General features: G+C 51.1%; 4 protein-coding genes across 5 annotated transcripts; 2 read left to right on the top strand and 2 right to left on the bottom strand.

The window, feature by feature from the left end:
- Window positions 1–468: 468 nt before the first annotated feature.
- NTRK1 (neurotrophic receptor tyrosine kinase 1) lies at window positions 469–18,946 on the bottom strand. Its single transcript, XM_086393405.1, has 17 exons — window positions 18,619–18,946; window positions 15,339–15,413; window positions 15,009–15,080; window positions 13,358–13,426; window positions 12,475–12,620; window positions 12,104–12,246; window positions 9,469–9,601; window positions 7,610–7,936; window positions 7,191–7,208; window positions 6,970–7,022; window positions 6,593–6,695; window positions 5,959–6,105; window positions 5,514–5,644; window positions 5,136–5,308; window positions 2,658–2,898; window positions 2,146–2,304; window positions 469–869 (listed from the first exon to the last, which is right to left on the bottom strand). The coding sequence occupies exons 1-17, from the start codon at window positions 18,906–18,908 to the stop codon at window positions 684–686; spliced, it is 2,466 nt and encodes an 821-aa protein (XP_086249531.1). The 5' UTR covers window positions 18,909–18,946; the 3' UTR covers window positions 469–683.
- Window positions 18,947–20,597: 1,651 nt separating this feature from the next.
- Window positions 20,598–37,600, top strand: INSRR (insulin receptor related receptor). Of its 2 annotated transcripts, XM_086393403.1 has the most exons (22): window positions 20,598–21,161; window positions 24,392–24,943; window positions 26,486–26,789; window positions 26,884–27,026; window positions 27,217–27,361; window positions 28,230–28,444; window positions 28,721–28,847; window positions 30,695–30,933; window positions 31,140–31,307; window positions 31,400–31,595; window positions 31,788–31,829; window positions 31,907–32,127; window positions 32,383–32,519; window positions 32,604–32,766; window positions 33,002–33,107; window positions 33,816–33,868; window positions 34,051–34,280; window positions 34,956–35,066; window positions 35,196–35,355; window positions 35,639–35,768; window positions 35,889–36,023; window positions 36,505–37,600. In XM_086393403.1, the coding sequence occupies exons 1-22, from the start codon at window positions 21,077–21,079 to the stop codon at window positions 36,746–36,748; spliced, it is 3,906 nt and encodes a 1,301-aa protein (XP_086249529.1). In that variant the 5' UTR covers window positions 20,598–21,076; the 3' UTR covers window positions 36,749–37,600. The 2 variants fall into 2 exon arrangements, with proteins under 2 accessions (XP_086249529.1, XP_086249530.1); XM_086393404.1 differs by lacking the exon at window positions 34,956–35,066.
- Window positions 37,601–56,434: 18,834 nt separating this feature from the next.
- Window positions 56,435–66,431, top strand: SH2D2A (SH2 domain containing 2A). The gene is made up of 8 exons (XM_086393402.1): window positions 56,435–56,638; window positions 57,288–57,442; window positions 58,196–58,377; window positions 59,117–59,206; window positions 59,478–59,646; window positions 62,873–63,022; window positions 63,362–63,670; window positions 65,335–66,431. The coding sequence occupies exons 1-8, from the start codon at window positions 56,605–56,607 to the stop codon at window positions 65,500–65,502; spliced, it is 1,257 nt and encodes a 418-aa protein (XP_086249528.1). The 5' UTR covers window positions 56,435–56,604; the 3' UTR covers window positions 65,503–66,431.
- A 5,078-nt stretch (window positions 66,432–71,509) lies between these two features.
- On the bottom strand, window positions 71,510–99,056 carry PRCC (proline rich mitotic checkpoint control factor). The gene is made up of 7 exons (XM_086393400.1): window positions 98,348–99,056; window positions 82,464–82,511; window positions 79,722–80,288; window positions 77,401–77,496; window positions 75,650–75,793; window positions 73,620–73,685; window positions 71,510–71,949 (listed from the first exon to the last, which is right to left on the bottom strand). Exons 1-7 carry the CDS (start codon window positions 98,816–98,818, stop codon window positions 71,863–71,865), a joined length of 1,479 nt encoding a protein of 492 aa, XP_086249526.1. The 5' UTR covers window positions 98,819–99,056; the 3' UTR covers window positions 71,510–71,862.
- Between the last annotated feature and the right edge of the window lie 11,780 nt (window positions 99,057–110,836).

Raw genomic sequence — 110,836 nt, 5'->3', positions numbered from 1 at the left:
CAGCCACATGTACACACACACACACATGCATACATGCACCCATGTATGCAAGCTCGCCCCACCTCTCTTTCTTTCTCAACCATTTGTTGTATTGTGTGCTTGCTCTGTTTTGGGAACTCCGATACAAGGAAGACTCACCCCAGCAATGCTTCCATCCTGTCCACCACCCCATCTAACTTCAATTCCTCCCACTGCAGCCTTCCTGAATGAAACACAGAGACAGGCAATTGGGGTCTGAAGGTCTAGGAAACTTGACCCAAGGCTCCTTCACTACCATGCAGACAAGATGGCCATGGTACTAGGAGGCAAACTACAGCCCCAAGACAGAGGTGACAGCTGCATGCAGTAGGGGTAGGTAGCTGGGGTTCACCAGAGAGGGGGAGGAGCCCACAGAGTCATCCCCTTACCTGAGCCCCAATAACCCCCTCCCAGAAGGATGTCATCCCAAGAATTGGCAAGAGACACAACCAAGGGATAATAAATATAATTGCTATGACGGAACCCTGCCTAGAGAAAGCAGGAACATCCTGCACTCCCAGACCCCACCTGTCCCCTCCCACATGCTGAGGGTGAGTTAGATGCTTTGAGATCACCCTGGGGCTGCTGGGAACCATGGCAGTTGCTGAGGGCAGGCTGCAGTACTCCGCATTTGGCTACCCAGCCCCAGGCCCTGAGCCAGCCTCCTAGCCCAGGACATCCAAGTAGACAGGAGGCGCCTGGGCCAGGGCTTGCAGCCGGGCATGCACATCCTTGATGCTGTGGCGTTGTTGGGGCTCCCGCTGCCAGCAGCCCCGCATAATGGCGTAGACCTCCGGTGGGCAAGCACGCGGCCGCTCCAGCTCACGTCCCTGCGTGATGCACTCGATCGCCTGGGGCCACCAGAGGGAGAGAGGAGAGGGCATACTGGGCCAGGGGCAGGAGAGTGAGGCCAGACCCAGCACTGCCTCTGCCTCACTGAGGCTCCCAAGGCAGGTCACACAATATGTCTGGGCCTCACGGCACCTAATAGTTTAAAAGGATGCAGTGAAGCCTAAGATTCGTGTCCACTCTGACTCTGAGCAGTGACAGGGATTAGAGCTAGATAGACCCTGTGAAGGCTGGACTAGGGTAGAACTGCATCCCAAAGGGCTGGAATCAGACCCTCAGCAGACTTGCCAGGTGGGTTGAGGAAGGAGAGGGGCCAAGACATTTGCCAAATCCATCAGCTAAGTGTTGAGGGCTGATTGGAAGAAGGGAAGGGTTCTCCATCTCTCAGCTCCAGAGGGCAAAAAGGAAATAGAGCAGGGTTGCAGGTAAAGGACTTGAAAAGTGGGTCGCTTGCATTTTAAGGTAGAGGGCAACGCCACTTTTTCTGTCTTCTGTAGGTACCACTATGTGGGCACCTAGCTCCTCTGACAAAGACACTGCAGTGGGAACGCTCAAAGTTTGACTCCAGGAAGGACTGCTAAGAAGCTGACGGATCCAAAGGAGAGAATGTGGCAGGGAGATGGTTGAAGGGCCTGGAGCCTCTTCATCCCCCGCTTCTTCCCTCCCTCCGCATTAGAGGACTTGGGTTATGGACGGCACTAATTCCATTCCTTCTCTCAGTGCTTGAGAAAATTAAAATCTATAACCCTCTCCCCCACCCCACTAGCCTCCAGGGAGCAGACTGCATTAGGAGGAGAAATGCAAACTGACAGCTGCGAGCCAAGGAGCGGGTGAGGGGAGCTGCTCTGCGAGAGGGAACACCTGGGGCCTGCTCTGGCTGTGTCCAATCCGGGGGGCAAGGGTAGGTGGGGACTGTCCTTCTTGCAGTCTAACCTCCAGCCTTCCTGCTGTAGGGTCAGGCGCGCCCGGGCTATGTTCCTCTTTCCACGCCTCTCCCCTTCACTCCGATAATGCCTACTAGGTCTACAAAATGCAGCGAGGGATGGTGGTCTGGGCTCCATTTATAAAGTGCTTTGAGGTTCTCCCAGGAGCCGGTTAAAATAGGAGAAGGTGTACAAGAATACGGTTGGGGTGGAGGGAGCAGGGCCGGCAGGATGCCGGATGAGTGCCGGCGGCGGTGGGATGAGGGGCAGAAGGGGACAGAATTCCCCAAAACAGGGACCCAAAGGGACAGGGAAGGGGTGGCCGGCAGGGAGCGAGCTGCGGAGCGGTACTGACCTCGGTGTTGGAGAGCTGGTACCAGGGTTGCTTGCCGTAGGTGAAGATCTCCCAGAGCACCACGCCGAAGCTCCACACGTCGCTCTCGGTGGTGAACTTGCGGTAGAGGATGCTCTCGGGCGGCATCCAGCGAATGGGCAGCATGGTGCGGCCTCCCACCTGCCGGCGGACGCCGCGTCACCTCCAGGGGGCGCCCGCCCCGCGGACAGCCTCTCCCGGCGCAGACCCGCCCCCAGCCCCGTCATTAAAAATAAAGAGAAGTGGCTCTCCCTCCCAGGGCTAAGAGAGAGAAACCGATGGTGCCGTGTCCGTCCGGAACAGTGGAGACAGACCCTCCTCCACTGAGGGCCAAGGGAGTAGGAGGAGGGTTAAAAAACCAGGATCAGAGAGTCTCAGACCCCACACCGCCCGAGGAAGGCGTGGCCAGCAAGGGCATGCCCTCTACGGGGACGCGGCCACGGCGTGTCTACAGTTTGGAGGCTGGGGGAGGGGTTGGGCTGAAAGACCCTTACGCGATAGTAGTCGGTGCTGTAGATATCCCGGCTCATGCCGAAATCGCCGATCTTAACCACTAGTCCCTGACCCACCAGGCAGTTGCGTGTGGCCAGGTCCCGATGCACGAAGTGCAGACCTGCCAGGTACACCATTCCCGCAGCGACCTGGCTAGCCACGGCCAGCAGCTGCCCCAGGCCCAGGGGTCCCGGAGCCACGTCCTCCCCACCAGCCAGCAGCTTGGCATCAGGCCCGTGGGACCTTCGAGAAAGAGTGAGGGAGAAGGGATGGGCTAGGAGGAGAGAACCTCCGGGGAGCCTGAGAGAAGGGAGGGGAGCTGGGGGAAATGGGGGAGGGACTCAGGGAAGGTAGGAAGGAGAGAACAGGGGAAGCAGGTGTCTGGAGGGGCTTGGATGGGGGCCGGCTGGTGTGCCCACCTCCAGAGCATCCCCTAGTGCCCACATTTCCCAAGTGCATGCCTTCCTCTCGGGCAGCCACCTTAAACTCCAACCTCAGCATCTAGCTGCCCGCTGGCTCCTACACCTCTTGCCCAGCTACATGTCCGACTAAAACCCAGCCAAGATGCTCAGCATCCTCCCCCAGGTGTGCCCCTGCCTCATGGAGGTGTGTCCCTCACCCAGGCTGTCAGCCTGAAACCCGGGAGTCCTCCATTTCTGCCTCTCACCTTTGCCCTCAGTATTCAGCCATTCCTGTGGGATCTGCCTTCCTTCCCACGGCTTCCAGGATGCCCTCCTCCTGCCCACACCTACCCCTCCAGACCACTCCTCAAATACTCCTTCTTCTGAGGCTGTCTGAGCTGGTGGTTTTGTCAGTATTGCCCTTTTCCTACTGGCCAACTTTCTCCTCATCCATTTATTTCTTTGTTTATTCCAGACATTTGGTAAACATCTCCAGTGGTGCCAGGCACCAGAGCTACAGTGGAGGGGAGGATGCAAATAGGTGGGTTACAGCAGTGCAGCGTGAGGGGCGCCTGGGGGCACTCAGGGTAGGGATGGAAGAAGTTAGGGAAGGCTTCCTAGAGGAAGAGACATCTAAACTGAGACTCAAGCCCTTAGGAAGGGAGGCTGATAAACCACTCGAAGGGATGGGAGACAGGAGTGGGTTATGTGGCTGGGAAAGGAGGCCCAGTGCACCAGGCAGAGATAGAAACCCAGGGGCAAGGAGGAGCAGACGGCCCCTCCTAGGGGAAGTCTTCCAGACTCGTCTAGGAGCGTTCATGAGTTCCCCCTTTGGTTTCCTTATGCTCTGTCTACCATATAAAGCTGCTCTCCCCACATCCTGGGCCCCAGATGGGTCCTCGCTGATATCCGGCCCCTAGCAGGGAGCCCACACCATGTCTGGTGAGCAAGGGGAAGGGCTTCTCTCTGGCCTCCTCTTGACCTGGATTCCTCTGAGCCAATCCACCTCCACACACAACCTCGGATCTGACCTCACCTCCCTCCTGCTCCACATCCTCCCCGGGCTCCTCCCCATCCTTAAGATAAGCTCAGACTCTGGGGTCTTTTCCAGCTGAATTCTGCAGCCTGGCTACTGAATGACCCAGCACTCTCAGTGGGGATGTTTAGAGACCAAATCACAACCATCAACTGTACAAAGACATTCATCCAGAACCACAGTCCTCCGTTGTCCCTGTTACTGGTGGGGAAACTGAGGCCAGAGAGGGGAACTACTTGACAAGGAAGGCTCAGTTAACAAGTCGCAGTTGATCCCAAACCCTGGCCCTTTCTGCTCCATCCTGCTCTGACCTCGGGGGCTGCGGGCTGGGGGGGTCCACCTCATCAGAGAAGAGTTCAGCAAATGGAACACGTGACCATCACACATCTGGATCATTTGTTACCTGTGTGCCTTTGGGCAAGTCACTGAACCTCTCTAAGCCTCATCTGAGAAATGGGTACATTTCTAGAAGTTTTAAGTTATTAAACCTATCAGAGTTGTTCTGTCTCAAGCCAAAGAAAGGAAATTTGGGGGAATTTTCCTCAAGTATAAATTGCCATATATGCTAGGTAACTATGAAAAATAAATATCCATTTAGATTATTACAGATATATAGGTATAAGGACATACAGTCATAAATGAACTGTAAAATATGTAACATAGCGCCTGGAACATGGCAAGCGCCTGATAAATGTTTGTCATTGCTGTTATCATCGTGATCCACACTGCCCCCTCCTATGGACACAGCTTCTGTGTGCCACACACAAATGCACGCACATTCTCCACAAAGCCCAGCCATCCTGCAGCCTCAGCTCGTGGCTTCCACTACTGCAGTCTCCCTGACACTGTCACTCTGCCCTCCACACGGACTCTCCCCACATCCACACATCTGCCTCAGAGCTCCTTGGGGACCGGAGCTGTGCCTTCCTGCTCCTTCCTGGTGTTCTCCCCAAGTTCAGCAGACAAGCCAGGGTGCGCTTGTAGGGAAGGGAGGACAGGCCATGGGCCGGGGGCCAGAGCCAGGGCCGGGCGGGCCCTCGTACCGGAGGAAGCGGTTGAGGTCACCGTGCCGCATGTATTCAAAGACCATGAGCAGCGGGCGGCCCTCAGTGCAGACGCCGAAGAAGCGCACGATGTGCTGGTGCTGGAGCATGGTGAGCAGCTCAGCCTCTCGCTGGAAGTCCTGCCGGGCGCTCTCAGACACCTCCTTCAGCGCCTGGATGGTAGGGTCGGACATCCCCGGATGCAGGCCCAGTCTTGACCATCTCACATCCCAGCTGGCCCAGCATCCGCCCCCAAGTCGTGAACTAGGCCAGGTCCCAGCCTCTCCCCTCTCCCCTGTCTTGAGCACTCTGTCTTGGCATGACAGTGCTCTGGGAGGTGGGCCCTGGACCAGCAATACTTCGTGGCCAGGGTCTTACCTTGACAGCCACTAGCATCTTGTCCTTCTCAGGCAGCAGGTTGTGGCACTCGGCAAGGAAGACCTTCCCAAAGGCACCCTCACCCAGCTCCCACTTGAGCACGATATCTCGGCGCTTGATGTGATGAACACCTGGTAGTGGGGGCTTGCAGGATCAGCCAAGATCCCCAGTCTTGGAAGAGGGACGGGACAGGGGCAAGGACAGGACTGTCCCGCAGGGTTGTGCTTGGCACAGGGGGCACCCGTCAAGACAGAGGGTCACACTGAAATTGAGCCCTCACCAGGTCCCATGACGTGATGGGGACCTGGGTGGTGGGGGGCTGGGAGGAAAGGTTTGTTCAGGCCTGGGGTGGGCAAAGGCAATGACACCCAGGAACCTCTTCACATGCACACACATGTACAAACACACACACAGGCTCGCCCCCACCCTTGACCCAGCCCCTCACAGGCATCACTGAAGTATTGTGGGTTCTCAATGATGTGGCCTTGGAGCCCAGAGCCTTTGCCCTCAGTGGGAGACAAGGAGCTGCCACCCAGAGTCATGAAATGCAAGGACATGGCCAATCCATCCTCCGGAGCCAGCACAGCAGGGCCTGGGAAGGACACAGTCACGTGGAGGGGTCACAGCCCAAGCACACACCCTGGCTCCTGCCAGGCTGCAGGGTGCCGGGTGACCCCACCTCCTAACTTGCACGGGAAGAACTGAGGAGCTAGGAGGCAAGACAGTCGCAGGGGGAAGGGGAGGCACTCCAGCCATTCTCTATCTGGCTCCTGTCCAATCCCAGGCCCCGTGGGCCACCAGAGAACTCCCCCACTGCCCCCCCGCAGAGCTCAGACCTCCCAGATCCACTTAGTGTTTGACTACAATCCAGCCACCAATTAGCAGCTGCTACTTCTGAAACTACCCTGGTTTCAGCACCGACACACTCACACTCACGAGTCCACATATACCCCAAACACCCACTCTCTCGAACCCCATGTGTACCCAGGCCCCCACACAGAGGACAGAGTCAGGAACAACCAGGAGGAAATAAAGCCAGGAAGACAGACTGACGGCCCCTCCACAGCCCCTCTACTCACGGTTGATCCCAAACTTGTTCCTGCGTCCACATTTGTTGAGCACAAGAAATGTTGTAGAAAGGAAGAGGCAGGCAAAAACGGCCAGGCCCACAGCCATTGAGACCTGGGGTATGGGGTGGTTGGATCTAGTAGTCATCCTGAACCCTCAGAGCTCCCCACTAGTCAACTACTTCTCCATCCTGCATAGATGCCCAGAGCCAGGCCCCCACACCTGCCTTCTCCTCCCCTGGCCCCCGAGTCACGGCTGTGAAGGTGTTGATGGAGCTCAGGCCAGACTCTGCTGCTCTCTGTGCTCTGACTGGAAATGACATACAGAGGAGCCTCCAGCCCAGCTCCCTGTCCTAAGTCCTGAACAAGCTTCCACTTCCCATGCTTACCCCAAAAGGAGTCTCATCCTTCTCCACTGGGTCTCCAGAAGTGCTGTTGGTGTCTGTGGGGACACAGGGTAGAAAGGCTTTGTCACAGGTTGTATCTCCTCCACAGACTCCCCACCCTGGCCCCGGCTGAACCCTCAAGGGTTAACTGTGCCCCCTGCCCCAGCGGCAGCTCCCAGCTCCAGGGACCAGACAGAACCTGCCCTCCAGCTTGGGCTACTCACCCACTGGCGAGAAGGAGACTGCAGCAGGAGGGAGGAGAGAGAGCAATCACATGGAGGAAAAGAGCAGTGAGTCCCCTTCCCCCTCTGGACTCATCCCTTCGTGGGTGGGAGTGGGAGGGGGAGGCGGAGCTGCTCCAGCTGGGCCAGGGATGCCCTGGTTTGTGGCTCTCTCTTCAGCCAGCCCTAGTGAATGGAATAACTCAGGGGTGCAGGAGTCCTGGGGCTGGGGAAGGCTGGGGCAAGGAAGCCAGCACAGAGCTGGACACCAGAACTCCAGGCTACTTTCTGTCCGGGACCAGGCCCTCCAACTTCCAGGGTCAGGATCACAGTGGGAAGTGGGCCAGGCCTCCCCGGACACCTGGATCTGCACCCAGTTGGGGCCCAGGGGGTGGGAGCAGGGTTCAGGGTGGCCCTCGCACCAGGAATGGGGTCCTCAGGGTTGAATTCGAAAGGGTTGTCCATGAAAGCGGCCATGACCCAAGCGGCGGCCTGGCCCAAAGGGTTGGTTGCCAGCAGCGTGTAGTTGCCGTTGTTGACATGGGTGGGCTGGTTGAGGCGCAGGCAGCCGTGGCGCATCGTCTCATTGGCTGCCAGCTCCAGGAACTCGGTGAAGATGAAGGAGGTCTCGTTGAGCACGGAGCCATTGAAGAGCCAGCGCAGAGAGGGCACTGGCTGCCCGTCCACCGAGAAGGGGATGCACCAGTGGTGCTGCTCCACGGCGGCTTGCAGATGCACGCTGGCCGGGACTGCGGGCCGGAGAGGGTGACAGGGAGAGTCAGGAGGCGTCCCGGGGAGGCTGAGGGTGGACAGTCAAAAGGCTCAAGCCTAAGAGAAACGGGTCAGCGGGCTCCAAGAAATTCACAAGCAGAGATGTTTTGAAGAAAGCTGACAGTAAGTCTTAAATAAAGTCAGGCAGCAGGTGTATATATTCAGAAGCTTAAAGAATTTAAGCGGTGGGTTTAAAGTAAATAAGTAACAGTCCTAGAGAAGTAGGGTTCCAGCTCATAGAAATTAGACATGGAGTCTTTCGGATGAGGGAATCCAGAAAAATTTAGTGTAGTCAAGCTTAAGGGGATCTGGAAGGGTCCTAAAAGATCAAACAAGCAAATATATATATATAATTTTTAAACTCTTTGGAAAAAGATATGGGTTTGAAATAGACCCAACCTGAAAGAAATAAAAGACCTTCAATAATAGAAAAAAGTATATATATATACATATGTGTGTGTGTGTGTGTGTGTGTGTACACACACACGGGGTTCTCAGTGGACAAGAACTGGGTGAAGCACACTACTGCTAAAGAATCCACCTGCCAATGCAGGAGACGTAAGAGACGCAGGTTCGATCCCTGGGTTAGGAAGTTCCCCCGGAGAAGGAAATGGCAACCCACTCCAGTATTCTTGCCTGGAAAATCCCAGGGACAGAGGAGCATACATATACCCAATTGACACTGGAATTCCAGCCAGCATTCATGCGGCGGCATACTATTCAGCAGTGAAATGAATGAACTAATTGTTACTCCAGTTAACATAAACGAATCTTACAAAAATAATGTAGAGCAGAAGAAATTAGACACAAAGTAATATATGAGGTATGATTCCATTTATATAATGTACAGGATCAGACAAAACTCAACCATGCTGAGAGGGAAGCATATGTGTGTAAAATTATTTTTAAAAGCAAGGAGATGATTGTCACAAAAGTCAGAATGGGGTGGAGGAGAAGGATGGGGTTCTGAATAGTGAGAAGGGGGTGTCTTCTGAAGTGTCTGTAAGCCGAATTATTGTTTAAAGTGTATATGTTTTATGTACATATCTATGTAAAGTATGTTTCCCAAGAAAAGAAGAAAAAATTATACCATGTAGAAGATTTTAAATAATTTGTTGGCAGACCTAGAGAAATTAGGCAGTGAGCCTAAAGAGAAACTTGCATGGAGAATTTCTTCTTTTAAAACTAGGAAGTAGGGCAAAAAGTCCTACAGAGGAATGAACATGAAGAAATACAAGGGAGCAGAGAGAATGGATGTAGCTGGTGTTGAGGGCTTCAGTAGCAAGACTTGGGCAGGGGGCCAAAAAGAAATCCCTCTCCATCCCTCTGGCCTTGACGAGCCCCCAGGACTTCCCTCAAAGGATCAGTTCATGGGAATCTGGAAAGAGCTGGGAGGGAGCAGCTGTGGACACACGTACATCCCACCCCTTTCCTGCAGCCCCCAATCCTCACATCCTTTTTTCCGGGAAGCAGGGATGGGGTGGGCACAGAGGCAGTCACTGGCACTCACAGGAGACGTTGACTTGGGCGGAGACTTCAGCCCGGCCCACATCATTCTCCGCCCAGCACGTCACGTTCTTCCTATTGAGGTCACTGGTGACATTGGCCAGGGTCAGCCCCAAGGACGGCAGACTCCCAGATTCCTGGGTCAGAGAAAAGAGGGGAAAATGAAGAAGAGCTTCAGCTGGCTTGGGGCTGAAGGCAGCTGGGCAGGAGGGTGGAGCGGGGGGCAGAGCTGATGTCTTTGGGGAACCCCTCTGGCTCCAGGTGGAAAAGAGAGGGAGGGACGGGAAGGGAAGAGGTGTGGGAGAGAATATGGTAGAGAATGGCTCTCCTTCAGAGCCTGTTTACACCTTCTCCTGGATCACTGATTTAATGATCTGAAAAATCCAGAACACAACCAATAACCTCAAAATAGGCGCAAAGTCTCCCAAACCATAAAACCACCCATCTGAACAGCTGAATACAAGTCACAAATCCCAAGTATAGAAATGTACACAACCAATTGGAAAACCAGCTAGGACCTCACCACCTACTCATTCTTGTTTAACACATAATTCTAAGAAATTTAGTTTCAGCCCAAGGAAGATCTGAAACAAAGAGATGGTGCTGATAACGGGGCAGCAGTTAGGAGCAACAGTAGAACCGTGATGAATACCTTCGGCAGATGGAAAAAGAGAGTGAAGTTAGACAGAAGCTAAGGATTTGGTTCTGAATCATCATCGAAAGACTGACTCAGATTCAGATTCTCTTCCTGAGACACCACGGAGGTTATATGGCCCTAAGACAATTTTTTAATCTTGCTGAACAAAGATTTTCTTATTTTGTAAACCGAGGAGGTAGACAAAATGATCTTTCGACATTTTTAGAAAGCTATTTTCATAAAATGATGAAAATAAATGAAGTAGTGGGCAAATCTGATTTTTCTGGAAATTTCGTGAATGTGGAATCCCTTGAATAAATGCCAGGGAAGGTGAAGTTTCTCTGGGCTTCGATTGGAATATGTGAGTTCACATATTCCAGAAGAGCTGTCCAGCCTCTTGTGCAAGCCCTGAGTTCCAGCCACTTGAAGGGGAAGCCCTGCCTAAGCTTCTCTCAGCTGTTCCAGCTCCTCTAAGTCACTCTGGAATATGGTATCCCATGAACTCTTCCCTTTGAGCTGTTCCGCCACTCTCCTGATGGTGACCTGATGGGGACCAGCCTCCCCTCCCCTCTATTTAAGCTAGGGAATGGCTTTTCTGCAGGAAGTCACTAGAAGACAGAAGTGAAGCTCCCAACAGCTTTTTTTGAACAGCAAAAATCTGGAATTTCTCCAAACTTATCAAAGGTCTCTCCCCTGAAGGTCACGGCTTCTGCCTTGCCCGCTGTTCCATTACTCAACCTTAGAGGCTCTGATCTATGGGAAGGTGGGACCCCTTGGTGGCCAGTGGTCCCCCTACCGTGTCTAGACCTCCTGCTCAGGACTCCAGCGGTTCCTCCTTCAATGTTGTCCTAGGTTGTTGTCGTTTAGCCGCTATGTCTGACTCTTTGCAACCCTATGGACTGCAGCCCACCAGGCCCCCTCTGAGCGTGGGATTTCTCAGGCAAGAGTACTGGAGGAGGTTGTCATTCCATTCTCCAGAGGATCTTCTAGACCCAGGGATTGAATCCACATCTCCTGCTTGGCAGGCGGATTCTTTACCACTGAGCCATTTGGGAAGCCCAAGGGACCACCAACAATTCTGGGGTTGATTCCCTTTCCAAAGCGAGGGCCTCCAAACTAGACACCACACCCTGCTTTCACTGGCCCGACTCCTTCCAGGGCCTGGACTCTGTGTGTCCACCCACGCGGGGCCAGCTTTTGGGTGGGCACAGCCCAATGTCGACCCCTGCTGTCCTTGTCCATGAAACCTCCTGAGTCAGTTATGGCTACTCTTGGCTGCCTGTTGCCAGCCTAAGGACAAAGGGCAGGATCTGGGAAGATGCCCAAACTGGATAAGAGAGCTAGAGGCCAGCAAGTGCCCAGAGGCAGGGAGAACATCTGAAGGCCATCATGTCCATCTCCTCAGTTGACAGATAAGAAAACCAAACTGCAGGCGGATTGGGGGATTTTTCCAAAAGTCACTCCAAGAATTAATTAGTGAGAGAGCTGAAACCAGAACTGTGCCTCCCTTACTAATAAGCTCATCACACACCCAAGAGGATGCTGCTTCTGGATTCTCTACAAAATGACTGGAAGGCCCTGAAGAACTGGCCTGGGCACAGGACCACAAATGTTGCTCCCTCTCCGTGGCCCTCAGTGTCCTTATCTAGAAAGGTGGATTGGAGAGCTGGTGTGTTGGGTTCCCCGGGTCAGCTCCAATATGGGAGGGCTCTGTGACCCTCTCTCTTTGCAGCCAGCATATCTTCCCAGAGTGGGGACCTACGTTCTAGCTGATCAGTGGAGCCTGGGGTCCCTGCTGGACCAAGGTCTGCCCTGAGGGCATGTGGTGTGTTATAGCTACCCAACAGCACAAGCCTGAGTCCCAAGGGTCTAAACCATCTTGGTCCATCTCTCGTCCTTTATGGGCTTCTTATTTGCTATCTCTCTTTCCCTGTCTTTGTTCCCTGTGCTCGGGTGCATCAGGAGGGGGGCGTGGGGGCGGGGACGGTGGAGGGCTTCTCACCATCACTGTGGCTGACCCCTCCAGCTCCGTGAGGATCCAGCCAGCCTGCTCCAAGCCCTGCCCCTCCACCTGGCACTGCAGCAACACGTCGGCCCCCACATCCACGGAAGCATTGGACATCTGGATCTTCAGCGTGGGCTCACCTGGTGCCCGAGCGGTGTTAGAGCTGGGAGAGGCCTCCGAATCCTGCCTGGGGACACTGATCCTCCCTCTGCCCTCCCCAGTGACCCTGCCCCTTCCCCGCAACCTTCAGTTTCCCCCAGCTCTCTCCCCCAGTCCCCCCTTCAGGGCTCGTCCCCTGAGCCCTGCCCAATGCCCTCCCCCCAGGGGTGCCCTCTTTCCCAGCCCCTCACACCACCTGCAGCACCTACCACAGCTGGCATTGGACATGAGGGCAAGGGGCCCCTGCCCGGGACACTGCAGCTTCTGTTCCCGCACTCCTCCCCGCCCCTCCTCCTCCCAGCGCTGCAGCCAGAGCAGGGCACAGGAACAGTGCAGGGGGTTCCCCGACAGGACTCTGGTGAGTGTGGGGGAAGAGAGAGAGTCAGGGGGAAGGGCAGATGTGAAGGAAGTTCTACAGCAAGAGGGAGTGCAGTTAGATAGCGGGGTGGACTGTCTAGAGGTGAAGGAGTGGGGACATGGGAGAAGTTCCTCTCATGGACCCCTTTCATGAGACACTGAAAGAAACAGAATGCCAAAAATCAAAGACAGCCAGCTACAGGCTATACAGAATTGCCCCACCCAGGCTCCCGAGGGTGGCAAGCCAGGTGAGGGCTCTGAGTAGGGTGGCAAGGAGGGAAGGGCACTCACTGCTTTCCGGAGTAACACCCAAAGGCCTTAGGTGCCCACCAAACACATCCCACTGCTGTCCACCACCCCCACGAGCTTGGTGTGCTAGGAATGTGGGCAGATACGCCCTTGTGCCCAGAGAACCGTGCCAGCCCCCGGCCCTGAGAACACACAGCTCTCCACTCCCCTCCACCGGAAATGTGCCCAGGGCAATAATCCCCTCAGTGGCTGCAGGGACCCACAGCCTCTGCTTTGATGGGGGTGGGGGGGGCGGTGGTTCACAGACATGCGTGTGGACAGTCAAACATGCTATCCCCACAGAGAACCCCTACCCACCCCCGCAACAGTTCCATACAGACACAGTGACATACCTTCACAGAGATGTACAGGCACTCGAGGGCCCGCACAGAACACACACACACTCACACACTTGCTGCCCTTGCCCCGGGAAGCTCCCACACTCACAGTTCCTGTAAGGAGAGGCCCTGGACCGTTTTCCAGGAGAGAGACTCCAGAGCGTTGAAGGAGAGATTCCTGCAGGAGTTGAGACAGAGCAGACAGACCCCTTGAGTGACCCGACCTCGGTCTGACCCAGTGTGAGTGAGGGGAGGAGCCAGGAGGAAGTTGACATCTGGCTCCCCTACCCCAGCCCTGGCAACTACAAGTAGCCCGTGGGCGAGGCATTGGGGTGGGGGGCTGGGTAGGCTCTTTGAGTCCCATCTTCTCCCTGGGACAACAAGGGTTAACCCCACTTAACCCCCTCCCAGACCCCAGGGAGGAGGGGGTCTGAAGGAACAGCCGCTCCCCCTCCCCCACTCTTGGCCCCAGCTGGCAAAGTGCTGAGGCCCCAGCTGGGGGCAGGGGCTCCATCTGTGCTCCCACTGAGCCCAGGACGGGGCCAGCGAGGAGGGGAGGATGGGCTCCCACCTCGCTTGCCCTCTGCCGGATGCCTCGGAACTCAGAGTCCTTCCTCAGGTCCCCTCCCCACGCCTCCTTCCTTCCCCTCCTCAAGGACTAAGGAAAGGGACCGCAGGCCCCCAGCCCCCAGTTGCAGAGACAGAGAAAATGAGTTTTTCGGCGAGGGGCCGGCTCCAGGACTCTGGAGCTGCCACACCTGCGACCTTCTGCTTCTGAGGGGCCTGCCCTGACCCTTCTCCTTGCCTAGCTGTCTTTTGGTTTGTGGGGGCTGAGTTGGAAAGTAGCCACTACACAGGGATCATCAGCAAGACCCATTTTAGCGCCAGGCAGAGCTGACTGTCCTTCTCTCCTGCCGCTTACAGTTATATGACCTCAGCCCAGAAACTTATCCTGGCTGATTCTCTGAATCCTCATCTCCAAAATGGGGATGACGCTACCTCTCTCACCAGGCTAACGGTGAAGATTCACTGACAATAAGTATTGTGAGGTGTCACTGAGTAAGCATTTTAACACACCTAGAAAGGGAGGTAACATCACCTTATCCTTTCGTTAAATCACAGGACACAACAGAGAGTTTAGAGTCCCCAGCACAACTCCGTGAGTCAGAGGCTCCCACCACACTTCCCATCTCCCCAGCTGCCCCAGGTGCGAAGGAGGAGCTGAACTCCTACCCTCAGGAGGCCAGGGAATGGTTTACCAGGGACTCTAAGGGTCTTGCCTTTGGAGGTCTCTCTCAACCTTGCCCCCTTCTCTACAAAAGGGGTGCCTGTGACTCCCAGGGGAGTGTGCCAAATGACTGATCTGATCCCCCAGCACCCAGGACATCCCAGAGATCAGGAAATAGTTGGGAGACAGAGTCCCGGTCAGAACCCAGGGTCCTGCTCCTGATCCTTGCCCCCTTTGGACTGCGTGTGTCTGAACCCCGGGAAGAAAACCGAGGCAGGCACCATGAGAAGTGTCCTGCAGCATGAAGCATGGAAGCGAGACAGCAAGAAGGACCTTCTAGTTGGCAGGGGCGAGAGCTGAGAGGATCACCAGCCCTGAAGTGGATGAGAAAAAGGCCCAGGAGAATGGGTGGGATGACTTCCCTAACCAGGCTGGGGCCGTCCTCAGAACACTGCCCTGGGGAGGGCCAAGCCCATTAGCCGCCCAAGCCTAGGTGTCTCCCAGCCCGCCCTGCCCAGCCCCGGTCACTCACAGTCGACCGAGCCGTGGAGTGTAATGGAAGGCATTTGGCGCCACAGAACGGAGACCGCTCTTCACGATGGTGCTGGGGAGGGCACAGCGGGGTCAACACTGAGGGGAGCAGTTACCTGGGCCCCTGCTCTCCACCCTGCCAGCCCCCCAGTCTCTAGTGCTGAGCCCCAAACACTTCCTCGGCAACCCTGGACCCCTGAGGCCACCAAGCTCTCTGGCCAGCCAGCGCCTCAGTCCTCAGCCACCCCAGTCCACCCAGGCCCCTCGCGCCCTTGGTCCTAGCACCCTCCCTGACCCTCTGGTCTCCCAGGCCCTGTGCGGAGCCCCTCACAGTTTCCTCAGCTCCCCCAGGCCCCTCAGGTCACTGCGCTTCAGCTGCTGCAGATGCTGCTGGTTCTCGATGTAGCTGTGTGGAGAGAGGATGGGAATCACAGGGGCCCAGGCCCGTACTCAAGTCCCCACACTCACCTGCCTCCCTCCCTCCCAACCACATGCACCCACAGGCATCCAGTCACACAGAGACCTGTTTACACGTGTAAACGCCTACACACCCATCCACATACGCACAGAGACCCTCACACAGTCACACAGTCCCATGCCTGCATCCTCACACTATCACACATGCATGCTCTTACACATTCAAGCACACACACACAGATGTGTAAAGATATACACAGAGACGCACCTCCTCACATACACCAGCATATGCATGCGTGAACCCACAGATGTCCCCATGTGCACACTTACACTCTCCCATATAGACACACATAGCCACATAGCTCATGCATGCACACACGTACATGCATGTGAGAATGTGTGGGCATTACTCGCATGCACAAACACACATGAGTCCATTCGCAGCCTGGCGTCCTGCTTTTAAACACAGAGCCTCTCCTGCACATGCTCAACAATGGGGGGTCATGCTCAAACACTCGCTTCCATGAGGGGCCTACGCTCATCACTGCCACTGCCCCACCCAGCACAAAGGAAGGCCTGGGGCCATGAAAATACGCGCTCCCAAACACACCTGCTCAGAGACCACTGTCTGGGCTCACCCGTACTACTGGGCATGCGTTCGAGAGCACGCGCACACACACATACACACACACACACATGCCACCCTCTCCCCCTCAAAGCCACTGGCCCCTCCCCACACTCAAGTATAAACCCTTCCATTCTCCACCCCCACCACCCTGGCATCTTTCAGCAAAGCAAGTGACAGGCATACAGGCTGTCAGTCAAGGACCCCTTGAGCCCCTCCCTGCCCCAGGAGGGCCTCAGCAAGGAGAAAGGGGCCATGAGAGAAGGGAGTCAGAGTTAGGAACGGGAAGAGGCATCGACTGGCTGTCTCACGCAGTGAAAGAGCAATGGGAAGGCTTCGGGGGCAGGGAGTGTGCAGAAAAACAAAGAGACAGCGAAACAGAGACACCTAGGAAGAGGAACTGACAGGAAGAGACTGGCAGAGAGACGGAGACAGACAAGGAGAAAGACAGATAAGAAAAGGGAGACAGAGAGATAAGCACAGAGAGCCAGAGAAAGCAAGATAGGGGGCAGAGAAAGAAAGAAGTAAAAGCAGGCATGCAGGGCTGGGGGATTTCTGCTGCCCTGGGGCCCTGTCCAGCTTCTGGATCTCACACGCCAGGGAGTTCCTGAGAAGTCAGCTGCCCTTGCAGGGACACCTCATGTCCCCATCCAACGCCCCCCACCCCCGCCACACACACACAGGGGCTCCTGACTCACTGCCTGTTCTCAGAACTCTCTCCCTCTACCCTTTTCTTCCTAGCCTTTGGAAACCAGGGCCAGCCTGAATGACCACCCCCCACACATATACACACTGCCAGCCCTTCCCAGACCTGGCCCCTGCAGGACACCCAGGTGTCAGGTCATCAGTCCCCTGAGGTCTAGGGAGTAAATTCCAGTGACTCTGAGAGTTGGTCCCTATCCTACCCACTCACCCCCCAGCTCCTGCCAAGAGAGCCTAGAGGTGTAGGAACCTCAGGAGGGGGTGAGGGACCCGGGGAGGGAGTGAGAAGGTAGGGTGGCCAAGTATGTGCAAACTGTCAGGCAGCGTGCTCAAAGCTGCCTCATTCGTTTGGATTCATAATCAATCTGTCTATTCGAGTCCATTATCTCCTCGTTAGCTCTGCGGGTGAAGGAGGAGGAGGGGACCTTGCAGATGGAGGCAGGGGTTAGACTGCTGCCCCACCCAGAGGGACAGCTCCACTCACACCCTGCATGGCTTCCAGCCCCCAGCCCCCACCTGTCCACACTCCCCACTCCCACTTCCCCCCTGCTGGACCCACTAGGGGCTTGAAAGGGAATCAGGAAAAGAGTGCTGATGGGGAACATGCAAGAGCCTAGACCCTGCTTTGCAGACCCAGTGACAAATGCACAGGACTGGGGGTGGCAGGCTAGACTTCAGGCCTCCCTCCCATCATGCAGAAACCTAGGTCCAGACCAAGACAAGGCCATCTCTCCTCCTGGCCTCCCTAGGGCCATTAGGGAGCGAGATTGAGTACCTTCCCGTTAATTACCACAAGATACCCGAGTAACTCAGTGCCAATTATCGTAGGCTGCTCAAGTCACTTCCAGACATTGATGGCCCCTGCCACAGATACCTTTCAGGCTATTACTGCATGAGGCCAGAGTTCCTTGCCCACTGTCTAACCCCAGGCCTAATAGGAGGAGGATATTCTAGCAGGTCCTTTCTTCTTCTAGAACTCTTGCTGGCCGCACCAGCCACATAGAATACTCAAGTATTTTCCAGACACCATCATATGATGCTTGAGTATCTCTAAGCCAATTATTAAAGAATACTCCCATAGGTTTCACCAGTTGCTAAAAAGTACTTGAGTATTTTGTAACCAATTAATGCAGGGTGTCAGAATACTTCAAATGTTGGCGATTCCTCCCAGTTTCAGGTCTGGAAGGGAGGAGAATCTCTCAGCAAGGGCACTGTCTCCCTATGCAAAGTAGGGAGAAAAGGGTGATGAAAGAGATGGGGATGTGGAGAGGGGAGCTTGGAGGGGCTCTCATTTCCTACCTCCAAATTAAACCGTGGTGGGGAGGAGAGATGGTGGAAATCGGGAGAGGAGAGCTCAACCACCAAGTTATGGCCCCTCAGCGCCTCCCACCTATTTCAGTTCAATTTCCAATTCAAGAGAGAAGAGCCGACTTTGCCTGGTCATGACAAGGAAGGGGGTAAGGGCGGATTTATCCCTGGGAAAGGAAAATGGTAAGGGTATCAAACTGGGGGTGGGGAGTGTTCTCTGCAGATAACCACCTCCTGTATAGGGCAGAGGGTGGGCTCCTGGCTGAGCTCCAGAAAGCGATTTCTAGAAGGCTGGGCTCTCTCGGATCTGGTCCACAGAGAGCCCCCTCTTCCTCTCCTCGAAGCTAGCACCTAAGCTGCCCTGAGCCCAGCATCCAGGCAGTAACTGCGGAGGCTGTCAAGGCAGCAGAGGAAAACCAAGGCACAGCCGAGACTTGCGTGTTATCGGTCTCCCGCCGCACCCGCCCCTCCTGATCTAGCACGCAAGCGGTGAGTCCGCGCCCACGGGGCACGGCTATGCCCGCCTGTCCCCGCGCCCCCTGGCTCGCCAGACACTCACAGCTCTGTCAGGTTCTCGGCGCCTGGCAGGTGGAGGAGGTTATCCAGGGCCCCCGGCCGGGTGCAGCGTAGCCCCGAAGGGCCGTGGGGGCAGCAGACATCGGGGCAGGATGCAGCGCCCGCAGATGCCAGCATCAACCAGGCCAGCAGGCTTCCCGGCCCCGTAGCCCGGAGGTGCCCGCCAGGTTGCCCGCCCCGTCCGCCTCGCAGCATCGCGACGGCGCCCGCCTCGCCGCGGCCGGGCAGCCGTCTGTGCGCTTGCAGCAGCCGCTGCCGGGCCTCCCCCGACATGTGCGCTGGGCGGTGTTAAAGACCAGTCGCCAGGAAAGGGCGGAGCCAGAGGCCTCCGCCCGGCCTCGCCCCGCCCCTTCTGTCTCCAACCCCGCCCTCTCCTCTTCTAAGTCGCGAACTCTGCCCCAACCCTTTTCCGAGGCCCCCTGCGTCAGCCTACTCCCCCAAGGTCCCCCCAGCTCCAGTAGATGCGGAGGGGCAGCCTCAGAAAGCCTCAGAGGTGTCTGCTGGGAATGGGGAGACTGGGAAGTTGATACATTATTTTTCCCAGCCTAAAGCCGCTGCATTTAGCGGGGAGGTGAGATGACTGAGCTTGGAAACGGTGGTAGCCCAGGTCACCCTAGCCAGGCCCCGGCCTCAGATCTCACTACGCATTGTGCGCGTACCTGAGGAAGTGTGCATGTCACTTGGGATAAATTAGGGGAAATACTCCCTAAACTCTAGAAAGAAATGGGGAGGGACTCCCAAGAAACCAAACGCAGGAGCTGGAGAAGGAAAAACAGAAGAGACAGAAAGGGATGGTGTCGCCCCCAAACAGCCGCAGAATGGAAACTCGGGAACGGAGACGCCGATTTCCAGGAGAGACCACAGGGTGGCGCTGGCAGCCCGCGCGCAAGGGGTGAGCTCCGCCGGAGTTGGGTGGGTGGGGGCGCGGTCTGCAGCCCCCCACTGGGCTGCGCCTGGCGACCCAGCGTCAGCCACTGACCCGGGCCAGCCAGCACTGGCCCTCGGGCAGGGTAGGGCCAAGCTGGGCTGGGCAGGCATCGATCGCCGCTCTGACAAGAGCATCGATTTCTGCGCGGAGAAATTAATAGATCTTCTCTTAGCTCCTCGGACTCGGGAGCCGCCCGCGGGCGGAGCTGGGGACACGTCGGTCCAGGGAGGCCATGCACCCGGAAAGCCCCTGGTCCCCAGCACCAGCTAGAGGACGGGTCCCAGCCCCTTCACCCCGCGGGCCTCATGCCTGGGAAAGGGGAAGGAAGAGGGGTCCTGGGGGAGGGACTCTAAAGGAACCCACGAAGGAAGCCCTCCGAGGGGAGAGTTTTCCCCACCAGGGCCCCACATATATCCCCACCAATTCCCCAAGACAGAGACAGAGACAGAGACCGACCCACCGAGCAGCCCGAATTCAGGAAGGTGACGAGACAGAGGCGGAGCCCACGGGGTGATTGCCCTTTCCACGATTTTGGTTGGAACCAAGGGACTTAACTGGGACAGAGCCTTGCGCCAAAAGCCTCCTAAGGAGGCTGCGAGGGCCTCGGAGAAGCGAAGGGCTTGGCTATTCCGGAGACGGGTCGTATAACCGCCAGGTTTCAAGCTTAGTTAGTTAGCCCGCAGGTGTCAAGGCAGAGGGTGGCAGAACTCAGAACCACCCGTTCCCCGGGGGTGGGGGCTGCTTCCTGCCGCTCGGGCTAGCCGTGCACCCCACCTGGGAGAAGTCCTCAGGGGCGGGGGTGGAGGGACCCACCGCAGCTGCAGCGGGGTTGGAGGGAGCTCTGTTCCAGGGCTACCATCCCCCGGTATTTTGGCCTTATTTCCCCAACAGACCTGTCCACCCTTGAGTTGTCAGGCTAAATATTTTGGCTTGGCGGGAGAGGTGGAGAGAGCCGAGAGGTCCCAGTAAACCAATCCGTTGGGTCTGGGGCGGGGAAGCGGGAGCTGGGCGCGGCCCCTGCGTGCCGCCCTGGGAGATACCGTGGCAGCGCGGCCAGCTGGCGCTGGGGAGCCGAGCGTGCCCGGAGGGATACGGGGAGTCTCTCCCCAGAGAGTCCCGCGCGCCCCGGAACCCCCAACTGCTGTCCTCTGCCCCCGCCCTCGGGGTTGACCAGGCCTCTGGCGCTGTCTTTTGCTCAGCGCCGTGTGACTTTCTTCCCCTGGAAGCTTGAGTCTCCCCGTTGCTGTCTGCATCTCCGTCCTCGTCTCTCTGTCTCCGGGTGCACACTGAGTCTCTGGCTCCAGCGGCCTGCCACTGTCTGTGTCTCTGTGGCTCTCATTACTTCGTTTCTGTCTCCTGCCATCTCTATGCAGGATTCTTTGTGGTTCTGCTCTTTCCCTTCCCTTTCCCTCTGAAGCCTGCGTCTCTGTGTCCCTTAGGACTCGTCAGACCCTTCTACTCCCTGGAGCCATCTGGAGAGGAGCCAGGACTGGGCACAGACAGGACCAGGACAATGGCAGTGCCCAGTCTGTGGCCATGGGTAGCCTGCCTGCTTGCAATCCTCCTCTCCTTGGGATTTGGCCTGGACACGAGAGAGGGTGAGTCCCCAGCCCTGTCTCCTGGAGCCCCATCTCCCTCCCAGCAGACTGGGAGGCCAAACACTGAATTTCCACCCAGAACGCGTCCATTTCCCTACTGGGACATGAAGACTGGGGGTAGCTCTCAGAAGGACTTCCCACCAGGGAAAGCAGTCAGTTTCCCACATTAAGGGTGTTTTCCTCTCCGTTCCCTGGGGAATGAGAAGGACCTTGAAACAGAAGGATGGATAGATGCCCTCCATTTCTGCTTATGAAACAGTGATCCTAGTAAAGCCCAAATGAGAACCAAGGTGGGGGGAGGGGTAGTCTTAGAGGTCATTTCTAGAACCGCTAAATGGGAAAGGGGCCCAGGATGAGAAGGAGCTGAGAACTAGGCACCATTAAGTAACTGAACCCACTGTGCAGACGGGAAACTGAAGCTCAGAGACCTGAAAGGGCAAGCTAGACTGTGTCCTGAACTCCTGCCTCTGGGTCCTGTCCTGTGTCCCCCACTTTGAGGGCCCATCCATCGGGCTAGGGGGCTGCTTTAAATTAGTCCCCAGGCTAAACACTGTATAGTTTTGGGGGATGGGACCACGTAGACAAAGTGGCTCTCCTGGGGGTGCTGGGGACTTGGCAGGGAGAGGAAAAAATGCTGAGAGTGGAAGATTCAGAGGCGGAAGGGGTAAGAGATGTCCTTCTCCCCAAATCTCAGTCTCCCTTCCAGACTCCCTTCCAGACTCCCTTCCAGTCTCCCTTCCAGACTGAGGGAGCTCAGGAATCCAGTGCTCTGTGCCTCAGGGATCACGTGATGCCCTCAGACTGGGGCCTTCCAGGGCAGAGCAGAGTCTCCCCTTCCTGTAGAGACAGAAGGGTGACGTGAATGGGTTGGGGTACGGAGTCCCCAGAGGCACTGCCTGCAAGGCATAGCCCCACCGCCTGCACCCCTCCCCTCCTCCACTGCTGCACCAGGACAGGGCATAGCAGATGCCAGCCAGGAGCACAGTTGTCAGGACAGGAGCACGGCCCTGGGGTGTGGGGGAGGGAGGTGTTTGGTCAGGGGACCCAGATGTCTGGTTCCCAGTGCAGCTCTGCACAGGGCCATGTCTGGAGGGGAGGCAGGCAGGGGTTAACCTGTGAAGGTCGGTAGATTTGTTTTTCCAAATGACTCCCATCAGGGGAGCCCTAGAGAGGCCAGGGCATGATGGGAAGTGGCATGTGGGCTCCTGAAAGAACCCCCCATCTGCCTGCAGAGCCTGATTGGCCTTTGCCTAGAGGGACCAGAAGTGTTTTCTCTTTGTGTGTGTGCATGTGTGCCTGCAAGTGCTCAGACACACACAGTTGCTGGTAGAGCTAAGCACAGGGGCCATTAATGACGACAGGGAGAAGGTATGAAGTAAGCCCCAGTGAGCCAGCCTAGCCTGCCCACCCCCTTTAAAACATCAGGGGATGGGCCTGGGTATTTAAGATGCCTGCCGTGTTGCTTGAGGACTGGGTAGGAGTGGAGGGAGTGGACGCCGGAGACGTTAGCAGGACTCGACTAGCAAACCAAAAGATTCAGACCCGAATCTTCTAAGTGAGGACCATGGAAAGTATCCTTGGGAGAAGGGAGTGCAGGAGCCAGGTAAGCAACCTATTAGGGGAACCATTCTAGGTGACTTGGGGAAAGAAAGGAAAATGGGGCCAGGGTCCTGGGACCAGAAAAATCCAGACACACCCAGTTCCCTGAGGGAGGAATAGACTTGGGGTCCAGATGCCGTTGATTCAACTCACAACCCCCGAGTGCCCAGTGCTTCCTGCCCTGAACTGGGCACCATGGTGATTGACAAGGGCCCCAACCACAGGAGAGTCCCTCCTTAGAAATGGTGACAGAGAGAGAGAAAGCAATGTTGCGGCAATACCCCAGGTGTTCTGGTGTGAGTGCTGGACTTAGTGCAGCAGAGCCTGAAGGGAACGTGATTAACGCAGGGTCAGAGGGTCAGGGAATGGGGGCTTGACCTGAGGCTTTCAGGACAAGAACTGAGGGGTTAACAGGCCAAGGAACTTTTCTAAGGTACTAGTGGGGCCCAGTTTATCGACGTCCTGGAATGTCAGGCTGAAGAATTTAAACTTGAACTTTTGGCAATGGGGAGCCATGGAATGTTCCTTCGAGAGTAAACAGATGCTGGGACCAAGGTTCTAGCTTCCTTAGGCCTGGGAGAGAAAGGGAGTGTATGAAGCTCAGACTATTGCTTCTCAGTCACAGAATTCATTCATTCATTCCTTCATCAAATATTTACTGAGCACCAATTTTGTGCCAAGCACTGTATCAGGCACCAAGGACACAGCAATGAATTACATGATGACCCCTGCCCTTCTAAAGCTTACAACAAACAAAAGAAGTAAATTGTATATTAGCCAGTGTTAAGCATTTGAAGGAAAACTAAGTAGGAAAGGGAGTAGGAGGTAATAGGGTGATCAGAGAAGTCCTCACTGAGAAAGTGACATCTGAGCAAAGACTTCAAAGAGGTGAAGAGCCATGGAGAGGGAAGAGTGTTCTAGCCAGAGGGAGCAGAAGGTGCAAAGACCCCAAGGCAGCAGCTTGTCAGGCTCGTTTGAGAAACCACAAGACAGCCGGTGTCTCTGAAGAAAAGAGAAAAAGGGGATAAAGTGGGAGAAGTGCAGAGGCCATGTAGGCTGTGGTAAGGACTTCAGCTTTTCATCAGTGAGATGGAGGCCGCTGGGGTGCTGTGAGCGGTAGAGGAGTGTGATCCAACTTGTGTGGTGTGTTTCCACTCTGGCTGTGGAGTGGAGGATAGGAGAGAGAGGGGGATAGGGCGGAAGTGGGGAGACCATTTAGGAAGCTATTACTGTAAAGTCTGGAGAAGACGACGGTGAAAGCGGTGAATGCGATTCTGGGTATATTTTAAAGGTGGAGCTCACAGGGTGTGGGGGTTAGAGAAGGAAAGGAATGATGGAGGCTTTCGCTTTGGAGTCTGACTGCAAGAAGGAAGTTGCAGTCAACTGAGAAGGGGACGTGAGTTTGGGAGGGAAGGTCACTTTTGCCCAGGTGGGCTCCTCTGGTGGGGATCCTGTAAGCTGCGGATGAAGCCTCTGAGGCCCAGAGAGGAGGTTCCCCCCACACCCACAGCAGAGCCTGACTCTGCCTTAATGTTCCCTCCCAGTGTGGTTCCCTCCTCCCCAGCTGCCAGAGCAGGATGGGGTGCTTGGCCCAAGCTGTACTGATGGCTACCTGCCGCTTGTACCCACAGTGTGCCCTAGCCTGGACATCCGCTCAGACGTGGCAGAGCTGCGGCGGCTGGAGAACTGCAGCGTGGTGGAGGGCCACCTGCAGATCCTGCTCATGTTCACAGCCACCGGCGAGGACTTCCGTGGCCTCAGCTTCCCACGCCTCACCCAGGTCACCGACTACCTGCTGCTCTTCCGGGTCTATGGCCTGGAGAGCTTGCGTGACCTCTTCCCCAACCTGGCAGTCATCCGCGGTGCCCGCCTCTTCCTGGGCTATGCGCTGGTCATCTTCGAGATGCCACACATGCGGGATGTGGGGCTGCCGGCACTGGGGGCCGTTCTGCGTGGGGCTGTGCGTGTGGAGAAGAACCAGGAGCTCTGCCATCTCTCCACCATTGACTGGGGTCTGCTGCAGCCTTCACCTGGTGCCAACCACATTGTGGGCAACAAGCTGGGCGAGGAGTGTGCCGATGTGTGCCCAGGCCTGCTGGGCACCACGGGTGAGCCCTGTGCCAGGACCACCTTCAGCGGGCACACTGACTACAGGTGCTGGACCTCCAGTCACTGCCAGAAAGGTGGGCACTGGCACAGAAGAGGGCCAGGGAGCGCAGGGAGGGCAGAGGCAGACGGCACTGGGCACCCATAAGATGGTATGTGTCAGTACTTTGCTGACAGTATTTATTTTAACTGTCATTCATCCTATGTCTTTATTCCCATTTTGCAGATGAGGAAACTGAGGTTCAAAAAAGTTAAATAACTGACGTAGCATCAGGTAGTCAAGGGGTAGGCGCAAGACAGTGTCAGGTAGTCATGGAGACAGTAAAAGAAAAGTATAAGTTGAATATGGGGGAGAAGAGTAGCGTGAATGGATATGAGGCAGCTGCACAAGACGCAGAATGAGGCAGAGGTCAAGAGCAAAGCCGACTGTCCTGGGTTCGAATCTCAGCTTTACTACTTACTGGCGATGTTCGTTTCGCCTCTCTGTGCCTCGATTTCCTCATTTGTAAAATGATTGTAGCACTGTGATGAGGAGCAAACTGTTCTGTAAAACATCACAAGAGTGCCTGGACCATAGTAACTAGTTCTGTGTCTGGTGCAAACGGCCACAGTACAGGCTGGCAGTACTGCAGTGGGGAGGTTGGGAGCTGGGCGGAAGAAGAAAGGAGGAGGAGGCAGATGAAGAACAGGACAGGAGAGGACAAATATGTGATGTGGGACCTTTTTTAGGAGGTAAGGTGCCTGGAGGGGAAGCAGAAGGAAAGGGTGGAGAAAAGGAGGAGTGGAATAAGGCGGGATGGTTGGAGGAGGAGGTGAAGGTTGTGGAGGAGGGAAAGGAACCTTGAGAGGTTGGAAGCAGATCTGGGGTCCCCAAGCTGGGGTTCCTTCCATGCAGCCCCTGGAGGTCAGCTCTCTTCACCCCAGTGCCTCAGCATCAGGGCAGAAGAGTAACCAGATCCCTGCTATATCTGCTGTGCCCCCACCCCGAAGTCTCCCTGTTGGCTGTAAACACAGCTGCTTCATGTCCTCTCTCGTGTATAGTGTCAACATGCCCTGGCTGACCCCTGCCACACGCATCGCTCCCATGGACACATCCAGCTGCCACTGTGCAAAGGAGCCAGGCTCCTGGCACCCAGCCCCACATCTGCTTGGGGCTACCTTCCACCCAGGGCAGAGACTGAAGAGGGAGGAGGGATGGGCAGAGGCCTGGATCGAATGACCAGGGGTGGCCCCTTCTCCCACACACTCCCAGGTCCACCTGGCCCTAGTCCTCACTCCTCAAGAGAAGCTGGCTGGTTCACCTTGGCCCCATGCCCAGCGATGATCTGGGCACCAGGCCTAGACAGGACAGCAGGCTGGGGAGCAGGAGCCCTGATGGACAAGGTCACTGCTTGGTCCTGAGTTCCAATACCCCTGACTAGGCACTGTGGGAGGTGGGGAGTCACAGAGAGGGGCCGTGGTCTGTATCTTCAAGAGCCCCCATCTGGGGAAGAGTTGGCAACCAGTGTCATCTGAATTGGACGGATCTGGGTGCAGACCAAGAGTATTAGCCCTCAGGGAGAGGGCGGGGCAGGACCAAGGAGGTGCAGGTAAGGTCTAACGCAGCACTCTGCCCACAGTGTGCCCCTGTCCTCGGGGGCTGGCCTGCACAGTCAGGGGCGAGTGCTGCCACGCCGAGTGCCTGGGAGGCTGCAGCCGGCCGGAAGACCCCCGTGCCTGCGTCGCCTGCCGCCACCTCTACTTCCAGGGCGCCTGCCACCGGGCCTGCCCGCCAGGCACCTACCAGCATGAGTCCTGGCGCTGTGTCACAGCGGAGCGCTGTGCCAGCCTGCGCTCTGTGCCTGGCCGTGCCTCCACTTTCGGCATCCACCAGGGTAGTTGTCTGGCCCAGTGCCCTCCAGGCTTCACCCGTAATGACAGCAGGTGAGTGTCGGGTGGGTGGGGGGCACCCTTGGAGCAGTGAGGAGGCCCACACTGGTCCAGGACTCATGCCACATCCTCTGCTTGCCCCTACTAGCATATTCTGCCACAAATGCGAGGGGCTGTGCCCCAAAGAGTGCAAAGTGGGCACCAAGACCATCGACTCTGTCCAGGCAGCACAGGATCTGGTGGGCTGCACCCACGTGGAAGGGAGCCTCATCCTCAACCTCCGTCAAGGCTGTTAGTGCCTTCCAGAGCCACACCCTTCCTCCTGGCCACACCCCTTACAATGACCCAGCTAAAGCACCACTTTCCATCATCCTGGGTCCCTGCCCTGAGGGCCCCCTTCCCTGGGCCCCCAGCCAGCTCCCCCACAATGGACCCATCACTTTCCTTGCCCCGGCTCCAGTCCTGTCTTCCCCATCCCCAGATAACCTGGAGCTGGAGCTGCAGCGAAGCCTAGGACTGGTAGAGACCATCACTGGCTTCCTCAAAATCAAGCACTCCTTTGCCCTCGTGTCCCTAGGCTTTTTCAAGAACCTCAAACTTATCCGGGGGGACACCATGGTGGATGGGTAAGGGATCAGAAATAGTTTCCTCTATCATATCTCCTCCCCAACATTCCCCAAACTGTAGTCAAGTGTGCGGGAACCAGCTCTGCTACTTACTAACTATGTGCCTCTGGGTAGGTTAACTTCTCTGGTCCTCAACTTTCTCATCTGTAAAATGGGGTTAACATAACACTACTTATTTCTTAGGGCTGTTGAGAATATTACTGAAGCTGTTATGTATAAAGCACTTAAAACAGAGCCTGAAACAAAATACACACAATTACATAAAACTGTATTTACATATCACCCTATACGGATTGCCTATAATTGTTGTCATCTGATCCTCTTAGCTGCAGAGCAAACTCCCTGGGTTTGAAACCCGTTCCTACCTCTACCAGTCGAAGCTTACCCTTAATGTAGCCAGGATTTTTCAAAATAATGTTTTAAATTATCATCCAGCCAAGTGGTTTCTCGCGTACCCCCCAGGGTGTCCCCACTCCAGCTGGAAAGGCACAGCCCCAGGCTGAGTCTCACTCCGCCCTGTGTCCCCAAAGCCAGGACAGAGCCTGGCAGAGAGCAGGTGCTCAATTAACGTGAGATGCAGGAAGGAGGAAGGTGGAAAAACTGTTGGCCCCATTTCACTGATGAGAAAAACACAGAACGTGGGTGCCTTGCTGGACGTCACACTCCTGGTCAGTGGCACAGAGTGGGTGTGTACTAATGCCCCACGTGTACCGGTGTGGGTGGGCTGCTGTGTGCCCCTCCTCCCCTGTGTGCCCCTCCTCCCCTGTGCCCCCAGTGCAGACCCTTCAGGAAGAGCCCATAAGACACACCCTTCCTCATCCTTTGCCCCCACCTGCCATGCAGAGCAAGGTCCCCTGGCCTCCCCCAGGAACTACACCTTGTACGTGCTGGATAACCAGAACCTACAGCAGCTGGGTTCCTGGGTGGCTGCAGGGCTCACCATTCCTGTGGGCAAGATATACTTCGCCTTCAACCCACGCCTCTGCTTGGAGCACATCTACCGCTTGGAGGAGGTGACTGGCACTAAGGGACGGCAAAACAAGGCTGAGATCAACCCCCGCACCAACGGAGACCGCGCTGCCTGTAAGGCCCGACACCCCAAGCCCTGGCACCTTGGCAGTGAGAGAGGGGACCCCAAGGAACACCCAGACACACACACACACACACACACACTAGAACACACCAGACACGCTCTCAAGTGGAGGGGAGGCTTGAAGGGAACGATGGGATAAGTTCTCTTCAGAGGCCACGTTAAGGGGCAGGATGCTGCGGGGTCAGGGTGGGGGCTTGGGAGTAGGCGGCTCAAGCAGGTGTTCTCAACGTGGTCAAAAGCAGGTGTTCGCCTTTTACCCCACCCAGGCCAGACTCGCACTCTGCGCTTTGTGTCCAACGTGACGGAGGCCAATCGCATCTTGCTGCGATGGGAGCGCTATGAACCGCTTGAGGCTCGCGACCTACTCAGCTTCATTGTGTACTACAAGGAGTCGTGAGTGGCGGGGGCGGGGCCAGAGAGGGGCGGGGTCAGTGGGTGGGGCGGGGGCGGGGCGGGGCGGGGCGGGGCGGGGTGGGGCGGGGCGGGGCCAGAGCGGGGTTGCGGGTCAGAGCCTGACCAGGCAAATTTGTTGACCGCACGTAGGTGAGGGCAGAACCCTGCGGGGCTGTGGAAAGCCAGAAAGCCAAGAACCCCGAGTCTCACTCCCTTGTAGGGCTCACGTCTGGCTCTCCTCTCACTTTCTTCATCCCTCCATGCCTCAGTTTTATCTCACCCAGTGATGAAGAGCGGGCAGTCAGGATTTCTGAAAGCCCAGGAGAGGCGCCCTGCTGGGAAGACTTGGATAATTAAAGCTCAATTCACTATGCTAATGTTTTGTACTGACCACATGCTCCTGCCCCAGCAGCGGTTTGGGAAGTACCCACTAATTTGGCCAGTTTTATCCACATCTTTGCCAGCATTTCATTAAAGCCTGAGGAAGGGCGGTAGCAGGGACAACCAAGAACCAACTGCTCTTTTCTTTGGAGAGAATGTACCGACCATAGCAGGATGGATAGTGGTTAGACCACAGGAAGGACTTCTCCAAAAGCATGGCTAGAATCAAAAATAGAAATCTTTAGAAGAGAGACATGGAGTGAAGAGTACTGTCACCCTTTATGGTAGATGGAAGATGGGAGCTACCTGGATCGGAATAATTTCCTGTGAATTAAAATGGAGAGATTTTAGTTGCTTGCTAGCACAGGGCCTAAGGGAACCCAGGTGGCACAATGGTAAAGAATCTGCCTGCCACACAGGAGACACAGGTTTGAACCCTGGGTCGGGAAGATCCCCCAGAATAGGAAACAGCAACCCACTCCAGTATTCTTGCCTGGAAAAGTCCATGGACAGAGGAGCCTAGTGGGCTACAGTCCACAGTCCATGGGGCCACAGAGAGTCAGAACATAACTGAGCAACTTAGTACACACACACGCACAGAGTGGGGGAGAAAAATCTACTCACAGGGCCAATCTACTCCTAGGCCTCAGTAGAAGATGAAGGACTTTAGCATGACGAACTGGACAGTTTGTTAAAAGGAGATTCCTGAGCCCCACCCCCATAGATTCTGATTCCATTAGTCTTGGGCAGGCCCTGGACTGCCCTGTAAATCTGCATTTCTAAAAAGCTCCCAGGTAATGCTGAATCTTCTGGTCCACATATTGAGGAGTGCTAACATGGACCGCAATGTAAACCCACCCCCGAAGCTCTGGCTTGTGCAGCTCACATTCTGCATGACTATACATGGCTGCCTTGGACTCAAAGGGCAGACAGTCTTAGAGGTTTTTCAGGAAACTCCCCTGGCATCTGCCTTGCAGTGTGGCTAAGGCTGTGCTCCCTTAGATATATATACTGTGGGGTGTGTGCGTGTGTATGTATGTGTGTGTTAGTCGTTCAGTCATGTCTGACTCTTTGCAACCCCATGGACTACAGCCTGCCAGGTTTCTCTGTCCATGGAGATCTCCAAGCAAGAATACTAGAGAGGGTAGCCATTCCTTTCTCCAGGGGATCTTCCCAACCCGGGATGGAACCCAGGTCTCCCACACTGCAGGAGGATTCTTACTGTCTGAGCCACCAGGGAAGCCCTATATACTGTGGATCATGGCTCAGTTTAAGCTCTGAGCAGATCCACTCAGTGAGTGAGTCATGCCAACAGGGCACCTGCCCCAAAGGGCAGACCCACATCTGCTTCTGAATGCCCTTGCACACCCCGGGAGAAGAAGGACAGTGGCAGGCTTGGAGTGGCTCAGAGAAGAGGGGGCAGAGCTAAATGAGCCGCCCCTCAACTCCAGGGATGGCTTGTTCAGCCCATTCCAGAATGCCACAGAGTACGTAGGTCCAGATGCCTGTGGGGCCCAGAGCTGGAACCTACTGGATGTGGAGCTGCCCCTTAGCCGCACCCAGGAGCCGGGGGTGACCCTAGCCCCGCTCAAGCCCTGGACACAGTATGCCGTGTTTGTACGGGCCATCACACTGACCACAGCGGAGGACAGCCCCCACCAAGGAGCCCAAAGCCCCATCGTCTACCTCCGAACCTTACCTGCAGGTAGGCTGAAGCCTTTGGAGGGGGTGGGAGCTAGATGCCTGGACCCTACTGAGAATGGAAGAACACCAGAAATAGAGAAGCTGGGTCACTGAACACCTGGCCTACAGAGGCTGGGAGGCCGGACCTCAGAAAGAAGGGCCCATTACCAGACAGTATTTAAAAGGGGGATCTGCAGTCCCTCAGGTGTACCCTCCTCCCACCCTCAGCGCCCACAGTGCCCCAGGATGTCATCTCCACGTCCAATTCCTCCTCCCACCTGCTGGTGCGCTGGAAGCCACCGACCCAGCGCAACGGAAACATCACCTACTACCTGGTGCTGTGGCAACGTCTGGCAGAGGACAGCGACCTCTACCTCAATGACTACTGCCACCGCGGTGCGCAGGGAGGAGGCGCGGGCCGGAGGGGTTGGGGTCTCGGGCTGCGGGCGCGGCCAGGCTAACTACTTCCTTGCCCGCCGCCCCTCCAGGCTTGCGGCTGCCCACCAGCAACAACGACCCCCGCTTCGACGGAGAAGACGGGGAACTCGAGGCCGACAGGGAGCCTGGCTGCTGCCCTTGCCAGCACCCACCTCCTGGGCAGGTCCTACCACCGCTGGAGGCACAGGAGGCGTCGTTCCAGAAGAAGTTTGAAAACTTTCTACACAACGCCATCACCATTCCCAAGTGCGTCTCGGCGCGAGAAAGCCAGGCGGGAGTCCAGGGTGCTGATGGGCGGGGTTTGTGAGGGGAGGGGGGGTGGGGAGGGGGGTGGGCGGGGCCTGAGATTGTGGGTGGGTTAGGAGGCGGTGCGCCCCTGCAGAGAGCACTGGGGCGCGTTCCAGATGAGCCTGACAGGGTCGTCTCTGGTCTTCCCAGATCCCCTTGGAAGGTGACATCCATCAATAAGAGCCCTCAAAGGTGAGCGGGGACGGAGCAGGGGCCGAGAAGAGCGGTTCCCGAGGCGGGGCCATGGCTCTGACTTGCGCCCTCTCTAGGGACTCAGGGAGGAGCCGACGGGCAGCCGAGGCCCTCAGGCTTGGGGGAAACAGCTCGGATTTCAAGATCCAAGAGGACAAAGTGCCCCGGGAGCGAGCGGTGCTGAGTGGCCTGCGCCACTTCACAGAGTACCGGATCGACATCCATGCCTGCAACCACGCGGCGCACACCGTGGGCTGCAGCGCGGCCACCTTCGTCTTTGCGCGCACCATGCCCCACAGTAGGTGACCCTCCCCCAGCTCTACCCTGCCCACACACCGACCCCAAGGACCCTATCTAATTAGTGCTCTAACTAGCCAGTTTGACAACCTCCCACCTCCCTGCCCCCTCCAACCTCAGGGCCTCTCCTTGCTCACTCCTGCCAGTCCCCATAATCCCAGAGTTTCCTTGAACCTCCCAGTTTAGCCCCCTTGCGTTTGAACATGAAGGTGAGAAGAATAATTGTAGTCGAGTTGCCTGATGGCCTCTCCTGCAGGAGAGGCTGATGGTATCCCAGGAAAAGTGGCCTGGGAGGCAGCCAGCAAGAGCAGTGTTCTCCTGCGCTGGCTTGAGCCACCGGACCCCAACGGACTCATTCTGAAGTACGAAATCAAGTACCGCCGCCTGGGAGAGGTAGGCACCCCTGGAGACACCCTAACCTAGCCCCGGCCTGCCCCTCCATCCTCTTCCCAGCCAGCTATTCTGTGCTGCCCTCAGGAGGCCACAGTGCTGTGTGTGTCCCGCCTGCGATATGCCAAATTTGGGGGTGTCCACCTGGCCCTGCTGCCTCCTGGAAACTACTCTGCCAGAGTTCGGGCAACCTCACTGGCTGGCAACGGCTCCTGGACAGACAGTGTCGCTTTCTACATCCCTGGCCCGGGTATGCAGGCCTCTGACTCAGACCTGTATTCCCAAACAGCCCCACCTGGGCCCCCACCCACATCTCCCATTGTGGAAACCGCAGGCCCCTCCACCTTCCACCCCATCCGCCCCACATCCTCATCTCCCACTGTGTCCTTGACCCCCTGACTTCGCCATCTTTTTACAATTATTATTGTTTTTTCTTTTTTTCTGACTTCTCCATCTTTGACCCTCTGCTGTCTTCTGGCCACCAGAGGAGGAAGACTCTGGGGGGCTGCACGTCCTTCTCACCGTCACCCCTGCGGGGCTCATGCTGCTCATCATTCTTGCTGTCCTTGGTTTCTTCTACAGCAAGAAGAGGTGATGACGAGTCCCACTGATTCCCAACACCCTTCTTCTCTGAGCCCTCATCATAACATCAGTGCAATCAGATGGTAATAGATGAGACAGCAAAAAGGACTTCCTTAGAAACAGTAACTCTTCCCCTGGGGGCACTGACTTACCTGGAGAAAAGAGACATGCTTTTTAGTTAGGGTGACCAACTTGTCCATGTTTGCCAGGGACTTTCCTGATTTTAGTAGTAACAGTCCTATATTCTGGGAAACCCCTCAGTCTGGGCATCCTGGGACTGTTGGTCACCACACTCTCAGACGGGCAGCTGAGGCCCTCCTGAGAGCTAATGAAACTGGTCCGATCATAGCAGAGAAAGAAGCAGGAAATCTCAGGATGTGTCCTGGGCTTCTTGATGTCAGATCCCTCTAGAGCTGAATATGACAGGGAACTGAGGACAGGACTTTGATTAGCTGGTTCTGAGGACTAGCTGAGGAAACCAGAGCCTCGCTACTTTTGTCCTCCCTATTCCCAGCCTGTCAGACCCCAGATCCCAGGACTAGGACCAAGACTAGCTTGGGAAGTCCTTGGGGTTCCCCAGGGGTCACCCTGACCAGAGCTAAGATAGGATCAGTAACTTCCTTCCTCCTTGGAATACCCTTCTTCCTTGTCCTCTGACATGGCTCCTTCCTTCCCGAGGACCCTTCCAGGCTGACCCCCCCTCACCTCCCATTGCAGAAACAGCACCCTGTATGCCTCTGTGAATCCGGAATACTTCAGCGCCTCTCACAGTAGGTCTGGGGGTGGCTGGACAGGTGGTGTGGGGAAGGGAGACCGGAGGGGAGAAGAGACAGACTTCCAGGCCATCTTGGAGAAGGCAGCCTTGGAACCTGAGCCCTTCAAGAAGGAAGAGGGTGGGTGGAGGTGTGGCAGAGAGCAGTGTCCTTGCTTGTGACCCCCCACTTCCTCTCAGTGTACATCCCCGATGAGTGGGAGGTGCCTCGGGAGCAGATCTCCATAATCCGAGAACTGGGCCAGGGCTCTTTCGGGATGGTATACGAGGGGCTGGCACAAGGACTGGAGGTTGGAGAGGAGCCCACGCCGGTGGCCCTGAAGACCGTGAATGAGCTGGCCAGCCCACGAGAACGCATTGAGTTCCTCAAGGAAGCCTCTGTCATGAAGGCATTCAAGTGTCACCATGTGGTAAGGAAGGGTCAAGTCCAATATCAAGGTCAGAATTAGGATGAAGGTCATGTGGTTAGAGAGGAAAGATCAGAGATGATGTCAGGGCACCATCAAGTCCAGGACTGGGACTGTGGTTAGGATCCTAACTGGATTAAAAGTCATGGTAGGGCTATAACAGGATCATGGCTAGGGCTGAGATCAGTCATGGTTGAAGGTCAAATCTGAGTGTTCAGAGCATTATTAGGAGGGTGATTGGAATCAAGGTCAGAATTGAGCCAATCATGAAGACTGAGATGATAGATACAATTAAGGTCATGGATTACGGAGACTTCCCTAGCGGTCCAGTGGCTGAGATTCCATGCTCTCAATGCAGGGGGCCTAGGTTCGATCCCTAGTCAGGTAACTAGATCCCAGATGCCACAACTAAAGATCCTGTGTGCCATCAACTTAAAAAAAAAAAATCCCATGTGCCACAACTAAGACCCAGCGGCAACCAAATAAATATATTTTATTTTAAAAAGGTCATGGGTTGGGGTCAAGGTCATTGTTAGGTCAAGATGAGGGTTATGGTCATGGCTAGGGTTAGGAGGGTTGTTGTCTGAGTCAGGTTGTGGTCACAGCAGAACAAGGTTTTGGCCAAGTGGGTCAAAGGGAGCTGAGTAGACCCGCAACGAGGCTCTCTCTCCATGCCAGGTACGTCTCCTGGGCGTGGTGTCTCAGGGCCAGCCAACTCTGGTCATCATGGAGTTAATGACCCGAGGGGATCTCAAGAGCCATCTTCGATCTCTGCGGCCCGAGGCAGAGGTGGGGACCAGGAAGCTTCTGGGTGGAGGAGCTGGGGAATTAGAAAGGACTTGGGCAGTTGAAGGCATAATCCTTATGCAGGAGTCCAGCCTCAAGTTCCTGCTTCAACAGCCCGTCTCTTGGTTCTAGAACAATCCTGGGCTCCCACGGCCAGCACTGGGAGATATGATCCAGATGGCTGGTGAGATTGCAGATGGCATGGCCTACCTTGCTGCCAACAAGTTTGTGCATCGAGACCTAGCGGCCCGGAACTGCATGGTGTCCCAGGACTTCACTGTCAAGATTGGGGGTACAGAGGGGACCAGGCAGGTGGGGCAGCCTGGGTAGAGAGACTCCCCCAGCAAGGCAGGAGAAGACCCAGGCCTGTCCCTGATCGCCCCCTGACCTGGATCTCCGTCTCCCCATCTGAGGACAGCAGAATTTGGATGGGATGATCTCTGAGGTCCTTGGAGCCCTTACAGTCCAGGATTCCTGGAGACTGTGGAGGTGGAGGGGGTTGGGAGAGGTACTCCTGGGGCAGGAGCTGGTGACTGGCTCTGCTGCCCCACACCCTGTCCACCCTCCCTTTCCAGACTTCGGGATGACTCGAGACGTGTATGAGACAGACTACTACCGCAAGGGCGGGAAGGGGCTGCTGCCTGTGCGCTGGATGGCCCCCGAGTCCCTCAAAGACGGGATCTTCACCACCCACTCTGACGTCTGGTGGGGCCTGGCTGGAGCGGGGGCTCAGGGGTGTGGAGGCAGGGTCTGGCATGCACTCCCTAGGGCGTGCTGAGCTGCATGAAGCATGCGGGGCTCAGGCCCTCCTCCCTGTCCTCCCAGGTCCTTCGGCGTGGTGCTCTGGGAGATCGTGACCCTGGCTGAACAACCCTACCAGGGCCTATCCAATGAGCAGGTGCTCAAGTTCGTCGTGGACGGTGGAGTCCTGGAAGAGCTGGAGAGCTGTCCGGTTCAGCTGTGAGTCACCCCAGCCTGGCCCTGCCTCAGCCCTGCCCTCTGCCAACATCTGCCCCACCCCTGGGAGTCTCTGAGGCTTCTACTTACACTGATCCCCAGCTCTGAGCCCTCCAACTTGAAATCCCCACTGCAACCCCCATTTACTCCCCTGTGACCCAAGCTCAGTTGGTGAAGAATCCGTCTGCAGTGCAGGAGACCTAGGTTACATCCCTGGATTGGGAAGATCCCCTGAAGGAGGGCATGGCAACCCACTCCAGTATTCTTGCCTGGAGAATCCCATGGACAGAGGACCCTGGCAGGCTACAGTTCATAGGGTCACAAAGAGTCGGACATGACTGAACAACCAAGCACAGCACAGACCTGAGCAGACATACTCCCCCCATGACCCCCTCCATGACCCCCTCCATCACACTCATTGACCCTCTCAGTGCAGGAGGCAGGAGGCGTGCACCTCTCTGACACTGCCCCCTACCTCCACCAGGCAGGAGCTGATGCAGCGCTGCTGGCAGCAGAACCCGCGCCTGCGCCCCACCTTTACCCACATCCTGGACAGCATACAGGAGGAGCTGAGGCCCTCCTTCCGCCTCCTCTCCTTCTATCACAGCCCAGAATGCCGGGGAGCCCGGGCCTCCCTGCTGCCCACAGATGCAGAGCCTGACTCCCCCCGAACCCCAAAAGAGGCCTCCTCAGACTTCAGCCCCCAGAATGGGGGTCCAGGACATTGAGGGGCACCCCATTCCCTGGCTGATTGGCCTCCCACAGACAGAGAGGAAGGGACCTCCCACGGACAGAGAGGAAGGGACCTGAGCTTTGCAGCCATGAGAGGCTGAGACGTTCACACCCCAGCCCCATGCTGAGACAGCCGAAGGAGACAGAGCAGAGCGGGACAGGCTGGGGGGTGACAGGGAGACCACAGCTGAGTCGTGGCAGGAAAGATTTTCTCAGGAATCTGAGTTCTCCATGAGAAAGTAAACAAGGCCACAGCAGGAGTGGAGATTAGACGGTGGACAAGACGCTCTGAGTGAGAGAGCCTACTCAGGCTAGAAAGAGAGGCCGATCTGCTCTGAAGGCAGGGTCTGGGGACCCCACCGGCGGTTTTGGAGCTCCTGTGGACATCCGGGGCCATCAACACGCTAGAAACCACATGAGCCACCAGACTTGGGCCTGGAAGCCTCTCTGCCCGAGTTTGGGATGCTGGGGCTGAGCGTCCAGATGGCTGCTCTTGGTACCGCTGTGTCTCACCGCCTCCCCTGCCCCACGCCATAGCGCGTGTGGGGAGAACGCAGGGACCTTGCTGAGTGGCTCCCCAGCCTGGCCTCGGGGCCTGCCTCTCCCCTTCCTCTCCTTTGCCTCACCCAGGGACCCCAAGCTTGGTGCTCCCCCTTCCTCTTCTCCAGGGCCTTCCCTCGGTGCAGATGCACCCCTTCTCCCAGGCCCTTCCCCTTCACCCCCCTCCTGCCCTGGGATTATTAAGGCCTTAAGAGCCTTGCTTCCTCCCTGCCCTGACTCCTGCCCCCCACCCCCGCCTCTCGTGGGAAGACTGGAGAAGGCATAATAAAGGCCGAGGTCTGTCTGTACCCTGGTCCCGGGCAGCCCATTATCTCTCCATCTATATGGTCTTAACACTGGATGAACTTCCTCCCTCCCTCCTTGGGGACTTGAGGTGGTGACCCTGAGGCAGTGATACAGGATAAATACACTGCTGTCAAACACCACCTCCATGAGGACCTGAGCAGCCAGGGTTGCCATGGCAGTGAAGCAGGACAATCCTGCTATTATCTGCGGCTCAGGCGGCCAGAAGTGGTTGAGCCCGGCAGGGGAACCTTTGTATCCGGCCTCCCAGCCTCACCAACCCGTCCCCCACACCTCATCTTTAGGTCATCTCTCGCTGTTTCCACTGGATAGACATTTCCTGGGGTCTCCCAGGACAGATGTGAGGCAGGCAGAACGTGGGATGGGGGAGGAGGGGTCTTGATGACATTACCAGTCCTGGCTGGATGCCCCCCTGCCAGGGCAGGGAACACATCAGAGCAGAGTCTATGTGTCTGGCGCCCTACTGTTATGCCATCCTATGAGCAGAGACGCCCTGGAGGCATGTTAAAGGAACACTTGGGAGTTGGTTTCCAGGCTCTTATGCCAGTGCCATCAGGGCATCTGAAGGGGAGGAGTTGCAGATGAATGACTTAAAACCTTGCTGAAGGGAGTGGTAGCAAAAGGGACTGGGCCTGACTCAAGGCTTTTTAGAATCCTGTACCAGTGTTTCCTGCATCCGGATCCCTGGGGCCAGAGCTCCCATGCTACACACACAGCAGGTCTAGGGAGATTTATACTTCTAAGCGCTTGCTCACTCCAGCAGCTGTCCTGCAAACCACAGCTCCTTAAGGCATGACTGGAGTGGGTATGAGTTTGTGCAAGGCGTCTCTGTATAACAACCGCAACTCACGTGCACCATCCTGACATGGGCAGCAAGGACCTCGCATCCCACCGCACCCATGGACCTGTCATTGGTGACTAAGGCAACAGTGACCCCTAATGGTTGCTGGCAGAATCACAGCTTAGGAAGAAAAGAGACGGGAAGGTTGTTCTCTCCTCCCCTGAGATGCTGGTCTCAGAGAGGCCACTATCGAGTGCAAGGGAGGAGAGACTCCACACAAGAATCCTGGATCCGAGACCTGCACACTCACACAGATCACACCGGTTACCCCGCACTTGCACAGGCCCAGAGAGGGCAGCACTGGCATCCAGCTGTCTCCCCACTACCCGCGTCCCCTCACCTCCACAGGACGGAGCACGGCCTGCTCAGGAAGTGCTGGCCATCTGAATGGGGAGGGGTTTAAAGAAGGGATTGGGAGCTGAAGAAAAGAGGGCTTCAGAAAAAAAGTGTCTGTGCTTTACCTCCAGAGATGAGTAGCTGGTGACTGACCCAAAAGAATGTTTGGGAGAAGGATGTAGGGGATACTGGAAGACAAACTCTACTGCCATCTGTACGCTAGGAAAGAAACGGATGTATATTGTAAATAACTAGACTCCAATAAAATTTAAAAAAAACAACTGGATGTAATAAGGTAGCAAGAAAGATGGCAGTTAGATTTCAGAAGGGACTTCCCAACTATACAGAGAAGCTTTGCGGGGGGAGGAAGTGTCTCCTCTCTCAGAGACAGCTAGAGAGAGACAATAGGCTGACTTGGCGAGGGAGAGCGAAGACGCATGCCGCAGAAGCAGAAGGATGAATGCAGCGACTAAAAGTGTCCAGAGACACCCTTGATTTTCTCCTCTCCCCCAGACTCAGACAGAACTTCAGTAAAAATCACCTGCCACCGGCTGAGAAGGGAAGAGAATGGGGTGGGGACAGATTAGCATAAAAGAATGAAATGTTTGGGACCTCCCTGGTGGTCTAGGGGTTAAGAATCTGCCTTGCAATGCAGGGGGTGCGGGTTCAGTCCCTGGTCCAGGAACGGAGATCCCACACGCCATGGAGTAACTAAGCCCAAGTGCTGCAACAGGAGAGCCTGCGCTCTGCAGTGACAGATCCAGCATGCCGCAACTAAGACCTAACACAGGCAAATAAAGTGAAGGTGAAGTCGTTCCATCGAGCCTACCAGGCTCCTCCGTCCATGGGGTTTTCCAGGCAAGAGGACTGGGGTGGGCTGCCATTTCCTTCTCCAGGGGATCTTCCCAAACCCGGGTCTCCTGCATTGCCGACAGACGCCTTACCATCTGAGCCACCAGGGAAGCCCTCAAATAAATAAATAAATATCTGGAAAAGAATCCCATGTTTACCACCTACCCCTTTGGAACTGTTCTTATGTCCTCGTGACAAATCCCTCACTTGAGCAAAGGGATGCTGGAGGCTCTGGGTCTCGTGTTCCACCCGCTCCAAGCTCAGGATTGACTGATGCATCTTCATGGGGTAGGAGATAGGCGCCTTCTACAGTGAGGGACCCAGAGGCCTGGGCTAGGAGGTCTGAGATCAAGTGGTCAAGGGTCAGGAGGGCCGTGCCACTGGATCAGACCTAGGTGGGGGCAGGACAAGTTGGGTTACAGTTCCTCTTCCTCTAGGCTCTGGGCATAGAGCAGTAGACTGCAGCCAGGGTGGCTGCTGGGCATCATCACAGAGGGGGAAGAGCAGGGTTCGAGGACAGGAGGGCCAGCATCCTGCTCCTGCTCCCAGGCCAGCCCCAAGCCCCATGCTCCCTCCAAGTCCTGGGAACTTGGATAGCAGGGCACTGGGTCTTAGCTTCCCAGCCAGGGGGCAAATCTGGAGTAGAAACTTGAAGCTTCCGCTCGGCCTAGTGTCAGCAACACTGTGGAAGCCCCTCCCCTGGTCCAGCGGTTGTCTGTCTTCCTCTCCAACCTTCAGTTGTGACAAAGGACAGGGGAGATGTTAGTCACAGCCATTGCCCCACAGCAAGAGGCTTCCAGCCAGAGGCTTCAATGCACAACCCCTCGGGCCATCAGCACCCACCCCCAGGGCCGAAAGGGGAGTTTGGGGGGGTCCTCTCATCCTGTAAGGCTAATGGGCAGTGTGCTGGCACCTCCTGCCAACTCTTGATCTTGGCTCGGGAGTTAGAGGGTTTGAACACCCAGGGCTTCTCCTGGTCACCTTCCATGAACGGGAGCCCCTCTGGATCACTCAGCTGAAGATGCTACCAGTGAGTGGACACTCAGGTGGTATTATCTGTCCCCAGTGAACAAGGGAAGTGACACTGAATGCATGCCTAATCGGGAATCCGGGCTGCTGGGCTGGGATGGAGTCAGAAGGGAGGGCACTTGGTGAGCCCAGGGACATAACAGCAGGAGCTTGAGATCAAGTGCTCAGGCACCACTGATGCTGGCTGAAGGAAGGCACTTCAAAGGGGCCACAGAGCCGCGAGCTGTGATGTGCTTGCTGTGGAAAGGAGGCCTGAGGGCCAATGGGCAGGCATTCCCAGTGGGTGTGCTCAGGGCTGGCGTGCTTATCCAGCCCGGATATCTGGGTCACCAAACTCAGGGGCACCTGCCCTTCTCCACAGCCAGGAGATGAGGCCCTTGCCCAGGATGGTCTTGGACTGAGCAGGCCAGGAGCTTCTCTTCCCATCTTCAGTCCTGCTACAGAGGGGAGAAAGGAGAGATGCTGGGCTGGGGCAGGGTGGGGTGGGGGGTGGCGGTCAGTGTGGGGGTGGGCAGAGGGAGGTACTCCCAGGACAAAGATGTCAACTGAAATCCTAGGACAGAGAAGGAGGCACAAAATTCCTTCCTGCCTCTATCCCCACCTCCATCCCCAGTGGCTGCAGCTCTCAAACCCCAGAGCCATGGTCAGATGTCGGGCAGAGGGGGAGCAGGAAAGGATGAGGGTGCTGGGGAGGGAATGAGGGGAGAGAGCCAAGCCAAGGCAGGGGGTGTGGGAGGGGAGACCCGGGCAACAGGGAGACAGGCGTCAGAACCTCTCCACACACGAGCACTGGAGGCTCCGCAGACCCTCCACCCCTCGGCTCTCTGTGAGTCTGCCCCCACCTTCCCCACTCATAAGCAACAACAGGGAAACTTGGTGTTTAGTCGTATCTGGAGGTGAGGGAGGGTCACATCCTGAGGGAGCAGAGGGGGCCACCTGGGTTCCCGCCCTATCAGGTGGGGTCAAGTTTGTCCTCAAGCAGCACTGGACAGAAGGAGGGAAGTGGGCAGCGGTGCAGGGGAAGAAAAGGGAAGGGTAACCAGGGTGGCGGCAGGGAAGACATTCTGAGACTATGCAGGAAGATTCTCAAGAGAACAAAACAGAGGTCCCTTCTTCTCTGAGGGGCAGAGAAAGGAGAGAGGGTGACCAGAAGGACAGAGGTTGACAGCTGGGTCAGGCAGAAAGACGGAGAGATAGAGGGGTCTAGCCAGCATGCATCTCCGCAGATGGCAACTGGAAATTGACTCCTGCCCAAAGCAGGAAGGATGCAGGTAGGGCTATAGAGAAACTTCTGGGGAGCAGGGGGAGGGGGAGGCCCAGGTGCCAAGGAGGCAGAGGTGGCCCCTTTTGGAAGCAGAATTACATAAGGGAGAGACCTCCCTTAGGAAGGCCAAGGGCTGAAATAAGATAATGGATGCCAAGTGCTTTGTAAGCTATAGAGCACTATACGAATGATTGTTGTCATCTAATTGTGATATCATTTAAAAGATGCTGCAGACGTACATTTAGTGCCACGGAAAGATGGCCGTGATGCACTGAAGAATGGCAAGAGGAGGTTTCACATAATATAAATGCGATTTTTTGCATTTACATGTACAAACCCAGAGAAGCATCTGGAAGCGTAAACATTCATCTGGGAGGTGAGGTTATGTGTGATTTATACCTTCTTTTTGCTTATCTGTATTTTCTCTTTATGTTTCTTAAAGAACATACATAATTTATGTCATGAAAAACAAGCAGTTTGCTTTGAAAGGAATGAGACTTCCTCCAACTTGGGCTCAGGAAGGGTAAAGTCCCTGGCTCTGTCCTCTCCCAGCCTGGTTGGGTACTTCAGGGTCTGACCCATACATATTCTCCAAGAACATTTTTCCTCCATGCTGTAGGCTGGGCTAAAGTCAGTTTTCATGAATTTAGGACTGGCAGTTTGTTTTCATAACCTCACGATGTTTCCGGCTGGGAAGATATAAAACAGGGGGAGGTCGAGGAAGCAGAGGTTCCCAGCAACTCTGGGCCCACCCGAAGGGAGGCCCACAGCCCTCTGCTTGCGGTGTCTTTAGGGCCACCTCCCCCACCCACCCCCGCCGGATCAGGCTTTACTTACAGTGGCTTCCCGGTGGTGGCAGCCTGGGTTCCCACACCCCCTCATTCCTCAGCCCTGCCCATGTGCCACGGTAATGCCCGAACATGGCTTCCTTTTGTATCCCTTCCCCTGCCCTCTTCCAGCCTCTCCTCCCTGTCAGAGTGTGGACCATTGCAGCCCTGGAGTCCTCCTCCACACACACGTTTTTCCCCGCTGGACTCTCACCTCCTCTCTTTCCCAGTCTCACAATATCCTCCTCCCTCCTGTGAATCCCTCCCCCAGAACTACTCAGAATACTATCTAACATCAAAATACTATCTAACATCGATAATTTCTTCTGCTGGCAGAGTTTTCAGTTTCCAAAGCGTATGGAAAGTCCACTTTAGAGAGGATGGCATCAGTGATCTGAGAGGCAGAATGACTTGTCTAAGACCACACAGTCAGCTTCTGGAAACCCAGCCCCTTCCACCGCCCACCATGCCTCCAGGGCTGAGAGGAAAGTGATTTGTCCTCCCTCGTCCTTCAGTCCAGGCTTTATCTCAAATCTTCCCTGGCATGTCAGCCTTCCATTTCTAGCTGCAACTTGCCTTTCCAGCATCATGATCCGTCCCAACCTAAAATAAAGTCCAAGTTCCGATCAGTCTAGACCCTTCCCTATCCCCCAGCTTGCACCCTGCTGCCCATCACCCAACTGGCACTCTACTGGGACTTGCGTCTGCATCTGCCCCACCCCCTTCCCCATGTTTGGGCTCTGAGGCTCCCTTATCACACCCTTTCTGAACTCCACATCATCCACAGGGCACCAGATACAGGCTGCCATACATAGCCGCGGTGTTATGTCAGGACTCCCCTTAGGAAAACTGAAACCTCACAGGTATTGAATATAAGGGATTGGCTTTACTGGTGTGGGAGGACTGAAAAGCAAGAAGGGAACAGTAAGTAACGTGGAGCAAACAGCAGAAGGAAGCTCCCACCCCTGGCTTGGGAGAACAAGTGGGTGAGGTTGGGGTTGTCAGAGGCTAGAATCTCAGGGAAGGGATCCCTCTGGAGGTGGGATTCAGATCTTGGAGGAAGTAACGCTGCCCAGGTGGTGCTGGAGCAACACTGAAATGAAGCAAATAGAAGAAGCAACTCCTCCCCTCTCTCCTTGTACCCAACCTCCCTATTGGCAAAACCTAATAAGAACCCACCGGAAAATATGCTCTGAAAAATATAGTTTGCAGAATCAGACCTAGCCTCGCAGAGCAGAGTATATCAGGGAAGCATTAGAACTGAGAGACGATAGGTAAGTGACCAGCACCCATGAAGGCCATTATTTCTTATGATTATTATAACTAACATGTACTGAGCACTTTCTGCATATCTACACTTGACATGCACTCTAACATAAAGAATAATCTGGTAGACTTCACTGTATCACTGACATTGGACAAATGAGGGAACTGAGTCTTTCGAAAGTTAAATAACTTGTTCAAAGACCTACAACTGATAAATGACGAGTTGGGATTCAAAGTCAGATCCACCCACACTTAAAAAAAAGATCTCTATCTTTATTTCCCAAAGAAGCCCTAAACGTCTTTTTTTTTTTTTTGGCCACACTGCTCAGCACGCAGGATCTTCCTCTACCAGGGATCAAACTCATGCCCCCTGCAGTGGAAGCAACCACTGCACCACCAAGGAAGTCCCCTCCACACTTGCCCACATCATCCTGTTGTCTACAAGGTGCCCACACCGAGCTAAGAGGGCTCTGGAGAGGGGTGGGCATAAGTCCTCGTGAGCAGGATGGCAGATTGGACATCAGTCTGACTGCAGCACCAAGCCTCCCCAGAGCATACGCTGTGTGCCAAACCTCTGCTCACAGTAGGGCCTGCTCTGAGTGAAGGAGCCACGTTCGTGCTCATTCACTCAGTCGTGTCTGACTCTTTGGAGTCCTATGGACTGTAGCCCCATAGGCTCCTCTGCCCATGGGATTCTCCAGGCAAGAATACTGGAGTGGGTTGCCACGCCCTCCTCCAAGGGATCTTCCTGACCCAGGGATGAAACCCACATTTTTTATGTCTCCTGCACTTGCAGGCAGGTTCTGTACCACTAGCATCACCCAGGAAGCCCACAAAGATGGACAAAAGCCAGGCCCTGCCCTTGCACAGGGCACTGTCTCCCGGGCAGGAAGGCATGCAGACAGATCACTGCAGTGCACCATGGCAGCCCCACAGAGCTGTGCAAGAACCAGAGCTCTGCGAGCCCCGTAAGTGACGCTCAGATCTCATCATTTCCCTGCTGAGAGTCCCCCAGGGGCTCCCCAGAGCCAACCAGCAAAGACAAAGCTCCCAGGCAGGCTGATCTCTCAAGCTCTCTGCCCCGCACAGCCATGCCATCCCCAGAGGGCCCTGCAGCTCTAAGCCTCTATATCTTCACTCACTTTGCTCCTTCAACCCAGAATCTCCTCCACTCTCCCCACCCTCCCCTTCCTGTGTATCCTGAGGATCATCTGCTCACCCTTGAAACCAGCTCTTTCAACTACCAATGCCTCTCTGAAGCCTTCTTGACTTCCTTCCCCCATGCATCCTTATCCTGGGCAAAATGGACCACTCCTTCCTACATCCCCCAAATCTCCGGCTTCTAGTTCAGCTCCTGTCACTCTGAATTATCTGAGTTTGTTTACCCATGCATCTCCCCTGCCCTCGTGTCTTATTTATCTTTGTAGCCCTTGAAACTATCACACACTCCAGCACATAATACATTTCTAATAGATGCTCCGTGAAACCATGATAACAAACCAGCCAGGGGCAGAGAATGCAGAGAGGAAAACATACTGCCTTTGGAGCCAGACCTGAACTGAATCTTAGCTAAACATACTTACTAGCTTGCTTGAGCAAGTTATTAGTAACTTACTGCACCCGGCCTTTGTCAAGTGCAAGGTGCACTGCACTCTCACAGCACGATGCTCAGCACCTGCAGGGCTCTCTGCCTTCCCCTTCAGGTGGTCGTGGGTGAGGTTCAGGCCACGTATGAGGGCCTTGGCCCCAAGGGCTACACCAGGGAGTATGCAGGTCTGATTGCCGTAACACCTTCCCAGCCAGAGTCTACACTCTGGACATGCTGGAAGAGAAAGACTGTGAACCCTAACTCTCCCAGGCCCCCTAGACCTCAAGTTCCAGCCCCCAGTGTCTATGAGATCCCGAACTCCGCTGAACATCTTCCTGTGCTGACCTTCACCCCTCACTGGTGCCTTCCGTGGCCCCCAGCTTCATAGGTCCCTCATCACGTCTGGAGCTTCCTCTGGTGGTCTGGGGTCCCTGGATATCTCCAGGATCCTCTACACTGCTCCACCGCTCTCCCTTCCCAAATACTTCCAAGCAGTCCTGGGGCCTGTCTGTCACCAAGAACCCTCTCTGCTGGCTCTCGACTCCCCAGGTCCCTCCTCTCTGATCCTCTCCATCTCCGCCAAGCTCTAACCCTGCACCATCTGGCCGCGTGGCCAGCTGGCTGGCACAGGGGCTCAAGCTGCTGCAGGATTCCTTCTGCTGCAGTGCCATCACCACTGCCCAGCCAGCTCCTTCCTTTGCCGGGTTGAAATTCGCTTTAACAGCACATTCAGCCTGAGCAGACTTCTGGCAAGTCTGACGTTCCCCAAGTACCCACAGCAGGGGAGAGAAGCGGAAGAGAATTGGGGAGGGCAAACTGATCTGACCTGGTGTGCTCCTCACAGGGCCCCAGGTCTTTGCCCAGACTTCCCCGGGACCTGGCAGCCCTCCCCACCCAAGACTTCTTATCAAGGTCCAGCCCAGATGCCCCACATTGCTATTTCCCCTGGGACTCCCTCTGTCACTCCAGCCAGAAGAGAGCTCTCTCCTCTGAGGTCTTGGAGGATGCACATGGCTCTGGGCTTGACTGCTTCTCCTCTGTGGTCCTAGCCACCTTAGAACCCTTATCTCCTTGAGGGGAGATATTTGGTGTATGATTTGATATTTGGTGTATGGACTGAACTGTGCCCCCTCAAAATTCATATGCTGTAGTCCTACCCACAATGTGACTATATTTGCAGATATAGTCTTGAAAGAAGTCATTAAGGTCAAAGGAGGTCATAAGGTGACGCCCTAATCCAACAGGACTAGTGTCCTCGGAAGAAGACACACCAGAGACACCTCCCGCCCCCGCTTCCCCATGTGAGCCCAGAGGAAAGGCTGTGTGAAGGCATGGCGAAAAGACAGTCACCTGCAAGCCAGGAAGAGGAGCCTCACCAGAAACCGACGCTGCTGGCACCCTGATCTTGGACTTTCAGCCTCCAGAACTGTGAGAAAATAAATTTGCATTGTTTATGCTGCCCAGTCTGTGGTTTTTGTTATGGCAGCTCAAGCAGACTAATACCTCCAGGAACTCAGGGAAAGGGTTCTAGGAAGGGAACATCAACAGGCAAGCCATCCCACACATGCCCATCAGCCCTTCCTGTCATCAGTTCAGCTGCTCACAGGACTGAGCAGAGGGACCAGACCCAGTTGCTAGGAGCCCAGCCAGAGGGACGACCTGAGGCTGCCCCTACACCCTAGCCTTAAGGAGGCTGTGGTTAAATGTCCCCATCACGGGGCTAAGAATTTATAGGCAAGAAGGGAACAAAAGACCTGAGCTCCTCCTACAAACCAGCAGACACTTTGCTGGGCTCAGCACCCTTCTGCAGATGGAATCCCCAAACCACCTTTCCAGAGAAGTGTGCTTCCCCCAAGTTTCGGACCAGGCAACCAAGGCTTGGAGAGATCAGGCAACTCACCCAGGTTGATCTTGGCACAAACATGGAGGGGGATGAAAAGTCACAGCTTCAGAGAGGCTAAGGCTCTTCCAAGCACATCCACCTGATGACAGGGTGAGGAACTCGTGGGATTTCGACGGCAGACCTGGAACCCGGTCTGTGTTTTTGGGAGGAGTCCACTGTTCCTGAGTTTAAGAGAATTCTTCCCCTGCCAGAGCTGCTGGCCTGGGCCCAGGCCTCCAGACAAAGAGAGTGAGTAATTCCATTTTAAAGGTGAAAAATGCTTCCGTTGCAATTATCACACAGTGTATCAAAGCAGTGGGCATGGTTTCCAGAAACGGGGGGAGGGGGTGGCTAGTGTGCCCGCAGAGCGATCAGAGCAGAGCCCTGGCATCGGTGGGGCTGTGCCAAACCTGCCCCTCTCCCAGCCTGGTGACCAATTAAACAGCAGGTTTGGAGAAGATGGCGATCGGGTGTTTGACTATTGAAAATCAGACTTGAGGGTCTTCTGTTTGATTCTTCTCAGATACAAAAGGAGACGACCGATGTGAGGGGAGGGTAAGGGGTAGATACTTAATGCCAAGCAGTGCGCATTCTCACAGTGCTCCCCTATGCGGGGGGGAAGGGGAGCATGTGGTGTGTGAGAGACAGAGGCCCTCCCTAGGGTCCTCCTTGTCCAAAAGGCAGAATACCAGCATTGTGGAATTTTCTGCTGAATCTCTGCAGCAACTGGGCCAGGTTAGACTGACTTATGGGCTGGAGAGACCGTGGCAGAGCCCCCGTCACTCCTTTCTGCCTTTTGACTTTGTTTCCACCTCCCCCAACACCTTTCAGGCCTGCTCTGCCCCGCTCCAGGCCTGGGCCAGCCCTCCCTGCTTCCCAAGGAAAGAATATTACGGGAGAGGCAGTTCCCTGGTGCTCCAGTGGTTAAGAGCCCACGGCCAATGCAGGGGACATGGATTTGATCCCTAGTCTGGGAAGATCCCACACCCTCCAGAGCAGCCAAGCCCGCGAACCACAACTGCTGAGCCCACACTCTAGAGCCTGGGAGCCGCAACTACTGAGCCCCCATGGAGCCCATGCCCTGCAGCAAGAGAAGCTACAGTAACCAGAAGCTAGCGCGCAGCAACCGGGGAGCAGCTCTGCTCGCCACGACTAGAGAAAGCCGGCACGGCAACGAAGACCCAGCGCAGCCAAAAATAAATAAGTCAATGAAATTACCAAAAAATGCTTACGACAAAAAATAAATAAAAAGAATATTACGGGAGGTTGTAACTGAGCCAGTGATTATGTGGCTGGTGTGGGAAAGGGCTGCCAGGGAGCTGTGCCGGCCCCACCTGCAGAGGCCTCTCAGGAGAGGTCAGCAGCCCATAGACAGGCAGCTGCCTCGGGGGCCCGGCCCTGTGACGGTCTCAAGGTCCCAGGTCTTTGCACTCTTGTTCATCCTGTTTGGGACACTTTCTCTAGACCTTGAAGGGCTATTCCTTCCCACCTGGTCAGTGGGTTACCGCATCTGTCACCTCCTGGGAAGCAGCCTTCCACAGCAACTTCTGCATGTGTTAGCCACTCAGTCGTGTCTGACTTTCTGTGATCTCATGGACTGTAGCCCGCCAGGCTCCTTTGTGTAGGAGAATTATCCCAGCAAGAATCCTGGAGTGGGTTGCCACTCCCTTCTCCAGGGGATCTTCCCGACCCAAGGATCGAACCCAGGTCTCACACACTGCATGCAGCTTCTTTACCATTCGAGCCACCAGGGAAGCCACCTCTACTGTATGTCTAAAACCCTGCACTACCATCTTATTATTGTCTCGTGATCTGAAATTATCTTCCTGGTTTGCTACAGACTTCTTCTCCTCTCCCCTCAGGAGAATGCAGGCTCCCGGAGGGCAAGGGCTGTGCACTTCTTGCTGCTGCATTTCTATTACCTAGGCTCCCTAACACATCCTGGGAGAGTTCAGCTCTGTTGAACTGGCCAACTGGATGAATCTCCACTTCTTATTATTACCCTATTGATAAAATAAATAAAACAATGGAACCCGAATACAACAGTCTTTTCCAGTCCATGAAGCATTGCATGAGTCACAGCACATTTTCTGCATTCAGTGGCTTAGTCTGGGTTATCCCCGTTTTACATGTGAGGCAACTGAGGCCCAAGGAGCCTGTGGATTTGCCCCAGGTCACAGGGCTGGAAGGTGGTGGAATGGGGGCTCCAACAGACCCAACTTCTATTCTCCTTCCACAGCACCCTAGTCTCCTCTTCCTCTGACACGCTCACGCACACAGACGCAGGTGTCCACGGAGAAGAAAAAGTCTGCACCGTGACAGAGGCGGTCCTGCGATTGTTTGCAAGGAGACACGTGTGGGACTGCAGGAGAGCGGCCTATGAAGGGGACAATTGCACAGTGAGGAGGTGGGGAGGTGCCAGTATGAGCCACCTCTGCCCGGAGGGGCTTTTCTTTAAACTGAATTATAGTTGATTTACAATGTTGCGATAGTTGTTAGTTTCTGGTGTGCAGCAAAGTGATTTGGCCCCTCTCCTGCCTCTCTCTGTATATATACAATTTTCTTTAAACAGACTGTCTTTTATTAATTTACCATTAAATAGTTTTCAGTTAACACAGGAACATAGAGGTAACATTACAATTGCATTGTTATAAACTTAAAAGGCTTACGTATTTGTTTCATTACCAGGGACATACACTGGAACTAGGTTCCCCACAGATGATGCTAGACAGCTACTAGTCCTTTTACTTTGGTCTTATTAATAGAAATATAACTTAATGAGATTGTAAGCATAGGCCTCTTCATAGTTTCGTAGGAGTCAGAAGTTTTGCTTTCGATACTAAATAATATCTGGAAAACATGCTCACTAAAGTGTTTTTTTTGAGAAGTTCTAAGAATTGGCCCAGATTCGTGTGATAGTCATTCTTTAAGCTGTAGTCACTGTGGGCCTCGAGGAATAACTCTTCCAAAGAATGGAAAAGGCACATGTATATTTTCTTTTTATACTTCTCCCATATAGTTTATTACAGGATATTGAGTAGAGTTCCCTGTGCCATACCGTAAGGGCTTGTTGGTAATCTACTTTATATATGCTGCTGCTAAGTCGCTTCAGTCGTGTCCAACTCTGTGCGATCCCATAGACGGCAGCCCACCAGGCTCCCCCTGGGATTCTCCAGGCAAGAACACTGGAGTGGGTTGCCATTTCCTTCTCCAGTGCATGAAAGTGAAAGCGAAGTCGCTCAGTCGTGTCCGACTCTTAGCGACCCCATGGACTGCAGCCTACCAGGCTCCTCTGTCCATGGGATTTTCCAGGCAAGAGTACTGGAGTGGGGTGCCATTGCCTTCTCCTACTTTATATATAGTTGTGTGTATCTGTTAATCCCAAACTCCAAATTTATCCCCTCACCTCCTTTCCCCTTTGGAAAGCCATAAGCTTGTTTTCTGTCTGTGAGTCTGTTTCTCTTTTCTAAATATGTTAATTGGTATCATATCTTAGATTCTACATATAAGTTCTATCATATAGTATTTGTCTTCCTCTTTCTGACTTACTTTACTTAGTATGATGATCTGTAGGTTCACCCATGTTGCTGTAAATGGCATCGTTTCATTCTTTTTATGGTTGAGTAGTATTCTATTGTGTATATGTGTCTATACCACATTTTCTTTATCCATTCACCTGCCGGTGGACATTTAGGTCACTTCCATGTCTTGGGTGTTGTAAATAATGCTGCTTTGAACACTGAGGTACATGTATGTCTTTCAGTTAGTTTTCGCTTTCTTCAGGTATATGCCCAGGAGTGGGATTGCTGGATCATATGGTAATTCCACTTGTAGTTTCTTAAGGAATCTCCGCACTGTTTTCCATAGCAGTTGCACCAATTTATTCTCCCACCAACAGTGTGGGAGGTTTCTCTTTTCACCACACCTCTTCCCGCATTTGTTGTTTGTGGCCTTTTTTTGGTAGCTTTTTAATGATGGTCGTTCTGAGCAGCGTGAGGTGGCACCACATTCCGTTTCTTTATGGCTGCACTGGGTTTTCATTGCTGCACACAGGCTTTCTCTCGTTACACGGGGCAGGGCGTTACTCTCCAGTTGCAGTGCCTGAGCTTCTCCTTGCCGTGGCTTATCTTGTTGCAGGGCATGGGCTCTAGGGTGTGCCCACTTCAGTGGCTGGTGGTGTGCAGGTTCCGTAGCTGTGGCTCTTTGGCTCTAGAGCGCAGGCTCAGTAGCTGCGGTGCACAGGCTTAGTCGCCTCGTGGCATGTGGAATCTTCCTCAAGAAACGATCAAACTAGTGTCCCCTGCATTGGCAAGCAGATTCTTAACCCCTGGGCCACCAGGGAAGTCCTCATTGTAGTTTTGATTTGCCTTTCTCTAATAATTAGAGATATTGAGCATCTTCCCATGTATGGAAGGGCTATTTTTAATTCTCTAAAAGCTAATTCTCCTTGTAAAAATGTTCTCAGCGTGTTAATATGTGTTATTGACTAGCTCTGACAGAACAGCATTTTTCCAGGCACTGAGAATGCAACATAAATAAGAGAAGATTTCCACCTTAGAGTGGAAAAGAATGAAGAAAAGAAACTTGGAAACCTGTCTCTTCTGCCATTGACTCGTTGTTTCTTTTTTTTTTTCTCTCCTACTCTATTGTGGAGGGATCTTTTTCTCATAGCTTTTGTTAGATAAGAGATCTTCTGCCAGCTTTCAACTGGTATTCTGTGAGAATTGTTCCACATGAAGATGTAGTCTCTATGTGTTTTTTGGGGGGAGGTGAACCCCACATCCTTCTACTCGGCCATCTTGATCTCTACCTGATTCATTGTTGACTTGAGGAAGTCAGACGCTCTTTCAGCCCACTATACTATATTAAAAAGTCAGGAATGGATCTAATTTATTAGTGTCAATATGAATATTACATTTGCAAAAGGCCTCATAACTTTCAAAAAATTGTAAATATAATTATTATGTATATTACACTATAGAGGAAGTTTTTTTCACACCTTCATAAGAACAAGAAACAACTTTACTAGGCCTGGTTCATTACAAATTCATGAACTAATTCTGTAGTGAAACTTCGATTTAGAAACCCAGCCAGACACATGCAGACCCGTGGGGAAAAGGGGCTGTTGAGGCAGGGTTCACAGTCTCTCATTCTTAGCATGCTTCTTGGTTACCTGCTGGTTTGCAATAAGCAGTAAGAGGCATTAAAAGGTTAATATGCCATGGATGCTTCTCTTCACCCAGACGTGAGCTCCAAAAGAATAGGTTGTTGAGTTTTTATTTACTTTTGCATGCCTAGCCCCTAGCATGTTTGGTATACGGTAGGCAAGAGAATATGTGTTGACTAAATAGATACAGCAAGAGTAACTATAAAGTCAAATCTTTGGTCCTGTAGATGCCTAGAATGGTTCAGAGAAAAGGCATCATGTGAAATCTGAAATATCACTGCTCCCTTTCCGTAGCATCGTGGGAGCGTGTCATGATCACTCGTGATGTCAGCCAAGCACATTCTGCTGGATGAAAAACTGCATTCAAAGACACTGTGGTTCTGCAAATGAGTCCATGTTTTGAGCTGAAATTGCAGCAAAGCATAGGTTACTAAAAGGGTAGAGTTTTTGACTGGTAGTTAGGAAAGTTTCCTGGACTCTGGTTTCTTACAGCTTGAATATTTTGGTCTTCACAGGGAAATTTCATAGTGGGCCCTTTGGTTCTAGTGAGAGTTAAAGGCTTAAAAAGTCAGCTCTTTTTCTGCTCCCCTGGGGTATCTTTAACATGAAATCATTCAATGGGAAAGCAGGGAGGCAGGGCCCACTCATCCATGTGGGGTGATGTCCCTAACTCCCTGGCACCTGTATTGGCTAGCAGTTGAAGTCCCAAGCCAGATCACCTGGTTCTAATGCCCACTTCCTGACCACGTGACCTTGGGCAAGTCACTTAACCTTCCTAAGTCTCAGATTCCCTGTCTGTGAAGGAAGATAATCAGAGCATCTGCTTTGTGGGTCTGTATTAAAGCTGTGAGAGTCCACGCCCGTAAAGCACTTAGCACAGTGCTTGCTCACGGCAAACACTCAAGATGTGGTGACTCTAATACCCCTCCCCACCCATATGCGTAGAGGTCCCAAGTTGGAAGCTCTCATTGTGTGACTGAAGCTAAGTCTCTTGACCTTGATCTCAGTTTTCTCACCTGTAAAATGATGCCAGATAATTCTCAAATAAGACAAATCCTGCCCTTGACAGTTTGTATCAAATAAGTGATTATATAAGGTAATGGTGGATCAATGGTAAGGTCTGGACTCAGGGCAGGATGATAAACACACATGCACACACACACAACAGCTTTGTTCCCTGAATGCAGATGGTAGGAAAGAAAGATGTGTGTATAATCCAGTTTGTATTATCCTTGCTTTATTGGACACAGATCTCTTCAGAGTCCCTCCATTACTACCTTCTTCCCAAAAACCCTGGTCTGGAACTTGCTATAAAGGACAAGATGTTGTTCCTTATACTTTCTAGCACCAAGATAGAGACACAGCGACTTCCCTGGTGATCCAGTGGCTAAGACTCTGTGCTTCCTATGCCAGGGACCCAGGTTTGATCCCTGGTCAGGGAACTAGATCCCACATGCCGCAACTAAGAGTTTACATGCTATAACTAAAAAAAGATCCCAAAAAACTCCTGCATGCTGCAACTAAGAGCTGGCACAGCTCTTTTCATTGACTCCTTGGCTGCCTGCCTCCCAAACCCCTTCCACTTTTATCAGAGCCCTTTTTTGTGACCTGAGCTGACAGGAGTCCAAGCTGAAGTCCTAGGATTGCATGGTCTTTACACCTCACTTGTTGAACCTATGTCCTGAGTCACCCCTCCATTTCTGGTTAATACGCAACACCACACCATGGACCATGGATCTGGCTTCCAGAGTGGATACCAAGGGACAGGGCATGAGGTCTCTAAGTTCCTGTGAGATCATCTTGACCAACAGGAAGTGGGAAGCATGAGCAAAAATAAGTTCCTCCTCCTTTCTCCCCTCTGTGGGTTACTCTGTGTGTGTGTGTGTGTGTGTGTTAGTTGATCAGAAGTGTCTAACTCTCTGAGACCCCCATGGACTGCAGCCCACCAGGCTCCTCTGTCCATGGAATTCTGCAGGCAAGAATACCGGAGTGGGTTCCCATTCCTTTCTCCAGAGGATCTTCCTCACCCGGGGTTACTCTAAGGGGGGGGTTTCATCTTTGCCCTGTCTGGAGAAAGTCCTCAAGTGAAAATGCTTGTCAAGCAGGTGGATGTTTCTCTTTTCAGCTCATTTTGAGGATCTTACCTCAAGACGTCAAGAGGACGGAAATGATTTGCCAACAGGTTCCTAAGGGAGATCGGGATGGCTGGCACTACGAGAGCCCACCTCAGAGGCTCCTAATCTAGCCATGTGTGTGCATGTGTGTGTGTGTGTGTGTATACAGGGTTGGGACATCAGAAAAGGGGACTGAGCTGAGCTGTGGAGGATGAGCAGGGTTGAAGAAGTTGGGGAAAGGTATTTGTAGAAGAAGGACGAGCATGTTCAACTTCATGGAAGAAGGAAATGCGGTGGAGCAGTGGCTGTGTGGTTGGAGCGGAAGCTGGCTCAGGGGCTGCCAGCTAGGGTTTACCTAGCTGGAGTGTGCCAGACCCAGAGTACATGCTGCCTTGCACCCAAGAAGGACTCTGGAGTCCTGATTTAGCCTGCAGAGCTACTTCCCTAGCACCTCTGAGAAGTAAAGATGACCCCCAGCATCACTGCTGGCCCAGTCACACCCACACTCCAAGGCCTTGCCTCCTCCTGAGCTGCCTGATCCCTCTTCCCTTCCTTTAAAACCATTGCCTTTAGGAATTTCCTGGCGTCCCAGTGGCTGAGACTCTAAGCTCCCAATGCAGGAGGCCCCGGTTCCATCCTGGTCAGTGACCTAGATCCCACATGCCGCTCCAAAGAGTTTGCATGCCCCAACTCAAGATCCCATGTGCCGCAACAAAGACAATCCTGCATGCTATAGCTGAGACCTGGTGCAGCCAAATGAATAAATATTAAAACAGAACAAAACAAAAAAACCTGTTGCCTTAGCCTTGATCCCATCCTTTTTATGGGACTCTCAGCACCAAGAACAGTGCCTGGCACATACTCACGGACTGTTGGCCTAAATCACGGTGAAGTTAGTCAAAGATCTAGTTTTTAGTCTCAGTTCTGCCACGAACACCTGAGACACTGAAAGACCCAAGCCAAGGCACGTAACTTCTCTGAGCTTCAGTTTACCCATCTGGAAAATGGGGATAATGTTCCCCCATCTCCCCTTCATTAGTGAGGATCATAAGACAGAAACGGGACTGGTCCTCTAGGGTGGTAGGAGATGCAAGCCCACTGCAGATCAAGACATCAGCCTGGGAGTCATCAATAACAATTGCTGATAGTTTTGCTGTTAATAATGACCTACTTACTTGAAGGAAATCCCCTCTCCCTTTCTCCAGGATGGTTGGTCTTGTCCTAACCCAGTTCCATGACCTGCCTGAAGATAAAGCCAGGCTTCCTCCTCCATACCCCCTTGTCTCAGAGGTTTCCTAAGACCTCAGAAGGTCCTTCAAAAGTCTGACCCACATTCTTCCTGTTGCAGCTCTGCCCCCTCCCCTCCTCATGTAAGAGCAGAGTCCTGCGTATGAATCTTCGACGAGCCTGAGGCCCCATCACATTATAAGGCTTATTCTTCTGAAGTTGATGTTCCCACTGCCGCTGCCAATACAGAGCGAGAGACAAGAGAAAGGGTGAGGAAGGGAAGCCCCAGTCTGGAGTGAGGGCGTGGAGAAAGAATCAGGAGGGATGGAGATAAGACAGCAGCATACCCAGACACACAACGACACAAACACCACACCACCACCACCTCCAGCGCCTGGCTTCCGGGGGAGGGACAACTGTCTTACGGCTTTCCATGACGCGAGTCCTCCGCGAGGGCTAGGGCTGTGGGTGAGGCGACATTTCCTGCCCCAGGGGGCTGGGGTGAGAGGAGAGATGAGTTGCTGAGTATGCACACCTTTTGAGAGCCCATACACACACACACTGCTCCAGGGGCTCCTTTCTCAGGCTGCCCCCCATGGAGTTTCCCCTGGCCCAGATATGCCCCCAAGGTAAGTGTGAAGTTGGAGAACGTGGTGGGAGGGAACCTCAAGACCCCCACGACCCCTGCTCTACTCCCCTCTGGGCCTAAGCTCCCACCTCGGAGGTGAGGGGCCACAGCCTGGCCACACGCCTTGCCACACTCTGGCAAGGCTGACTGGCAGGAGGCCCACAGCCCCTGCTCCTCCACCTCGGGTGCCACTTCCACGCAGCCCTGAGGATAAAGGGGACAGGGTCTGCTGAGAGCTTCTTCGACAGGAGAGAGGAGGAAGCAGGAGAATGAAGTGGGGTGGGAGGCAGAGGACCCTGCTCCAGAAGAGGGGCCTTCACTGAAGCAATCTGCCTCCATTCCCGGATTCCGGAACTGCTGGGCCAGCTGGCTTCCCTGCGCTCCTCCCTGGGCCCAATTTCCCGGACAAGCGCCTCTGTCACCTCAGCCCTCTAGGCCTCCTGGGCTCCTTACTCCTCCTCCCTGAGAAACAATCTCCGCATCCCTCCTGCATTTCTCCTGCTGTCATGACTGTACCTATCCTTCAGGTTCCCCATGACTGGACTGCCGGGGCCGCAGGGGAAGTGGAGGGCCTGAGCCTGAGCCTGGGAGAGTGGTGGGAGGCAGAGAGAGACGCAGGCCCTGACCGAGAAACCTCTCTGTGCTAACAGGGAGCCGAGAAGCCCCGGCCATAACCTTCAGCACCTTCCAGCCCCTGGGCTTGAACCGCAGGAGCTGCCAGGGCCCGGGCTTGCTTCTGGGACCACGACTCCAGGCCCCTGAGGAAGCCTGGCCCAGCCCCAGGGGCCCAGCTGGCCAGGCTGTGGTGAGTGGAAATCTGCGGGGTGCAGTTCCCTTCTCTACTCCTGCCCTCCCCCGGGGGTGGGCTTGTAGGTGGACAGAGGCCAAAGCAGGAATGAGCAGGGGCTGCCGCCACGGCCGGGGGCCCAGAGGAAGGGCAAGGAGATGAGGAGCACCTCCTCCAGTTGCTGAATGGCCCACTGGCTTCTCCTCTGTCCCTGGGAAGCTCAGGGTGAGTCCACAAGTGATGGGTACAGTGGACTCCAGAAGTAGGCGTCCACAGCTCGGTCTTCGGCCTGCATTTGCCCATCCTCATCTCAGTCCTCCTCACCCATCCGTCAGTAGGAAACCCTCCCTGTGAACTAGCTCGGTCCCTCCTACTGTATGTAGGGCGAGCCCTTCCTCATTCTGGCCTCTGGTGCTCCCTTCACCCCTCAGGCCAGGGAATGTTTTCTGTCCATCTGGAAGGCCCCACTCCCATTTAAGCACAGTTTAACAGCTCACTGCTACTGGAATAAAGACCCACAGGACCCAGAGGGAAGTGGAAGGAAATTCCCTGGAAACAAAAACAGCTTGAGCTAAACAAGTCAGGCGTTGGGAAGGACTTTCTGGGAAACGATACCCTAAAAGAGGCAACTGGAACGGGGACAGGGAGCTTTCTCCACAAGTCGAAGAGCGAGTAGGTGTAAGGATAAGGAGGCAGCAGCTGCCTTAGAGTCAGAGGAAGGGCTACTGATCACGGCCACCTCTCCACTCCTTGAATTCTTCTCTCATGCAGGCACCTCTCCAGGCCCCAGCAGCTGCCTGCAATCCAAAGGATGTTGGGAAGGAGGAGGTGCCAAGGGAAGAAGCTCTGTTCCTACAGGCCGAGACTCGGGCTTGGTTCCAGAAGACCCAGGCCCATGAGCTCCTACAGCACGGGGTGGCCCCCATCTGGTTCCACGGTTTCATCACCCGGAGGTGAGTCACAGAGGAAGAAACAGGCTCAAAGCAGGGCAGGGGCCAGTCCTGGGTCCTGCCGTCAATCAGGAGTAGATTGAGGCTACAAGCCAGGTTATGACTCCTGGAGGTTCTGAGGCTACTTGCTAAGGCAGCTCTCCTGGGGAAGACCACCGAAGAGGCACAAGCCCAAAGCCCCTACCCCTCGCCTCCACTTTCCTCCTGTCTCTAAGGCTTCTAGTGCTCATTCTCCTCCTCGGCCTCCGTCTCTCTCCCTCCATGTCTCCCTCCATCTTTACCTCGGGCTTTCTCCAGCCCTCTTCTCTGTCTTCCCTCCCTTGCAGTTCCTCCCTTCTCCTCCACTTCTCAGCTTCACTTCTCCTATATCTATCTTTATGCTTACCTCCTCCATGCAACTTGTGACTTCTGAAGTCTAGAAATCTAATACCATCCCGGTTGCTGCTGCCACAGCGCTGACCCCCTGAACTCCCCACTCCAGGCTGCCCTTCCAGGATGGGGCCAGGAGGAGGATGCAGGGCTGGGAGGTCTCTTGAGTGGAACCCCTGGTCCGTGTCCACGCCCAGTCCCTGCAGCGCGAGTACTGGAGTACGGTGACCACATCCTCTCTCTCCCGCCTCCACCCTTCTCTGTCCACTTAAGCAGGCTTGGTTGGGCAGGGGTCCCCTATGAGAGCCGGGGAGACAGGAGGTGAGGCTGGAAAAGTCTGAGCAGCCCTCCGTGTCTTCTCCATCATCCTCAGAGAGGCCGAGAGGCTGCTGGAGACTAAGCCTCAGGGATGCTACTTGGTGCGTTTCAGCGAGAGCGCCGTGACCTTTGTGCTGACTTACAGGTGAGGGGCCGGCACTGCGCCGGGGGTGTGGGGGTGGGAGGCAACAAGGAGGCGGGACTTTGGGCTAATCAGGGGGCGGGACTTGGTGCTAAAGAACGTGTGAGGGGCAGAACTTCATGATGACCCCCAGCAGGGGCGGAGGGGTCTAAGCCCAGCCCCCAGGCTACTAAGGATGGGAGACCCCGCGCATTCGGGAGGATAGAGATCACGCCTCGTGCTGGTGTCCTGGCCAGAAAAAGGGAGCAGATCTGATCCTGCCTGGTGTCTCCAGGAGCCGGACTTGCTGCCGTCACTTCCTGCTGGCCCAGCTAGGGGACGGGCGCCACGTGGTGTTGGGCGAGGACAGCGCCCACGCGCGGCTGCAGGATCTACTGCTGCACTACACTGCGTGCCCGCTCAGCCCGTATGGGGAGACGCTTACCGAACCCCTCGCCCGCCAGGTACGCCATCCCCACCCCTGGCCCCGACACTGACCCTGACCCCGGGGACCCAGGCCAGGGCTCCCACCCCCACCCCACACAGCACTCAGGCAGCAGGACCTCGCCAGGCACTTTCCTATTCCCACGGAGGACGCAGACATCCCTTTTCCACACATCTCCGCTGGTTGCCCTTCCAGAAATATGCATGCTGGTGGAGGGGTCCTTGAGAAACCAGCTCAGTCACACAAAGACTGGAGGGACTGGGAGTGGTCAGCTAGGCCCAGAAGTCATTTGTTTTTGTGGTTTTATTTTGGCCTTGCTGCCCGGTTTGTGAGATCTTGGTTCCCAGACCAGGGATTGAAGTCTGCAGTGAAAGCGCCAAGTCCTAACCATTGGACCAGCAGGGAATTCCCGGGGCCATTTGTTTTTTAAATTAAGAGATATTTACCGAGACAAGACAGATGGGTGTCAAACCCACAAAACTTACTTACCAGCGGCAAAGACAAATAATAGGAATCAAGTGTGAGAGTGTGATGAGAGAGGAAATGCAGAGTGGTGTGCCATTGGGCTCGCATGGTGGGGAGCCATGTCAGACAGTGCCTCCCCCAGGACGTTCAGGCAGTTCTGAAGGCCCACTCTGTGCCAGTCATTGGTCTGGACACTGGGAAATAGCGCCAAACAAAATTGGCCCAAATGTCCCTACCTTCATGGAGCTTTCAGTCTAGTGACAGGAGACAGACAATGAATGCGTAATACAGATGACAAGCAGAGAATACAGAAACAAGGAGTGACGGAGTTGGGGTTATTTTACACAGGGACTTTAGGGAAGGCTACTCTGGTAAGAGGACATTTGAACAGAGGTCTGAATAAAGTGAGGGGGAAAGGCATGCAGATAACTAGAGAAAAAATTCTCGGTAGATGGCACAGCAGGTGCAAAGGCCCTAAGGTAGAAGGATCCTTGATGTGTGTGAATAAGAATAACAGCACTGAGGAAGCTAACATGAGCAGAGAGGCAGAAAATGAAATCACACGGGTGAAGGGCTGCCCGGTGGACTCTTGTAGGATTCGGGATTGTATTCTACATGAGATGCACTAGGCACTTACAAGCTAAAGAGTGACATGATCTGGAAGTTTGGAAGGGGCATAGATAATCAGATGGAGGCCACTACAATACTCCAGGAGAGAAGACAGCAGCCTGGACCATGTTGGTAGAGGTGAAGGGGTGGGGAGGTAGAACACTGGGTCTGTTTGAAAGGTGGACCTAAGAGGGTTTTTGCAGGATTGAGTGAGGGATGTTAAAAGATGGGGTTGTATTGACTGAGATGAGGAAGGCTACAAGAAGACTAGTCTGGGAGAGATGGGAGATCATGAGTTAGTTCAGTTTTGACATTCATGGTTTGAGACATTCATTCAGTATCCAAATGGAGATGTCAGTTAGGCAGTTGCAATAGATGGACTGGGATTTGAGGACAGAAGTCTAGTTTGGAAATCAACATTTGGGAGCCATCAGTATGTAGATGGATTGATTCTAAAGCCTTCAGGAGGAAAGAAATCTCAGGAATGAGCATAGATGGAAAAGAAAAGATACCAAGTCTCCAGCATTGAGAGTTTGCAGAAATGAGGGAGAACCTACAAAGAAAAACCACAAAGAAAATTGAGAAGGAGCAGCCAGAGAGAAAGGGGAAGAACCAGGAGTGTGATGCTCTAGACACCAAGCAAAAAAAAATCCATCAGGGAAGAGCAGATGCCAGAGGGTCTAGAATTAACCATTGGATTTGGCCAACAGAAGGTCATTGTTGACCTGGGCAAGAATAGTCTCCTGAAGCTTGGTTGGAATCCGTTCAAAGAAGTTGTTAAGGGACTGTGCCTAGCAATAACTACTGTATGGAATTTTGTGAGGAATAAGCAGAGACCTGAAGATTCCTAAGCAGTGGGAACAGGATGTAGGAAAGACTGGTGGACAGGGGAGCCAGCTGGAGTTGTGAGAACCAAGGGCACAGCTGTTAGAGACCAAGCTCTATGACCAGCCCTCAGAGGGTCTTGTCACTCACATTCTCTGGAGTTTGGGCTTTATCCTGGAGCAACGGGCAGCCATGGAAGGATTGCTAGAGGAACTTCTGCAGGTTCATTCTGCTCACGGAGTGGAGAATGGGTTGGCAGGGCAAGATAATGCAGGAGGAGGTGATGGACTTAGGAGGCCTGAACGGGATCAGCAGCTGTGGGCAGGGAGAACGTGGGCAGATGTGAAGATATTTAGGCAGTAGAAGGAGCAGGGCTTGTGCTCCATAAGATGTGGGGAGGAAGGGAGGGAGGTGTCCGGGTTGACTCCTAAGGTGCTGCTGTTTCAGCAGCAGGGTAGAGCTGCTTTTTTTTGGCTGTGCCAGGTCTTAGTTGCAACATGTTAGATCTAGTTCCCCGAATTAAACCCAGGTCTCCTGCATTAGGAGCGCAGAGTCTTAGCCACTGGACCACCAGGGAAGTCCCAGAGGTGCTACATTCATAAAGGGAATGCTAAGACCTCTTAGGGGGTTAGGGCAGGGAAAAAGAATTCTGATTTGAATCCATGCAGTAAGCGCCTGAACACCGTCAGATGGAGACATGCACTTGGCAGATTGCAGAAAAATTAGAAAAGCCCTATGGGCTGAGCCTCCCAAAACTATCACACATGTGGAGAACATTCGTGAACCCAGTGATAAATGCTGAGCTAAAAGCACACCTAACATGGGAAGGAACCCTATAAGGCTCATCTCCCCTGAGGCAGTGTCTCTGTCCCTAAAATATCTAGCTGTTAGCTGTATAATGTACTCCTCTTGCAGCTGCAGAAGTAAACATAGGCATGGAAGTCTTGGAGATCTATCCCCAAGCTGAAAAATTTTAGGCTAAAGACTTGTAAAGTCTGGTTGCAGTTTTACAACCAAATGTTGACTGGTCTGGGCCTGTGTTCCAGATGAAGTTAACTTAAATGCTAAATATAACCTGTGATCAGAGCAACTGTCCCACCTCCCAGTCTCCTTGCCATCTCCATGCCCTCTGCCTCACTTAGAAACCCAGCGCCACCCAAATTTCCCTGCTGCACCCCCACCCCGACATTCTCCACATGGACCAGATTATTTTGCCCTCCTTGGATCACCTGTCCACTCCCACCAGCCATCCCTCCGGCACCACATCCCCAAGGCCTCTTTCTTCTCTCCACCCGTCCCCACCCCGTTCTCCCCCTCTTCCCTTCCCCCCCCCCCCACCCCCGCAGACTCCTGAGCCCGCAGGACTGTCCCTAAGGACCGAAGAATCAGACTTTGGAAGCAAAAGCCAGGACTCACCGTTTCAGTATAGCCCGATTCTCAAAAAGGAGCGAAGTATAGCCCCCACGCAGAGAGATGGATCTGGGGAGCCAAAGCAGGTATGTGACCCAAAGCGCTGGGAGAGAAGGCGGGGTCTGAGGGAGGGGCGGAGCCGGGGGACGAAAAGGAGGGCGCGGCCTGTGTGAGGGGGCGGGGCCAGTGGGGTAGGAAGACGGCCTGCAGGGGGCGGAGGCTCAGCCTGGGTTCCAGCTCTGGCACTGCCTGGGTTAGGGTGACCCACTCTCTGCCTTGGCATCACTAACTCAGTGGACATGAGTTTCACCAAACTCTGGGAGATAGTGAAGGACAGGGAAACCTGGCGTGCTGCAGTCCACGGGGTCGCAAAGAGTCGCGACTGAACAACAACAATTCTCCTCCCTGCTCGCCTTCTCTCCTAGCCCTCCCAGTCGCCCAGGCCCAAGCCGCCCATCCCCGCCAAACCTCAGCTGCAGCCCGAAGTCTACACAAGCCCTGCTCCGAGACCTCGCCCAGCCCTGCCGCCCAAGCCCTCCAACCCCATCTACAACGAACCTGATGAACCCATCGACTTCTACGCCATGGGCCGTGGCAGCCCTGGGGAAGCCCCCAGCAACATTTATGCCGAGGTGGAGGTGAGGGAGCCTGATTCAAGGAGTGAGGACCCGCAGTGCATCCTCAGGCATGAAGTCCTACGGAAATGCCAGTCCAGGCCTGTCCTAGGCAGCCAGGTAAATGGGGGTGCAGGGAAAAGTGAGACCCCTAAGAAAGACTTCCTGAAAGCTAGATTGAGAGGGTGGAGAACGTGTTCAGACTGGATGTCTAGGTCAGGGTGAATGAAGGTCAGAGATGGGAAGAACAGAGCATTGATACTGCCAACAACCCTCTTCCAGGCCCCTCTGTATTTGGAGTTACTGAGACCTGCCTCCCCTGTGTCAAGTTCCCACCCTCTCCACTTCTCAGAGAAAGCAGAGGGCCCTGCAGGTCCCCTCGGCCTTCGCCCACCTGCGCCTGTGTCCCTCTCACCAGGCTGGCCCTCTTCAGAACCCCCTGAGATTGACCCCACCCTATGGCGGGGATTTTGGCCTCCACCTTGCCTCTCCTCCCCAGTCTGAACTTGGGCCTCTCTCATTCTGGCCCCCTCCCCTCAGCCTTGAGGGCCCTGCCTTCCTGAAGAAGAGCACCTGAAGATGAGATCAGGGGAACGGGTGCCTGCATGTCCCCTCCTGCACATGCCCCCTCTCCTGCAATCCTCACACCTGCCTGGTCTTCTCACTGATCAAGTGAGATCTTGTTTCTTTAGACTGTAGCTCCCACCCAGTCCCTCTGCCTCTGCCCCCTTCTTCCATTCCCCGTCCCAATGCTGGCACCTCAGGCTCCCCCTCAGCCCTTGTGCCTGCTCACACTTATCCACACCCCTGACTGCCATCCTAGAGCTGATGTCAGCAATCTACGTCTCTATGTGAATTTCTCTCCAGGCTTCTGCTTAGCTCCCCAACATCTCACAGCCTTCTGGACTCAGCACAGCCAAGTATCCTCACCTGCCTCCCCTGATTGTTCCCTCCTGTGTTCCCTCTCCCAGTTGGTATCTCATCCAACTATTCAAGCCGGGTTCACAGGGCTGCCTTGACATCTCCCCGCTCTTCACCCTCACTCCCCTATAAGTACTGATTCCTGCTGGGTCTTTTCCTAAATATATTTTTCCTTTCCTCAGTTTTAGCTCCCATCATCTCTCATCAGGACTTTCCAAGAGCTTCTTACGTGATCTCCTGGCCAACAATCTTGCCACTTCTGATCCACTGCTCCAAGAAAGTCAGAATGGTCTTTCTAAAACAGCTACCAGGCCCACAAAGCTCTCCATAATCAGGTGGGGTGGGGAGCCACCCCCTTGGTCTTACTACCAGCTACACCATCCACCCTGAACTGGTCACATTTCTCCAAACTCATCAAGTGATTTCAAACCTTCCAAGGTTTTACACACGCCATTCCCTCTGCCTATAGCTACTTCCTACAAACGTACCTTCCTACTGCCCAGCAACCTTCTAATCCTCCTCCAGCTTGCCCACCCTTCCCCGCTTCTGCAAAGACTTCCCAGACCTCACCACAGAAGCTTTCTACATACCTGTCACGTCATTGATTGTTGATACCCATCCCCCCCTCCCCCAGCAGAGTATTAGCTCCCTGAGGGCAGGGATGGGACTTGTTCATCTCGTTTCCAGAGCACCAGGCACAGTGCCTGGCAAACAGCAGGTGTTCAGGAAATGTTTGTTGAATGGATGAGAGAGGTTTAGACTTCCTCTTTGCAGACCAATTTCTGTTAAGATCAGAGGCTGCAGGTTAAGTCTAGGAGGCAGAAGGTAGAGGGTATGACCTGGGACCATCCTTCTCTCCACAGAATCCAGGTGGCCAACAACTGCATTCTGAGAACTCCGTGGCTGAACAAGGCCGTACTGTGCCCCACCAGCCCCTACCCCGCTGGGGGCACACTCTCCCCCACAACCTTTCTAGACAAGTGCTTCAGGACAGAGGACAGGCATGGCTCCCCCTGGGGCCTCCTCAGTAGCTGGTCTGAGCTGGGGAAGGATAACTTGGAACAGCGGGTCCAGAGACCTTCACACATACCCAGCCATCCTTCTCAGGAAATGTGAATGGAACAAACTGTAAGTGATCAAAGCTGGAAAGGACCTCAGCCATCATCTATTGCAAAGACGGCGAAAAAGTGTCACCTTGGATGCCAACTCCAATCCATTGATTGTGGCTGCCTAGAGCACTGCTTTGGAAAGGATGCTAAGGTCATATCTGAACTCAGCAGAAAAGAACGCCGTGATTGATTAGTGATGTCTGCCATGGGTGAGAGAAGAGGCGCAGCACCTCCTTTGCCCTTACTGATCAAGTCCAACTCCAGCTTTGTTTTTAGAAACAAACCCAGAGAGGGATGGTGGCTTAGTCAAGGTCAAGGACTAGAACCCAGGCTTCCTGATTCTTCTGTTTAGTGCTCTGTTCTGTACCCCACTCTACTAACTCTTCTCCATGGGAAATGTCTGAGATTTCCTCAGATAAGAAATCTGGCTGCTTTCCAGAGTTCTGCTGCATGGGGGCCTGGGTGCTGGTTCCCTTCCTCCAGATCCCAGCTTAGCCCTGTTCCCCTAACTGGTCTGGGCCCACACAAAGAAACCTGGAGGCAGGAGGAGCAAATGTGGGGTCTGCTTCCTTTCAGGGACATACCCTCTGGTTCCCTCCCAAGAATCTCCAAGAATCCAGTGGCCCAGTGCTTGCCTCTAAGGAAGAGGGCTAGGAGGGCCCTGCTGCCTCCCACTGCCCTGGTTGCCCCTCCTGGAGTCTGATTTCCTTGGCCCTCAAGCCTTTGAGTCTGGGCCCTGGTCCAGTGCTGCTGCTGTCTGAGGGATGGTTTGGCGAGAACAGATGTTAGAACTTGTTTGTTGATTCTTGTCTGGCTAATAAATCATCACCAACCACCTCCCCCAACAGGGATTCAAGTACTCCAGGCTCCTTCTGTTCTGACACTCTTATATTGTGGAAGGCAAGTTGTCAAACGGCCATCGCAATCGGGGGGCGAACGTCCGGTGGTTGAAAGATACCTGGGCAAGGGTCACAGATCTATGGGCTGGGGGTGGGAAGACACCAAGCAAGGGACACAGACTGCTCTCTGAAAAGTATTCCTTCCCTAACGGGTGGGCTAGGCAGCTAGCCAGGGGCAGAGGGGTGACTACATCGCCTGGGGGCTGCCAGGCAAGAAAGAGGGGCAGGGAGGGGAGTGGTTGAAAGGTAGCCCCCACATCTCCTTCTTCAACCCCCTGCCAAGCACAGGACTGGAAGGGGGAGGGGGCATTCTTAACCTTTGTGTGTGAGCCCCTTAGAAGGATAGGGGGCCCCTTTGCAGCGGCTACCCGCTCCTGGGCTTAGGCCTCCCCCGTTCCTCTTATGAGGCTTCCTCTTCTCTCCCAGACCCACTTCAGGGCCTCTCGCCCCTGTGGCCAAGCTCCATACTCTAAGCTTCAACCACCTAGAAGAATCTGTCTTGGGTTGTCTTTTTGTCTCAGATGGGGGACTCTCTGAGGCAGGGCTGTGTCTGCCCCTGGATCGCCCTGAGGACTCAGAGCAGAGACTGCCCCCCACCCCCACCCCGGGAACCACTCACAAGGCTTCTGGTACTCCTGTGATCCCACCCTGTTCTTACCCTCATTTCTAGGACAGTTCAGTCAAGACTCTCAGTGTCCATCAGGGTCTCTCTCCCTCCCAAGGGCCGCTGTGAACTTGCCAGAATCACAGAAGTCCCCCAGACCCCTCCCTGAGGACACATTCCCTAGGTCTAGGTGCTGCCACCACCATGCCACCCCCAGCCTGGGGCAGGGCCAGCCCCAGTGACTAGTGAATTCCCCTCCTTTCCACTCAGTGCTAATCAGCTCAAGGAGAAATACAGTTGCTGAGTCAACAGAGTGGGGTTCCACTTCCTTCTGTCTATAGGTCTAAACTCCCTCCTGAGCAAGAGAAGAGGTGGGAGGGAAAACGGGGTGGGCGGGGGTGGGGGGAAGGTGGGGGGTGTGGAGGGGAGGGGAGGGGAGCAGATGGCTTTGGGGAGAGGCTCAAAGTGCAAGAAAGGTCTTAGACTCAGGGAGTCACCTGGTGGCTGATTCCTTGTGGCAGCAGAGGAGGTAGAAAAAGGAGAGGCTTGCTGTATAGCAAGAGCCGGGAATCAAAGTCAGCAGATGAGATTTCCTTAGACTTCATGACAGAACAGGATGGGCAGGCTTGGGGAGGGGACAGGAATGCCTAGTGACCCACTCAGTGTCTCTGAAGGAGCAGAGCCTGCTTTAGGAAGGGGTGAGTGCTCCTCTCCGCTAGGGGCAGCTCAGCAGCGCGGGTGGGGAGACCCTGACCACCAGCATTGCCAGGTTTCTGCCCTGCTTCTTTGCTAACACACTGCCCAACCTTTAACAGGGAAGCTTTTTTCTGCGCCACTGTTCCCTACATTCCTTTGAAATGGAAGGAATGTCATATTTGCCTATGGGGCTGCTGTACTGATCAGATGAGACCAGGCAAGCAAGGGGCTTGGCAGAGCAGGACTGTGGGGTTAGAAGGGACTTCGAATCCTTTGTGACTGACTTTTTGGTTCAACCAAATGAGAAAATGAGTTCTAGAGAGGGGAAATGACAGGGAACTGGAGGTAGTCAGGGCGGATCTTGTCATCCCAAGCACTTGCTTCCCCTTACACCGTAGGGCCTCTCCCAGGCCCTAGGATAAGGCCCGGGTCCTCTCCAGGGCTCCAGCTGCAGGCCCAGCCTTGATGACGCAGGCAGTGCAGCCTCCCTTCTCCCCGCTCCCCACAGCCATGGGCACCTCCACACCATCCTGCTGATTTCACTCCCTCGGAGGCCCAGGGCTACAGTGAGACCTCAGATGGAGAAGCTGAGTAACATACAGGAAAGGGAGCCTCGCAATTGTGCTGGGCAGGTTACTCTGCCCCAGTAGGGACCACTCGGGCCAGGAGGGGAAGGGCATTTCCCAGCTGACTCAATCTCCCCATGGTTATTCCATCCTGCCAGCCTCCTCTAGACAGGGCTCCCTCGGGCTCAAAACCCTCTTATATCAGAGAGGAGTCTCCTCCCCTGAGCCCCACATCCCCTTCAGAGCCCGCAGAAGGCCCTGTGGCAAGTGAAGTTTCCAGCTTTGTCCTCTGGTTCCAGTCCCTTGAGCACCATCGCCTCCGCTGATGCCTTTTTTTTTTTTCCAGGCCTTGTCTCCCTTAAGCTGTCCCCTTTATCAGGTCAGCTCCCTCAGCTAATGTAGTAGACAGTCTCAGTAAGGTGCCCTGTAACTCTGGCTCAGGGGACCAAGGGCAGGGGCAGGGGGCTGAACGATGTTAACCCCCCAACCCTAGCTATCCTAATTCTACAGCATGAACCCACTTAAGGAGGGCTAGGGGCAGTTACCACTTAGGCTCTACCCCTCAGCTACCCCTACTGGACTTAGAACATCTGCCCCACCTGAAATGAAGCTGAGCAGAGGAAGAGGGGGTACAAAAAAGGTTGGGAGCAGGCAGCAGAGCATTCTACCACCCTGCTTCTGCTGCTGCTAAGTTGCTTCAGTCGTGTCTGACTCCGTGCGACCCCACAGACGGCAGCCCACCAGGCTCCCCCGTCCCTGGGATTCTCCAGGCAAGAACACTGGAGTGGGTTGCCATTGTCTTCTCCAATGCATGAAAGTGAAAAGTGAAAGTGAAGTCGCTCAGTCATGTCCGACTCTTCGTGAACCCATGGACTGCAGCCTACCAGGCTCCCCCATCCATGGGATTTTCCAGGCAAGAGTACTGGAGTGGGGTGCCATTGCCTTCTCCATCTACCACCCTGCCACCCCTCAAAACTTCAGCCATCCCTTCAAAAGACTTTGGCTTCCTGGTCAGTAAGTTCAGCACCCAGCTGGAACAAAGATGTGGCAGGGTTCCTGCCCAGGGGTCAGAGCATTGGGGTAGGAGCTGAAATGCCCTCTTCTGTGACAGCTGAGCCATCTCCGTGTAGTTCCTAAGTCTGCTCCTGTGGATCCCAGCTTCCTGGTCAACTTGGGCTTTGCCCCAGGCCCATCCAACACCTTGCTGGGCCATTTGAATCCATTTCTGACCAGCAGCTCCACCACCCTTCCCCCCACCGCAGTCCCTCGGCTGTTGCTGCCATGCCAATTTTAGCCAAGTTATCCCTCTTGCCTCCTTTGGTCTCCCTCATCCCTGTCTTCTCTTTCCTATTTATGACGACTTGAGGTTATTACCTCAGGAAGCCCTCCCAAATAGAGTCTGTCCATTTTCTAACTTTTATTTCTCTCGGTGACCAGGAAATTCCAACCATCAAGTAAAATGTCATCTTATAGTAGGAATAAAAAGTCACTTGGAACTTCCCTGGTGGTAGGTATTCTGTGCTTCTACTGCAGGGGGCATGGGTTCAATCCCTGGTCGGGGAACTAGGATCCCCCATGCTGCTCTGCAGTTTAAAAAATAAAAAGGTTTACTACTTGTGGAGAACCAAAGGAGATGGGACACAGGAGGATGCTGAAAGACGTCTAGCTTAAATCTGTCCATTTGCAGAAGACACCAGGACTCTCCCTACCCACATGCCTCACCTCCCAACCCAGAGCACTGCCAGGTCCGTCATGACACAGCCCCTAAAGTGACAAAGTTGAACCACTGAATCCCAGGAGTATGGCAACTCGGGAAGGAGTGTGGCAACCCCATCTACAGAGCCCTGGATACAGGAAGAGCAGCTGACTCCTTGGGACCTCAGCCTTTGGGGCCCTGCTGAGCCTACCTCACCACCTCACTTCATTGTGACACCCCAGGGGTGACCTTAGTCCTCAGTGCCTCTGTGGATGGTGGGAGTGGTGGTACCGGCTGAAGGTTCCTTGCTGAAGGCTGGCTGGATGCAGTGACTTGGACAACTCCTGCCTGCGTGTCCCTGTGGGATGCAGGAGCCCTGTCTGGCTCCAACCCGAAGTAGGTCAGATTTCAGATAAGCGGGTGGTTTTCCTGTAAGTGATGAAACCCTCCTCTGTACTTAATGAGAAACAGACTCCTCAACTTACCCCAGCTCACAAGACCTGGTGAGATTCCTCACTTCCTTCTCATCCCCAAGTCCCTACCACACACTTCAAAACTGCCCCTCGGGTCTCAGCCTTCCTCTCTGTCACCAGGACTGTCAAACACCAATTTCTCCCAGTGTTTTTCCTGTCCAGAACCTGCATCTTCATTCAGTCAGCGTTCCTTGCCTGGCATCCAAGGCCTTTCTTTCCACAGGAGTTTAACACTCCGTTCCTGCGTGAGGTCACTGCAATTAAGTCCTACTGAAGTTCCAAGTCCCCTCAGTGTCTACAGTAGGATGTGCTTGCTGCTTTGTGACCAATATTCAGTATCTTCCATCTCTATCTGAACCATGCTCTGAGGAGGAGGAATCATGACACTATCTTGAGGCTTGTGGGCACCTTGGTGCCCTACAACCAACTCAAGTCCACAGACCCTGCCACCTCCCTCCCTCATCCACCACCTTCCCCCAACCTACCCCATCCGCTCAAGCAAAAAGCTCAGAGTCCCAAGGGAGGCTTCAAGGATATCCGTCTAGCCCCCAATCTCCGTGCAAAGCTTCCAAACCAGTCCAGGCCAATAACAACCAGTAAAAATTTGAGTCATCTTTAGGGACAGGCATTTCACTACTTTTTCATGTCCAACAACTCTTTCACATCCCAGAAACAATCTCCTTGACTTCAAGATACCTGAGATCAGCAATACTTTCCATATTTGGGGTCACAGGCCCCTGTCCCAAACAAAACTGTACATACACTTCCTAGAGTCTTCAGTGGCCAGGACCCCAGTTAAGATGGTCAGAACTCAGAAAAAATACAAAGTAATCACAAGATAGCTCACAACAGTTTGGAGGCTGCTTTACCCAAGGTAAAAACTAAGATATAAGGACAGGACAACAAAAAAGAAGCGTCCAAACAAAAAAAAAAAAAAAAAGAGAGAGAGAGAGAGACCTCACTTAAAAGTAGGAAAAGGTTCAGGGCACACAGTGTCTGTTGGACTGAATATTTTATTTCAACAGACATCCCTGGTTTTAAAAAAAAAAAAAAGATGGAGGGAGGGGGGGATATCATCACACCCAACAGGGAGCAAAACTCCCATCCAAGAACTCAGAGCCTCTTCTGAGGCATCACTTGAGTCTTTGCTAGCTCCAAGACAGAAAGGAGCTGAATTTTCTAACTTTTGTTAAGAAAAATCTATCAAATATGTTCATTCTCGCAGAGGCGAGGGCTGGGTCCTCAAGGAAAGAGATCCTGGGCTCAGATCAGCTGGGGTCCCAGAGATGAAGCTGGGGGCCGAGCCAGCTGGGCTGCAGGAGATCCAGAGGCAGTCAGGTCCAGAGCCCTAGAATCCGTATTTGGCTTGGGTCTGCCGGCGGCTGAGCTTGTTCTCCGACCAGGTGTTCTTCAGCTCCAGCTCCCGCTCCTTAGCCTATGCAAGGGAGAGGGGGAAGGGGAGAGTCACACCAAGGCTCTAAGAAACGAGCTTCTCTTGCCTCTGTGTGCTTCCCAGTTTAAAGTCTTTCTGCCATCAAAACAATTATGAGGAAAAAGTAAATCCCTTGAAGGATTTAATTTTCTTATTCAAGCAGAAGGGGAGGACCCTCAGAAAGCAAAGGAATAGGGTTCAAGCAGAATTTCAAGAATGCTGGTCCTGGGACTTCCCTGGTGGCCCAGTGGCTAAGACTCCATGCTCTCAATGCAGGAGGCCAGAGTTCAATCCCTGGTCAAGGAACTAGACACCACATGCTGCAACCAAGAAGCTGCATGCCACAACTAAACCCTGCATGCGCAACGAAGGCCTGTTGTAGTCAAATACATAAATAAATATTAAAAAAAGAATGCTGGTCCTTCCTCAGCTAGATTTAAAACGGAAATGCTCAAATGGGAAATGGACAAATGAGAACTTGAATTTGGCGTCTGAAAGGAACACAATCCGCTGCCTTGGATACCTAACAAGCCACGTGGGGGAAGACAGCGTTGAAGACCTGGACAGGTCCAAATAGGACACCTACCAACAGTAACTTAGTCTGGAGCCGCTGTGTCGCTGTTGTGTTGAATACAGTATATATGGCACCCGAGAAATTCACACCACTTTAGAGCACAAATTGAAGCTGAAAAACTGACTGGAAGGTACAAGAATTGATGCTTTCCCCTCCTGACTGTGGCAGCTCCTAGCTCTAGACTGCATTCTGGGAATGTACAAACGCCACCCTAGAAGAGGGGCTCCTCAACCCCACCCCCACCTACTCCCCTGGGTGGAGGAGGGTGCTGAGAGTTCAGATTTAAAAAAAGACCCTACAGGGGAACAGCAAGCAAAAAATAATTTAAAAATAAAAACAAAAAATTTAAAGACACTACCCTTAAATTCTTTCCCTACAAATAACAAGATAGGGTAAGGGTACAAAGGAGTCAATGAAAAAGAAGGTGAAAATATGGTAAGAACAATGAATGCAAGTTCTGGCACTGAAATCGCCAACCAGCATATACACTATCTGAAAATGACCAGGAAAGAGTCTCACTCCTTCTGTACTTTTGACAGCATTTAGTACACTAGATCTCAAAAAAATATTTAATGACACAATAAATATTTGAAAGCTGCCAGGTCCTATCAAATAAATACCAAGAAATATTCCAATTCCAAAAGATATTTTTAGATTATCTGTAAATCTGAATTACTTGCACTGATGTTTCCTGCCACAGAAATGAAGAACACAAAACCAACCTTACCTCCTCATGAGGTGTATGTTCTGCTAAAAGTCGCTGAACCAATTTTTCTTTCGTTTTTTAAATTATCAGATGAACTTGTATTTAAAAGAACCTTATAAGAAACATTTCACCCCCTCTCTTATGTTTTAAATACCTGAATGTTCATTTACAGTTTATTCCAAGCACCTGTACTTGAGTCTTACATGAAGTGAGCCTGAGGCAGAGTAGGATAATTCTGAAGGACACATCCCCACCTAGTGACCATGTGGAGAACTGCGGAGGGTGCCCGCTGGAAGCAGGTTGTCTGACAGGCTTCTAGCCAAGATCTCAGCCTTCAAATCCCCAGGTTTACAGGGATCCTGCCTAGCAGGCCAGGGCCCTCAGGCCTCTCACCTGATGAATCAGGTACGTAATCTGGTGTTTCCGCCGCTGCTGGCCTGTTGGCTGCTCACCTTTCTTCTGTAAGGGAAGAGAACAATCATTAACACATTGAAAGAAAAGTGGAAGTTTCTCACTTGCCCCAATGCAACAAGGACGGGTATTAAGAAAAAAACTACACAGCCCAAATCCCAGGGGGGAGAAGTCAGCTTGGAGCAGTTTTTAAGTCTGTATACTTACAAGGTAGTTATTTTTACTAAAGTTATTATGCAAAAATCTCAAGCTCAGAATACTTGCCTACAAGAGTCTGCCAATATCCTCATTAGACTGGAAATACTTTGCGGTCAGGGCTGTCTTCTGTATCTTTGGTAACCCACCACCCTCAGCACCAAGAATGGGGCTCTGCCCACAGTGGACAGCTGACACCAGCTTTACTGCCTGCAGTCCATCTAAAGCAGTTTAAAGGTCCAGGAGACCTCCCTCCCTTCTTACCTCCCGCCACCTCCTCTGCCCTTAAGGGCCCCTTCATCTCTGTCCACTTCTCCCCAGTCAGGCCAGATGTCTAGCCTATCTCCTGCCTGCTGCTTACTAAGCTCTCTCCCATCCATCACCTTGGGCTGAAACCCTACTCCCTCATTCTAGTAAGTACCAACAAGCAGCTTCCCTGGAATTAGGTTTTCACAATCACCACACCTCTCCAATTCTCAGCCTTCACCCGTAACTGCGCTGAACCCCTACCCCAACTGTGATGCAAATGATTTACTGTCAAAGTCTGTATTGGTCTGGGCTTTCACTCTGCGGTTTTCCTGTCCTCTGCCAGTGCTAGTCTCAGACTAGAAGCTTCCCAATCAGCCCCACCCAACTCCCAAAACTCCTCTCTGGAGCCTCCTCGGCACTTATGTAATCAATTTGCACCATAATCATTTATACTCAAGTGTCCTTAAAACTCTTTTTCTCAACTACACTCTAAACCTGTCAAGGACAGGAACTGCATCCTTCTCTTCTTTTTTTAAAATCTAGCTCAACACAATGAGATAGTGGGGAAAATAATAAAAGACTTAAACCTGGGAAAACAGCAGACTCCAATTCCCTGATGCTGTTTAATGTCATTTAATATGACGGTTAAAGATGACAAACATAAATCGTCCAGCTCCATTCCTGGTCCACAGTGAGCACCAACAGCAGCTGTTACTATGTGAGGATGCCTCTCCACCCAGTTAGTGGAGCATGCTCTCCTAAGTGGCTTTTCCGGTAAACAGTGATGGATCTATGCTGATCTAACCACAATCCTTTGCTCTGTCCTGTACGACCGCCAGCACTCAGTTAAAACAAATGGCTGGGGCTCAGATGGCCATCTGTGGCCAAAAAACAAAGCAAAGAAAATGGGGGGAGAAGGGCATAAAATGCCCGACCTTGGCCTTGCTGGTGCTGGGCTAGAATCCAGGCTCCCCCACATCTTCCCCGCTGTGGCAGGCTCATCAATGTCCACATTTGCTGTACTCAGCTAGTAGGTGAAGAGATGTTCATCATACTGACTGAAGAAAACTAGCACAGAGAAGGTAGGAGTGTGGTGTGGGAACTGTGAGAAATAAAGCATCTGCAAAGACCACAGCTGGGTTCAATAAATAAGAGAAAGAAAGGGGAGAGAAAGGGATGCACACTCAGAACCCAGGACCCCAGGACTTCGGAGGCTCTGTTGTGCCCACACCTCAATGACGTGCTGCACCAGATCCCAACTTAACAGGCTGGAGAGGGGGTAGGACAGCAGGAAGGAGCCACACATACTGAGACCTTCCCAACTGCAGGACAGGAAATGGCTCCAGCCGTCCAGTCTCAGCAACCAGACTACCATCTAGATAGAGAGCGAAGTGCTGCAAAATTCTGGGAAGTAGAAGCTGTGTCTGGGAGGCTTGGTGTACACTCCAGTACCAAGGGGAACACGTGTTTGCTAAAGGTGTAGGGACAGTAACAATGAGGTGAGGGGTCAGATTCTGCTTTGGGGACTCCCAAGGGGGCCACCCAGCAGACCTTTCTTTCCCACTTACTTTGCTGAATGACTTCATGGTTTTCTCTTCTGTCAATGACTTGGTCATCCACTGCTGGGCCCCACTGAGCTGGTCGTCACCTTTGATCTCCACAAAGTTGATCTCCTCCCTCCCTCGGTTCCTTTTGCCCTGCAGCCGCTTAAACTGGAAAAGGGGGGAGAAATTCAGGAGTCGAGGGTCTGGGTAGGGGATCAGCAGATGTCACCAAGGACCCAGAGTTCAGGGAATGATTTTGGGGCTCCCCAATTCCACTGCACCCTTAATTCTCTCTGTGCAGTATGTCCTTTCACCATGCCACCTCCCAAGCTGACAGGTGAAAGGCTACTTCTCACAAGCTCTCCTGGCCTCAGGAAAAAGAAGGCCAAAATGTATTCCCAAACGTGAGTGCAGAGATTCACTGGTATGAATTTTACTCAAATTGTGTATAAATTGTATATGCCTAAAAGAACTGCACACTATTTTCAAATTAAGAATTAAAGGTACAAAAACAATCCTAGGATCTCTCTTCTAAAAATCAGTTCTTTTAACATGTCTGTTCTTTCTTATTGGTTCAGTATCACCAAATCAGCAGACCACACACCAGATTAGACATTAGAGGAGAAGGTAATTCGAGATGGAGAGAGAGGAAGCCTCAAAAAAGAGCCTGGCAAAATTTCCAGGAGACTGCTACTCTTTCCCCTTCCTCCGAAAGAAAGAAAAAGTATCACACTGTTAAGTCACCAGAAGATGTGCTGAGGAGTGTAGGGGAAGAGGAATTAAATTCAAGAACACTTGGAAATCTGCAGTGAAGCCTAGGTTGTGGTCTGAGCCATCAGCAAGGCCTCTCTCTACCCATAAGGAGCTGACTTTTGCCACTGGATAAGTTCCCTGCTGCCTCCTAGGCTTAGAACAAAAAGGGCCTAACTACTGAACTTGTCAAGGAGGACATACACAGGAAAGTGGACGAACACAGGACGAACCACAGGCAGAAGTTTGCAAAGTTTCTGTGAAAAGGTGAGGAGAATGTTATTTTTATAAGACCTTGCATCCCCTATTTCTCCAACCCACTCCTGGTAGGCTGCAGCCTCCCTACAGATGGAATACTTTATCTCCTGAACATGCCTGGACGGTCGCAGAACACGAGGTTTTTATCTTCCCTTGTGCCGAGTTGGGGAGAGGCTCAGCAATAGGGAATAATACAGTGATGTGAAACACAAGGTTATTTACTGTGGCTGCTGTTCCCTCCCCAAAATTCACTCTCCCCGTCTCTGTCAGTATGATTGAACCCAACATTTTGGCTGGGCATAGTACCACCCAATGAAAAGACTACTGCGTTCTCTTGCAACTAAATATGGCCATATGACAGGTTCTAGTCAGTAAGATAGAAGGAAAAGTATTCTCAGGAACTTTCAGGAAGTCTCCTAAAGGGGGAGGTGACTTTCTGTTTCCACTCTGCTGCCTGGTGTGCAATAATGATGGCAGTGGCCTTAGCTACATTCTTATTTTATCGAAGGGGGCTGGATCTTGACAACTTTTTGAAGCTGCCATACCAGCCTTGGCCTGCCTACCTCTAGCCTTCTTTTATAAAGAAAAAAGTTAACCTCCCTTACATATGCCATTATTACCTGAAGTTTCTCAATTATATGTTCAAACCGAATCCCAAATGAATACAGCTTTTTTGCTTTTTTTTAAAAAAAGAATTTCCTTTAGCTTCAGACTTGAAACCTGGTGTCTAGGGGTCAAAGATGGTCACTTTGGCTTTATTAACTTACTGCTTCGTCATCAATGAAGGACGCATCTGGGGCAATTTCCTGGGGGGGGACCAGAGCCGGGTCCTGTGCGGGATAGTAGCCACCACTGTAATAATCCTGTAGTCAAGGAGGAGAGAAAACACACCAGCTGAGGGCACAGTGCAGAGAACTGAGAAAACCTCATCCAAGAGGCAGTGGTGATACCCACACCACAGACCCCTCAAGCGGACCAGCCAAAGCACAGATCCTAAGGACCTACCCTACAACTCAAGAACCAGAGTTTTTTCTGATCTACACCATCCAGACAGATGGATTTTTTTTCTAGGGAAGAGATACAAGAAATAAAGACATTCTCTCCTGCTTCAATTCACAGCCTGCTCCCTTAGCTGCTTCCCCAGCATGACTCCTTCTGCTGACCTCTACCGTGCCTCAGCCGGGCTCCTCCTGCTCAGAAGACCCCAGGACGCTCCAGTGTGAGCAGAGAGGAGAAGGCATGAGGCATGCTTCCTGCTCCTCGTTGGATCTAGCAGCCCTGGGCATGGGGGACTCCCTCCCCTAGCAGGCAGGGAGGTTGCAGATCTCTGATAAAAATAAACCACCATAAGGGTGGTATGGAATTGACAAAACTGGGAACAAACCAGGTTTGCATTACCAGATTTTCAGTTCAGGAATTGATGACGCCCCTTTAGAGGTGAGCTGGCCAGATGTTGCTGTGGACCGTAGAGGAACAGGGGTGAAGGCAAGGGCAAGGCCCCTACTGTGGCCAACTCAGGCAACTGCAGGGCTGAGAAACTATTTCCTCCCTGCCTGCACTTTTTCCTAATTCTTCCACTTTTGCCCAAAACTCCAAGAAATGCTCCTCTAAGAACATTCATTTTATATATGAAAAATAAGGTTTAATATTAAATCAAAATAATACATTAAAAAACAGAATAATTAAAGCATTAATTTTCATTTAAAGTATTGACAAAAAACATACATTTAAATTGAAGGGCCCCCTAGAGTAATTAGAGTGCTTTAATTTGCACTGACTGCCTTCATGGTATCTGTAACTGCATACAAAATCCCAACTGTTATTCATTGGCTGGATATAAACTAGTGGTTTCTTACATTTTTCTCTTTCTTTGCTAATGAGGTCAAAACATTCATCTTCCTCCTTCCAACAACACTGAGGGGAGACACACTGTCCCTGGTCAGTCTACAGGACACAGCAAGGCTTAATGGCAAATAGTTTTCAAAGTCTTTGATCAGAACAGAGAGCCCTCAAAGTCCACCTACCATGGGTCCCTACGCAGGCCTAGATTGTAGATAAGAGTAACAATGACCACTCAGAGAATCACTGAAGTCTTGAAACCATCACACACTAGCAGGAAAACTTCCTAAGGCTGCCCAGCCACAGCTGCCTCTGATCAACAACCACCATGGCTGTGAGTCCCCAGACTCCTTCGAGCCCTCTCCATCTAAGCAAGCTCTGACCACTGGAAGTCTGTCTTAAACTACTCACAACCTGGCCTCATTATATTCTCACCCTCTGAAGCCCTGGAGAACAATTTAAACAGCTCTTCCACATAACATTTGAATAAAATTTCTCATAACCATTTACTGAGCATTTGCTATGTTACCAATATAACCCTTGTAGCAACCCTGAAGTTCTATCATTCTCCCCATCTTAGAGCTGAGAAATCTGAGATTCAGAGGGGCAGATAAGTAATTTGCTCCAACTCACACAGCTTGAGATTCAAAATCTAAACCCCACTTCCTGTCTCTGCCTAAACTATGGTCCCCCAGTGTCTTCTCTCCAGAGACTGACGTTAGTCCTTTGACTTCTCATGTCTCAGTCAAGGCCTCTCACCATTCTCCTATTCCCTTTGCATTCAACTCTCCAGACTCCCTCCTCTCCCTCCCCACTTGCTATGTTCTCAGCACTCCCCACCTCCAGAACTCTCCTTGGACTCACTGCTATGGAGTCGTCTATGCCAAAGCTCTCACATCCTCCTCACCCACATGTGCAGAAGTTACCCGGGATCTCTAGGATTAGAGACTGCTCTTCTTCCACTTTCTCCCTATACCTCTCATCAGCTCCTACAATGACATTTTGTGTTCAGAATAAAGGGATTAATTGTGTGGTTCAACCTGTCAGGCTTCGAGACTTCGGCAATTTTAGATCAGTATGGTTCAGCATAAAGGCATAATGTTTTGAGACCCGATAAGGAAAACCAAGACACCAGAAGACTCATTAATTCAGCCAAAGTGATGCCAGAGAGGCCGATCACAGGCTCAAAACTCTCCCGGACTGCCAAACTCCAATATTCCCTGGCCTGCCCTCCATGCCGCCTACCCACCTGATAGTAAGCACCAGCGGCATTGGCATCGCCATATGTGGAAAACTGATTGTAGCTGTAGTCATCCCCAGGCTTAGGCATCCAAGGGGCCCCACTTGAGCCTGCTGCCATCTTGAATTCCAAGGGGGCATTGGCTGCATCGTCCTGGAAGGCCGGCTCTGGTTCTGTGCCTGGAGGCAGCTCTTCGGGGACAGTGGGAACGGGGTAAGGGTATGGCTCAACTCCAGGCGGCTCGGCCTTCTCAGGGAGGGAGAAAAAGTTCTCAGGGGCTACTTCCTCATCACTGTCGTCCTCCTCCTGCGTGATCTGCTTTGTCACCTGCAGGGCAGCACTCTTGGCGGCAGCCTTGATAGCTGAGGGCGACGGAGTGGTGGTTGTGGTGCCCACAACGGGGGCAAGAGAAGAGGACTTGGTCTTAGAAGCTTGCCTGGAGGGCTTAGTGTCAGAGGAGCCATCCGAGGGTTTCCGGGAGAAGGCATGGGGCAGGAGCAACCTGTTAGTCTCTTTCACAGTCAGGTTTTTAGGTTGGGGAAGCAAGGCGGACAAGCCAGCCCCCTCACTGGATCCCTGGTGACCCAAGTTTGGGTAAGGAGGGAAGAAAGGTGGCAAGTGAGGTGTTATGATACATGCTACTGACATTAAGAACAAGCATTACAGTTACATGCTCCAGCCTAAAATCTTACCAGCCCTGTTCTGCCTGACCTTTGCCCACTAAGGTCATCCAAAGTGGACTGGACTCCTCCTACCTCAGGCCCTTCTACTGTCCACTTCTCCCAGCTCCTCTATCACAAAACCTTTCCTGATTTTTTTTTTTTTTTTTGCTAATATGATACGTTTAGTAAATACATTGTCTTTCTTCTCCAAAAGCCCAGGGCTCTCTCCAGCTTATCAATGAACATCTCTCAATATCTTGAAGGTTCCTCTTAAGCATGGCAACTCCCTGCTTCCTTTGGATTGCCACTCAAAGTCAATAGCAAGGCTCTGTCCTAAAAAGACATTCATACATCCCGCCCAAAGTTCCCTCCCTGCCCAAGGAAAGCCCTAGAGATGTGGTATATCCAGCTTGTTTATGCCAGAGTCAAGCATTTAACTTATCAATTTGTAAGCTAACTGGCTCAGTCCATCCAGAGTTGCTGTTACTCCTAAGAATCTTTCGGATTCTGCTTTATGTAAAACAAGGCCAGCTGGCCTACCTGTAGGGCTGAGGGAGGCACTGGTTTGAAAAAGGAGATGGAGTTGGTGTCACTTATGGACACTGTGTCACTGTCCTGGAGTAACCATGTACTTCAGCACTCTCGGCCAAGAAATGCCCAGAGTGAGTAAACTAGGGCTTCTGAATCAAGCAGTCCAGGCAGAACTGTTCACCCAGAAAATGGGCTCTTCTCCCTGCTGTCTGTGTTCACAGACTTAGGTCATTCTATCTTGGCAGACGCCAAAGGCTCAGGCTCATAAAAACCAGACTGAGATGGAAGATGGAGCACATACATCCTTCAGGCTCCCTTCGAAGCGTGTGACTTCTTAGCCACATCTGGGATCATGGCTACATCCCTCTGCAGTGCTTGGTCCACACTCTGCCTCATCAGCTCAGAGGTTCTCTATGCATGCATCTCTTCCTACCGTCTGGAAGGCTGCTCTTTACTCCTAGAGTGCGTTCTGAGCCAGAGTCCTCCACCTCTTTAGTTGCCAGTTCACTTCCTCCAGGAAGCCATTCTGACAACAGGCGACAACTGGCTTCATTCAGTCTCAGCAAGTGAGTGTCTTTCATGATTCTTCCTCCGTATCCCACTACAGACATGGACACGGCATCACTCTCATCAGTTATCTAACTTCCATGTGAATTTGTCCTTCCAGGACCTCCCAACATGGGATATGACGCCTTAACAGACTCAGGGAAGGGGCAACCTCAGGATCATGTACTGAATTAGGAGACAACGACCTTACAAAGCAAGAGCCGCTTTTGCTCTTCCTGAGACATACAATTGACATGAGGTCAGAGGGCGTGTAAATCACTGAGTGTGGAGCTGAATAGGAAGAAATTCCTGGGAGGCAGAATAGAGGCCCTGGGACAGGGGAAACAGGAAATGGCAGTGTGAGCATCTCCCAGCACTGTCTGGTTAAGGACTTCTGGTCTTTATGACAAAGCAGCGGCTGAAGGCTGCAGGCAAGAGCATGGACTCAACAGTCAGACCGCCTCAGCCTGACCTCAGCTCTGTCCCCATGAGTTGTCTGACCCTGGGCAAGTTCCTCAAGGTCTCATTCTCCTCATATACAATACAGGAATGACAGTAACACTCTGATTTAGGTACTATTAAGAGGATAAAATCAGTTAAACACTGGTATAGCACTTGGTACTATTTAAGTTTCTTTTCCAGGTTAAAAATAAGACTGGGAGAAGATGGATAATTTTAAAGTTCAGATGTCCCATAACACCATTTTGACCAATCCATTTATTCTACTGTTCCTAAATAATCCTTTTACCTGAAATGTAATAAATCAAACTGAGTTCCAATTCATCTCCCTACCACGCCTGTCCTCTAGGAGAGGCGACGCCAGCACACTAAAGTCAGTGAACAGTGAGGGGAGGGGAGAAAAGCACAAGGTCTGATGTTACCTGGAAAACAAAACTACACTCAAATAGGCAGTCCTCGGTATCAATATCTGCATTTGCTCAAGCTTGATTTGGAAACTTCCCATCTTCCAGGAAGCAATATGGGAAGAAATGGCTTCTGTCACAAAGCTTACCTGAAGGACAGTTTTCTTCTTTGTGGGTTCATCTTCCTCAGAATCTGACTAAGAGAAAAAGAAACAAAGTAAGGCCTCGCTGTTTAAGGACAATAGGGAAAGCACTCACCTTAAATGAAGCAGAAATAAAGGCCTGGACAACAGTGGCTATCATCTTGTCTGGGCCCTTCCTCTGTGTGAGGGATGTATCTCCCAGGACCAGCCAAACAGCTTCAGAGAATGAGGCAGGCATTGACCTCCCCTGGTCACTCATTCTCAAACCCCCAGACCTGCTCCAGAGCCTTTTGCATCAATTTTGTCCTTTAAATTAAGACTACTTCCTCTCATTCAGTCTTTGGTGGAAAGAAAAAGCTATACCCATTCTTCTTCCTATAAATCTGTCCACTAGAAGATAAATGGCATTTGGCCCACAATCTCACCCAATCTCAGCTTCACTTCTAAAACCACTTATATAGACTACATAACCACAGGGCCGGGGCACTCCTATGGGATTAAGTGGTGTGTTAACTACTCTTCTATGAGACATTAAAGGTCAAAGCCATTGGAGAAATCCATTCCTCTCCAAGTATGATCTATTGTTTAAGTATGCCAGACAGAGTCGTTCACGTCCAGGAAGAAGGCAAGTAAATGATGACTGTGAGAATTTGGGGCAAGAAGGGAGGTCCCTCTGTGTTATCCCTCTTGATTCATCAGGATTGTTTCTAAAACAAGCTCTCACACTGAAAAATGGCCAAACTTTTAGTTCAACATCAGCTCCTCAGCCATCTTCAACTATCAGAAAGATGCAAGGCATATGAAAAACGAGCTGTAACATTTTATTTTAAAAAATTAATATCCAAACTGAGAACTTTAAAAGTTTTGCATTTGTTGTTAAGACCCTGGTTTGGGGCACCTGTAAATAAAGGTGATTAGGCAGAAATCTAAGATCCTTTCCATCCCCAAGATTTTAAACAAGTAAAATTCTCTGCCTATTTTTTTCAACAGAACCTCATATGTCACAAGTTCCCCACAGGATTCATCTGCTACAAGGACCTTTTGGTCATCATTACTCAGAACCTACTGTATGCAAGACACTGTGCCAGGCACTATAGACACGGCTCCAACTGGTGTCCTGTGGCTGGGCTATACATATACTACGATGCTATTCATCCACTCAGGCAGCAGGACAGGACTTGCAGCAGGCGGAGTCCTGGCCCACTGATTTCCAGAGGCACAGCCTGGACTACTTTCTCCACTGTGCTTCAAAGAGTTTCTTATATACCAAGACATGGAAAAAGTACCAGCCCTCAAAAAACTTGAGTCCAGTAAGAAGAAAGACAAGTACCCAAATAATTGTAATAAAAGCAGTTAAGGATAAGGGCATCAACTGTGACTCCAAAATCTCCTCAAAGAACCAGCCAAGCCTCCATGTGTACTTCTTCCACGGAAGTCCCCCACCTTGTCACTCCTCCTGCAGGTTCCTGGATGACTGCCACCTCTCACTCTCCTGTCAGTCTGCACTCTGCTCCTCCTGACCTGAAACTCTGAAGTCTTCCTAAAGCAGCTCACCTTGCTCTCCTCACTGTGTCCCTGTGTTATTTATTGTCTGGGGTGGCATCAGGCTAACAATGATTCATCTGTGCTTGCTCTGTAAATCCTGCATTTTTCATGTGCATATATACTTGCCTTACTAGAACTAACACCCAAAAAAGAAGTCCTTTTCATTATGGGGCACTGGAATGCAAAAGTAGGAAGTCAAGAGACAGCTGGAGTAACAGGCAAATTTGGCCTTGGAGTACAAAATGAAGCAGGCCAAAGGCTAACAAAGTTTTGCCAAGAGAACATTCTGGTCATAGCAAACACCCTCTTCCGACAACACAAGAGAAGACTCTACACATGGACGTCACCAGATGGTCAACACCGAAATCAGATTGATTATATTCTTTGCAGCCAAAGATGGAGAAGCTCTATACAGACAGCAAAAACAAGACGGGGAGCTGACTGTGGCTCAGATCATGAACTCCTTATTGCCAAATTCAGACTTAAATTGAAAAAAGTAAGGAAAACCACTGGACCATTCAGGTATGACCTAAATCAAATCCCTTATGATTATACAGAGGAAGTGACAAATAGACTCAAGGGATTAGATCTGATAGACAGAGTGCCAGAAGAACTATGGATGGAGGTTCATGACATTGTATAGGAGGCAGTGATCAAGACCATTCCCAAGAAAAAGAAATACAAAAAGGCAAAATGGTTGTCTGAAGAGGCCTTACAAATAGCTGAGAAAAGGAAACAAGCAAAAGACAAAAGAGAAAAGGAAAGATATACCCATTTGAATGCAGAGTTCCAAAGAATAGCAAGGAGAGAGATAAAGCTTTCTTGGTGATCAATGCAAAGAAATAGAGGAAAGCAATAGAACGGGAATGACTAGAGATCTCTTCAAGAAAATTACAGATACCAAGGGAACATTTCATGCAAAAATGGGCACAATAAAGGACAGAAATGGTATGGACCTAACGGAAACAGAAGATATTAAGAAGAGGTGGCAAGAATACACAGAAGAACTATATAAAAAAGATCTTCATGACTCAGATAACTATCATGGTGTGATCACTCACCTAGAACCAGACTGCGCATCCTGGAATGCGCAGTCAAGTGGGCCTTAGGAAGGATCACTAGGAACAAAGCTAGTGGAGGTGATGGAATTCCAGTTGAGCTATTTCAAATCCTAAAAGATGATGCTGTTAAAGTGTACTCAATATGCCAGCAAATTTGGAAAACTCAGCAGTGGCCACAGGACTGGAAAAGGTCAGTTTTCATTCCAATCTCAAAGAAAGGCAATGCCAAAGAATGTTCAAACTACTGCACAACTGCACTCATCTCACACGCTAGCAAAGTAATACTCAAACCAAGTGAGGCTTCAACAGTACGTGAATCGAGAACTTCCAGATGTTCAAGCTGGATTTAGAAAAGGTAGAGGAACCAGAGATCAAACTGCCAACATCCACTGGATCATCAAAAAAGCAAGAGAGTTCCAGAAAAACATCTACTTCTGCTTTACTGACTACACCAAAGCCTTTGACTGTGTGGGTCACAACAAACTGTGGAAACTTCTTAAAGAGATGGGAATACCAGACCACCTTACCTGCCTCTTGAGAAATCTGTATGTAGGTCAAGAAGCAAATTAGAACTGGACATGGAACAACGGAAAATGAGGTTGGAAAATGAGTACAAGATTGTATATTGTCACCCTGCTTGTTTAACTTATATGCAGAGTACATCATGCAAAATCCTGGGCTGGGTGAAGCTCAAGCTAGAATCAAGACTGCAGGAAGAAATATCAATAACCTCAGATATGCACATGACACCACCCTTATGGCAGAAAGCGAAGCGGAACTAAAGTGGAGACTGAAAAAGTTGGCTTAAAACTCAATTCAAAAACCTAAGATCGTGGCATCCAGTCCCATCACTTCAAGGCAAACAGATGGGGAAACAATGGAAACAGTGAGAGACTTTATTTTCTTGGGCTCCAAAATCCCTGCAGATGGTGACTGCAGCCATGAAATTGAAAAGACGCTTGCTCCTTGGAAGAAAAGCTATGACCAACCTAGACAGCATTTTAGAAAGCAGAGACATTACTTTGCTGATAAAGGTCTGCCTAGTCAAAGCTATGGTTTTTCTAGTAGTCATGTATGGATGTGAGAGCTGGACCATAAAGAAAGCTGAGTGCCGAAGAATTGATGCTTTTGAACTATGGTGTTGGAAAAGACTCTTGAAAGAGTTCCTTTGACTGCAAGGAGATCCAACCAGTTCATCCTAAAGGAAATCAGTCCAGAATATTCATTGGAAGAACTGATGCTGAAGCTAAAGCTCCAATACTTTGGCCACCTGATGCAAAGAAATGACTCCTTAGAAAAGACCCTGATGCTGGGAAAGATTGAAGGCAGGAGAAGGGGATGACAGAGGATGAGATGGTTGGATGGCATCACTGACTTGATGGACATGAGTTTGAGCAAGCTCCAGGAGTTGGTGATAGATAGGGAAACCTGGCGTGCTGCAGTCCATGGAGTTGCAGAGTCAGACACGACTAAGCGACTGAACTGAACTGATCCGTGAAAATGCAAAAAATGTATACTAACTAAAATTTTTTAACAGAATTCAAGAATTATTATTCTCTCTGGTCTGCCACGAGGTCAAACACAATCCAAGAAAAGCCTTAAGCCCCAAACACCCAAGCATTTTTGACCTTTTCTCTCTGTTCCAAACTCCACTGCCTCAGGGTTTACTGACCATTTCCCTTTTCTTTTTTTTCCCCTCACTCCTCCTTCCCTTGTTTTTTGACTATGAAGACTTTCTCCTTTTCAGCAGACCACACAGAACCACCTTACTGTGGGGTACACAAGGCTGTCATGAAGTCCCCAAGGCATGTTTAAACTTTAACATCTTAGGCAATATGTCCAATGGAAACAATCTGAAAAGAAAATGTTATCAAGTTTAAGACGATTACATTCATAAAACCATACAAGCATATTTTTATTTTTCAGATCTGTGACAAACAAAAAGTGGCTACTCTGAAATTGTAGGCAAACTGTCCTATGGCTAATAGAATTGAAGGCCAGATCAGCTGGGGGAAGAAAATTCAATTTTTCCTTAAATGTCACAGACTGTTTCCATTATACTGTCAACCTAAGTTTAAAGCTTAAAAGCACACACACGAAAAACTGTACAAAGATTTTAAGAACACCTTATTAATTCCGGATTTAGAGGACTGCTACGGTTACTCACAATCATCCTTCTCTCTTTGAACATCCTGTACTAATCTACTGAGCCCCATTATAAATCATCTCATGATGGGCACAAATAGGACTCCCTAAAACAGAACACTAAGACCCTCAAAAAATGTGCTGAACCCCTAAGCCCTTCTTAAGACTATTCATCTTTGAGAGAGGGGCAGAAATAAATCTTTACCTCTTAAAGCTGACTAACAGGGCTCTGAGACATTCAGTACCACACCTGGGCCACAGAGGAAGTCCAGGGCCCTTGGGAGAGCAGGGAAGCAGAATGAGAACCACTCGCCCTCTGAGTTAACTTTAGCCAACCAAAGAGGCTGGAAACATGGAACTCACTGGTTCATTATGGGAAAGAGGCTGAGAGGCCACTCAAAGGACTTACGGGCATGTGTGGGCTTGGATGAAAACAGGAAACCAAAGAAAGCTCAGCAAGGAATTATCCAAATACCTCACACACAAAAATAAATTTCAGTTCAGAGTACTATAAAGGAGGAGATGAGTAATCCAAGATGTGCCATATATCTACCAGTCATGGGGTCAGGGGCTCTCTTAGAGAATTTAAAAGGAAAATTAATTCAGCTTCTATCAGGAACCAACTGGAGGCAACAGGATCAGCCTAAGCACAGTATTTAATTTAGACACAACGAGAACTTCCTTGATGGTGAAAGGTACATGACCACACTTGGGTTTTTTTCCCCTTTATCATGGTAAAGCATATATAACATAAAATGTATCATTTTAACCATTTATAAACATACAATTCAGTAGCATTAAGCACATTCATAATATTGTATAACCATCACCACTATCTGTCTCCAGAACTTCTCCTCATCCCAAACAGTAACTCTGTACCTATTAACAATAATTCCCCATTCCCCAGTAACCTCTATACTACTTTCAATCTCTTCATTTGCCTACTCTAGGTACCTCATACAAATGGAATCATATAATGTGTCCTTTTGTGTCGAGCTTATCTTACTGAGCATGTCTGCAAAGTCCATCCATATTGTAACATGTATCAGACTGCATTCCTTTTTAAGGTTGAGTAATATTCCACTGTATGTACATACCACTCTTTGTGTATCCACTCATCTGTTGCTGAAAATGTGGGTTATTGCCACCTTTTGGCTACTGTGAACAGGGCTGCTATGAACACTGCTGCTGCTGCTAAGTCGCTCTAGTCGTATCCGACTCTGTGCGACCCCATAGCCGGCAGCCCACCAGGCTCCCCCATCCCTGGGATTGTCCAGGCAAGAACACTGGAGTGGGTTGCCATTTCCTTCTCCAATGCATGAAAATGAAAAGTGAAAGTAGCATACAAGTATTTGTTTGAGTCCTGTTTTCAATTATTTTCACCTAGGAGTGAAACTGCTGGATCATTCTAATTAACTTTTTGAGAACCCACCAAACTGTCCTCCACAGGACTATATTAAAAGGTCAACTCCTAGAGTGCTGAAGACCAGCGAAAGGCGATCTAAGTGGGTCTGTGTCATCTGACCCAGAGAGGATGATGATGCTAGAGATACAGGAGCCCCCAGGGCTGGAAGAAGTAGGCTGGGCTAGAAAAGGCATTCCCAGGTTTTCGAGACACAAACTGGCCGTGTCTCTTAAGAAGGAAGTGCTGCATTTCTTTTTGGCCTCCTAAGAGCCTGCGCCTCAGTGGCCACCACTGTCCTCTCTGTTCCAGCTGCCAAGAGTGACAAGACACACACCGCCCGAGACTGCTGAGCAAGAACGGAAACAGACATTTCCCATTAGGCCAGGCCCAGCGGGATCTGCTCACTCCCCATGGCAGCTCCCTCTTATCTCCCAGGCTCTGGTTCTGACAGACTCCCTTTCCAAAAAGCAATCACTAGTTGCCAGGGCCAGAGGCCAAGAAGGAAATCTGAGCCCAAGCACAGACCACCGCCCCACCACCAACCCCCAGGCTCCAAACTCTAATCACTTACACACTCCTCTCTGCTATTATCCCAATTAGCTACATTGATCAACGGTTTTCCCCTTTGGTCTCAAATATGTTCTTACACCTGCCCGTTCAGTTAGGGCATCATTTTCGCTTCCACTTTTGCACTCCTCATAGTACCATTTTCCTAGTTCTGGTTGCTCAAGACTCTTCTATCTTTTGGTAGGAACTATGATAGAAAATGTGGAAAACTCAGCAGTGGCCACAGGACTGGAAAAGGTCAGTTTTCATTCCAATCCCAAAGAAAGGCAATGCCAAAGAATGCTCAAACTACCACACAATTGCACTCATCTCACACGCTAGTAAAGTAATGCTCAAAATTCTCCAAGCCAGGCTTCAGCAGTACGTGAACCATAAACTTCCAGATGTTCAAGCTGGTTTTAGAAGAGGCAGAGAAACCAGAGACCAAATTGCCAACATCCGCTGGATCATGGAAAAAGCAAGAAGAGTTCCAGAAAAACATCTATTTCTGTTTTACTGACTATGCCAAAGCCTTTGACCATGTAGATCACAAATGAACTGTGGAAAATTCCGAAAGAGATGGGAATACCAGACCACCTGATTTGCCTCTTGAGAAACCTATATGCAGGTCAGGAAGCAACAGTTAGAACTGGACATGGAACAACAGACTGGTTCCAAATAGGAAAAGGAGTACATCAAGGCTGTATATTGTCACCCTGCTTATTTAACTTATATGCAGAGTACATCATGAGAAACGCTGGGCTGGAAGAAGCACAAGCTGGAATCAAGATTGCCGGGAGAAATATCAATAACCTCAGATACGCAGATGACACCACCCTTATGGCAGAAAGTGAAGAGGAACTAAAAAACCTCTTGTTGAAAGTGAAAGAGGAGAGTGAAAAAGTTGGCTTAAAGCTCAACATTCAGAAAACTAAGATCATGGCATCTGGTCCCATCCCTTCATGGGAAATAGATGGGGAAACAGTGGAAACAGTGGCTGATTTTATTTTTGGGGGCTCCAAAATCACTGCAGATGGTGATTGCAGCCATGAAATTAAAAGACGCTTACTCCTTGGAAGGAAAGTTGTGACCAACCTAGACAGCACATTAAAAAGCAAAGACATTACTTTGCCAACAAAGGTCCATCTAGTCAAGGCTAGGGTTTTTCCAGTGGTCACGTATGGATGTGAGAGTTGGACTGTGAAGAAGGCTGAGTGCCGAAGAATTAATGCTTTTGAACTGTGGTGTTGGAGAAGACTCTTGAGAGTCCCTTGGACTGCAAGGAGATCCAACCAGTCCATCCTAAAGGAGATCAGTCCTGGGTGTTCATTGGAAGGACTGATGCTGAGGTTGAAACTCCAATACTTTGGCCACCTCATGCAAAGAGTTGACCCATTGGAAAAGACCCTGATGCTGGGAGGAGGGATTGGGGGCAGGAGGAGAAGAGGACGACAGAGGATGAGATGGCTGGATGGCATCACCGACTCGATGGACATGAGTCTGAGTGAACTCCGGGAGTTGGTGATGGACAGGGAGGCCTGGCGTGCTGCAATTCATGGGGTCGCAAAGAGTCGGACACGACTGAGTGACTGAACTGAACTGATGATAGAAAGAAACACAACATACCTAGGAGCAAATACGACTTCTGCTCCTCTCAAACTATGTGATTTTAGCTCTGTTCTCTAAATTCCTATATCCTCACCTGTAAACCAGGGGTAAGGCTTAACTTAGAGAGTCACTGATGTGCCCAGCACAGTGTCAGACACTGCACAGGTGACCCACAGATGTTGGTGCATTCGTCTTTCCCTTTCTATCTAGGGCTAAATCCTAGTTAAATTCACCGCAGTCAACTCTTAACAGAAGTGACCAAAATCAGTGAAATTTCAATTTCACAGCTTCAAATCCTTCACTACCTGGGTAAGCAATTTGAAAGGACGCCTAACACTAATCCAAGTAACTCGGAAATTTCTATTTGTGTTGGAAGGCACATTACATGACAGAAAACCCTTAGAGCAAACGTATTCCTCTAATTTTGCTTTTTTGGTATCCTAATTTTAGAAGTCTGCATCTCCTAAGCCCACAAAATCAGCGGGCTGATTTTCTTAACAACTGTTCAGAAAAAGAACAGTAAGAAGGGAAAAGGAATGATGATTCCCCATTTTATGGATCACTCCTAATTTTTGACTCACATTAAGTCAAAAGCTGACTGAATTTGATATTGAAACGTACATGGAGAGAGAATTTCCTGTGTTCCCTGACTGTGGCTGATCGATGAGCCGACTCAAATCAAACCAATCATAGTCTCTCTCCCAGAAAACCAGACCAGAACTAAAACTATAGTTCAGTCTGGGCCAATCACTAAAAGGAAGGAATGAAAAACCAAGGAGGTATAGGTGGCCATCTTTCGTCCGCAACAAAAGTTAAGAAGTGGAGGAAACTGGTCTGCAGACAAAGAAGAATGAATTAAAGGTGCAAACAGAAGCTGTGTGGGTCCCTGACAGATCTCCAACTCCTGATTCCAGGCCCTTTCCAGGGTACCTCAGTATATTTATGATGTATTTCTACTTATGCTAGCTTGGAGCAGTTTCTGATACTTGTAACCAATTAAATCTAACTAATCCCCAACCTGCTCTACCTTTGTATTCCCCAAATAAATAGCACCACTACCCTCCCAGCTGCCTGAGCCAAAAGGTCAGCCTTGACCCCTCTCCTTCACCCACGCTGCTACTGCTAAGTCGCTTCAGTTGTGTCCGACTCTGTGCGACCCCATAGACGGCAGCCCACCAGGCTCCCCCGTCCCTGGGATTCTCCAGGCAAGAACACTGGAGTGGGTTGTCATTTCCTATTCCAATGCATGAAAGTGAAAAGTGAAAGTGAAGTCGCTCAGTCGTGTCTGACTCTTAGCGACCCCATGGACCACAGCCTACCAGGCTCCTCCATCCATGGGATTTTCCAGGCAAGAGTACTGGAGTGGGGTGCCATTGCCTTCTCTGCCTTCACCCACGACATCCAATCAATTCCCTGGTCTTACCACTTCTCCCTCCAAAAAAGACCTGGAACCTCCAATCCTCTCCATCCCCACCACTCCCTCGTCTCACACTGTCTCTACCAGTCTTGCTCCCTCCAGATCTTTTGGCACCCTGTGATCAGAGGGTTCTTGCTCAGACTTAAGGGCTTTTCACTACCCTAGAATTATGTACAAGGGCCTTGGCATCGTATCCAAGGCCCATTATCATCTGGCCTCAATCTCTTTCTCTCTAGCCTCTGCTCTCATCACTACCCCTGCCCACCACGCACTGCAGCCATGGTGCCTTGCTAAAGCTCCCCGCAAAGTGTTTGCATTCTCTCATCTCTGGGCTTTTGTACATTCCGTTCCCTCTGCCTGATGTCCTCCTCTTCATCACCCCTTTCTCTGGCTACCTTCTGCTCACTTGTCATATCTCTAAAGTGTAGACATCATCTCCTGAAAGCCTCCCCAACCTCTAAAGTTGATTAGTGCCCCAAAGGAGAGGTCCCGTGGCACCAGCTCTATCATGGTCCTCCTGATTTGACCTTGCCTGTCTCCCCCGACATAGACCATCAGGTCCTTTTACAATAGGGTCTATCATGCTCACTACTGTACTCAGCTCCTGGCACAGAGAATCAGCTCAACAGTGAATGAAGGAATGAACGAGAGTTCAGAGTTAATTGATCCTACTTCAGCACCAAATTCTAAAGGAAAATTATTTAAGGAAACCTAATTCATTCACTTGAAAAGCAGAGACATTACTTTGCCAACAAAGGTCCATCTAGTCAAGGCTAGGGTTTTTCCAGTGGTCATGTATGGATGTGAGAGTTGGACTGTGAAGAAAGCTGAGCGCCGAAGAATTGATGCTTTTGAACTGTGGTGTTGGAGAAGACTCTTGAGAGTCCCTTGGACTGTGAGGAGATCCAACCAGTCCATTCTGAAGGAGATCAGCCCTGGGATTTCTTTGGAAGGAATGATGCTCAAGCTGAAACTCCAGTACTTTGGCCACCTCATGCGAAGAGCTGACTCATTGGAAAAGACTCTGATGCTGGGAGGGATTGGGGGCAGGAGGAGAAGGGGAAGGCAGAGGATGAGATGGCTGGATGGCATCACTGACTCGATGGACGTGAGTCTGAGTGAACTCCGGGAGTTGGTGATGGGCAGGGAGGCCTGGCATGCTGCGATTCATGGGGTCGCAAAGAGTCAGACATGACTGAGCGACTGAACTGAACTGAACTGAACTGAATTCATTCACTCAGATGTTTACTGAAAGCCCAATAAGCACAGGACACAGAGCTTAGAGCCACAGGACCTTAGACCCACAGATATTTCAAAGGCTAAGGTCGCCCTTACCTATTCACCTTAGAACTTTCTTAGGCTACCTTTCCCAGGAATTACATGTTCAGAAAACAAAACACTAACTTGTACAGAACAAAAATGGGAAACTGAACCAGTTAAGGCCTAGGATTTGGTTTTATTCTAATTATCCATCTCACAATTTATCTCAGGAATTTAGCAAATTATACTTACAAAGGAGGGATAGTTAAAAGTCCTCAGAATTTTCCACCACTTCAGCCGGCCTAAATGGAAGATTCTACAGTCTCTACCAGCAACTTTTCCTGATGCTACCTCTGAGGACCTAAAAATGAGTCTTTCAACTGTCACTGTGGAGGGAAGCAAGCTGGCTCAAAGTGCCATCTTCCCCCATATATAGCAATTAGGCTGAAAGGAAATTTGGGAAGAAAACTGTGAAAACAGAATGCCCCCCAAAATGAACCTATTTTCCTCTGTCTTAGGAACTTTCCTTTGTTCCAGGTTAAATCAAGAGCAAACTTAAGTTCCAATGGAGCAAAAGAAGGCTTTTTGGAACCCTAGACTTAGAAATAACAGACTTGGGTAAAAAAGAAGGGGGAAATGATTTGGAAAAAGTTTGGAACAAGGTAGTAAGAGAGATTCTGGAAATACCTTCCATAAAGAATCCATATTCATTTGAATTCATTCACCCAAAATATTTAGATAGTACTCAGTATGTGCCAGGCATTGCTTTAACCACTAGGAATTCAGCAGTGAAAAAAATAAACAATAAGCCCTGTCTTCATGGAGCTTGTATACTAGCAAAAGAGAGAGGCTAATAAAATAAACAGCATGTGAGATGGTCAGTATGTCATCTCATACACAGCAAGGTAATGCTCAAAATCCTCCAAGCCAGGCTTCAATAGTATGTGAACTGTGAATTCCAGACATGCAAGCTGGATTTAGAAAAGGCAGAGGAACCAGAGACCAAATTGCCAACATCCCCTGGATCATCGAAAAAGCAAGAGAGTTCCAGAAAAACATCTACTTCTGCTTTATTGACTATGCCAAAGCCTTCGACTGTGTGGATCACAACAAACTGTGGAAAATTCTGAAAGAGACGGAAATACCAGACCACCTGACCTGCCTCTTGAGAAACCTGTATGCAGGTCAGGAAGCAACAGTTAGAACTGGACATGGAACAACAGACTGGTTCCAAATAGGAAAAGGAGTACGTCAAGGCTGTGTATTGTCATCCTGCTTATTTAACTTATATGCAGAGTACATCATGAGAAACGCTGGGCTGGAGGAAGCACAAGCTGGAATCAAGATTGCTGGGAGAATCCATGCGCCCTTTCTTGGTCCTACTTGAGCTTAGTCTCCGGTACCACTGTGCAGACTGGGTCAAGTAGAACCAAGAAAGAAAAAAAAAAAAAAAGATTGCCAGGAGAAATATCAATAACCTCAAATATGCAGATGACACCACCATTATGGCAGAAAGTGAAGAGGAACTAAAAAGCCTCTTGATGAAAGTGAGAGCAGAGTGAGAAAGTTGACTTAAAGCTCAACAGTGAGAAAACTAAGATCATGGCATCTGGTCCCATCACTTCATGGGAAATAGATGGGCAAACAGTGGAAACAGTGAGAGACTTTATTTTCGTGGGCTCCAAAATCCCTGCAGATGGTAACTGCAGCCATGAAATTAAAAGACACTTGCTCCTTGGAAGAAAAGTTATGACCAATCTGCTGCTGCTGCTGCTGCTGCTAAGTTGCTTCAGTCGGGTCCGACTCTGTGCGACCCCATAGACGGTAGCCCACCAGCCTCCCCTGTCCCTGGGATTCTCCAGGCAAGAACACTGGAGTGGGTTGCCATTTCCTTCTCCAATGCATGAAAGTGAAAAGTGAAAGTGAAGTCACTCAGTCGTGTCCGACTCTTATCAACCCCATGGACCACAGCCTACCAGGCTTCTCCGTCCATGGGATTTTCCAGGCAAGAGTACTGGAGTGGGGTGCCATTGCCTTCTCCATATGACCAACCTAGACAGCATATTAAAAAGCAGAGACATTACTTTGGCAACAAAAGTTTGTCTAGTCAAAGCTATGGTTTTCCCAGTACTCATGTATGGATGTGAGAGTTGGACTATAAAGAAAGCTGAGCGCCGAAGAATTGATGCTTTTGAACTGCGGCATTGAAGAAGACTCTTGACAATCCTGTGGACTGCAAGGAGATCCAACCAGTCAATCCTAAATGAGATCAGTCCTGAATATGCATTGGAAGGACTGATGATGAAGTGGAAGCTCCAATACTTTGGCCACCTGATGCAAAGAACTGACTCATCTGAAAAAACTCTGATGCTGGGAAAGATTGAAGGTGGGAGAAGGCGATGACAGACGATGAGATGATTGGATGGCATCACCAACTCTATGGACATGAATTTGAGTAAGCTCTGGGATTTGGTGATGGACAGGGAAGCCTGGCATGCTGCAGACCATGGGGTTGCAAAGAGTTGGACACGACTGAGCAACTGAACTGAACTAGATGGTGATAAACTATCTTAGATGGTGGTGCTATGGAGAAAAATAAAAGAAGTGGGGTGGGGCGGAGTGGGTGACAAGTTACAACTGAAATAGGTCGGCTAGCAAGTCCTCACTGGGAACTTGTCTTTTAAACCCAGATTTGAAAGAGGTGAGGGAGAGAACATTCAGACATCTGTGGGGAAGAGAACAGAAATAGCCTCCAGGCCGATTTGGAAGTCTGAAAAAAAGCAAGGGCGAAAATAAGCTTCCCTCTGAGGGTTACCAGAGGTGAGCAAGGCATGGACCAACTGACCTTTTAGAAGTGAAAGAATGGGAAGAACTCCAGATAACTCTAAAGTATTACCTGCCCCTAGGATGTTCAAGCTGGTTTTAGAAAAGGCAGAGGAACCAGAGATCAAATTGCCAACATCCGCTGGATCACAGAAAAAGCAAGAGAGTTCCAAAAAAACATCTATTTCTGCTTTATTGACTATGCCAAAGCCTTTGACTGTGTGGATCACAATCAACTGTGGAAAATTCTGAAAGAGATGGGAATACCAGACCACCTGATCTGCCTCTTGAGAAATTTGTATGCAGGTCAGGAAGCAACAGTTAGAACTGGACATGGAACAACAGACTGGTTCCAAATAGGAAAAGGAGTACATCAAGGCTGTATACTGTCATCCTGCTTATTTAACTTCTATGCAGAGTACATCATGAGAAACGCTGGGCTGGAAGAAACACAAACTGGAATCAAGATTACTGGGAGAAATATCAATAACCTCAGATATGCAGATGACACCACCCTTATGGCAGAAAGTGAAGAGGAACTCAAAAGCCTCTTGATGAAAGTGAAAGTGGAGAGTGAAAAAGTTGGCTTAAAGCTCAACATTCAGAAAATGAAGATCATGGCATCCGGTCCCACCACTTCATGGGAAATAGATGGGGAAACAGGCGAAACAGTGTCAGACTTTATTTTTCTGGGCTCCGAAATCACTACAGATGGTGACTGCAGCCATGAAATTAAAAGACGCTTACTCCTTGGAAGGAAAGTTATGACCGACCTAGATAGCATATTCAAAAGCAGAGACATTACTTTGCCAACAAAGGTCCATCTAATCAAGGCTATGGTTTTTCCTGTGGTCATGTATGGATGTGAGAGTTGGACTGTGAAGAAGACTGAGCGCCGAAGAATTGATGCTTTTGAACTGTGGTGCTGGAGAAGACTCTTGAGAGTCCCTTGGACTGTGAGGAGATCAGCCCTAGGATTTCTTTGGAAGGAATGATGCTCAAGCTGAAACTCCAGTACTTTGGCCACCTCATGTGAAGAGTTGACTCATTGGAAAAGACTCTGATGCTGGGAGGGATTGGGGGCAGGAGGAGAAGGGGAAGGCAGAGGATGAGATGGCTGGATGGCATCACTGACTCGATGGACGTGAGTCTGAGTGAACTCCGGGAGTTGGTAATGGACAGGGAGGCCTGGCGGGCTGTGATTCATGAGGTCGAAAAGAGTCGGACACGACTGAGTGACTGATCTGATCTGATCTGATCTGAGGATGTCTCTTCTATCTCCCAAGTGCTCACTCCAAAAAAGGTCTTCAATTTTTCTGATCCAACATTCAGAAAACGACACAAGCTTGGTTGCCTCTTCTATATGTAAATGGTGAAACTGAAGCATAGGCCTGCAGTTCAGCTAAACTCTGCATCTTCACTCTGTCCTTCACCAGGTAAGATCTTACACATTGGACACCTGTTTCTCATCTGTAAAAATTAGAATGTTATCTCTCACAGTTCTGTGGCAATTCAAGGAAAGGGTCAATGCCTGGCAAATAATCTGTACTCAATAAATACTGAATTTCTTCCCTAACTTCGCTCAAAAATAGAATCCAGGATCCCTATCCTTTCTGCTCAGACCCTGATGCTTTTAAGTTCAGAGGCAAAGCAAAAGATTAGTTCTGAATGTTGGCCAAGGGCTCAGGAATTGTCTCCTGTTACCTCTTCTAATGCCATATTTTATGCTGTTGTGAGTACATCGGGGGTTTGGGGCGGGGGGCGGGGGGAACCTTCGATGAAGATGCAACAGAGGGAATGCAATCAAGGATTCCTGGGCCTGGCCCTGTCAGTGTCAGGGGATGGTATAAGGCCTTTCCGCGGGCGGGTCCAGTTTGGAGAAACACGCAAGGACAAGTACCCTAACTCCCCAAGCCGACAAACTTCAGCTGGACTAATCGCACAGTACCAGGGATCCAGTGGTCCGGAATCAACGGATGCATTTACAGGAGAGAGTCTCCGAGCCTCCACAAGTCCCTCCCACAGCTGAGCCCATGCCCAAACCCAATGGACAGTGGGGGTGCCCTCTCCGGATACTCACATCCCCTTTATGCAACTCTGGCGCCGCAATCTTCACCGGCTCTGTCCTCTTCTTTGGCTTCGGAAGCCCCAGGGGGGGCCCGGCACCGCCGATAGGGGGGGGCAGACTGAGGCCAGGGCCTCGGGGCGAGGGCAGCCCCAATCCGAGCCCCTCCCCAACTCCCGCCGCTTCAGCCGGGCTCACGCCTGGAGGTGGGGGGAAACCTCCCAGGCCGAAGGGCAAGGGGGGAGGAGGCTGGAGCCGGGGGTCGCCGGTGGGTGGGGGCAGCAACAGCGGCGGGGGAAAGGCTGGGGCCAGCATCTGGGGGGGCGGAGGCAGCAAGGCCGGACCCTTGGGTGCGGGAAGAGAAGCGAACAAGCCCCCTAAAGTGGGCCCAGGTGTAGGGGCCGCCGCCTCCTCCTCCTCCTCCGGCTCCGGCTCAGCCTCATCCGGCTCACTTTCATCGCTGCTGGCGTAAGCAACCAGCGACATGGCGCCGCCCGCCTTTGGGGCGCCCTTGCCGGCAGACGAGGCCTACTTGAGACCGGGGATGTCCGGAGGCCTAGTGTGCCCCCCCAACTCGGCGGGGAGGGGAACCAAAAAGCCCGCCTTCTCCGTACTCTAGGGCTAGCCCCGGCAGAAGCCCATGCCCATAGTTGATTTCTACCGAATAAGGCTTCCCTCTTCACTTAAGCTCCTAGTCCCGGGCAACTACACACAGCTAATGGCCGCCGAGTCACTCCGCCTCCTCCTCGCCTCACTAACATAAGAACTACAACTCCCAGAGAACACTTTGGCCACGGCACCATTCTCCGCCGCAGGGAGCGCGGCGCAAGGCACGGCGGGAGTTGGAGTCAGAGGAAGGATTGACGGGTCCGCAGAAAGACGGGTGCTAAATCCGCCTCTGATACTAGGACTCCTGGGATGAGTAGTTTTGGGTTTGTTGGTTGGTTTTTTTTTTTTTTTTTTGGTCCCCTGACAATTCCTAGATAACTGCAAGCCCCATCGGTCACCGCGGTGGTTATGGAGACAGATAGGAAAGCATTTCGGTACTTGAAGTTCTCTAGGGCAGCTGCTTGGGCGCTAAGATTTATGGGAAACGTAGTGCTCTTAAAAACTGCAAGTAATGTCGGGAAGGAAAGGGCGTCTGGGAAGGTGGCGGTGGTGGGGGGAGGGTAGCTTAAAGAGAAAGTAATCTGTAAATGAGGCTGATGAAGTCTCCGAGTCCACTGAAACTCCAAGTTAGAATAAAACACCCCAAGAACAAACAGGGCTCGAGAAACCTGTACGAAATTGGGCTGCGAGCCAGAAAGATTCAAGACTTCAAGCCTAATTAAAAACATCTGAGAGCTGAAATAAATGTAACATAAGAAGGTGTAAGTGATCTCGCCTTTACCAAGGTGCACATCCAGGAGCACACCTCGCCCTTCCAGCCAGGGTCCTGACCTCACTCGTCAGTGAGACATAACGATGGGCAAGGGCCCTGGAAGGCAGAGCTTGGTCAGACCAGATCAGATCAGATCAGTCGCTCAGTCGTGTCCGACTCTTTTCGACCCCATGAATCGCAGCAGGCCAGGCCTCCCTGTCCATCACCAACTCCCGGAGTTCACCCAGACTCACATCCATTGAGTCAGTGATGCCATCCAGCCATCTCATCCTCTGTCGTCCCCTTCTCCTCTTGCTCCCAATCCCTCCCAGCATCAGAGTCTTTTCCAATGAGTCAACTCTTCACATGAGGTGGCCAAAGTACTGGAGTTTCAGCTTGAGCATCATTCCTTCCAAAGAAATCCCAGGGCTGATCTCCTTTAGAATGGACTGGTTGGATCTCCTTGCAGTCCAAGAGACTCTCAAGAGTCTTCTCCAACACCACAGTTCAAAAGGATCAGGTCTTCGGCGCTCAGTCTTCTTCACAGTCCAACTCTCACATCCATACATGACCACAGGAAAAACCATAGCCTTGACTAGACGAACCTTTGTTGGCAAAGTAATGTCTCTGCTTTTGAATATGCTATCTAGGTTGGTCATAACTTTCCTTCTAAGGAGTAAGCGTCTTTTAATTTCATGGCTGCAGTCACCATCAAGTCTGACACTGTTTCCACTGTTTCCCCATCTATTTCCCATGAAGTGATGGGACCAGATGCCATGATCTTCATTTTCTGAATGTTGAGCTTTAAGCCAACTTTTTCACTCTCCACTTTCACCTTCATCAAGAGGCTCTTTAGTTCCTCTTCACTTTCTGCCATAAGGGTGGTGTCATCTGCATATCTGAGGTTATTGATATTTCTCCCAGCAATCTTGATTCCGCTTGTGTTTCTTCCAGCCCAGCATTTCTCATGATGTACTCCGCATATAAGTTAAATAAGCAGGGTGACAATATACAGCCTTGATGTACTCCTTTTCCTATTTGGAACCAGTCTGTTGTTCCATGTCCAGTTCTAACTGTTGCTTCCTGACCTGCATACAGATTTCTCAAGAGGCAGATCAGGTGGTCTGGTATTCCCATCTCTTTCAGAATTTTCCACAGTTTATTGTGATCCACACAGTCAAAGGCTTTGGCATAGTCAATAAAGCAGAAGTGGATGTTTTTCTGGAATTCTCTTGTTTTTTTCCATGATCCAGCGGATGTTGGCAATTTGATCTGTGGTTCCTCTGCCTTTTCTAAAACCAGCTTGAACATCAGGAAGTTCACGGTTCACATATTGCTGAAGCCTGGCTTGGAGAATTTTGAGCATTACTTTACTAGCGTGTGAGATGAATGTAATTGTGCAGTAGTTTGAGCATTCTTTGGCATTGCCTTTCTTTGGGATTGGAATGAAAACTGACCTTTTCCAGTCCTGTGGCCACTGCTGAGTTTTCCAAATTTGCTGGCATATGAGTGCAGCACTTTCACAACATCATCTTTCAGGATTTGGAATAGCTCAACTGGAATTCTATCACCTCCACTAGCTTTGTTCGTAGTGATGCTTTCTAAGGCCCACTTGACTTCACATTCCAGGATGTCTGGCTCTAAGTCAGTGATCACACCATCGTAATTATCTGGGTCGTGAAGATCTTTTTTGTACAGTTCTTCTGTGTATTCTTGCCATCTCTTCTTAATATCCTCTGCTTCTGTTAGGTCCATACCATTTAAAAGGCAGAGCTAGGTACTTCAGGTTAATCCCTTCAACTCAGCCTAGTGGGGATGGGGGGCCAGCTACATCTCAGTCCCCTTCACAGATTTGAGGCCTCCCTTAGGTTCATCCTTATCTGCCTGTCCCCCAGCTATCTGCATATGTCCTCTGTGTTTGGTGTTCCTTGTGCCTTTTGGTATGACTTGTTCATTCGTCTCTATGAGTTCCTTTTATATCCACCCATGTTTACATGTATCCTTTCCCACCTTTCATGTGTCTGCTCGTGATTCTGCAGCTGTCCTCTGTCCACCGTAGTTTCGTGTCCTTTTCTTATATATTCATCTTTGCCCGTTTCTGCTGACTGTGACTGGGTGCCCTCTGTTTGTCAACTATGTGTGTGTCCTTTATATTCTAAACCACCTCTGTGTGGGCTCCATCTCCCTATTCCCAGAGCAGAAGGCTCTGCTAAGCTCAGCCCAGAGAGACTGTTAAGATTTAGGGAGGAGGCTAAAGAGGAAGATGGAAAGGATGACCAAGGTGGGTGATGATGATGGCAACAACAAAGCGGGCCAGTGACAGCCTAAGCATGACTTCTGCATTAGACAAGGCTGCTATGGTCCCCTCCTCCCCACCTTCTCCATGTGTCTAAATCTCACCCTGCCTTCACCAACAAACTCATATGCTGCTTTCTCCATTTGTTTGCTTAAATCTGTCTGCTCCCTGCTCTGGATCCCCAGAGCATTTTTCTGCCCACCAATTCTTAAACTTTAATGTGCCTGAGATCACTGAGAAACTTTTAAAAATGCAAATTTCTGAATTCCAGCCTAAGAGATTCCTCTTCAGTGGGTGGGGCCCGGAAGTGGAACCCAGAAGTCTGGATTTTTAAGCAACTCCTCTGTTGATTGCAAAGCAGGTGTAGTAAGGACCACACTGAGAAACTCACCTCTCCAGTGTTACCTTGCACCTGGAATGCTTTGGACACTGCTGCCTTATAATACCAGCTTTTCCAATCTAGGCTCCCCAACCTACTTTCTGGTGAATTTGGACAGTCACTTCTCTGAGTTTCATTTTCCTCCTCTGAAAAATGGATAGAGTATGACAGGAAAGAAAATGGGAAACTTTCAAAGGGAAATGATCATCCTTATTCCTGGTCAACACATCTTGCTGCCCTGCAGTAAAGAGACACCCCAAAAGGGCAGAGATCTGTTTTTTAAACAAATATTTTCTAAGCAGGGTCCTCTTACTGTAAACATTGATTTCCCTTAATAGGTAGATACCCTGCCCTCAAAAGGTTGTTTTCATGCAAGAAATTGATTAAAGAAATTTGAGGACGAGGATGGGAAGGAGATTTATTTCTCACTGCTTACTCCTTTATACCTTTCTAAATTTGTAACTTGTGCATGTATTACCTATTCAAAAGTAGTAATAACATTAATAAAGTCTTCCATACGATGCCTTAGAAAAATTCCTTTAATTGAAGTTTTAGTAGAATTTCAGGAGGGAACCAGATTAGGTATGTCTATTCAAATTACCCTCCTGAAATTCTACTGAAACTTCAATTAAAGAAATTTTTCTAAGGCATCCTCGACTCAATGGGCATGAGTTTGAGCAAGCTCTGGGAGTTGGAGATGGACAGGGAAGGCTGGCATGCTGCAGTCCATGGGGTCGCAAAGGGTGGGACATGACTGAGCAACTAAACTGAACTGAACTGAAAGATCATTTTGAAAATATTTGAACCCACAAAGATGGGGACATGAGAAGAGGAGAGCACAGTGACATTTTGGAAGGTAGAAAGCATCAGTGGTACTGACTTGACACATTCAAGAGAGCTGAGAAGAAAGCTGGCCTTGGAGAATGGTGAGACTCAGTCTCACCTGCAGAAACCTCAAAAGGCCCGGGAGTATGGCACCAAGTACCTCCAGAAGGGAAGGGAACAAAAGTGAGAGCTGGTTAAAAGCTGGTTAGCAAATATTAGATCCCTGAATCCCCTCCCCCACTTCATACTAAGGGAAGACTGCCTCTCTCCAAACCCAGGCAAAATAAAGGAAGGTTTGGGGGGTTTTGTTTTGTTTGTTTCCCAGAGGAATAAAACAGAGGGTTTCTGCTATGAAGAAAACTAGGCACAGTCAAAGGCATGGGTATTTTATAGACATCAAAGAAATTAAAGCAATATGCATATAGAATACTGAGACCCCAGATCTGTTTTTCCCAGAAGGTTGACCAGCAGCCTTTACCCTAAAGGCTAGATACTGAGGGAAATCTCCACAGGAAATGTGTTCAGCCCAAGAGGAAAGATCTATGGAATCCCATATCAGAGATTCCCCCTACAAATTTCCCATCCAGAAAACCCCCACACCAAGTTCTCAAATGAGAAGCTCCAACCACATGCCTATAGGTCCAAGATGCCTTTTTAGTCTCTCACTATTTTTTAAGTCCCTCACTCTTAAACATGAGTAGGCACTCTAACACGAATGATAGAGACAAGACAAACAAGTGAAAATAGAGAAACTGCAGGGAGAAGAAAACTTCCAAAATCTATCCTTTCTCAGATGAGAGAAAATATTGTATACATGAAACAAGAACAGGATGCCATAAAAAAAAGTAACAAGCAGAAAATACAATAGAATTCTCGAGAAATAAAAATATAAGAGCACAGATTAAATTCTCACTAGAAGAGTTGGAAAAGAAAAGTTCAGAAAATCAGAGAACCACCCAGAAGGTGTAGTATCTGAACAATAAGAGTTCCCCTACCTCAAAAATAAGAAGGAAGGAAATATCAAAGGAATAATTACAAAAAACCTCCCAGAACTGAGGGACAAGCATTTTTTTTTTCTTCTGATTGGAGGGGGCCACCCACTGCTCAACATAGTGGTTAGAAATGGGTCCCCACCAGTATGAAATTTCAGAACACTGAAAGAGAAGATCTTGAAAGTTCCCAAAGGAAAGAAACAGATTTCTTAAAATGGATCAGGACAGAATGTAACATACAAAATGGAACAAGAGCTTCAGAAATCCAAAAGAGGGACCTCTTTGGTGGTCCAGTGGGTAAGAATCCATCTTCCAATTCAGGGGATGAGGGTTTGAGCCCTGGTTGGGGAACTAAGATCCCACATGCTGCTCGATTGCAACTAGAGAAAGCCCACACTTTGCACCAAAGATCCAGCACAGCCAAAAAAAATTTTTTAAGAAAAAAAAGTAAAAAAAATAATCTGAAGGAAAGATTCCAATCTAGAATTCAACACCAAGCCAAACTATCAATCAAGTGGGAGGGTAGAATAAAGACATATTCAGACATGTAAGTTCTCCAAATTTTCCATTCTAAGTATTTCTATTCAGGAAGCCACCAGAGGATTTGCTCCATCAAAAAAAAAGGAGGGGCGGTGGTGATGTTTAACCATGAAAGGGTTTTCTAAACCTAGAGCTTAGAAAATACAGGAGAGGGGTGAAGGAAATCCCCAGGATGCTCAGAAAGGGAGATTCCAGGAGGAAAGTTAGAGACCAGACTACTCACTCCCAGCCACCTGTTCATCTTCAGACCTACCCCTTTCCCTCAACACTCCCCCAGGGCCTGGCACGGCACCTGCAAATGCCCTAGGGGTATATGTGGGAATGAATGAAAGAGGCTTCAGGCCCATGGCAATGTGGTGGCAGAAAAGGCCTTTCACTGCCTCCTCTGCCATCTATGCCCACAGAAGCCTTAATCAGCCTCCTCCAGCAGGGCCACAACTGTTACTCTCTCTCCCCCAAGGGGGAGGGTCAGAGAACCCACTGGGGCTCAATCTTATCGTTCCAGAAAAGGGTACTTGGCCCTTCCTCACCCATGCACTCCCCAGGTCTCCCCACTGTCTCAGCGCAATGCCCTTGATGGGAAGGGGCTGAAGAGAGCAGTCAGATGTGATCAGAGCCAGTTAATGTCAGCCTGACTCTGGTTCCCTTTAAGTCTCAGGGACCAAGGGAAAAGCAGACAGACCCGGGGGTTGTGGCCGTACGCAGTGGGGGCTCCTCATTCAACCTTAGATGCCTCTGTCTATAAGTAGCAAGGTTACTTCCAGCACTATTTGTCACCAAACTCCTGCAAATAATGTCACCGAATGACCTTTGTGTGTGTGCGCTAAGTCGCTTCAGTCGTGTCTGACTCCACGCGACCCCACGGACCAGAGCCCACCAGGCTCCTTTGTCCATGGGATTCTCCAGGCAAGAATACTGGAGTGGGTTGCCATGCCCTCTTCAGGGGATCTTCCCGACCCAGGGATCGAACTGGTTTCTCTTAGATCTTCTGCATTGGCAGGTGGGTTCATTACCACTAGCGCCGCCACCAAACGACCTTTTTCATCTTGCAAATTGGAAATTGTGAGGATCCTCACTGCTGAAAGAGATGAAATGGTACAGTATTATTCACTACAGTACTGTTGGTATTATCCAAAGAAAGGAAAAAACCTAAAAGCCCATCAACAGGGGCTACATACATCATTTCTGACACAGAAATGTCACGAACTATTATGCAGTCATAAAAATGAAGGTGGACTGGCAAGTCTTTGTGGACTGAAATGGAAGGAGTTAAGATACATGTTAAGTAAAAGGTAGTAAAGTGTGGAACAGTATATATGGGATTCTACAATTTGCTTAAAGGAAACAGCTCTATACTTGCTTGAAAATTATATACAGAGAATATTACCAGAAGACGTATAAAGTTGGTAATTTTTTGATTCTAAGAAGAAAATTGGGGTGGCAGGGGATGGGGAGGGTAACATGAGATAACTTTTCACTAAATTATCTTCTTGACTTTCTAAATTTCGTATCATATGCACATATTAATTCCATATACAAAAATAAGCTGAATTTTAATTTTTTATCTTATTTTTTGGCTTCACTTTTTTTTTTTTAATTAAGCTGAACTTTTTAAATGGCATCTACAACTCATGGGGATCTTGAGGTGTTTTGTTTGACCCATGCCTCTTGGAATGCAGAATCTTAGTTCCCCAACCAGGGATTGCTTCCCTGCAGTGGAATCGTAGAGTTTTAACAAATGGATCGCCAGAAAATCCCTCCTTCCTGTTCTATGAAGGCTGAAGTTCTCTCCCCTGAGGGCTAAGGAGCTACTGCCACCATAATTCTTGGAAGAGTGGAGAAGAGAATCCAGGAATGCAGCTGCCAAGCCCCTTCCACATGTGGGGTCATACGTCCCTCAGCAGGGACCACTGCAGAACCTTTCTGTGACCTGGCAAGTCTAAGCCCCTCCACATCCATGCTGCCTTCAGATGAAGCTTCTGGAAGTTCACCTCTGCTCATGCGTCTCTCCTACCTAAACCCTTTAGTAGCTTCCACTGTCAACCAATTAAACTCTGAGGAGTTGGGCCCAGGGATTAGTATTTTTTAATTCTTCAAGTGACGCTAATGTACAGCTCAAGTGGGAAGCCATGGCCTTGGAACAGTGCTGTCCTTGGACTGCTGTGATAATGAAAATGTTCTATATTTGTGTTGTCCGGTACAGCCAGCAATAGCCATATGAGGCCACTGAACACTTAAAGAGTGCCTCATATGACTGAGGAAGGGAACATTTAATTTTAATCAAAGTTTAAATAGATATGTTAGAAGAATAGAGAATGAATAGAGAATAGAGAATGAATCCAATGATTTTCACTTTTGAAAAATAGAATCTAAGAGTTCCCCGGTGGTCTAGTGGTTAGGATCTGGGCTTTCACTGCCATGGCCAGTTCAATCCCTGGTTGCGACACTGAGATCCTGCAAACTGCATGATGGCCAAAAAAATAAAAATAAACAACAACAAAAAACAGAATTCTTTTTTAAAAATATTTTTATTATTCAAGATATTATAAGTACAGAAGAGTTATACAACATAAGCATTTTTTAAAAAATAGCTAATATAATTTAATATAAATATATTAACAGCTAATATCTGAGATACCTGAATATTCATTGGAAGGACTGATGCTGAAGCTGAAACTCCAATACTTTGGCCACCTGATGGGAAGAACTGACTCATTGGCAAAGACCTTGACCCTGGGAAAGATTAAAGGTGGGAGGAGAAGGGGACGACAGAGGATGAGATGGTTGGATGGCATCACTGACTCAACGACATGAGTTTAAGTAAACTCCGGGATTTGGTGATGGACAGGGAGGTCTGGCGTGCTGCAGTCCATGGGGTTGCAAAGAGTTGGACACGACTGAGCGACTGAACTGACTGAACTGAATACCTGCGAATTCCCTGGTGGTTCAGCAGTTAGGACTCTGCACTGTCCCTGTTGAGGGCAAGGCTTCAATCCCTGGTCGGGGAACTAAGATCCCCGACTTAAGCACTTATGAATATCAACATATTAATTGATTTATCAACATCCCCCTTTACAGATGTGAAAACTGAGACACAGAAGGGTTGAGTAACTTGTGGCAGGTCACGCAGTGAGTGAATGATGGAGTGGGACTCAAATCCAGGTAAACGGGTTTCCAAGCCCACGTGAACACCCACACCCAGGTAGAAGTGCCAGTTTTACCAGCCCATAAGGCTGGTACCTAGGAGCTCACTGCAAAGGAACCCATTTTCTTGAACTAAATATTATTCAAAATCTAAATACAGTGATAAGTGATTTTATCAAGCACTTACCGTGTTCCTGGGCTCGATTCAAAGCACTTTAAAATACATTAAATTCATTCACTCTTCACCACAACTCCTTTTTACAGACCATTTTACAGAGATGCAAACTGAGACTGGGGAGAGTTAAGCAGTTTTCCTAAAGAGACACAGTGTGTCACAGTGGTGAAGCAGGTACTTAGACTTTGTTATCTCAGACTCTTTTTTTTTTTAAATCTCAGACTCTTAACCGCTCTGACTCATTGTAAAATGCATAAAAGCATGGATTCTTTTTTTTTTTTTTACTTTGGGTGGCACCAGTGAGAAGGGGCAACGGAGGCAGTTTTGAAAACTATTGGTCTAAACTATTCATCCTCCTCTCCTCCATTTTCCAGAAGAGGGTAACCAGGGCCAAGAAGAGGTAATGGGAGCAGGTCACACGGTGTTGAGGACTGGGACAGAAGCCAAACCCCTCGACTCTCTTTTAGGAGTTAAAGGGAAGGAAACTGACATTTCCTTTGAACCTAATGAGCATGTAAGGTTTTCACTCAGATGATCTCCGTTTCTTTTGACAACCACCCCATAAGGGTAGCTATTTGTACTAGTATTTTTGCAGTAGAAGAACATTTTGTTTAGAAATTCTAGTTAAGTCATTTGTTAAAAGCCAATCTCAAACCCAGGTCCCTTGACATGCAAACACAGTTTCCCCTAGACCACATTACCTTCCTCTAGTATTCTAAGCTTCACAACCCCACTGCTGTGCCAGTTCCTCCTTCTGACATGGTCAGAAATAAGTCCCCCACCATCTCCCTGACCTTGCCCCTCCAGATTCACTTCAGAACTCTAGAGCCAGATCAGCACCCACAAGTCTTCTCTGCCCTAGGGCCCCAAGTCCACTGACTTCTTTCTTGACCTTCCTCCCACAAAAATGTAGAACCAACACCAGCGTCAAAGGAACCATTTCACGGAGACATCTGTGAACTAGCTCCAAGCTGAGCTAGCCACCTGGGGGCCGTGACCCTGTGTTTCAGACCTTACTAATCAAACGGAGGTTTAAACCAGCAGCAGCACCTGGGGTGATGAAACAGAAATGCAGGTGACACCAAACCTGAGCTAGAATCTGCTTTTTAAGAGGCTCCCCAGGTGATTCATTTGCACACTGAATTCTGCAAAGCACTAAGTTAGACCTGAGTCCCAGGGGATGCAGGCTTACACCCGCCCCTGTAACTGACCCTCTTCAGCTCTTGGCTTGGTTGTTAGAGGCAGCTGTGAATTGGTTGATGATGTTATTGTAAGGAGAACTTGGATATTAAATTGCAACCAAGGCCTGGGAGATTACTGCAACAAAGGGAACTCTGGTTGTTTTATTTCAACCAGCATCTGCATGGTGGGCTGAATAACAGGCCCAAGAGATTTGCTGCAAAATAAGAATTTAAGAAGCCTTATTGCCATCTCCACGCAATAAAGTGGAGAAATGGATAGGAGTCTGGCTTGAACTAAATTGGGGTGTGCCAAATTGGAAAATAGTTTAAAAATGCATTGGTTGCACTGAAACAGCATATTTATAATACTGGCTTGGACACTAAAAGGAAACCAACTGTGACACTGGATTTACTGAAATATCTCTAAGAACTTGTGACAAGATTCTCTCCTAATAACAATAAGAACAACAAAGAAAGGTATTAGACTGACAGAATCTGGACTATCACACTGACTGCATTTCAAACTGGAATGCACGGTAGAGTAAACACTAACTGGGACCTAGCAGCTCTGTTGCAACAAGTTTGGATTTGCTATTGAAACAAATCGACAAGTCTGTGGCTGAGTGCATGCATGAGGACCTTACAGAGTGTCCTGCTGTGCCAGCAGCCTGAGCCCTGGAATGCCTGTGGACAGGGCCAGAGGGACTCCTATCACAAGGTTGGATTATGCTGAGAGGCCATACTGTATAAAGGCAAAACTTGTGAAATGCACTGCCATGGACATAAGGACAACCAACTGATATGAAGGACCATAGGAAACAAGCTCAGGCCTTGGCTAGATAAGCAGCCATTCCATGTCTGTGATGTTGGCAGGAAAGTAATGTGATCCCATCTCAGGTTGAGGAAACTGAGGCTCAGGGAGATGTTCAGAGGGTAGCACAATTCTCACTGCTAGTGAACAGCATGATAGGATGTGGCCCTGGACCTGGGCCTTTTGGCTTCATCTTGCAGTTCTTTGTCAGGGAGACTCTGCATATGCTTTGAAGTAGGATCAGGAAATTGTGGGAAGAAAAACACATATTTTCTCTCTTCAAACCTAGAATATTTTGTTGCAAAATTTTAAGAATCTAGACAATACTATAACATAAAATCCAAATATCTTATTTCTAAGTTACCACAGGTGTCTGGAATTTCGGCAAATCCAAGACCAATACAGTGACAGCAAATTGTAATTATGGCAAAGTTTTGTTTGGTTTAATGGTAAAACCCGAATTCAAGTTTTGGCTCTATCATTTCTTAATATATAACTTAAGCTGAAATGTAGTCTCTGGAATCCAGCAAAATCACACTCTTGTCCTTTAAGACCCAACTCAAAGTCAACACCTTTGTAAAACCTTCGCAGATTCTCCCAGACTCTCACCTCCACCTGTGCCTCCCCAAGACAGGTAGTGACTTCATGCTACATCGAAGTGGGATTGGGATTTATTGGCATTCTACTGTCTATTCTCACTAGAACGGAGCTCATCTTTGCAGGTTTAGCTGGTGGTGAAGCCCAGATCTCTTTTGCCAGAAAGTACATAAAGAACAGTTCTATCTAATGCACACAGAACGT

The sequence above is a fragment of the Bos grunniens genome, chromosome 3 (assembly GCF_055505025.1).
Source record: "Bos grunniens cultivar Pamir isolate PY7600 chromosome 3, Bosgru_T2T1.0, whole genome shotgun sequence".
Taxonomy (NCBI): domain Eukaryota; kingdom Metazoa; phylum Chordata; class Mammalia; order Artiodactyla; family Bovidae; genus Bos; species Bos grunniens.
The sequence above is the reverse complement of the archived record's forward strand: the minus strand, read 5'-3'. Positions and strand labels throughout refer to the sequence as shown.

Bases quoted from the DNA above. Each gene is read 5' to 3' on its own strand.
- NTRK1 (XM_086393405.1), bottom strand. From the start codon at position 18,908: ATGTCGGGGGAGGCCCGGCAGCGGCTGCTGCAAGCGCACAGACGGCTG. The intron at 15,081-15,338 runs GTGAGGGGCTCC...TGCCCTCCCCAG, and splicing joins CTGGGGGAGCTGAGGAAACT to CACCATCGTGAAGAGCGGTC. The intron at 12,247-12,474 runs GTAGGTGCTGCA...CTCGGGCACCAG, and splicing joins CATGTCCAATGCCAGCTGTG to GTGAGCCCACGCTGAAGATC.
- INSRR (XM_086393403.1), top strand. From the start codon at position 21,077: ATGGCAGTGCCCAGTCTGTGGCCATGGGTAGCCTGCCTGCTTGCAATC. The intron at 24,944-26,485 runs GTGGGCACTGGC...CTCTGCCCACAG, and splicing joins CTCCAGTCACTGCCAGAAAG to TGTGCCCCTGTCCTCGGGGG. The intron at 31,830-31,906 runs GTGAGCGGGGAC...CGCCCTCTCTAG, and splicing joins ATCAATAAGAGCCCTCAAAG to GGACTCAGGGAGGAGCCGAC.
- SH2D2A (XM_086393402.1), top strand. From the start codon at position 56,605: ATGGAGTTTCCCCTGGCCCAGATATGCCCCCAAG. The intron at 59,647-62,872 runs GTACGCCATCCC...CCACCCCCGCAG, and splicing joins CCGAACCCCTCGCCCGCCAG to ACTCCTGAGCCCGCAGGACT. The intron at 63,023-63,361 runs GTATGTGACCCA...CTTCTCTCCTAG, and splicing joins GATCTGGGGAGCCAAAGCAG to CCCTCCCAGTCGCCCAGGCC.
- PRCC (XM_086393400.1), bottom strand. From the start codon at position 98,818: ATGTCGCTGGTTGCTTACGCCAGCAGCGATGAAAGTGAGCCGGATGAG. The intron at 77,497-79,721 runs GTGGGTAGGCGG...CCTTGACTACAG, and splicing joins CCGCTGGTGCTTACTATCAG to GATTATTACAGTGGTGGCTA. The intron at 71,950-73,619 runs GTGAGAGGCCTG...TCCCTTGCATAG, and splicing joins TTACGTACCTGATTCATCAG to GCTAAGGAGCGGGAGCTGGA.